Below are 122,043 nucleotides of genomic sequence, written 5' to 3' on the forward strand. Positions count from 1 at the left end.
TAGTAATCCTTTTCTTCATTTCTTGGTCAATCTTCTCCAAGAAGTATAATCTACTTAGTTTTCTATTTCCTTAGCACCCACATACTCAAATTGTAATCAACCATAAGAAAAGGACTCATATGTACAAAAATATTTATAACAGCTCTTTTTGTGATGGCAAAGAATTGGGAACTGAGAGGCTGTCCATCAATTGAGGAACTTTAGCTGAACAAGTTATGATATATGAATGTGATGAAATACTATTGCATTGTACGAAATGATGAAGGGAATGGTTTCAGTAAACATGGGAAAATGTTATGAACTTATGCAAAGTGAAGTGAACAGGACCAGGAGAACAATTTATACAATAACAATAATGTTATAAAGATAATTAACTCTGAAAGACTTAGGAACTCTGATCAATATAATGATCACCCACAATTCCAAATGACTCATGATAAAGCATGCTACCTGCCTCCAAATATAGAGCTGATAAACCTGAAGTAAGCACTGAAGCATCTTTCTTTCTTTCCACAGTTCAATGAAGGAATTTGTTGTGCATGATTATATGTATTTGTAATGGGTTTTGCTTTTCTTGATTTCTTGATAGGTGGGAGAAGTTGAGTGGAAGAGGAAAATTTGGAACTGAAAATAAAATAAAATTGAATTTTAAAAAGACCATTGGTAACTCTGGAGAGAGCAGTTTCAGTTGAATCATAAGATTAGAAGCCAGATTATATTGTAGATGACCTTCTCAAGGAGTTTAGCCACAAAAGGCAGGAGAGAAATAGAATGAGAGTGAGCAGGGATGAACATATCAAGTTGGGATTTTTTTTTTTTTTTAGGATGAGGATACACGGGTATGTTTGTAGTCAGTAGGGAAACAGTCAATATACTGAGAAAGATAAAAGGTAAGTGAGAGAGTAGGGATAGTAGATGAAGCAATCTACTGGAAAAGACAAGATGGAATGGAGGAAGATAGTGGTTGGCCTCTGGGTGATGGGAGATAGAGCAGAAGAGAGAGGGAGTTCTTGGGGAATGGCCTCAGTTTTTTCAGTAAAATATGGGCAAGGTTCTCAGCTAAGAGATTGGAGGAAAGGGAACCATGAGAAGTTTGAGGAAGGATGTAAAGATTTGAAAGGGCCAATATGGTGAGTGAATAGGACAGTTAGTTAATTAGAAAGGTGTAAAAGGATTGTCTAGCAGCAGTGATGCCCAGTTGAAGTTATGTAACATAAATTTGTAGTGGACCAGGTTAGCATGGTTACATGATTTTTTCCATCTATGTTTATTATTTCAAAGGAAATAATGAAAAAAACAAATAGGCATGAAAGGGATCTAGTAACATCAGACATCAAATAATATAACAACACTATAATCATCAAAGCTATTTGACATTGATTAAAATATAGGAAAGTTGATTAGTAGACAGACAAGATCTAGAAGCAACCATGGAAAGTCATCTAGTGTTTGGTAAACCCAGGGACACCACCTACTGGATTAAGAATTCTCTGATTGATGAAAATTGTGCATCTGGAAGAAATTAGATGTTCAACATATGCCCTAAAAGACATGGGATCTAAATATTAAATGTCACATTAAAAAAGTACATTTATAATGGCAAAGAATTAGAAGTGGGTGCTGATTAATTAGAGAATGGCTGGATCTATTATGGCATATGAATGTAACAGAAAAGTCAAATGTTAAGAACTTAGATTAACTTGAGAAGAGGTATAAGAAGTAATGCAGAACAAAAGAAGTAAAATGCAGAAGAAAATTATCTAAAAATTAAATGATATCAAGAAAAAGAACTTTTAAAGGTGTCAAAATTTTGATCAATACAGTGACCAATCAAAAACTTGGAGAACTGCCTCCCAATTTTTGGCAGAGATGCAATAGACTGCATATGAGGAATGAGACACAATCAAGGTATTGATTGATTTCACTTGGATACAGTTATTTGTTACAAAGGAGGTCTCCACTTGGGCAGTCAGAGAAGGCTGGGAAGTTAATGGCAAATATCAGAGGCAAAAATATTGCTAACATGAGTAAAACATTTAAGAATACATAAAATAAAACAAAGTTCAGAAGAGCACCTAGACCTGACTGACTCTATTTCTAACTTATTAAATTTAGTAGATATTTAAAAACAAAACAAACTTGTGTAAGAATTCATAGGTTCTTATACTATTGTTGCTTTTGACCATGCCTTTTGCCTCCCATAATCACTCAATTCTTTAGAGATGAGATCCTCAGATTGTACTAATGTGTCTTTAAATGTTATGATTTTGATATTGGAATTAGCATAAATCATCTCCAAGTTCAATTGGGTTCCAATGGGGACATTTTACTACCAGCCAGCATCCTTATAACAAAGCTGCCAGTAGAAGAGAAGCAAGGAATGCTAATGGGGCAGATTAATGCCCCCCCGGCATTGTTCCACCAAGAATTCATCATACAGACAGACAGATTTTCCCCTTTCTCATATAAAGTTCCAATTTTATAATTGTAAAAATGTCCATTCTAGTTCCTCTCTTTCAGGCATACTTTGTTTCAGAATATAAATTGGGGAGTCTTAGATCTGCCTTTTCAAAAATTTGTAATGCAGTCATGGAACCTGATTTAATTTTTTTCTAGCAGTAGTATACTAGTTACTCTGTCTTGGAGACTCTCTTGACTGGTCCATATTGGTAATCTTCCTGCCTTCTTGGGAATGACCAGCCTTGACCTCCTACTGCTTTTTTTGATATGATCCTGCATTAATTTGCTTTAGCTAGAATGTCTTAATGTGGGCCTTCTCCAATATCTTAGGGTGAAGTATTCACAGGAACGTTGCAATATTTTGGTATGATATCTCCCGTGCCACCCTTTGGAAAAAAGTTAGCTTGAAACATGCCAGCATGGCTACCTCCTCTTCTGTTTTTCAGAGGCAATACAATTGGGACCTTTTCCCTAAGAGATGGCTCTGCACTGGCTTCTGTGTCCATTAGAAATGGCCCTCTGCTGCCCCTTGAGTCTGCTGAAGGATCCTTGGGCATGGACTCTAAAAGTACCTTAGGAAACCTATCCTTTTCAGATAATTTGAGTTGACCTCTCAATAACTTTCACCAATGCCTGGGTTGGGACTGCCACAGATAGCAGTCCTGTTTGGTTTGTCCCCAGCATGGCTACCAATTCTTGTCTGGGTAAGGCTCCCAAAGGTGCGCTGGCTGGGGCCACTATATTTAGCAAACCTGTGCAGCTTTGCTGCCCTCCAATGGCTAGAAAATCTTTGTAACAGGGACCTACCACAGCTCCCATAGCTATCTGTATTGGCCACCCTGATGATCTGAAAGGGATCTGTGTTGACCATGTTGTATTTGCTGATGCTGCCTGAGATAATAGTGGCATGACCACAAAACCTACAGGAGATATGTGAATCCCAACATCCAAGGATCTCTGAAGTACACCATCCTGTGGGTCACAGCGAATGTCTCCTGATGAGATTCCACTCTGGAATTCCTGCAGTCCCTTTTAGGTCCTTTGCGCCTTCAGCCTGGGCCTCTGTCAAACTCCTAGGTCATTCCTAGCCTCTCAAAAGTTCAGTCATTCCAAAATATCAACGAGAATTAATCAAACTCAAAACTTCTTCAAAGTCTAATATTAACAAGATAACCAGAGAAGTTATAGAAACCTCAGAGGCTGAGTCTTCTACCATAATCTACCAGCTGTCCTCAGAAATCCTCAGATTCTTAAGACCAGCCACTGAAGGCTAAAGTATCTCATCTGGGCCCTCATTAACTAGACCTTTTAACTCATTTTTACACACACACACACACACACACACACACACACACACACACACACACACACACACACACACCCCTGGACCTAGTGGATTCTTCATGAGAACATTGGTAGATGAGCCTTTTGCTCCTGTGGATATCATGTTTTGTCTTCTTCTAGAGTTCTTGGTTCTCATTGAAAGTGAAGAAAAACCTACTTCATTCAAAGTGATTGAGTTGTAGTCCCAGTTTTCCTAAAATTCCCTCATCTGTGAAATGACAGGGATTAGACTACATGATCTCCAGGATCTCTTCTAGCTATTTCAACTCTTGGTCTGGGGAAGAAATGGAGCTTTCTTTTGTGTTTCCAATCAACCAATCATTGACAATACAAAAAGTTGTAGAGGTGAGATTGAGGGTGGGTAGGAATGAGATTCTGTCCTGAAGGCCCAGATGGGGTTGTGACAATGGAAAAGCTAGAACCTCTTCAGTGGATAATTCTTACATCCCCAGTAAACCTTCATTTTTGTGCAATGCTAAGTCCGAGATGCTGCCCTTACTCTAACTCCCCTTATCTCTATATATTTCTGTGGCCTTGGATGCCCCACTCTAAAGCCCTCCAAAGTGACTGTAATAAAGTCTTATAGTTAGGATGATAAATTTGTTTCAATAAACCTTCTGGCCTCTTGGCCACCCAAGGACTGAGCCACCTTCAAAATTTTTTCATCTGCTAATTCCTACGAGGAAGATTCTTCACATGCTTGGGGCAGGCATCCCCCTAACTTACCAATGGGTTTAAAGCCTGTTTGCTACCTTCAACCTGGTTTAGCTTGTCTGTCAAGACAGTTTCCTGGAGATGTGGCTACTGCTCATCCTGTAACTTCTTGGAGCCACAGGTGAGAATTGGGTAACAGGTAGACACCAAAGGTGGGTGAGCAGCCCTGGAAAAGACCTCGCAAGCTCTCTCACCAGATGTGTTAGTCCTCCCTGAACATTACCTAATAATGAAATCTCTGGGTTAAAGAGTAGGAAGGAGAGAGAATAGGCATTTATATAGTGCATACTCTGTGATAGACACTGTGTTAAGTACATTATAAATATCTTTTTTGATCCTCACAACAACCCTATGAGATCAGTATTATTACCCCCACTTTACTGTTGAGGAAACAGAGGCAAAAAGAGTAAGTGACTTGTCCAGAATCATACAGCTACTAAGTGTCTGAGGCTGATTTTAACTTGAGTCTCCCAGATTCTATCCATGGCACTACTTAACTGCCAATATGGATATCGATATTTTAGTCACTTTATTTGTATTATTCTCCATTTACATGTAAGCTCTCAATTATGTAAAAGACTAGTATGGGGCCGGAGGTGGGGAAGAGGAAAAAGGATTGGTCAGTTCCCTGAAATGCAAAAGCTAAGCTTCATCAAGAACCTCTTCAGTGTACAATCCTTACACCCAGTAAACCCTCATTTTTGTACAATGCTAAGTCCCAGATGCTGCCCTTAACCTAAATGCCCTTATCTCTCTTTATTTCTGTGGCCATGGATGCCCCACTCTAAAGCCCCCTAAAGTGACTGTAATAATAGTCAATCTTCTGATGCTATGTAAATGTAAGGAGATGAGACTCCTGACTGGCTGAGAGACCTCTGAGCACACGAAAATATCATAATTGTGATACAGAGAGACTAGAGGATCATTAAGAAGTAGCAAATGAGAGACAAGGGGCAAACTTTAAATGGTGGAAAGGAGACCTCCCCAGTGTCACATACAAGTGGGGAAACCTGGTTCCTAGACTCAAAAAAAGATATTTCTTAACTCCCTATTACCCTAGAGACTGCCAAGAGCAGATATCTCCAGTGGTTGAACTGAGATCTTAGCTTCCTCCTGAGTCACAGTGATATTCTACTATCTTCTCTGATCTCTATTCATTCCCCAATTTCCAATTTACTCTTTGCTTAAATAAATGTTTGCCCACTCTCAGTGACCCTCTGTTACTGTGCTCTAAGAGAAACATGATGAATATAGAAAAAGCATGGAAGGGCTTTCATGAACTCCTGCAGGTTGAAGTAAGCAGAGCCAAGTATTTGGTGGAAGGGAGCTAATTGGTTCCAGAATAATCTGTTACCTCCAGTGGGTGGGTTACTCTATGGCCAGGGCCATTGGAAAAAGTAGATTTTATTCTAAACCCCAAACAAGTACCCATAGAGGGGCAGTGGTGAGGGAGGGATGTTTTGATTAGGGAAGTTAAAGGGATGTAGAGTGGAATTTAGGCAATTGGCACATCCTTCCCAGCAATGGTCCTGCCAGTCTTATTACTGCTCCAGAGCTAGAGGTGGAAAGCAGGATGAAGGCTGGGTAGGTGTACAATGGCAGGGCATGAAGAAGATTGGGAAGTAGCAACATGGTGGGTGTGGGTCACATGAGGTACAGTGAATGCACACAAATCAAAAATTCAGAGGCTCAGACCTTCAACACAACCAGTTTCTTCAACCATTTTTCATATGACAGACTTAAAGACCTTTACCTTCCTGGTTCTCCATCTAAGGACATTTTCTAGCTTATTACTGTCCTTCTCTAGCCATGGCATCCAACATTATACACAGTATTCCACATGCAATCTGACAAGGGTTTTGATAAGGACAGCATGTAGTTACCTATCATTTCCCTATTCCAGGAAGCCATGTTTCTTTTAAATGCTGCTACATTAGCTTGCTGGGATGCCACGTCAGGCTTTTGACTCATGTTGAGCTTACAGTCCACTAAAACCCTCAGGTCTTTTTCAGAACAGCTGCTGATGCTTGAGTGTATCTTCTCAGATTCAATTCCTACATGCTCCTTTAACTTCTTTAATCCTTTTTTATCTTCCTTAATTTTCCTAGATCTTTCTCCTTCTTCCATCTAGAAATAGACTCTACATCAATGTCTAGACCTGGAAATTAGTTTTCTTCTTGTTTCCTCAATTTCTCCTAATTTTGACCAATTTCATCTCACCAAAGACAACCTCTCAGTTACTTCACTCATCCAAAACCTTCTTTGTCATCTACAAGATTTTCTTCTCCTTCTCTGGTTTCTCTTCTCCTTTTCCTGTCCTATACCCTTTCCTACAGAAGCTCAAAGTAGAAAGTTTATTAGATCTGGAGTTAGAAACACTTAGCTTTGAAAACTGCCCATACCTCCTACTAACATATGATAGTGGTAAGTCACCAACACCTCCCACTCTCCCACCCCACCACTTGCTTGTGTTTGTTCATCTGTCAAATGGGCAAAAGAGGAAGCTCAGTTATGAGGTCCCAGTGGCTACTGGGAAACTCACCTGAGATGCTATGTCAGTGTCAACTACTTTTATTATTGTTACTTCAAGGATCCATGATTTCATCAATGTGGGAACTCCTTTCACAGAAACTAAGTGAAACTATTCAGTGCCTGAGGAGACAATTTATTACTTTGGCCAAACAAAAAATTTATCAAATATTGGTCAATTCTCTACTGATACACCTCCCCAAACTATGTTAGGCTGCTCCTTAGAAGACTTAATGTCCATCAGGGAGCCTTTCCAGGGAAGGAATAGAAAGTCAAGGAAGTCAACAAATAGTCAAACAATAGAAGGTCAACAAATACCTCCAAGCCTGGAGTGGGATGGAGTGGGCCAAAGTGCAGTGACAGGGAATGCCTTGTATGCTCTCAGGCCATATTTTTCTGTTTTGGCTGGAGCACGGGGTTCCTTCAGGGGAATCACAAGAGATCAAGCTATAAACCAGATTTTAAACAGCAGTAAAGGCCAAGCAGTAAATCTGGAACTTTACCAGATGGGCAATGAACAGCTACTAGAGATTTCTGGACAGAAATATCATGAGTAGATTAACTTAAAAGAAAGATTACTCTGGCGGAGGCCCAGAGGAGCATAGGAGGCACTCAAGAAATTTGAATGAATGAATCACCCTCATCCCTCTGAAGTGACAGCTAGCACCCTGAGGTGTGGCAGACACCTCTGCCTATTCTACATAGGCACTGTGCCATTCACAAAGTAGGAAGGGATGCTATTGTGTGCCTCAACATGATAAATAGGACAGCATCTACTGTACTCTTTAAAGGGGAAGTTGGTCCAGCCAAACTTTGGTAGTGAGGAGGGTCTGGCAGAATTTTCCACAAGGCCCGTTTGGAGCCCGGGAAGAAAAAGGTTGGACATCTCTCAAAGAAGTTAGTTGTAGAATAGGGTTGGGATTGCCAAGGAGCTGGAGGTCAGTTAGGTTTTGTTTCTTTGTATCCACAGCATACAGTAGACATTTGGGGCAGCTAGGTGGTGCAGTGGATAGAGCACCAGTGCAGAAGTCAGAAGGACCTGAGTTCAAATCTCACCTCAGACACTTGTGTCTTGTGACTTGGGCAAGTCACTTAACCCCAATTGCCTCATCCTAGGTCATCTCCAGTCATCTTGATGAATATCTGGTCGGTGGATTCAGATGGCTCTGGAGGAAAAGTGAGGCTGGTGACCTGCACAGCCCTCCCTCACTCAAAACAAAGTCAAGTGCAAGTCATGTCATCATTTCTCTGATGGCATGGTCTTCTTTGGCAACGAAGGACAAACAAGTGATATGATTGAGAACTATAAGAGAAGGCTATTGCATGTAAGATCATGCTGCTGAGGAATCTACTTTTTCTGATTTTCCTTCCTCTTTGAGTGTCTTACTGTCTTCCTTAGGGGTCCTCCCTCCATCATACATCTCAGTTCCTTCTCAGATCTGCCTATCAGAATTATTTCCATTTGATACCATCAGATGTCAGAACCATAAAGGAGCTTAGGACAAACTCTCATTTTACAGAGGAGGAAACAGAGGCTCAGAAAGGTAAAGAGATTGAGACCAAGCCATAAAGTCATCAAACAGAGCTGGATCTTGAACTTAGGTCTTTAGACTCTCAGTTCAGCATTCTATGCTACACTCACCCTTATGCTCAAACAACTCAGAAAATTTAGCCCCACCTTCAATGATCTCTTATGGTTAATCAGGTAAAATCCAAGTTCCTTAGCCTGGCATTCAGTGCTTTTCAGTCTATCCTTTACTTTCCCAGCTTCAAGTAAGTAAAGAGAATTCTTATAGGAAAATAACCATAGATGGTTTCCTGACTGTCCCTCAATCATTCCTTGGCCCTAGCTCTGTGCTCATGTTGGCTTTCCCACCTACAGCCTTCTTTTTGCCCATCTAAACCCTACCCTTCATTTGTTACCTCCTCCATGACAACTTCACAGCCTACCCTATCCATAGTGATTTGTCCCTGCTCTGAATTCCTGTAGCATCTAATTTAGGGATGAGTTATTTGACCCTTAGTCACACATTGCCTTGTGATATTATCTGTCTTGTTATAGAACATTTGATAAGTCTTATAACCAAGGTTTCTGAGGGCAGGGTCCATGCCCTTTTGCATCTTATATGGTGCTTAGCATAGAGCTACACTAGTTATGCCACAATGGTGTAATGGGCAGTAATTATATAGCTGTAGATGTTGTCTCCATCAACACAGATTGCAATCTGCCTAGAATTGATAAAGCAAGTTGTGCTATCTAGCCCCTTCTGGTATTTAGCCCATTCAACTATGTGTGTGTGTGTGTGTGTGTGTGTGTGTGTGTGTGTGTGTGTGTGTGTGTGTGTGTACATAGACAGAGACAGAGGCAATCCTCAGAAATGGGGTTTCTGTCACCATTTTACCCCCTTGTAAATCTCATGCCTTCCCACCCTCCAACCCCATTCATTGTTTAAATTCTCCAAAATGGGAATTAGAAAAGTATGGCATTCCCAGATATGAGTATGGGATTAAAGAACTCTCAGGGAGAGTTTGGGTTGGTGCTCCTTTGAGAATGAAGGGTTCTCTGGTGGTATGGAATCAAGTTCTTGCTCACAATGTGGTACAAAAGAAAGGACATTGAACTGAACTTCAGGAAGTAGGATGTTCTAACTCTATCACCAACTAGCTCTGTGACTTTAGACAAAGCATTTGACTTCTTTAGCCTTCAGTTTCTTCATCTGTAAAATAAGGGAGTTGTACTAGGTCCAGTTCTGGTTTCTTCCAGCTCCAAATCTTGGATCCTATGACCCTGAGGTAAACTTATGCTTAAAAGATAAGGGGAAAGAAGATTATCTGAAAAAGATGGAGACATTGGAATGGTCCGAAGGGTAAGTCTACAAATAGAAGTGTTTATGACATCCTTTATTCAATTCATATAGAAAAGCATGTAGGATTAATGTAAAACAGTATAAGATTAACATAAAATATTCAGTGTACATTAGGTAAACAAGTCATTAGCATACAAGCCAGTTTTTAAAGGCCTGTATAGAGATGTTGAATGTTTGGAATAACAAATGCTTTCCCAAACCTAAATATAAAACAGTGCTTAACTCTGCCCCACCCCCACCCCCTGCACACTCCCCACAGAAGGAAAAAGCACTTGAATCTTATGTAAGGGAGATGTTCTATCGCTAACTGAAATTTAACTTTCTTAATCATGGAAAACAGAGCAAACAAGAATACTAGCATACACAAAGACTGATTTGAATAAAGTACAGTGCTGTGCAAAGTCCAGCACTAGCCCGAGGGCATCATCAAAGCTCGAATTTGGGACTGAGAACTTAGATGGCTCTGTAACCAAGACATGAAGTTACCATATTTCCTCACTCTTAGGAGGCTGAATTTCTGGTTTTCCACAAAGACTCAGCCACATTAAAAACAAATCAACCACAACCCAAAACTACAGAGTAGTGGGGGAAGATGATAAATTAGATAATTGTAGATAAATATAACATATAATATATATATAGAAAATATAACAAAGTATAATATAACAAATATAATATAATATTATAATAACACACTGAATTAGATAATTAGTTCTTTGGTAACTTTTGAAAAAGGAGTTTTATGGATGTAAGTAGAATGGGAACCAAATCATAGGAGTGGATGAGTTTTAAGGAAATAGACCAATAAGTGTTGTTCACCCCTTAAAGAGATTTGACCAGAAAATGACAGAGAAAAAAATTATATGAAAGCTTAAGTGGTAGGCAAGGAAATATGTTACAGTGGCAAAAACATGTTTCAGTGAAGAAGAGGGAGGAAGCAACAGACACCTGAGCATATTTGTAGGTGGGGAAGAAGCGAGTTGAAAGGGAAAGACTGAAGATAAATATGAGAATAAGCTACAGCTATGAAACAATATCTCACAGGAGTTAAGGAGGAATGGATCCATAGCACAAATGGAGGGGTTACTCTTTAAAAGAATGAAAGGCAGATATTCCTTCTGAGGTGAGAGGAAGGAAAGAAGAGAATATGGGTAAAGATACAGAGAAATCATGAGGTAGAATAAAGCTGAGGGATTCCTTGAGAACTGTCATCAACAGATATGGTTCAGGAGACCAGTTAAGATGATAGAGGAAGAGGAAGCAGTATGGTCCAAAGCCCCCAAGATTCAACAAAGTTCTGAGACTGAATAGCGATGAAGAAATTTAATGAAAAACCACACTGTGGCATCTTTCTAGTCCAAGATCACAAATTTGGCCCACAGGTCAGTCTCCAGTGCAGCAACTGTGGAACAAGGGTGGACTGGGATCTCATATTCATTATCTGATGCTGTCCAGCAATATTCAGTCTCCCAGAGGGACCAGAATCTTGAACTTGGGCCCAAGGACTCTCAGGGTGCAGTGCACATTTACCCAGAATGGATTGAGGACTGAGCCCCAGGAGTGAGAACAAAGTCAGATTAAAGGGTTGCATTGCTCTGAACTTGATGAGCCTTTCACTTAGGTAACAGGGAGCTGTAGCAAACTACTATCTACTGGAGTGCCAACAAGAAGCAAGTTTATAGCTATTAGCCTCTTTGTTTTGCTGGTCTAGTTTGAGAGTAGGGAGCTAAAGCCTCAAGGCCACATATGAATGGGATGAGCTCCCCTGTAAAATAGAAGGGCATAGCAGAATGAAATGGAAAGTGGAATCAACAATATATTCTTTAAAAGAAATATACTTTTTTATTTTTTTTTATTTTAAACAAGAAGTTTATTTAAACAACAAGATGTTTGACTTAAAGGGAAAACTATCTAGGATCAATTCCTTTATAGTAATTTATCCCTACTGAGAGACAGAGATTGCCCTACATGTAACAGCTACATACAAAAAAGTTATAAAATCGTCCTTGGTTTTACAATGATAAAAGAAAAATATTGAAATTATCCAATCAAACAAGGTATGCAAGGATTTTTTTGTTGTTGTTAAACAGTGAGAGCAAAATAACTTACTGGAATATAAAGATAAAAGTTGAATGAGCATGCCACTAATGGAGAAAAGGGATATTTTCACAGAAGCAGTTTGTTTTTTCCCTTCCCCATCTCCATTTGATGTTGATCAAAACATACCATAGGCCGTTTAGTTAAAAAAAAAAAAATACGCATTATGCCTGTGCACATACACCAGTTACTTTATGCACAATAAAGGAATGGGGGAAGGGAATCAAAGAAGAGAGAAAACTATACTGCAGTAGTCAGGATGTGGATGAACCAAATCTTGGTTTTCTAATTGTGAATGTATTGACTTCCTTGGGAGCACAGTTCTGGAGCACAGTTGTAGATTTTCTTTTTAGTAAGCGCCTCCTGTCTGCTACTGGAATACATCAATTGTATCTTCATCCTCCATTTCCAACTGTGCAGGTGTGTCTGTTTCATTGATTGGTTGCCCATCAAATCGGAATCTGATCTGCCTCATTGACAAACCCTGTCGTTCACAATAGGCTTTCATTAGTTTACTAAGTGGTGTGTGCCTCTTAATCTTAAATTGCACCACCGAACCATCTTGCCCTGCCACCTTCAAATTAATGTGGTCGTTGTTTCCAGTCTTGACTCCTTCCTTCGGTTTCTCGTCGGCCATGGCGAGTCCGGGGGTCTCCTCAGCTGCCGCTTCACAAAAGAGGCACCAGGACGGTCTGCTCCAAGGGAACGGGGGGAGAAGCAGCAGCGGCAGGAGCAGGAGCAGGAGCAGGAGCAGGAGCAGGAGGAGGAGGAGGAGGAGGAAGAGGATGGTGGTGATGGTGAGGAAGAGGAGGAGGAGAAGAAGGAGGAAGAAGTGGAGGAGGGGGAGAAGGAGGAGGAGGAGGACGAGGAGGAGAAGGCAGCGGCGGAGGTCAGAAATATACTTTCAATAAATGAAAGAAATATACTTGAAAGAAACACTCACATCACCTTAAACTAAGGAGCTAGAGCAGAATCTATTATCCTTCATCTCAGCTCAGAAAAGCAAAAAATAGACGAAAAATAAACAGTGATAATACATGATGAATTAATTCAATGAATTAATGACAATGAATTAATTCCAATACTTAGTTTATCTAAATACTTAAAGGAAAAGCTAAAACAAGCTATAAGGAGCAATATATAGTAATACTATAATAGTAGGGAATCTCAATGTACAAGTTTCAGAGTGAGACAAATCTAACAAAGGATTTTTTAAAAAGACGTTAAGGGTATGAATAGCATTTTAAAAAGGTTATCTATGATAGACCTCTGACAATTGTTGAATAAGAACAGAAAGGTTTGTGTGTGTCCATGTGTCTGTGTTGTAACTAGGTGGTACAGGGGATAGAGTGCCAGGGCTAGAGTCAGGAAGACTCATGTTCCCAAGTTCAAAACTGGCCTCAGACACTTACACAGATACTAGCCTCAGACCCTGGGCAAATCACTTAACCCTGTTTTCCCCAATTTCCTCATCTGTAAAATGAGCTAGAGAAGGAAAGAGAAAACTACTCCAGTATCTCTACTAAGAAAACTCAAAATGAGGTCATGAAGGATTGGGTACAACTGAAAAACAACTGAACAACAACAAATGTATTTTTGTATATGTGCATTTATTGCTACACTGTGTATGGTATCTTTAAAAAGTGATCATATATTACACTACAGAAATCTCATAAAACAATCCAGAAAAGTAGATATAATAGACAAATCTTTTATTGATGACAATGCAATAAAAGTTATATTCAATAAAGGGTCATTGAAGATAGGATTAAAATTAATTATAGATTAAATAACTTATTTCCTTTAAAATTGGTGGACCGAAAAAAACTGTATTCCTTTCACGGCCAATCTTCTATTATAACTGCAGAACTATTGTCTTTACCAGTGTTTGCTGTTTGAATTGCAAGCATTCTTACTACTCCAAATGCTTTTCGATCTCTTTTCACTACATCTCAGACAGTTTAATAAATACGGCCCATGCAAAAAAAAAAAAAAAATTGGTGGACCATGGAACAAATCACCAAATCATTTAAATGACATGTCATTTCACTATGGCTTAAGACAACAATGAGACCACACACCACAATTTGTGGGATATAGTCAAAGCAGTCACTGGGAGAAAATTAGTACTTGAACTCTTTCTACATCAACTAAAGAGAGAAAGAGTATATCAATGAATTGGGTATGGAACTAAAAAAAAAGCCAACATATTAAAATAACAACAAAAACAACAACAAAAAACCAAATAAACACAAAAAATAAAATTCTGAATATCAAAAATATTAAAAGTAAAAATACTGATTCAGAAATAGAGAAGCTGACCCGTGGAACCAATTAGATATACAATATACAGAAGGACTTACTGTCAAAAATTTCTGGGAAAATTGAAATGCTATCTTGCAGAAACCAAATATAGAGCAGCATCTCACCTCCTAAACAACTTTTGTCCCTTGGCTTTTTAAAATATTTATTTATTTATTTTTAGTTTTCAACATTCACTTTTATAAGATTTTGATTTCTAAATTTTCCTCCCTCCTTCTACTCCCCCTCCCCAAGATGCATGCAATCTGATATAGGCTATACATGTACAATCATATTAAACTTTTTTCCACATTAGTCATGTTGTGAAAGAAAAATCAAAACAAAAGGGAAAAGTCATGAGAAAGAAACACAAACAAAAACAAAAAGAAAAAAAAGAGTATTCTTTGATCTGTGTTCAGACCCCTTAGTTCTTTCTCTGGATGTAAATAGCATTTTCCATCATGAATCTTTTGAAGTTGTCTTAGATCATTTCATTGCTCAGAAGGACTAAGTCTAACAAAGCCAGTCAGGGCACAATGTCGCTGTTACTGTGTACGATGTTCTCCTGGTTCTACTCATTCCACTCAGCATCAATTCATGCAAGTCTTTCCAGGTTTTTCTGAAGTCTGCCTGCTTACCATTTCTTATGGAACAACAGTATTCCATTACAATCATATACCACAACTTGTTCATCCATTCCCCACTTGATGGGCATCCCCTCAAATTTCTAGTTCTTTGTCACTACAAAAAGATACTAAAAATATTTTTGTACATATGGGTCCTTTTCCCTTTTTTATGATCTCTTTGTGTCCCTTGGCTTTTGAGACAGTGAAATTGACATTGAAACAAGCCATAAATAAACTCTCAAAAAAGAAAAGAAACCTCTTGAGAACAGATGAATATATAAGGGCAATCCTTCAAACATTCAAAGAAAAATTAATTCCAATTTTACACAAATGACTTGCAAAATAGAAAAAGAAAGAATTCCACCAAATGTTTTCCAAGGTTCAAATGTCATTATGATACCTAAACCGGAAAGAGTCAAAATAGAGAAAGGAAACTATAGATCAATATCCCTAATGAGCATCAAGGCAAAAATTTTAAATAAACTATAAACATATAAAGATAAAATAATATAAAATACATTATGGAACTATATCACAAAGATATATATATATAATATATATATGCACATATATATATATATATATGGTATACATGACCAGGTTGGATTTATACCAGGAATACAGAGATGGTTTAGTTTTAGGAAAACTACAAATGTTATTGTACATATTAATTATAAGAACAGCAAAAATCATATGATTATAATAGCAGATGCAGAAAAGGCTTTTGATACAACATTCATTTTTATACATATGTATGTGTGTGTGTATGCATATAAGACTTAGGACCTTTCCTTAAGATCGGTAGGAAGAGCAGCTCTTTAAAACCAAGAGCCAACATTCTGCATAATGGTGATAAACTAGCGACCTTTCTAATAAGATCATGGATACAGTAAGGCTGTTTATTGTTACTATTACTATTGGACATACTGCTAGAAATGTTAGAGTTATGAGACTAGAAAAAGAATCTAAGGAAATAAGAGAAGTTAAAGAAGATACAAAATGATCACTTTGTAGTTGATATAACAATATACTTAGAGAACCTCAGAGAATCAACTAAAAAACTGAAACAAAGTAACTTCACCAAAGTTACAGGGTATTAAAAAGTCCACATAAATCATCAGCGTGTCTGTACAGTACCAACAACACTGAACAGGAAGAGAAAAAGAAATTTCATTTAAAATAACCAAAGAATGGCTAAGATTTTGGAGAGTCTGCATATCAAGACATACCCAGGAACTATATGAATGCAACTACAAGACATTGTCTTTAGAAATTATTGTTCAGTCTCTTCAGTCATGTCTGATTTTTTGTGGTTCCATTTGTGGTTTTCTTGGCAGAGATACTAGAGTGGTTTGTCATTTCCTTCTCCAGCTCAGATGAAGAAAGTGAGGAAAATAAAGTTAATTGACTTGGGGTTACACAGCTAATAAGTGTCTGAGGTCACATATGAACGCAAGAAGATGGGTGTTCTTGACTGCAGGCCCAGCACTCTGTCACTGTGCCACCTAAGTTGCCTTGTTTCTAGAAATAGAGACCTTAATAATTGGGGAAATTTTTCATTGCTCATAGGAAGGCTAAACCAATGTCATAAAAATGACAATAGTAAAATTTCTTATTTTATTTCATACCACCCAACCAAAGGATTATTTTACAAAGCTAGAAAAAAATGAAATTCATTTAGAGGAACAAAAGACCAAGAATCTCAAGGGGACCTATCAGTACCAGACCTCAAACTATACTACAATAAAATATTTATCAAAATGATATGGTACTTATATTAAATTGCTTAGCATCTTAGAGAAAAGGAAGGGAAAAGAGGAAGGGAGAAAATTTAGAACTTAAATGTTTATGAAAAAATGAATGTTAAAAATTGTCTTTACATATAATTGGAAAAAAATACTGTTTAAAAGAAAAAAAATTATATGGTACTGATTCAGAAGTAGAGAAGTTGATCCATGGAAACAATTAGTTATACAACATATGGAAGAAATCACTGTCAAAAATTACTGAGAAAATTGGAAAACTACTTAATATAGAGCAATACCTCACATCTTAAACCACTTTAAACTTCTGTGCCTTGATATTTGAGACAGAGTATCAGTCAGTAACCATTTATTAAGCATCTATTATGTGTCAGAGATAGAGCAAAGCATTGAGGATTTAAAAAAAAAGGACAATCCCCAATTTCAAGGAACTTACATTCGGAAGGGGGAAAAGAACATGAAAACAACTATGTTCAAACAAGATACATACAGGAAAATTTGGAGAAAATTCAATCGAGGGAAGGCATTAACATTTAAGGGAAATCAGGAAAGGTTTTTCTTAGGAGATGGTATTTCACCTGGGACTTGAAGGAAGCTAAGGGTAGAGATGAGACTGAAGAGTATTCTAGGAAGTGAAAGATAGAGTCAGGAGATGGAGCATCTTATGAAAAAAAATCCAATGTCACTGGATTTCAGAGCATAGGATGGGAAGTAAGGTAGAAGAAGACTAGAAGGTTTGGAGGGTCTCAGGTGGTAAAAGACTAAATTCCAAATTCAGGAGTTTTTATTTTATCTTGGGTGTGATAGGAAGCCAATAGTTTGTAGAATGGTGTGTGTGTGTGTGTGTGTGTGTGTGTGTGTGTGTGTGTGTGTGTATGTGTGTGTATGAGACGTGTTCAGATCTGCTCCTGTACTGCTTTGGCAAGTTCCAGGTGTACTCCTCTCCAACTAAGAATGACAATCTCAGTCTTAGAGATCACAAGTATTCCTTTCTTAAAAATATATAATATTTTCTTTTCCCCCAATTACGTTAAAACAATTTTTAACCTATAGAACAAAATGCCATCTCTAGCTTTTATCTCCCACTATTGCCCTACTTGACTCTTTCTCTCAGACCACATTGGTCTCTTCTTTGTCAGTGAATGCACTTAATTCCCCTACTTCTCCATCTTTGCTCTGTGCACTCGACTTGGGGTTCTTTACTTATCCAATTTCTAGCTATCCTTTAAAGCCCAACTCCAGGCCCTCTTCCAATCTCTTCTCTGAACTCACAAAAGGTTAAAGTTAAAAAGGATCCTAGGGACCATTAAACCAATCTCCCCCATTTTACAGAGGGAATTGAGGCCCCCAGAGGTAAAATATCATGCCCAACATCATGTAGCCAATCAGTGACTAATGGGACCAAAGGCCAAGTGCCTGACTCTAAAGAGCACATATGCCACCATATTGCATTGCTAACTCTTTCCTCTGCAAGCCATCAAATAATCCAACCATCCCCTGATCTAGATTCTGGCCTTGCCTTCAGCCTTTGAGCTCATAGTCATTCACCCCATTAGAGAGAAGATCCCTCAAACTGTTCTCAAGCTTCTTCAAATGTAGCAACTTTATAATTTGGATCAGCATAAATCACCTCCAAGTGCATTTGGATTCCAAGGGGGAAACTATACCATGTGTCTTGGGTCTTATGACAAAACTACCAGTGGAAAGGTAACAAGGCATGACAGTGGGATCAGGCTGAGACTCTTGGACATGTCCCCACCAGGAATTAATCACATATGTGTTGACTCTTCTCCACTTTGAGAAGTCCTGATTCTGCTTTTGACATAATGTTCACTATAGTTCCTTTCTGCCTAAGTCTCATGATTGAGGAATAAAAATGGGAGAACCTTGGATCTGCCTCTTCACATATTGGCAGCAAATCCTTGGGTTCTGGTTACCTTCTAGTGATGGTTTCTCTGTCACTGTATCCTGGAAACCTTCCTGACATGAGCCCATAGTTTTCCTGCTCTCCTGGGAAAGGCTAGGCTTGACTACCTCACCTCTCCTGAGGTGATCCTGCACTCATATGCTTTAAGGGCTATATTCAGATGTGGGTCTCCTCTAGTGCCTGAGGAAGAGATAGTACAATCAGCGTTTCACTTATTTGGGAATGGCTTCTCCTACATATCTGGATCCCTGCTTTTTCCTGTTTTATAGATGACCCATACTGGGCCTTGTCTCTGAGAGATGGCTCAACCTTGACTGTTGAATCAGAAATAAATCAATGCTGGCCCTAGAGGTCACCCATGCCTGCTTTGGCATGGACAGCAAATCTGGAAACACTCCCCTCCCCCTCAATAAAACCTCCTTTAACCTGGCTAAGAGATACCCACCATGGTTCCCAAAGAAAGGTGGGGGTGCTCCAGAAGGACTAAGGGGTACTCACCATGACTCCCCAGGCAGGCTGAGGAAGTGCCCCAGGAAGGCTAAGGGATGCCCACCATGGTTCCTAAAAAAAGCTAAGGAAGTGTCCCAGGAAAGCTAAAGGTGTACCATCATGGCTCCCAAAGAAAGCTGAAGGGTACCCCAGGAGGGCTGAGGCACACCCACCATGGCTCTCCAGGTAGTCTGAGGGGCACCCACCATGGTTCTTCTGAAGGGTTGTGGGGTGCTTACCACAGCTCCCCAGGTAGGCTTTCGTGTAATAGGCACAATTGAGAAACAACAAAGGTTTCAAGGAGTATAGGAGGGTTTAGTTTGGAAAAGAGAACAATTACTGAGGAATACACTGGAAGCCCAAGCTCACTCTCTTCAAGCATGGGAAGATTAGACTTTCTCTAGTTGGTCCTAGACAAAAGAGCTGGAGAGGTTCCAGGAGTCTGGAGAATTCTTTCTGAGGCAATCATACCTTGTTGTCTACTTGAGGTGAGGCAGGTGTCTTTTGGGTAAAAGAGACATTCCCAAATAATGGAAATGACCCCAACTTGAATGGGCTGTCTGGAGATTCAGTAGATTCTCCCTCCCTGAAAGTGTTTGAGTAGCACTAGATTCCCCCATTTGGGAAGAGGCTGAATGCTGCCTTATCAGGGAGATTGTAGAGAGGAGTCACCCCTCAGGTAGGGGTTGGTTGGACTAAATGAGCCCTGGAGAATTGCCTTCCAACTCTGAGATGCTGAGTCTGTTTTACAGGAAGCCATCCCAATTTGGCCAGTTCTAATTGCTAGTAAATTCTCTCTTAAGTTGAGCTGAAATTTGTTTCTCAATAACATCCATCTACTGATTTTCATTCTGTCCTCTAAAATTATGAGTGTGAGGGTTGAATCTTTCACTTTAAACACAATTTTAGGAAAACCATAGTAATACATTTTAAATGATCTTTGAAATGTTGATATTTACCCACAAACAACATCAAGATGATCTTAAAAATCTAACTAAACACTGTTGGATAACAGAGGCTACCAGCTTATCAAAAAGAACAGACCTCAGAAGAGTTAACTCACCTGCCAATAAGACTGAAAGATATTGTTACTTGACCTGGTCTCTCCGAAGAGGTGATATCTTCTTGTATGTAGTATGTATGCCAGGTTGTCATGGAGAGTCTGCCATGACTCATCCAATCTACTCACCACTGTGTCTTTTTGGCCTGATGATACCTCCAAAAAAAAATTGAAAGGTATGTTTGAGGACTAGGAAGTCTTTGAGCAGGAAACTGAAAGATATGGGATATGAATTGTGGTGAATTGGAAAGAGCCCTGTATTTACCTTCAGAAGACCTCGGTTTGAATCCTTCCTCAACACTTCAACCATATGCATAACCTTGGGTAAGTCATTTTCCTACACCAGGTCTTGCTTTCCTATGAAATGAGAAGGGGTTTGGATTATGTGACCTTTAAGATCTCTTCCAGTTTTCTCTAGAATTCTGTGTAATGATTTCAGCTCTTGGTCTAGGTGAGAACTGGGACTTACTTTTGTGTTTCTGTCTTTATTTTCAAGTTTGGATGATGTCAGAGTTTACCTGCCAAAACAAACCCAGGGACTATAGTGAACACAATTACAAAACACTTTTTGCACAAACAAAGTCAGATCTAAGTAAGTGGAAAACATCAGTTGCTTGTGGATAGGCCAAGATAATGTAATAAAAATGACAATTCTACCTAAATTAATTTACTTATTCAGTGCCATACCAATCAAACTACCAGATAATTATTTTCTAGAGCTAGAAAAAATAATATCAAATTCATCTGAAAGAACAAAAGGTCCAGAATATCAAGGGAATGAATGAAAAGAAAGACTAGGGAAGGTGGCTTAGCTCTACCTACTCAAATTGTATTATAAAGCAGCAATCATCAAAACCATTTGGTACTGGCTAAGAAATAGAAGGGTAAACCAGTGGAATAGGTTAGATACTCATGGCACAGTAGTCAATGAATATAACAATCTACTGTTTGATAAACCCAAGGACCCCAGCTTCTGGGATAAGAACTCACTGTTTGACAAAAACTGCTGGGAAAACTGGATAACAGTGTGGCAGAAACTGGGCATAAACCAATTTGATACTGTACACTAGAATAAAGTCCAAATGGATACATGATCTAGGTATAAAGATTGATACTATAAACAAATTAGGGGAGCAAGGAATAGTGTATTTGTCAGATTAATGGAGAATGGAGAAATTTTTGCCCAAACAAGAGACAGAAAACATTATGAAGTACAAAATGGATCATTTTGATTATATTAAATTGAAAAGTTTTTGCACAAACAAATCCAATGCAACCAAGATTAGGAGGGAATCAGAAAACTGGGAAAGAATTTTTGTAACTAGTGTCTGTGATAAAAACCTCATTTCTAAAATATATAGAGAACTGAGTCAAATGTACAAGAATAAAAGTCATTCCCCAATTGGTAACTGGTCAAAGGATATGAACAGGCAATTTTCAGAGGAAAAAATTAAAGTTATCTATAATCATAAGAAAAAATGTTCTCAATCACTATTGATTAGAGAGATGCAAAGTAAAACAACTCTGAGGTACCACATCACACTATCAAACTGGCTAACATGACAAAACAGGAAGATGATAAATGTTGAAGAAGATGTGGGAGAGTTGGAACACTAATTCATTGGTGGTGGAGCTGTGAGCTGATCCAGCCATTCTGGAGAGCAATTTGGAACTATGCCCAAAGGGCTACAAAAATGTGCATACCTTTTGACCCAGCAACATTGCTTCTAGGACTGTATCCCAAAGAGATCATAAAAATGGGAAAGGGTCCCCATGTACAAAAATATTTATAGGAGCTGTCTTTGTGGTGACGAAGAACTAGAAATTGAGGGGATGCCCATCAACTGGGGAATGGCCAAACAAGTTGTGGTATATGAATGTAATGGAATTAGTAATTATTATGCTATAAGAAATGATGAATAGGAAGACTTCAGAGAGGCCTAGAAGGACTTATATGAACTGATGTTGAGTGAAAGAAGCAGAACCAGGAGAATTTTGTACACAGGAACAACCACAATGAGAAAGGAATTTTTCTGGTAGACTTAGCCCTTCACAACAATGAAAGGATCTAAAAAGTTCCCAATGGACTCCTGAGGCAAAATGCCTTCCACATTCAGAGAAAGAACTATGGAACTGAATTGCAGAATGAAGCAGACTATTTTCTCTTGTGTTATGTTTTGTTTTTGGTTTTTTTTCATGGTTTCTATCATTCATTTTAATTCTTCTATGCAATATGACTAAGGTGAAAATGTATTTAATAAGAATGTATGTGTAGAACCTGCATAAAATTCCATGCTGTTGTGGGGAGGGAGGGGAGAAGGAAGGGAGAGGGGGAGAAAAATCTAAGATATATGGAAGTGATTGTAGAAATCTCAAAACAAATAAATTAATTAAAAAAAACTTTACTGATGTTTTTGATTTCTGAACAATCAGTCCTTTGTTGGCATATGTTGAGCTTCCAGTCCATTAAAATCCTGAGATCTTTTTCAGAAAAACTGCTGGTACTTGAATCTATCTTTTCAGATTCCTTCCTGTAATGCTGATGTATCCTTCTTCATCCTTTTAAATTGTCCTTCTTTCTCCTAGTTCTGTTCCCTCCTTTCATCTAGGAGTAGAATCTGCACCAATTATTGGACCTGAAAATTCTTCTCCTTCAAATTTCCTCCATTTCTCCCAAATTTAGACCAGTTTCTCCTCCCCAAAATCAACCTCTCACATACTTTGTTTGCCCAAACCCTCCTTGTCACTTAAAATATTTCCTTCTCCTTAACTGGCTTAAGTCTTCTCTTCACTTGCTCCTCTCCCACACTCTTCTCCCACAGAAGCTTGAAGTAGAAAGTTTATTAGATTTGAACTCAAAATGAGTTTGAAAACTGCTCATACCTCTTACTAGCTATGTGATCATGGGTAAGTCACTACCTCACCTCTCTATTTCCTCATCTGTTAAATGGACAAAAGAGGAAGACTAGCACTGGCTTCAATAAATAACCCATCAATTATTGGGAGTCTCACCTGAGGCACTATATCAAAATCAGCCATTACTATTATTATTTCTTCAAGGATCTATGATTTACCCACATGAGAAACCAAATGAAACCCCATCCAGGCTTCATATTTCCTCAATTTCTCCTAATTTTGATCAATTTCTCCTCTCCAAAGACAACCTCTGACCTACTTTACTCATCCTAAACTCTCCATGTTACCTACAAGATTTTCTTCTCCTCTGGCTTAGTCCTTCTCTCTTTTTACATTCCTCTCCCATACCTTTCTCTCACAGAAGCTCAAAGTAGAAAGTTTATTAGATCTGGAGTTAGAAACACTTGAGTTTGAAAACACCCATACCACCAACTAGCTGTGTGATCATGGTAAGTCATCAACCTCCTTCTATCTAACCCTCATCCATCATTTGTATTTTTTTTTCCATCTGTCAAATGGGCAAAAGAAAAAGTTCAGTACTGGTCTAGTATAACCTAGTGGTTATTGGGAAACTCACCTGAGATGCTATATCAATATCAACTATTATTGTTATTTCAGGTATCCATGATTTCATCTATGTAGGAACTCCCTCCACTGAAACCAAATGAAATCACTATGCTTGAGGAGATAATTTATTCCTTTACTCTAGCCAAGCTCATCTACTGGTGGTCAACTCTCTACTGATGCACCTCCCCAAATGGAGCCAGGCCACTCCTTAGAAGATGCATAGGCCAACAGGGAGCCTTTCCAGGTAAGGAATCAAAACACAAGGAATGAGATCGAGAACATTTCCAGTCCTGGAGAATAGAATGTGCCATGGTTCAGAAGCAAGAGAATATCATATGTGCTCTCTGACCATATTTGTCTGATTTTGCTGGGGCACAGGATGCTTCCTGGGAAGTAATAGGTAAGGTATAGTGGACAGGGAAGGGAAGGGGAGGGGAGTAAGAAACCATTTTTTAAAAAAAAAGTTCCTACTATATATTAGGCACTGTGCTACTTGCTGCCAAAAAATATGATCTCAGTCCTTACAAATACCCTGGAGGATAGGTGCTACTGATTTTAGAATTGAAGAAACTGAGAAAGACAGTGACTTGTCTGTGAACACTCAGCTATTAAGGATCTGAAGTCATATTTTAACTCACATCTTCCTAAGAGAGTCAACCACTTTCACAACTGTGCCATCTAGCTGCCTTTTAAAAGGCTAAGATGCTCTTTTATCTGATAGACAACACAGACCTACCTACTAAAGATTCTTTGATAGAAACATCATATGAACAGATCCATCTAGAAGAAAGATTACACTGACTGAGACCAGGGGAGTTAGCAAGCACTCAAGATCGTCAAGTCAAAGAATCCCCCTCAGTCTTTCTGGCGAGCCAACTAGCATCTTGAGGTGTAGCAGACGCCTCTGTTCACACTACATGTGCCCACTATGCTGGGCACAAAGTATAGGTAGCTATTCAATTGTGTACCTTAACATGACCATTAAGACAGCATCTGCTGTACTTTTTCAAGAAGTCGGTCCTTCCTTTAGTAGGGAAAGAGGGCCTGGCAGAATTTTCCACAATCAGCCTGGGAAGAATAAGTTTTGATATCTCTCAAAGCAGTTCATTGTAGAGGTGGGTTGGGATGGTCAAGGAGCTGGAGAAGACTTCAAGACTTCTCAACATCAACTCAGGATATAAGGAGTGACATTAGTTTAAAGAAAAAAAAAGGTGATTTGAATTAATTTTCAGCATCAGAAATGTTTATTGCAATGTTAAAATAATTCAAGTTGTCAAGTTACATAAAATATGGCAGACCACAGAAATACTGGAGGACCCTCCGCTTCCAGCTGTCTTTTCTTTAATTCAGTTCTCCTCCTTGGACCCTGGCCAGGGACTAGAGTAGATGAGAAGCAGCAGAAAGGACAGGAAGAGGAAGGGAAATGAGAGAAAAGGGAAATAGGACTGAGCATGACAAAAGCAGAATTGTGTTGAGAGTGAGGGGTGTGATAAAATATCCTCAAAAGCAGTAACAAGCTGAACATGAGGTTTGAGGAGGCTAAAGGAGAGGGTTCTGTGTGTGGGGGGGAGATGCCCAGCACTATTCCTTCCTAATTCCCTTTCTTTCCAAGTCAGAAGACCAAGTGAACTGGGTCTGTAAGACGTCTATAAAAGATGATAAAGTAGGGGTAGACAAGTTCTTTTCGGAACAAAGCAAATAGGGTAGGCATGTCTATATCATCCACACAAGAGTCATACTCCTGGCCATTTGCCTTAAGGGGTGCAGCACAAAAGAATGGATGGCCAATGGTCTTTTCTCCTACTAGCACTTTGGCTAGCACCATCATGTGTCCATTTGGAGGGTCCATCTTAGAAGATGTAACATAGGCATTTAGGGAGAAATACAATCCTTGGCCCAAGAGGCCTTGAGAACTCCTTATTTTAGGACATAGACCATGCCTTGCCAAAGACTCGAAGGTAGTGTAGCCTTGGTAGAAAAGTTGGTACTCCAGAGGGCTAGGAATTTGCAGGTTTTTTAGCCTCCTCTTCTCTCTGTGGGGGATAAAGGCAGAGAAGATTTTGCTTAAGTGTATTATCTTCATTTTAGTCTACTTCTCTACAAATTCTACTTTACACATGGCTTTTCTCAGCCTGTTATTTACTCTGTTTGGTAATATATCCCACTAAAACAAATACAGCTATCTCTTCCCCATCACAATTTTTCACATTGCAATTTCAGGATATCACTAGTTGGCGTAATAAATTAAATGAGAATGTTGGAGGAGTTTTGTGGAAGCAGCAGATAATATGCAAAGGCCAGGAGATAACATAGAAAAAGTTTAGAAACTCAAATGCACAAAATATATGTATAGTATTATATAGTAGTCTATGACCAAATACTTAATCCAAATTTCACAATAAGGTACTGTAAACACCCCATAAAAGAAAAAGGAAAAATAAATTGATACCTTTTCTTGCGTGAAGGGAGGGCCAAAAAATTTTACATGGATTTTCCAGATCACAGGGGCACTGCACCCCTAACCACTGGAATATGGAAGGATTAATTGTGTGTGTATGTATGTACACATGTATATAATGGTTATATGTCTGTGTGTACACACACACACACACACACACACACACACACACACACACACTCTCCTAATGTTGCCTCTGTCTTCCCCAAAGGCCAACAACACTTACACCTTCACTGCATAGAATCATACCATCTGAGGGTAGGAAAGGACCTCCACATAAAATGAATTCTTGTTCCCTGTTGCTTCTATTTTCTTAAGCCATCATGGCTGTGGTGCCTCCTCTGCCCCTCTCATTTCCTCCCACTTTGCACACACCTCTGATATTGCTCCCAGAGCAAAGGGTTGTAGTATCGGTAGATTCTTAACACTAAGGCATTTCCAGGAGGAATTGATCTGTGGAAGAGCTGACAACAGTATCGATATGCAGGCTCTGAAGGTGCCATCTCTATCACTAAGAACTTATCTTCCTTAGACCTTGAAATCACTTGACTTTTAAATGGATAATTTCCGATATAGGCATCTGATGGTCCTTCACCCCACCATGAGACATTTCTTGAGTGGTCAGAAAACCATACCCTGGGAAGCGGAAGAAATGGCCAAGAAGGACAAGAAATCATCAGTGACAAGGGAGATGGAGACATGACATCCCACAATACAATATAATTTGCTGTTGATTTGAGAAAAGACCACAGGAAAGAAAGGCATCACAAGGGTCATTCCCCTTATGCCTCTTCACAAGGGGTAGAAGACTCTTCTTTTTCCTTCTCCCAGCAAAATATGTCTGAATGTAAAAACAAATTCTTTTTTTTAAATTTATTTAACTTTTAACATTCATTTTCACAAAATTTTGGGTTCCAAATGTTCTCCCCTTTTGTCCCCTCCCCCCACCCCAAAACACTGAGCATTCTAATTGCCCCTATCTGCCAATCTGCCCTCTCTTCTATCATCCCTCTCTGCCCCTGTGTCCATCCTATACCCCTTTACCTGTATTTCTTATTTCCTAGTGGCAAGAACAGTACTCGACAGTTGTTCCTAAAACTTTGAGTTCCAACTTCTCTTCCTCCCTCCCTCCCCACCCCTTCCCTTTGGAAGGCAAGCAATTCAATATAGGCCAAATTTGTGTAGTAAAAACAAATTCTTGAGGGGATAAGAATAAACATCAGAGTTTTTCTAGAGATTTGGACAGCTCTATACTACACTCTCATTTAAACCTCATAGCAACTGTGAAAAGTAGTAACTACCATTATTGTGATCCCTGTTTGAGAGACTAGGAAAATTAAATGAGACTCAGGGACTGGGGGGGAGCTGATCTGTTCCTAGTCCCACAGCTAGTGAGTTTTAGAGGCAGGATATACAGCCAGGTCTTCCTAACTCCAAGTGTCCTCACAGTACTCCAATACTTCCCTTCCCACTTGACAGACACATAAGCATACATGCACAAATACCTGTGTGAAAGTAGAAATTCTGCAAAAAACAAAACACTAGAGTTTTGTTTCTTTTGACAACCTGTGTTTGATTCCTAGTTTTAACTTACATATATGATCTTGTTCACTTCACTGGACCTCAGTTTCCTTCTCTATAAAATAAGGAGTCTGGGAGTAAGGCTAGAAGCTTTCTAAGGACATTTTCTGTTCTGAAACTTTTGTTCCTGAGGTAGCTGAGATTGAATGGGACTGTAGGGATCATTTTATGAAGCACATGTCCAGAGTTCCCCAGAAACTTTCAGGGATTCCAAGGACATGATGAGTCAAACATGGGCCTTTTGGGAGGGATGAATTTCCAGATTCCTTCTGGCCATGTGGTGACCCAGTACTGAAATTACTTGTAATTTTAAAATGATATTGAAAACCCTGAATGATCCCTTGCTCTACCTTCTCTTCATGACAGAAGGGAGGATTGTATGAAGCTATGTCTATTAAAAAAAAATAAAAGATCCCCAATTGATAAATGGTCAAAGGATATGAACAGGCAATTTTCAGAGGAAGAAATTAAAGCTATCTATAATCATATGAAAAAATGCTCTAAATCACTATTGATTAGAGAGATGCAAATCAAAACAACTCTGAGGTACCACATCACACCTATAAGATTGGCAAACATGACAGAACAAGAAAATGATAAATGCTGGAGAGGATGTGGGAAAGTTGGAACACTAATTCATTGTTGGTGGAGCTGCAAGCGCATCCAACCATTCTGGAGAGCAATTTGGAACTATGCCCAAAGGGCTACAAAAATGTGCATACCCTTTGACCCAGCAATATCGCTACTAGGACTATATCCCCAAGAGATCATAAAAATGGGAAAGGGTCCCACATGTACAAAAATATTTATAGCAGCACTCTATGTAGTTGCCAAAAACTGGAAGTCAAGGGGATGTCCATCAATTGGGGAATGGCTGAATAAATTATGGTATATCAATGTAATGGAGTACTATTGTGCCATAAGAAATGATGAACAAGAAGACTTCAGAGAGGCCTGGAAGGACTTATATGACCTGATGCTGAGTGAAAGGAGCAGAACCAGGAGAACTTTATGCACAGCAACAACCACAGTGTGTGAGAGTTTTTTCTGGTAGACTTAGATTTGTGTAATAACACAAGAACTTCTTACCAAAAAAAAAAAAAAAAATCCCAATGGAGGATCTCAAGGCAAAATGCCTGCCACACTCAGAGAGAGAAATATGGAAGTCACTCACATATTGTAGCAGATCATGTTTGTGTATGTGTATGTGTTTGTGTATCATGTTCTGATTTGTTATACGATTTCTTTCATTTATCTTAGTCTGACTACATAGCATGACTATAGTGAAAATATACTCAATAGGAAAGTATATGTAGAATCTATACAGAATTGTATGCAGTCGTGGGGAGGGAGGGGGGAAGTGGGGGGTAGGTGAGGGGGATAAAATCACAATTGTATGGCAGTGATTGTTAAACATTACAAAATAAAAAAAAAATAAAAGAAAGAAGAAGAATAATTTCTGTTTTGGTTTTTTGTTGATGACTGTCTCTGGAGTAGCTGACTATAAGATCATCTAAGTACATAGTTTAGAGGAGACTCAGATTTGAATTGTAGTCATAGCATCAAGATAAGGTACATTGTATAGTCCCCATTGAACAATTCTTCCATTTTGTGTTTTGGTGCCCTCAATTAGGAGGCAATGAAATAATAGTAGAAAGAGTCCTGAACCTGAAGGTCAGGAGAGTTCTGCGTTCAAATACCTGCTCTGACAATTACCAACTGTGTGAACCTGGACAAATCACCCAAATTATCTGAGCCTCAGTTTCCACACTTGCAAAAATGTGCACAGTAATATACAACATATCTCAGAGATGTTAGGAGGAAAACACTTAGAATACATCAAAGTACTAAGATGATGATAATAAGAATAGGTAACATAATGCACTAAGGTTTGTAAAACCTTTTATGTATGTTATATCATCTGATCCTCACAACAACCCTGAAAGGTAGGAGCTATTTTTGTCTCAATGGCCCTCTAAGTGCTGATAAGCAATATGTTACAAGTCTGTAATGTCATGATCTAAGCTTCCTACTAGCTGTTTCCACACAGTTCTTTGTATTTACTGAGTAACTCTAATGCGCCCAGTTCTGGTCTACAAGAGAAGTCTATACTAACCTCTATGACCACTGTTCCCACTGACCTACCTAGTTGCCCCAAGCTAGAATGTCCAGCTTCCTTTAAGGCCCAATTCAGGTTCTACGTTATTCCAGAAACCTTGTGTGAGCCCTGATCCAGCTGTTAGTACTATCCCCTTTCTTTATGTAACCTTTAAATGCACTGATCTTCAAGACAAATCCACTTGATGAAGACAGCCAGTAACCAAGACTGAAACCTTCAGTTTGGACACTAAACACCCTATTGTCTCTGATGAACCGATAATGAGGGCAATGGAGAAGCATTTGTTTGGTGTGAGCGGGCTCAACTAAGGACTTATGAAGAATTCATAATTGGAGAGAAAGATGTCAGTCCAGAAAACTGGTAAGTGAAAAAGGTAACCTGGTCATGTAGTTAGAAGTAGGAATAGCCAATGGAAAGTCCATGTCCTTTCCATTGATAGCCTCTTGATATCAAGAGAAATGGAAGAAAGTATTCCTCCAAAGGTGAACTTGTGTAAAGATGGGAATAAAAGTCAAAATACATTTAGAGCTGGAAGAGACCTTAGAGGTGACTGAGTCCAATCCTCTCTGTTGCTGTTTCAGTTGTTTTATGTCTAATTCTTTGTGACCACATTTGCAGTTTTCTTGGCAAAGATATTGGAGTGATTTGCCATTTCCTTCTCCAGAGCATTTTACAGATGAGCAACTGAGGCAGGGAAAGGTTAAGTGACTTACCCCAGGTCACACAGCTAGTAAGTGTCTGAGACCAGATCTGAACTTAGGAAGATGAGTTCTTGAGCTCAGGCCTTGTACTCTATGCATGATGGCACCTCCTAGCTGCCTCTCCTCCCAATTTATAGAAAGGGAATAGATGCCCAGAAAGCACCAGAGAATGTCCAAGGACACAGATCCACCAGAGTATGATTATTTGTCTACATCTTATGTAAATCCCCTCTTCCAACACTGACCCTTTATTCTAGTAAAATGTAAATTTGAAAGCAAGGACTGTTTCCTTTTTGTCTCTGAACTGCAGTACCTAGTGCATCAGTGTTTACAGGACTGAATAGATAAGCCATACAAAGTCTCTTCTCTTCCTTAAGGTCTATCTCAAGTACCGCTATATACAAGAGGACTTTCCTGATGCCCAGATATTGAGGCTCTCCTCCTTACCTCTAAAAATTCCTTTGTATTTAGATAGGGTCATGATCAAGAGAGTCGCCTGATCAATCTGATGAAGACCTCAATTGATCTGATGAGATTATAAGGAGAGAACCTTTATTGAGGTCAAGATAGCACCTCTTCATGGGGAATATAGATATGTCCATTGGCCATGTGTGGGAAGGACTGGAGACAGATTCTGAATGGGTTTTAGGGACTCCAGCTGCTTGAGCTAGGAGGGAGGAGATTGGATCCTTTACAGGAGCCCCCTCTCTGCCCAGACCAAAGAAGGAAAAAGGAGAGCTAGCTCTCAGCCTCTTTGCCTTTACCCCATTTCAGAGGGCAGTGTTGGGGTGGATGGTAATGATGGTCTTGGCACAGAGGTACATGGGAATTGCATGAGATTCCTCAAACAGTCTTAGAAGGAAGATCCCAACAGTGGATTTGGGGGCCCCCTGAGATGTCAGCAACTGTAGCTGTCATGTCGTTCCAGCAGAAGCAGACAAATTTGTTGTCCAAATGGCAGAGGAGGGCAGTTAGCAGAGGATGTTTGAGAACAACTTCTTTTGTAGAGGAAGGAGGATTTTGAGTCTGTAGGCAGGAGGAACTTAGACTCTACTCTTCCAGAAAAAGAAGGGATATTTCTTGAGCAATACAAACTTTAGAAATTGCCTTACAAAGAACCCTTCCACAATTATAGAGTTGGGTGAATCAGTCCTTTTCCAGAAAGAGAAAGGGATTTCCTAAAGCAAACCTAGTCCACACAACACTAAGCAGCATTAGCCCTAGGAGAAGGACATAACATGTACCTCCCCGTGGCTAGAGGAGCAATGAATGGGACTTGTGGCATGCAGAGCAAATGAAGGGGAACTGAAGGCTTCCTGCTACTAAAGTGAATGCTTCCAATAGCACAGATGCCAATAAAAGGAGTATAGTTTGTTCATCAGAGTCAAAATACAATGGCCTTCAGGGATAAGTCTATGGGTGTGGCATCAAAAGACCAGAGTTCAAATTTAGATTCAGATGTTACTAGCAGCCTTACTATCTTTGAAACCAGGGCAAATGGCTTAGCCTCTCTCTGCCAAAATTTCTTCTCCACCCCCCCCCCCAAAAAAAGGTCTTTAAGGTCCTTTCAACCTCTAATCAGTAAGTCATGGAAAGAGTAGACAGAGCCCAGCACCACTCCAAAATAAAACGTCCAAAGCCAGGTATCCTCACCTGAGGTTCACTTGTTGGTAAAGAGGAATGTATTTAGGACGATCAATTATTTTAACTGATTTCTGCAAGTTCATTTGTTCCATATACATAGTCATAATCTGATTTTGGATTTGAATTCCCTGGACAAGAAATGGAGAGATACTGGGTTAATACTGAACTTTTAAAGAACACTTTCTATACTGTCCCACCCAAGGTACCCAAGCACCCAGAAGAGCCCCAAAGTCCAATCTGAGGAGCCCTATTTTCTGGGTCCCAATTTCCCCATTAGAAAATATACCAGCTTTCTCTGCCTATCAGAATAAGTGACATGAGTAAGAACTGTAAGAGAAGATAATTGCATATCAGATCATTACATTTTGCTGGGCACCCTTTTCCTGACTTCCGCCTCCACTTAGATTTTCTTAGTCCTGTTTCCCCTTTGTGAGGCCCTCACTACTTGCCTTAGATGTCCTCCCTCCATCATACATCTCAGCTCCATCTCCCTCCATTCAAAACCATCAAATGTTAGAGTCAACCCTCCTTTTATAAAGAAGGAAACCAAGGCTCCAAAAAAAGTAAAGAAACTGGGGCCAGCTCACACAACAATCACACAGAGCTGGATTTTGATCCTAGATCTTTAGACTCAATTCAGTATTCTGAATTCTATACTCTCCCTTATACCCAATCAACCTAGAAAATAGTCTATATGATAAAACCCAAAGCCCTCCATAATCTAGTCATTCCTCATTTTTGCAACTTTGCTTGATGTAGGAAAATAATCATAGATGATTTTTTTGACTGTCCCTCAAGCACCCCTTGGCCCTAGCTCTGAGTCTTTGCTCATGTTGCCTTCCCCCATCTAAATTCTACCCCTCCTTTGGCTTCTACTTTATTCATTACCTCCTTCATAACCTACCCCAACTCACAGTGACTTGTCCCCCCTCTGAGTTCCTGTAGCACCTAATTTAGGGAGCCTTATATGACCCTTAGTCATACACTGCCTTGTGGTATTTCTTGTCTTATTTTGTAACATTTGACAAGCCTTAGTTTGAGGGACAGCTAGGTGGCACAATGGATAGAGTGCTGGGCCTTGAGTCAGGGAGACTCATCTTCCTGAGTTCAATTCTGGCCTCAGACACTTGACCTATGTGACCCTGGGCAAGTCATTTAATCCTTTTTGTCTCACTTGTGAAATGAGCTGGAGAAGGAAATGGCAAACCACTCTAGTATCTGCCAAGAAAACCCCGAATGCAGCCATGAAGAGTTGGACACACTTGTAACAGCTGTTTCAGTTTGAGAGAAGTAAAACTAATTTCTCTGAGGGCAGAGGGCCCATGCTCTTGGGCATCTTGTAGAGTGCTTAACACAGAGCTAGTTATGCCACAAGGCTTCAATGCTCATTACTCACGTGGTTATGGGTGTTCCCTTCATCAACCCAGATTACAACATGCCAAAACTGGTAGAGAGTTGTGACTCCAACCTATGCCACCAAGTTCCATCTGAGCAGGGAGCCCATCCAACTTTTTCTAGGATAGTCCTCAGAACTTGGGCACTTCTTGACCTTTTCCTTAGACTTTTCCCAGCTTGGCAAGATCTGACTGAGCTTATGTTCCATTGGCATGGACTTTGGGAAAAATATGTTCACAAGAGCTTGGCCCTCAAGGAGAGATAGGAAAACCCACCTCCTTCCCTTTTTTTTTTTTTTTTTAAAGGGTAGAGAGTGGCAGGGACTGAGACATGGAACTTGTTGTCCAACTAAGGTTTCACTCTTCAGTTTTGCTCAATTCCTCTTCCCCTTTTTTTCATTTTTCTTTAAAAAGACATGGCTCACTGGGGAGGTAGATGTCTTTAGAAATGTGCATTGTGTAAAAAAATAGATATTTTTATAAACTTATAAATTTAAGAGTCTCAGGTTCAGGGGCAGCTAGTTGGTACAGGAGACAGAGAACTGGCCCTAGAGTCAGGAGGACTCAAACAAGGATTTGAATTGTACCAAGCCATGATGAGACATTACCAGAAGATGTACCCTAGAAGTGCTAAATATCTATTAACTGAATTCTCTGTTTGATATCCCACCTAGTCTCACTAGTTCAGAATTTACTCTACTTTAATACTTTGCATAGGAACATTTCAGCAATATTCCCTTGGCCCAGGAAGAAAACATCTCACCAATTATGCATGGATAAAGTCAAGCCACTTGATGTTTCTAGGCATTTAAGGCAAGACTACCCTTTTATTTATTCAACAGATCAAATCCATAGACCAAAAAAGTACTTAATTATCTTATGCAGCAGTCTAACTGAGAATTCTTGTTCTTTCCAGACTGCATTCCTCCTTCCTTCCTTCCACAAAACCTTAATCTGGTTCACTCTGAAGCTCTTAGATTGGACCACAATAGGTCCCAGCCCAAGCTCTACTTAATGACTGTATTTTGGGCCTCCTTGGTTTAGAGTGAATGTCAATGGTAATAATTTCTCTTTGGAACAGCCGCCCTGAAGGTCTTCTCCTCTCGGCTTGATTTTTTTTTCTTTTTTCTTTCTAATTAAAGGGGCTATCCCTTGACTCATTTCTTAAAGAAATTCACTGAACGGTCATTACCTCACTAAAAGTGAGAACCTGAAAAGGCCCTAGCCTAAAAGGGGCAGGGTCTGCCATTGCATCCTGAGCCATCTCCAGTCCTCCTAATGAATATCTGGCCATTGGACCCAGATTGCTCTGGAGGAGAAGTGAGGCTGGTGACTTTGCACAGCCCTCCTTCACTCAAAACAAAGTCAACTGCAGGTCATGTCATCTTTCCCTTATGTCGTGGTCCTCTTCGAGAATGAAAGACAAACACAACAATTTCCTCCCCCAGTTTAAATTTTGGTATTCTTTACCTGGTTGCAGAGAATCCATATCTGACCACTAAGAAAATAAAAGTTCCTGGATGGGCCCAAAACACTGTCCTTTCCACAGCAGAGCCTCCGTGCAAAATCGAAGCAATCATTTATTTCCATGAACACCTTTTCACTCATGTCTAAATAGAGGGTTTCATTACCATTCCTAGGGAAGGAATAATATGTATATAAGCACAAATAAATGTAAATAAGCAATCACTCAAAATGGAGTCTTGTCTCACCAACCTACTCCTTAGAAATTTAATCCCTTCCCACCATTCAACCTCATTAATTGTTTAGAATCTTTGTGTTTGTTCATTCATATCCTACTCTCTGTGACCCATTTTGTTCTAAATCCTAGCCCTCTCATCAGCTAGCTTTGTGACTTTGGGGGACTTCTCTTGGCCTCAGTTCTCTCATCTATGAGATGAGAGTTGTACCAGATCCTACTGTGGTCTAGTCTAGCTCTAAATCTTGAATCTTTTGAGCTTTATTCCTAGGTGTTTTCATTTGGGGCTTTCTTTCAGGAAGCAATTTGTAGATTCTTCCTATTTTGACTTGACCTAAGTTTGGGTGAGTTTTCTTTTTAAAATTTCTTAGGATGTTTTTTGGTCATGGCTTTCTAGGCAGTACAATGATTCTTAATTTTTTTCTCTTCATTATGTCTTTCAGATCAAATTTTTAAAAAGGAATAACTAAGAAGATACCTTTCATTTTCTTCTTTTTTTTCAATCTTTTGATTTTGTTTTAATACTTCTTATTGTTTCAGAGTCATTGTCTCATATTTGGTCCTTCCTAATTTTCAGGAGGTTTGATGCTTGGACAAAGTTTCACACCTCTTGTTCCAAGCTTTTAGTTCCCTTTGATAACATTTTTTTCTTTTCCATTTTTCCCCACCAGCACTCATTTCATTTTTATTAAAAGATTCTTTAATTTTTTTTTAAAGTCTTGCTTCGGCTTTTGTAGGAATTTTAGTTGAATTTGCATTCAAGCTGTGCTTTTCTTTGAGGCTTTGTTTATAGATGTTTTGAAATAATTTTCTTTTTCTGGTTTGAGCATTTTTTGTTACTGTAATGGCTTTTTGTGGTTGGGTTCTGTTTTTTCTTGCTCACCCTTCTAGCCTACTTTCTGACTTCAAACTTTATGTTAGCATTGGTCTCTGTGTGTTGTTGGTGGTGCTTTCGGAGGTATTGAGTGTTGTGCTATCCCAGGATCTCAGAGACAGCTCAGGCTGGAAACCTGAAAGCTTTCAGTGTTTCAAAAGTGATCTATTCTAGGACAAAGTCTAAGTACTGCCCCCATGGTTTGAGCTCTGCAGGTTCCTGACTTGGATGTGGATCTGGTTATAGCAGATTGCTTGCTACTTAACCCAGCCACTATTAGTTAACTAGAAAGCTGTTATTTTGAAGTGCTAGAATTGCAGACTCCCTTTTATTTTGGGATTTCTGTCCTGGTTATCCCTTTGCTGGGTTCAGATGGGCTAGAAGCTAGAAGTGAGACCTCTTTCTGTTCCTGGGATCCAATCCACACTGCAGCTATTTGTTTCTGAGTTTTCATACTACCATACTACCCAGGACCTCTGGACTTAATTCTCTATCTCAAACTACTGTGGATCTATGACTCAGAATGGAGTAGTGGTTGACAAAACTGCCAATTGGCACCTGTTCTTGCACCCTGCACTCAGTGCCGTGGTATGGGTCTGGGGTTTTCTTTTGCCCTGTTTCACAGTGTCTCTTTGGTCCCTTCAGCACTGGGTAGCCATAAGCTCCTGGACAGATTCTGTGTCCAATGTCTACAGACCTTTCAGTTCATCTCCCTTTGACAACCTAGATTGGAAAAGTTACTCACTGTGACTTTTTCTTAGACTTCTCCATGAGAATTTGATCTGTAGCATTTTCTAGATCTGTTTGGAGCTAGGGGAAGGGTGGGGACAAAGAATTCAATTTATTACTTCCTGTTACAGCTCTACCTTGGCTCCACCTCCAAGAGCAATGCAAATAAAAACAATTCTTAATAAGTTTCTTTTTTTTGGAGGCAAATGGGATTAAGTGACTTGACCAAGATCACTCGGCTGTTTGAGGCCAGATTTGACCTCAGGTTCTCCTGACTTCAGGGTCAGTGCTCTATCCACTGAACCACCTAGCTGCCCCAAATTCTTTCAATTCATTAACTGATGAATTAAAATGCAAACAATTTATAATGTTCTACCTCATCAGAAATGGTCCAGTAGTAGAAGTGTTGGGGTTCTGTTTTGTTTTTTAAAGATTTGAACACTAATATATTGTTGGCAGAGCTATAAATTGATCCAAAAATTTGGAATTACTTGAACAAAGTTACTAGGCTTTGGCAAAAGTGGCTGTAATAATATATTAAAAGATTGTTCCCTGTGACCATGTTGGATTGATATCACAAATGCAGAGATGGTTTAACTTTAGGAAGAAGTGTAACAATAATACAAATAATTTAAAAATCATTAGAGCAACAGAAGCATAAAAAACCTTTGATAAAATACAACATTCATTCACATTACAAAGCATAGAATAAGTACATCCTTCCCATAATATGAGAAACTTATTAATCTATCTAAAACCAAGAGCTAGCATTATTTGTAATACAGAAACACAAGAAAAGTCAAGAAAGATAAAGCAAGAATATCCATTCTTATCACTATTTCCTAACATAGATCTAGAAACACTAGCTCTTACAATAAGCCATGAAAAAGCCTACACAAAGAGGAGACAAAATTATCTCTATTTTCAGATATATGATTTACTTAGAGAATCCTCTAAGAATTTTGAAGAAAAATTAAATGAAACAATAATTTCAATAAAGGAACAGAACAGAAAATAAACTAACAAAAATAATCAGTTTTTCTTTTTACTAACAGAACAAGAAGAGACAGAAAAAGTTATTTCTAAATAACTACCAAATGTATTGAATATCTTGTAGTTAACCAAGACATGATCAGGATTTAAATGAATATAAATGCAACATGCTCTTTACAGAAATAAAGACAGGCTGAAATAATTCAAAAGATATTAACTTTTTTGTGGTTGAGTCATGACAATATAATACAAATTATATTATCTGAGTTCATTTACAGAATTAGCATCATACCAGTCAACTTTCCCCATTGTAGAACTAGACAAAATAACAAAATTCATATGACAGGAATAAAAATTCAAACATCTCAAGGAAAATGAAAAAAAGAAAGAAGGAAAAAGCAGTGTCAGATCTCAAAATATACCACAAAGTAGTAATCACCCAGAATTAAATGGCTTTGGTTAAAAAGTAGAAAAGTTGATCATGAGAACATACTAAGTAAATAAGACTCAGAAGCAACAAACCAAAATAATCTAGTGTTTGACAAATCTAAGCACAGCAACTACTGGTGTAAGGATTCTGTACCTGATAAAAACCACTAGGAAAACCATAAAGCCATCTGGCACAAAATGAAGTTTAGACCAGTATCTCACACCACATACCACAATAACTCCCTAAAGAGCTTATTACCTCAATATAGAAAAGTCATATAATAAAACAAAAAAAAAGAAGTAACTAACAAAGGAGAAGAGGAAAAGGTTTATATTTCACAACTATGGCTAAGGGAAGAATTAGCAAAGGACAGAAATGATCACAGAAGATTAAAAGAATGATTTTGATTACATAAAATGGAACAGCTTTTGCACAAACAAAATCAATGCAGCTAGAATTAAAAGAGAAACTATATTGTCTGTAAAGAAGGGAGAAATAACTTCAGAAACAAACATAATGTAAAAATAAAAGATGTTTTTCAAAAAAAAATTTCAAGACCTCAGAATCATTCAGTCATGACTGATCCAGTTGCTTCATTATTTTATTTTGTTTAATTGTCTTTTCTGTATAAGAAAGAAAGGTAGACATCAATAAAATTTACAGAAAGAAGTAACTCATATCAGATAACAAGTCTTCCCAATAGAGAGGAAAGTAGGGCAGGAGTTTTCACATCTACTGTTCCAAATTTGTAGGTTTGGAATAGCAGATATGAGTGTCTTAATATGGAATCAATAGATAAAGCATCAAAAATGTTGTTGGACAGCAACAAAGACCTTGCCAGAATTAGTGTGGACTTGCAGTTCATCCAACAGTTTTAACTTAGATCCTAAGTTAATAGTGTAGAGCAGGGACAAAGAAAAGTACATGGTTGGGGCTTTCCATGGTTGGGAACAAGACTGCCAATGGTAGTTATGACAGAAGTTGGGGAGGGAGAATGTATGAATGTTGGCAAAAACACTTTTGAAAGGACTAATATTCAAGGAGCCTTCCTGGTTTCCTCAAGGAAAGATATTTCAGTATATTTCCCAGAAGCTCAGTATCCTGATAAACCATTTTTCCTTCTTCACAGAACACTCAGGTACAAATAACCTTGTATCACCAAATCCAAAGGTTTTTTCCTTAACTCTCATTCCCTTTGACACTATAGGTCACCTTCCTCTCCCCTCATTTGCCCTCTTGCCTCTTGGACTTCAGGATAATGTGCTCTCTTCCTTGCTATATTCAGTCACTGTTTACTCTTCTTCCTCTTCCCCAAACTCCTCCTAAAATTTAGTCCTGAGCTCATTCCTCTCAACACTCCAAGTCTTGGGGATCACAATTATCCCCATGGCTTTGGTTGTACCAAGATCTACATCTTTCTTTCAGTGGTCTCTCCTAAATGCCAGGTCCACATCTCCAATTGCTTATGGGACATCTTTGCCTGCATGTCCCACTATTACTTCAAACTCTTCTTTTCCTGGCTTAGATTCAACTAATCTTCCTCTAGTCCTCCTTATTCTCCACACTCAAACTACCACCCCAAACTAAATCCTGCTTCTCTTCTTGATTTTCCTATTTCTGTTCATGACATCACTATTCTTCTAGTTACATGGGCTCAAAACATCTGTGCCATCTTTGACATCTTCTTCTTTCTTCCTGTTTTTGTTATTCAGTCCCATCAATGATTCCCTCAAACTCATTTGTAGGGTATCCATTCTTTGAGGACCTTCTTACATGTGGACCATGTAAATAGCTCGGTCTCCCTGTCCCCTCCTATGTATCCTCTATGTTACCGATTTAATCTTAATAAAACACCACCATTGTTATTCCACTATTTGTTCAAAGTCTACTAGGGCTCCCTATAACCTAAAAAATAAACTGTTCTCTCCTCAGCCTTCCTACCTCAACTGATTCTTCAGTTTAGGTCAGGCTAGTCACTGTCAATGAAAAAAACCTTTTAATCATCTTAGCTCCACCCCTTTGCTTGGTGTTCCCTGCCTGGGCTTCTCTTCTTTATCCAATTCCTAGCTAGCCTTCAACTTGACTCAAGCCCAACTCAATTCCTTCTTCCAAACCAACATGGTCTCTCCTTTCCCTGAACTTAGAGAATGTTATAGCTAAAAGGGATCCTAGGGACCATTTAACCAACACCGCTCATTTTACAGAGAAAACTGGGGCCCAGAGAAGTAAAGCATCATGCTCAAGGTCACGTAGTCAATCAGTGACATCTCAACCAACATACCATCATAAACCAAACCAAAAAAGGAATAATTATAATAGAAGAGAAGGGGAAAAGTGTTTATTTCAAAATTATGCTTAAGGGACAGAAATGATCACAGAAGATAGAATGATTTTGATTTTTTTTGCATGAACAAGATCAATGCAGTTAGAATTAAGAGAAAAACAATGCTCTCAGTGAAGAAAGGAGGGATATCTTCAAAAACAGACAATGTAAAAATAAAAGGGGATCATAAACCAGGGACCTGACTCTGAAAATAGAGCTTATGTAACACCACATTGCATTGCTGACTCTTTCCTCCATAAGCCATTGGCCAAATGTCTAACTATCCTCCTGGCTGAGACTCTGGCTCTGCCTTCAGCCAGTGACCCCACAATCATTCACCCCATTAGAGAGAGTATCCTTCAAATTATACTCACAAAATTTCAGCAGCTTTAATATTGGGGTTAGCATAGATCATCTCCAAGTGCATTTGGGCTCCAAGAGGGATGCTGTACCACAAGTTACATTGTTTATGATGAAATTGCCAGTGGAAGGGTAGCAAGGTATGATAGTAGGGGCAGGCTGAGTCCCTCTGGCATGTCCCCAACAGGAAATTTTCACACACATGTGGTTGTTCCCCCTCCTTAAGAAGTCCTGATTCCTTTGCTGAAAAAATGTTCACCACAGATCCATTTCTTAGGGAAGATTTCATTTCAGAATATAATTGAATCTTAGTCCCTGTACCTTGAGGACTATCTTGATGGGGCATCTCATCTCTAACAAGTAACCTAGTACTATCTCTGGAACTTGTCCAAAGATGCTGAGTTGAGCTATTATAGCTGGCAAACCTGAGCCTCAAGGGGGACCCCCGGGAGGGTGTGCTGGGCCCCCGGGGGGACCCCTGGGAGGGTGTGCTGGGCCCCCGGGGGGACCCCTGGGAGGGTGTGCTGGGCACTTGGAAGGGCCTCAAGTCTCCTTGACTTTGAGCCCCCAAGAATACATGAGCTTGTCCTGCTACAGATTCCAAACCTCTATGAGCTAGTGTTGCTGCTGCTCTCTGAACTGTACAAGATGAGTCAGAAATGACTCTTGAAGATGCTGTCCTAGGTCTTACTATCCTTTCCACAGCTGGCTGCTCTAGCCCTTCCTTGTATCTGCCAGCTCCCTGAGATGGTCCCATCACAGATAGTGAACTTGAATGAGTGGTAACAGCCCTGACTGTAGAAGATGGTCGAGTTGGCCCTGTCATGCCCATCCAATCCTCTTGGCTACGCTCAGCCATGGTGCTCCAATCTGTGTGAAATGGGTGGGTGGAACTATCCAAGTGTCTATGAGTTATACCATCGTTGGGGTCACGAGAAATGTCTTCCAATGTAAGATTTTCCAAGAGTAATTCAGTTGTGAATTCCTGTAGTTGTGGAACCCTTAGTCCTTGTGGTCTTGTAACATCTTCTACACTGATGACCCCTGAGCATTGAGCCCAGGACTCTGGTGAGTTTGGAGGAGTTTTCTGACCCTCAAATAGCCCAGCCATTCCAAGGGGACAAGAAGAATCAAACAAACAATTAATTCATGTTCTCTGATAATGATAGCCAGAGTAATAATAGAAGCTCAGAAGAGGAGTCTTCTCTCACCTCTTACCAGCTGCTCTCAGAAACCCTCCCATTCTTAAAATCAACCATTGATGGCAAAAGCTTCTCACCTGGGTCCTCATGACCTAAACCATTTAACTCTTCACACACACACACACACACACACATACACACACACACACACACTCACACTCACACTCACGCACTCTTCTGAATTGCACATTGAGTTTCCTCCTAGAAACTCTGATGCTCAACCAGAAAAAAATCTTCGTCTTCTAAAGTATTGAATGATTGGGTTGTAGACACAATTTTGCTACAGGTGAAAAAAACTAATCAACCAATTATTGACAACACAATGAGTGAGGTTGAGGGAGGGTAGGAATGTGGCCTTGTCCTGGAGGCCTAGATGGAGTTGGGACAAGGGAACGTTTGTTAGGACCCATTAGGTCCCTCTCTTACTCCTCCATATCTCTATTGCCTTTGATGCTTCACCCTCTGGACCCCAAAGTAACTTAACAGCCTCTGGCAATTAGGATGGTAAATCAGTTTAAGTAAACCTATTGGCCTCTTTGCTATTATAAGACTGAGCAAAGGTCAACAGGATAACAATTTCCTTAATTATTTTATTTATTTTCAGTTTTCTACAATCACTTCCATATATCTTAGATGTTTTTCCTGTCCCTCCCACTCCTTCTCCCCTCTCTCCTCCCTCCCTCCCTGAGATGATGTGCAATCTTATAGAGGTTCTACACATACATTCTTATTAAATACGTAGGATAATTATTTCCTTGAGATTTTAATACACCTAACTAAGCAGGACTGGGCAGGAGTGGGGACATTTGGGATTGGAGCACCAACTAGCTCTACTTTAGGGGTTGGAGATGAGTTTCTGTGGGAATATTGGTCAGTCCAAACTTGAAGATCTTTCTGACAGGAAACCTGAGGGCAATGACCATGACAAATCCACACTAGCAAAGAGGGCAGGTGAAGAAGAGGAAGAAGAAGGAACCCAACTTGGCCCCAATGAAGTTGTGGAACAGGTGTGAAAATCTTCTCCTGAAGGATGTACCTAGGTCTTCTGAACAAGATACAACAGTCCATGCTTTCTGGAAGGAGGGGATGGGAAGCAGATTAGCAGGCAGCAGGAACTGTATGAAAATCTGCCACTGACCCAAGGAAGACCAAGACCGACCAGTTCAACTATTCCTTGCTGAGAGGTGGAGAGGGGTAGAGACCTGGAGTCAATAGCATGTACTCAGAGTTCAGTCAAGGAGCATATTTGTGCAAGGAAAGGTTAAAGGTGCTCAGAGGTTAAAGGTCTAAAAAAGAGAATAACTGGAGTGGGATTTAAGGAAGACTCAGGATTGGTCTCTTCAAAGATGGGAAGCATTGATCTAAGGAAAAGTGGACTTGCTCTGGTTAGTACTAGGGAAGAGAACTGCTGAAGTTATAAGTCTGCAGAATTCTTTCAGAGGGATCATTTGTTGTCTTCTCAACATGAGGGGGTTATATTTGGATGAAAAGAAACATTCCTGAGTAGTGGAGGTGACCTACTCTCCCAAACTCAAATGGGCCTCCTGGGGAGAAAGCAGATTCGCCCTCACTGAAAATATTTGAAGCCGAATGACCCTTCATTAGAGAGGTTATAAAGGGGATTCATGTCTCGAGTTGGTGTTGGTCAAACTAAATGATTTCTAGGGAAGGCCCTTCCAACTCTAAGATGTTGACTCTGCTTTGAGAGGAAGTCTATCCCATTTTGGGCAGCTCTGATGGTTAGTTAGTAAATTCTGCCTTAGGTGGAGCTGCAATTAGTCTCCCTATAACTTTGACCGATTGGTTCTTCTGTCCTGTAATGCTTTGGTTCTCAAACTTGGTACTGGGGCGGAATCTTTCACTTCAAATGTAATTTTGACAAAGCCAACATAATATATTTTTAATGATTTCTGAAAATGTTCACTCCTGACAACAATTAACATCAGGGTGATATTAAAAGTAACTAAATAACTATCGGATAATAGAAGTCACCTTTTTACCCAAAAGAACAAGCCTCAGAAGAGTTATTCACTGCCAATAATAAGTCTGTAAGATATTATGACTGAACATAGTCCATTCAAAGTTATGTTGTCTTCTTGAATGTAATATGTATGCCAGGTTGTGAAGGAGAGTCTGCCATGACTTATCCAAACCCCTGGCCACTGTCTTTTTGGCTTTATATCTCCAAAAGAAACTTGGAAAGTATCCTTGGGGCCTGTAAATTTTTGGGCAACAAACTGAAAAGCTTTGGGACCTGAAATACAGCCATTTGGAAAGAGTCTTGTATTTACACTCAGGAGACCCAAGTTTGGATCCTTCTGCAACACTTTAATAAATGCATGACCTGGGGTACGTCATTTTCCTATACTAGGTCTCACTTCCCTCATCTGTGGAATGAGGGAAATTGGTCCATATGGCCTCTAAGGTCTCTTTCAAATCTTCCTCTACAAACCTCTGTGGTGATTTCACTCTTGGTCTAGGTCAAGAGTGGAAAACCTGTAGCCTGTGGCCCTCTAGATCCTTAAGAACAAATGTTAAATTTTGATTTAACCAAAGGGCTACACTTGAGGATGCAGGAGGCCATACATGGCCTTGAGGCCACAGGTTCCCTACCCCTGGTCTAGGGGAAGACTGGGATTTTCCTTAGTGTTTCTGTCTTTATGTTTATGTTTGATGCCTTTTGTTGTCACATCTAATCATTTCTGGATTTATCCTTTCCCCCACACCTTTGTAACAAACAAAAACTATTAAGTAAAACCAGCCCCATCTGAATTTCAGGCAATATTCTACACTCAGAGTCTCCCCACTCTAAGGAAAGGAGGGAGATATATTTGGTCATCTCATCTTGGTCAAGATTGGTCATGACAGTTACATTAATGTACTTATTGTCTATGTTGGTTTCCTCATCCTTTTAGTTCCACACTACAATAGTTCAAACAAATATTCCTGAGTTTTTCTGAATTCCTCATATCCATTATTTCTTATGGTGGAGGAATATCCCATAGCAATCATATATCAGGACTAGTTCTGCCATTGCAAAGTTGGGACTTTGGAAGGGAAATGAGAATGGGTACCTAGATGGTGTCACAGAATAGGATTTGGTTCTTTGGACCATATTTTAAGGCACTGAAAACATCTGATGTGGTACACAATATTTTGTGTGCATATCCCTCACCTCTTTGACTCAAAAGCACCTGAGAGAATTGGTGTCTTCAAGCCAATCTTGGCCTTCAAAGTGCCTTTGAAACTAAAAATTCCAGGGGAAGGGAAAGAGCCAGAGTTTGTGGTCCATTGTCATAATTTTTAAAATAGATATCAGTGCCTCCTTCATCCCCTGATAAGAAATGAACATAGGACTTGAGTGGAGTTTTGTACTTATGTGAAAATTCATGAATCCCAGGGGATTAGGGTGGGCGAAACAGAATATTTAGGAGGTGACAGAAAGATCATCAGTTTATAGCTGGTGGGAACTTAAGGGGCACCTAGTTTCTTCATTTTATAGCTGAGGAAACTGAGGTCCAGAGAGACCAAGTGATTTATATAAGGTCACACAGATAGGAAGAAGCACAGCTAGGTTGGAACTCAAGTCTGGTACCTCCAGGTTCAGCACTTGGCACAGACACAGACTGGCATCTTGGTGTCAGGGAGACCCAGGTTCAAGTGATCACATATTAGTGTGTCTATGGGCAAACCAATTAACTTCTAAGTTTCCTCCACCCCAAACAACTATCTAAGACTATCAGGTACAGGTGAGTTGCTAATCTCTGTCAGAGAAGGGAGTTTCCACCATTTCCTCAAGCTATTGTAATCTCTTCTTTCCATCACTCATAGCTAAACTTCCAACTGACTACACTCCTTGCCTCCACTATCTCAGCCCCTTGCAATCTGGCATCTGACCTCACCAATTAATTAGAATTTTCTTCAAATGCACCTTTTTCAGCCTTCTCTGCAGAGATGAAGGACTCTGGCTATGAAACATTTCATAAACTGTCAAACCCAGTTGATGTGTTTCTTGGTTTGATGATCTGCTCTTTTTTTCTTTCTTCCTTCTTTCCTTCTTTCATTCCTTCCCTCCCTCCCTTTCTTTTTTCTTTCTTTTCCTTCCTTCCTTCCTTGCTTCCTTCTTTCCTTCCTCTTAGTTATAAAAGATGGTTTGTTGGATAGGTGCAGAAGGGGAAAATATGCTGAAATGAAAGTGATACAAAAAATAGAGGATATCAATAAAGTTTTCTTTTAAAAGCAAGAAGCTCATCTCTCCCACATTGCCAAAGGAATCTGAATTCCTAAATCCAAAGACCTTTCTCAGTCCTCATCCTTTTTTATCTCTTTTGAAGTGTCTGACACTATTGGTCAACCAATTCTCCTGAAACCCATTCTCTAGGCTATCCTGACACTTCTTTCTCCTGTAGTTCTTCACCTGTTCAACTGTTTCTTATTAGTCTCCTTTCTAACTCAAAACCCCTATTTATGCTCTCTGTATGGGTACACCTCAGGTCTCTGTCCTGAGTTTTCACCTCTCTTTATATTCTTGGGGATCTCCTTTGCTCCACAGTTTCAGCTATCATCTCTATAAAGGTGATTCCTAAATCTCTATATCTAGCCTTCAGATTTCTCATCCCACATCACCAGTTGCATATTGGATATCTCCATCTACTATCCCAAAAGAATTCAAAATTCAATATGTCCAAACAGAATTCATTCTCTAAGTATCCCCTTCACTTTCCTATTTCTGTCCAGAGAACCATGATCTCTCTAGTCAGTTTTTGAATCAATCATCAAACATACCCTAAGCATTTTCTAAATGCCCACACACCTTTCCAGACTTTATTGTGGATTCTTTGTCGATTTCATTCTAGATCTTTCATTAGGTCTCTTTCTAGATTTATATTTGGATTTATACATTGATTTCTTTCTTTAAATATTTCTGCATCTCTTTCTAGATCTCTCTCTCTAGATCTCTGTTGGTATCTTTCAAGATCACTTTCTAGATTTGCTAATGTTGGCAAACAATCCATGAATCATCCTTAATTCTTCATTCTCCTTCATCCTCACCCTCTTACTCAATTAGCTGCCAACTTCTATCAGTTCTATACCTATGACACTCACATCTATCCCTTTTTCTCTAGTAACACTTTTAAGTTTATTTTTTGAAATAAGTTTATTGATGTATTTTGTTTTTTATATTACCAGAATTTCATCTGGCATCAGTCCTTGTCTCACTTCCCAGTGAGGCATCTCACAAAACAAATATTTTTAAAATAAATTATTAATTTTTAGTTTTGAATATTTCACTTTTATAAGTTTTAGATTTTCTCCACTTCCCTTCCCAAGACACCGTACAATCTGTATAGGCTCTACATATACATTCTTATTAAACATATTTTCACATTAATCATGTTGTATAGAAGAATTAGAACGAATGGAAGGAACCGTGAGAAAGAAAAAACAAAACAAAAAAAGAGAGCAAATTGCCTCGCTCTGCATTCAGACTCCATAGTTCTTTCTCTGGATGTGGATGGTATTTTCCATCATCAGTCTTTTGGAATTGTTTTAGGTCTTTGCATAACTGAGAAGAGCTAAGTCTATCAAAGTTAGTCATCGAATGCTGTGGCTGTTACTGTGGACAATGTTCTCCTGGTTCTGCTCATTTCACTCAGCATCAATTCATATGTCTTTCCAGGTTTTTCTGAAGTCCAAGTGTTTGTCATTCTTCATAGCACAATAGTATTCCATTACATGCATACACCACAACTTATTCAGCCATTCCCCAGTTGATGGGCATCTCCTTAATTTCCAGTTTTTGGCCGCCACAAAGAAAGCTGCTATAAATATATTTGTACATGTGGGACATTTTTCCCATTTTTATGATCTCTTTGGGATACAGCTCTAGAAGTGATATTGCTGGGTCAAAGGGTATGCGCATTTTTGTAGTCCTTTGAGCATTGTTCCAAATTGCTCTCCAGAATAGTTGGATCAGTTTACAACTCCATCAACAATGAATTTTCTCACATCTTCGCTAACATTTATTATTTTCCTATTTTGTCATGTTAGCCAAACTGATAGGTGTAATGTGGCACCTCAGAGTTGTTTTGATTTGCATTTCTCTAATCAATAGTGATTTAGAGATCTTTTTTTCATATGATTATAAATAGCTTTATTTTCTTCCTCTGAAAACTGCCTGTTCATATTCTTTGACCATTTATCAATTGGGGAATGATTTGTATTCTTATAAATTTGACTCAGTTCTCTATATATTTTAGAAAGGAGACCTTTACCAGAGATCCTGGTTGTAAAAATTCTTCCCCAGTTTTCTGCTTCCCTTCTAATCTTGGTTGTATTGTCTTTGTTTGTGCAAAAGCTTTTCAATTTAATGTAATCAAAATTATCCATTTTACATTCCATGATGTTCTCTATCTCATTTGGTAATAAATTCCTCCATTCTCCATAAGTCTGACTGATAAACTATTCCTTGCTCTCCTAATTTGCTTTTAGTATTAGCCTTTTTGTACCCATGTGGACTTTACTTTGGTATATGGTGTAAGACATTGATCTATGACCAGTTTCTGCTGTACTATTTTCCAGTTTTCCCAGAAGTTTTTGTCAAATAGTGAATTCTTATCCCAGAATTTGAGATCTTTGGGTTTATCAAACAGTAGACTATATTAAATATATAGTCATTAACTACTGTGTCTTATGTACCTAACCTATTCATAACAAAAATTTATAAGAGATATAAAGAAAAGAAATAGATGAAGAACAGGGGAAAAATCATCAAAAGTGATTAACATCAAAAAAATCTGAAAATATATGCACTGCTTCACACCTGTGGGCCTTCCCCCTTTGCAAAGGATTAAAATGGGGATGTCTTCTCATATCTCTTCTTTGGGGTCATACTTGTTCTTTGTAATTTTGCAGCATTTATTTTTGCTCTCCTTAGTTGGTTTATGTCTAAATCATGCACCCATTTTGACTTTATCTTGGTACATGATATGAGTGTCTCTGCCATACTGTTTTCTGGTTTTTCCCTGCAGTTTTTGTAAAATAGTGAGTGAGATTTTATCCAAGAAGCCGGAGTCTTTGGGTTTATCAAAGTGCAACATTTATATTTGATTGTTCCTAATGTCTTTCAATGGTCAGATAAAGTTATACATTCTGCAAAAAATCTTTTTTGGTCTTAAAGTTAGTGCCATCTGAGAGAATGTCCAATGTATCCACTAAGCATCTTGCTCAACATAGGTATTTGCATGTTGTCTCCCCAGATTAGATGGGGAGTTCCTTGAAGGTAGGGACTGGTTTTTGTTTTTTTATTTTATTTGCATCCACAGTCCTTATTTCAGGTCTTAGCACATAGTAGACACTTAAGGATGACTTTACTTCATGGAAGATTGGTCTTTCCATTTAGATTATTACAGTCATCAGCTGTGTTGTTCTCTAGGTTCCTCTTCACTCTGAATCAGCTCATGCCAGTCTTTCCATGCATTTCTATACTTATATTCATCTCATGTGTTTTTTACAATACAGCAATGTTCAATTACATTCAATTGCATTGAGCCATTCATTTTCCAATTCATAGATACCTACTTTTCCCCCAGTTCTTTGCTATAAAAAAAGTATTTTAGCTTATATAAACATAGTCTTGTATGAATGACCTTCTAGAGACGTATATACTCAGTAATGGGACTTCTAGATCAAAGAGTATATAGGTAAATTTATTTGCGTAATTCCTCATTAACATGTAAGTCCCCAGATGTGTAAGACCCCAGTAGCCAAGGACTTGGTTAGTTTCTAGTCTTGTGATACCGTGTAACTGTAGAAAGATGTGACCCTGGATTGGTTGAGAAATCTATGTTTCCATGACTCTAGATGTAGTGGGAGGGAGAGAAACTAAAAGACTAGAGAGAAGTGGCAGATGAGAGGTAAGGTAAAAACTTTGAATGGTGGAAGAAAAACCTCATAGGAGTCCCCTACTTATGGGAAAAATGACTTCCCAACACATCCTTTAATCCTCCAGCTCCAACTATCCCAGAGACTGCTTAGAGAAACCATGTCCAGTGGTTGAACGGAGATCTGATCTTAATTCTGAGTCAAAGTCGTCATTTACTCTTGTGTATTCTATCATCTACCCTACTCTAGATCCTGCTTGTACGGCAAAATATATCTTCTCATGATCAGCGATTGTCTTTCATGCAACAAGTACTTTGTAGGAAGGAGCTAAGCTGGCTCCTGCTGAGCTTGTAGCTTTCTGCCCCAAACAATGAGACAATAAATTTTATTCTGAATCTCAAAATAGAGACTTCTGAAAAAGTGCTAGTCAAAAAAGGGTGTTTTGACCAGGGGAGTTAAAGGGATGGTGAGTGGCAATTGATTCATATTCCCTTTCCAGCAATAGCAATGTTGATTTGATTACTGCTTCCATAGTTAGAGGTGGAAAGGATAGGGAGCTGAGTATGTGTTGATGTACGGCATGAGGATAACTGAAAACCAGCAACGTGGTAGGTCTGGGTAGGTTACTATGGTGAATCCACACAAATCAGAAGCCTAGAAGTTTAGATCTTCCATATGTCTAATTTCCTCAAGTGAGCTTCATCTGATTTAGATTCAAAGGCTGATTCTCCTCCTGTAGACCCTCTCCAACTTATTCATATCCTTAAATCATGGAACCCAAAGCTAAACACAATATGTTAGATGAGCTTTGACAAAAGTAATGTTAGTGGGACTATCACTTCCCTATTCCTAGAAGCTATTCCTCTCTCTTGGAGGCCAGCAGGAGATGATCAACTGAAAGTGCAGAAAGAGATATGTATCACTGGATGGTTAATGGGGGGATTTGTTTTGCTGGACTGAGTAGCTATGCATTGAGAGACTTAAAAAATTTTTTTAATTAAAAACAAATTTTGCGCAATGGCTAGTGTGTGTGTGTGTGTGTGTGTGTGTGTGTGTGTGTGTGTGTGTGTGAGAGAGAGAGAGAGAGAGAGAGAGAGAGAGAGAGAGAGAGAGAGAGAGAGAAAGAGGGACAGAGATAGAGAGGAGAAAGGGAAAAAGAAGAGAGAGAAAAAGGGGAGAAGAGAAGAGATGGGGAGTGGGAAAGAAAGAGAGGGAGAGAGAAAGAGAGAGAGTGAGAAAGTAGAGTACCCTTGAGGTATTCCCCATCTTCCCCTGTGTCCTATTTTTCCCTGTGGCAAGAAGAAGGATGTGGAAAAGGAGAAGAAGGAAAAGGAAAGGAGGAGAGTTGTGTGCTTGGGATGATCACCACCTAAAGCAACCACCTAGCAATTTCTAAGAGTAGACCCCAAGCATCAGTTTTCCTGCTAGCTAAATTTTAACTTGTTTTGTTTTCTTGCATTTAAGTAGAAATCTTGGTTCCTGCTTTCCTCCTGGTCAATAGTTTAACAGGGAAAAATAAAATTTATGTTCAATCATTTCCATAGCAACCATCTCTGATCCATCTGCTTTCCCTTATAGACTACCTTCTTTTAAAGGGATCCTAGCCCCATCTAACTACTACTGTTTAAAAATATTGTACTGTACGGGCAAAGTAAGAAATTTTTTTCAACAGTAATTTTGACTATATATGATTTTTGCCTTACAAATGATATCAATTTTTAAAAAAGAATTATGTCACAAAAACTAAAACCCAGAATGAACAAAAGCTTATGAAAAATCCTAAAGAACACCAAAAGAGCTTTTAGAAAACAATGTTTGAAGATGAGAGAGACAGAGACAGACAGAAACAGAAACAGACAGAGAGACAGAGAGAAAAGCACTTTTTGTTGAGCAAAGGAATTGAAATAAAGTAAGTGCTCACTAACTGAGGAACTGCTAAACAAATTATGACATATAAATGGGGTAATTTATTGCCCTGGAAAGAAATTTGTGGGGTAGAGACTTAAGGAAAACGGATCAGGTTTTCTCAGATGAGCAAACAGATCACTAGGGAGTCAACTGGTGAAGAATTAGAATATTGCTGGATAACAACAGGACCTAAATGATATTACATTATATGATTTATAGTAGATCCAGTCAGTGTGATGTTGAGACTTCCTCTAGCAGTGCCCAGAATCCTTGGGGACAGGGACATAGAAAGGGGATAATTGAGGTTTCTTTTTGTTAGGGATTAGCAAGGTGGATACAACCACAGGATCAAGATGGCAGGACTTTGGGGAAAGCTGCTGCCCCTGCTGTTGTTGATTCTTTATTTTTGAAGAAGGCCAATGAGATCAAGGGGTGGTGTCTTGACTTCCTCATGAACTGGATTCAGATAAGGCAATTAACCTCAGTCTCTCTTCCAGAGTCATGGAAGTCCAGGGGCAAGACAAAAGTTGAGACAACTGGTGATGACCTAGGACGCACTATTTAAATGATTAGTCATGATCTTTAAGGTGTCTCCCAGTTTTAAAATTCAGGTTCTGTTACTCTTGATTTAGATCTTAGGACAGGGTCAAGGCACCTCTCCCACACATTTCAGGAGATTTTTCTGGAGCTCAGCATGCTTCTGTTTTTCCTCTCCAAGGAAAACTTAAGCAACAATTTACTTAAATGAGGAAATGTAAGCCATTGACAACCTCATAAAAATGTTGAATTTCTACGTGAGGTCTCTCCCAAATGCTAGAATCACATCTCCAATGGCCTATAAGACATCTTCACCAAGAAGCAGCATTATTAGTTCAAGTTCAATGGATCCCAAATGAAACTTACCTCTACCCCACTCCATCTCAATCCCCTCCCTCTTACCTCACTCTTTCTGTTATGAGTATAGTTATCCCTTCCACATCTCAGAGGTTAGGGGCACAGTTCACCTCCCTTCTCCCTCCCCCTTCTCTCTGCACTCCAACAATCTGGAAAATCTGAATAAAATTTTCTTTGGCTCTCCCTTTGTACCAAAGAAGAGGTCTGAATTTCTTCTTTTTTCTTTTATGGGGTGTTTATAGTACCTTATGGTAAAATTTGATTAAATATTTGGTTATAGGTTCTATGTCATCTGTGGCTTCTGCAAAACTCCCCCCAAATTCTCATTTAATGTCTCATGCCAACCTGAGATATATCAAAATTGGAATGGGGAAAGTTGAAATATGGAAGGGATAACCGTATCTGTTTTCCTGGTTGCTCCTTCTTGAAACCTCAGTGGCATCTTTAACTCCTTTCTTTCCAGACCCTTGGTCTTGTCACCAAGTCCTAGCAATTATTTTTCCCTCCGCCATTGTAGTGATACTGCAGCTAAGGCATTTCTCTACACTACAGTAGTCAAATGGCCTGGGTTCCCATTCTGCAATCTCTCTGCTCCCTCTGTGCTGTTCCACCATCTCAGATAAAGTAATTTAATCCATGAAGATTACAGTCTAGATGAATTTTTTTTTTCATAAAATTACTCCTGTGCTCAAAGTTTTCATTGGTTCCCTCTTACCTCCAGAAGGCAGTTGTAACTACTTTGCACTTTGTAGTTACCTTGCCAGACTTCTCTCCTCCTACTTCCCTAAGTAAGTCTTCTGTTCAAATCAAGTTTAGTATTCCTCTACATGGTTTGTACTGTCTCTCCTCCAGGCCTTTGTTCATCCCATCCTCCTCACCTGGAATTCTCTTCCCCTTTTTTGGCTGCCCAGTTTGTACCAAACCTTTTAAAGCCCAGCTCAAGTATCCCCTCCAGCCCTCTCCTTTCTCTAAACTCACAGGACAATTTTAAAAATCATGAAATGTTATCGCTTAAATGGATTATATAGATCATTTAGCCAGGCCTCCTCCTTCTGCACCGGGGCCTCCGTAGAAAAGTAATTTGTTCAAAGTCCTTTGGTTCATGAGTCATCAAGTTCAGATTTCCTGACCCTTAGTCCACTCATTTATCACACCACGCTGCTGAGTGTTTGCTTCACCCACGAGTAGCCAAATAGTCAGCCTGTGAAAAGGGATAGAGCTGTTTCCATCCAGGGGTGTTAGGAACCCCAAAATTCAAGGTCAAAAGCTACCGGATCTGCATGAAAAAAAATTTGACTCAAGCCTTGGGCAAGACAGTCATGGTGCACAGAGTATATGGAGGGGAGTAAAGTATAGGAAGCCTGAAAAGGTAGTGAAGGGCTTTAAAAAGCAGAGTCTTTTTTATTTGACGTTGAAGGTAATGAAGGAGCCACTGGGGCTACTAAGTCTAGAAAAGTCTTTGCAGATGACTAGATTGGAATGGGGAGAGACACCACCGGGGGACAGGGAGAACACAAAGTGTCTTGCAATAGTCCAGGAGTAAGGTGAGGCAGGACCTGCACCACGACAGAAGCTGTTTTCAGAGAATAGTCATATAGGAGAAGACAATGTATCTGTTCTATTATATATGTGAAATTCGCTCTATCATCTTGGGGCAATACAAAAAAATGGAACTTTCCTGATGTACTGAGAAGTGACAGAAAATCAGTCCTGCCATTCACCACCTTGGGCAAGGACCTTGGGCACGTCACTTGTAACCTCTCTGTGCCTCAGTTTCCCTGGGGAAGTGCTGCAGGACTCTATCGTCCATCCCCTACTGTCTGTTCAGCATTTGTTTGGACGCGAGATTGCTTTGTCAGATAGGCTTCTGAGTTGAAAAGAATACCTAAGACATGGAGGGCGGAACTGGGAAACAGATCCAGAAAAGCTGGAATGATAGAACCAGATGAGTTTAACTTCAATAAAATATGAATGTACAAAAGTTTTAATCTTCATTTTTTCATATTACCATGATTTTCCTGTTTTCTTAACCTTCCCCTTGTTAGTCAGCCCATATAACAATATTTTTTAATAATAACAATATATTAAAGACAAAACAAATAAATGAATGAAAAGAGGGAAAATGATCAGTTTATATTATCCATACATGGGGAAAAACCTGACAACACGTGCCAAGACCCCCACAGGAGGACCTCCCGCCTCTGCACGGGAGCTAGGGGAGGGGGAGGGGGAGGGGGAGGGGGTTTCCAGCCACAGTTTTCAATTAGGTTTAGTTTGCTTGAACTCTGCAGCAGAAGGGCAAAATAACAGAAGGATTATGGGAATGCCACAAAAGCCCCCAAAAGAAGGGTTCTGGCAATACTTCCCGGAAGTCCACCTTAGTGAGGAAGAAGGAAGTATTAAAACTTCTCAAGTTAACACCCCCTGGGCTGACTTGGAAGGAAATTGCCTCATGGAAGTCACGTGCCTGCACTTCTTCCAATTGAAATTTAGCTGTCGCCGCGTTCCCCAATCCCCATGGAAACAATCCCCGCCCCCTCCCGACCGCCCCGCCCCCTCGCGGCTCCGCTCAGGCTGTGCTATTGACTCCTCCAGATGACAATCAAGAGCCCGCGCTTGTTTTGGAAAGACCCGGCTGAAAGCGCTTCCTTGTCTGGGGAAGCTTTGCCTTCTGATTCGTCAGGAGAGCCGGGGCCTGGAGCCAATCAGAGGCTTCGTCGGCACCGCGGCTCCACGTCGGCACCAAGTGCGGGGCAAGATGGAGGCGTTGATCCTGGTAGGAGTTGGGAGGCACCTGGGACACTGGGGTTCCTCGGGGAGGCCTGGAGTCGAGGCCAGTCCTAGTCACGGGAGGATTGGAGCGGGCGGTGGGAAGGGATGGCTAGGAGCCTTTTCTAGGGGACTGGCATCGCCTCGTGTCCTTCACGGAACGTGTGGCCTAGTGCCCGGCCCGAAGCCTCGGACTCGAGTAGAAGGCCCAGCCGGGGAGGGAGCGCCCTGGCAGTAGGGTCAGGATAGGTCGGGGGTCCTGATGTTGGAAAGTGAAGCAGAAGGGTATTCAGGGGACCAGGACGAGTCGCCCTCGCCCCTCTCCTCCACTCCCCCTAATAGCAGTCCTGAGCCCTGGGGTGGTCTCCATGTGATTGGGACTTCAGGACCCCTCCCCAGATTGTAAGAGGACTTGGTGGGGTCATCACGGCCTTCGGGCTGCCCTTCCTGCCCGAGCGAGCCGGGGCTGGGGCTTGCTCATTTCATGGTCTTTTACGATATGGAGTTTGTGCATCTTGATTTCAGCCTCTCGTTCCTGTCTTTATAAGCCCCTTTCTTCCCTCCCCCACTAATGCCCTGCTTGTATGGGGAGGGCCTGTCTCCCATACACAGAAATGGCTTTTCTGCCCAAGGTGCAGCTAGTACAGGTGGTATGGAGTCCCAGAGCTGTTAGTTCTCTCTCCTCGAAGAGTGTGTTGTGTTATCTTATCCGTATGAATTGTCCTTATAGAACTAGCTGAGCCTCCAACCCACCTCCCAGAGAATCCTCAAGCTAAAATCATCTTCTGACTCCCAGCAGAGAGAAAAACTCGTACCTTAGGTATCAGAACACCACATTTCCACTCTTTTCTTCCCAAGGTGGTTAGTCCAGGTTATGCCTGTTTCATTTCATGGAGGGACTGTGAAACTTAGAGCTTGGGGTTGGAAGAGACCAAGTAGAAAATTTGGAAATTGGGCTAGTATTTGTTTAAAAAAAAAAAAAGACTTTATGCTCCTTGAGATTGGAAGGATATCTTTGTTCTTCACTCGTGAATGGGATACACTTCTTTCATAGAGATTTTTAAATATTAGATACTGGTTTTCCTCTATTTCTTTCCAGAAGGTGTCTTCCTTGAAGGATAGGTGAGAATATGACAGTGCCTAGAGGACCCTTTCAAGAATGTGTATGTGATGGTTGAATAAGAAGGCTGAAATTAATATTTTTTTCAACTCTGACTTTCCTCCGACTTTACCTCTCAATTTGTTGTTTTTCTTCCATTGATAACCCTTCAAAACCTTAAAGATGGAGGTTCAGTTTCTTCCTCCTCTCCCTCACCCTTCCCTTTAAGCAGTGAATCATCTTTCCTCCTGATCTGTACTTCGGATATTCAAGTATCATTGTAGCAGTAGATGTCCCTGGCCTTCACTCTGGGAATCAATCATCTTGTTATTCAGATATATACTTGTGTGATAGAGGCTAAAAGGGAAAACTGAGGTATGATAAAGAGTTTAAGGATCACACTAAAAGTAAAATTATGAATTAGACCTCAGTTTTTCCACACACACCCCTCTCGTAGACCTAGATTCTAACTTTTATTTAAATGGTCTTTCCCTTGAGTCCCTATATGTCAAAGTCATCCTCTTAAAACATCAGTTCTTTTGGAGCTCATTATTAGCATGTGGTGCTCCTGGGCACTGTAACAGTTTTCTATTCATTTGGTCACGAGTTTCTTCAGTTTTTACCAAATTTCCCTTTCCTTGGAATAAAAATTACCACAATATTCTGCTTTTTACATTAAATTTTAATGTTTGAACACTTTTTGAAACCTTTCCTCTCCCTTGGTCTCATAGTCAAGGTTTTTTCCTGTCAGGGAATCTCCCTTTTTTACCCTTTGTGCTGCCATATACCTACCAAAAAAAATTCACTTTTGCTTTTTTTCCACTTTAGAATGTCTTCATTAGATTCTTTTGATTTTTCTATTTAATTCAAGAAATATTTACCAGTAAGAGTGAGGGGCTGTTTTTTTCTCACTGTCTCTAATGAGCAGCACCATATGGTCTTGAGAACTCTCTTCTAGGTGCATTCCCTTTGCATCTTCCTCTTTCACTTTATTTCCTGGTTTGATTGTTGAGGTCCTCAAACTAACATCTGGAGAAACCTTTGGTGTTTCACCTAAGTGTGTCATATCCTTCTGTCTGTATTCCTGTTAGCACAGTTTTTGTTATTGTTTAGTCATTTAAGTCTTGTCCAACTCTTGGTGACCCCATTTGGGGTTTTCTTGGCAAAGATATGGGAGTGGTTTGCCATTTCCTTCAGTTCATTTTTGCACATGAAGAAACTGAGGCAAACAGATCTGAATGACTTGCTCAGGTCTTCCTAACTCCAGGCCCAGTGCTCTATCCACTGCACTACCTAGCTGCCCTTTCACAGTTTTTATAGGTTTTGCTCATTTGGAAGGACCCTGGACCTAGTCAGCAAAATCCCTGGGCAAGACTCTGCCTTGGTTGTGGCAATTTCTAATTATAGTATGCTTCTGAATTGTAGTATGTGTTGTCTTTCCTTATTAGAATGTGAGCTTGTGCTGAGCAGGAACTATCTTGTATTACCAGCACTTAACACTGTGTTCTGCACATAGTGAGCACTTAATTGATGCATTTTCATTCATTCAGTGATTTTATTCGTGGAAATCAAAGTTTTGTGGAGTCCTTGAATAATACAGTCCAGCCTCCTCATTCTCAGTGGGAGTGTGTCTAGCCTATACTAGATTATTTTAAGAAGAAAAATCCTCCCCCATTTCTGGTTCTTAACAGTCTTATTGGCTAAGTCAATCTTTTGATTAATCACTGCTTGTTCAGCTGCTAATTCAGTCCTTTTTTTTCTGATTGGAACGAAGGAAGAGCAGATTACTGTCTTCTGTTGATAACCCTTCAAAACCTTAAAGATGGCAGTTCAGTTGCCTCCTCTTCCCCCTCCCCTTCCCTTCTAAGCAATGAATCATTTTTCTTATACATCCCACCTAGGATCTTTGGTTTAGAGTGAAAAGGTACCTTAGTGGTCATCTAGTCCAGTTTCTTCAGCTTGCAGACAAGTAAACTGAGGTACAGAGGGCCTTGCTCTTGATCTTACAAGTAGTAAGTGGCAGACCTAAGATTTGAACTCAGGTCTCTGATTGCAAATCCAATACTTTCTCTTGTACCACACTCTCTTTTGGATTCTTGTATTTAACTCTGACTTTACTCTTTTAGTATCTATTTCTAGGCTGCCAGAGCGATTTACTCTTTCTGTCCCCATAACAGTGCTATAGTTTCCAAACACTTAACAAAACCCAAGGTTCCAGACCTTGTTGAGGAAATTATGCCATTTAAGGTCAGTGAAGATGTGTTATATAGGGAGAAAGGAAACTGAAAACAATCCAGTGAACCTAAGGGTGGATGTTAATCTATGCCCCTTGGCTCCTGAATCATCTTGATGGGTTTTTTGTCTAATTCCTTTGGCTCTAACAATGGAGGTATTTGGCTTAGAGTACCCCTTTCCCTGATCCAGCAAAGGTATCAATTACATTAAGCCCCCAAAGCATTTCCATCTACTTCCTGGCAGCCCCCTGTACCCCTCTCCCAGCTGTGTCCTTGCTGCTGCCGGGCCTTTCCATTTAGTTAGGAGAAGTAATCTCCTCGCTCTTGCACCGTGGAGATATATTTCTTGGCTGGGGCGAGAACGGTGCCAGCACTGCCCCCGGTGAGGTCCCTGGCAGCCATAAAAATTTTTATTGTGATTATGCTGGTGTCAGGGTGTCCATCTGGGTTATTGCACACCTAGTTTAATTGATTGAAGTTTAATTTATTGACACTTCAAATTAAATGATCAGAATAAACTGTGCTGTTACTCTGGCCGGCTTGTTTTAATGGTTGATTGCTGGAAGCAGACCTCAGCTTGAACTAAAGCCCCTGAAGAGCAATTGATGCAGCTTCTAACTCTCCTCATGCCTTGCCCTCTGAGAAGACCTCGTTATAGATTTCCGACGTATTTATATATTTTGCTCCCCTCTCCCTCACTGTGGTGGGAAGGAGCCAGTCCCTGGCAAGGTGTAAATTACCTCAAAGGTCCAAGGAAGTAGTCACATGGTCAAGAGAGAGAGAGAGAGAGAGAGAGAGACCTCTAAATTGGAGAAAAACAGACTCCTAAGGGTCCAGGTCTACTGGCTGGGTAGTAGAGGCAATTATCTGGTTAATTAAGACAGTCAGATAGCTGGCTGAATTATCCAGGGTTGGTGGGAAAGGTATTGGAGGGGCTGCTCGTTGAGAGAGAACAGGGAAAGCTGACAGAGAGAAGCTAATTATGAAAACAACAGATTTGGGCTTGGAATTATTCCCATGCTTACCACTGCTTTTTTATTTTATTCCTCTTATGTAGATATGATCGTTAGGAGTTATGGTTTTTAACAAGGAAAGTTGGGGGATGGTCAATGAAGTGGAGTATTGATAAATGACTGTAGAGAGAGAATGTATCAGTCCCTCTTATCTACCCATGTTTGTTTCCTGTCTCAAATAGAAATGACAAAGGACTGGGAAGAAATCGGAATATTGTCCCATGGGCTGGTTGATGGATTTAGGTCGTGAATGCATGCCAGCCATGATCCTTGAGCTCATAGGGCCCCCCAGAATCAGCTTGTCTCACTCTTCTCACAGCTCTTCTCTAGCCTAGTATCTCTTTATTTCCACTCCATTGTTGGACAGACTTTCCTTTCAGAAAATCTTCCTAACTCACCAAATTATCCAACCTAAGTCACTCCTGTTGCAGTTGAAACTCAGTTTTCTTTTTACCACTCAATTTTATGATTCTGTGCAAATTTATGACAGATGAGATATTTCAGGTGTTCTTATTACATAGGTAGTCCATGGCAAACAGGTTTTCAAAGAAGGGATCTCCTACGTCTGCTCTTTCCCTTCCCTCCTGGAGTCAACCTAAAGCCTGTGTCCCAGTGGGAAGGGGAGACCCAGAACTCCCAAGCGCCCAGCTCTGGTGTTCTCTGATCTGGATCTGGGGCTGGCTTTTACTCCCTCTGCTGGCTGGTCCTTCATTTAGTACTCATTCCTCTTGTTTCTTCATTCAGCAAACACTGTAGACATAATTCACATTGTGTGACCCCCTTTAAAGTTTACAAACATTTTCCTAACAGCTCTCCCCGCCCCGCATTGTTGGTGATCTAAACAGCTCCATTATATCAGTTCAGTTACATTTTTGCATAGGTAACTTAAGTCTATATACACAACTCCAGTCCTGTCTCCAGTAAGATATCCCATAAGCATCCTTCCAGCCACCCAGATTTGCAGCCTCAGTTCTATCTCTCTTTTCACCTTCATAGCTTACCAACTGCTTGAGGCTTGTCTTTTCAGCCTCCACAATGTGTCTTGCATGTCTTCCCTTCTCTCCATTCATGCACTCACCACCATGATTCAAACGCTTATCATTTCTTGCCTGGACTATTGAGTTAGTCTTCTAATTGTCTTCCTTGCCTTCACTCTCACCCCTCCCCAGAGCATCCTCCACCCTGTGCCAAAGTGATATTTTTAAACAGAGATCTTGACTACATCACCCTCCTGTTCAGGCTGCTGTAATCGCTCCCTCTGGCTCCAGCCTAGCTTTGCACCTTATTGTGCAGTACTCTCCCTTAGGCTCTTAATCCTTCACCCACTTGGCCTACTTACACTTGTGTGTGTGTGTGTGTGTGTGTGTGTGTGTGTGTGTGTGTGTGTTTGAGCTGTGCATAGAAACAGAGAAGCAAGCACACACACGTGTACACACACACATACATATATACATACATACATATATGCACACATCTCCCCACTTCCTTGCCTTTGTACAGGCTGACCCCTGTGCCTACAATCTGCTGCATTCTCAGCACTTGTCTTGTAGGCTTCTTGGCTTTCTGTCAGGTGCCACCTCTTTTAGAATCCTCATCTTTGCCCTTCCCCTGAAAATTACTTTGTATGTATCTTGTATTTAATTTTGTATTTATGTATTGTCTCCCACCCCAGAAAATGCAGCACAAATCCTTAAGGGCAAAGGCTCATTCATTGTTGTCTATTTCCTTACTAGCACAAAGCCCAGCACATAGTAGGTGCTTAACAAATGCTGTATGGTAAGAACACTCACTCCTAAGTCAGAGAACCTGGGTTCAAATGCTCCATCTCCCACTGTATGATCTGGGGCAAGTCACTTATCTCCTTAGGCCTGTTTCCTCAACTGTATAATAAAAGGATTGAACTCCATAACATCTGAGGTCCTTCCCATCTCTGAATCTGTCACCTGTGACTCAGTTGAGTTTGGTGAGTGCCTGTCTGCTCACTCTCTGGGAAAGTGTTTTCGAATTTTTCTCACAGTGTTGTCCCCAGTGTCCATGCTCCTGCTGGCCTTTCCTTACTTTCTGTTTCTTACCGGTTTTTGGTCTGACATAAGTAGGTATCGTCTGAAAGTGCATGAGGACTCTTGCTTCTGAGATCCCTGCATCTGGACAAGGTTCTCTGGTGTGTAAAACCTGCTCCTGCCTAGTGGCAGGAAAAGACTGAATGTGTAGCAGGTTCTGTTTGGTAGAAGAAAGGTAGGCAAGGAGAGCAGCATTTGGCCCGGCCTCACAGGACCGGGACCAGAGCTCAGGACTCCCCACCTGTCTCCTGCACAGACTTTTTCTGTTGTTTTGACAGACCTAAGTGCTCATTCATGTGCAGGGAAAAGGGAAGAGGGAGGTGGTAGAATAACGTGGGGGGGAGGCGTCCTTTCTCTCATGGGAGGGACCTCTGTAAGAGGAACCTAACTGCCTTGATGGGGTGGGGGAGAGCCAGCTCAGCCCTCCCTCCAGCCCTCACTTTTTCTCCACTGCCTTTTGGACGGTATCTCCCCGTTTTTCAGTCACTTCTCTCTCTTCTTCTCATGGATAGATCAGTTAATTAGTTATGGACCCATGGCCTCTCAGCTGTCACATCAAGGTCCTTATTCAGCAGTGTTTTCTGGATACTTACAGCATGAAATGAACTTAAATCAGCCTTGAGTGTGCTGCCCACTAACTCTGACTTAAGGAAAGTCACCTCAACTCTGTCAGGCTCACCTCATATACTAAATGATGAGATTCACTCAAATGTCTCTTCAGATTTCTCTAATTATCTTGTATCTCAGAACTGTCTCCTCTTCTGTTTATTGAAGCCTGGTAAAGAAAGGGTTAATGGGAGCTTCTATTTAGTAGTTTTTTCTTGTTCTTGATATTTCATATCCTCCCTGCGTACCTTGTATGTACCCAAATAAACCATGGGCCTACCTAGAAATATTAAAAAAAAAAAAAAAGGGTTAAGAAGTGTGGTTTCAGGGGGACAGTGAGACCCATAGGGGGCAGCATTTGGAATGCCTGACCCACTGACCTTGTGTGTACTGCAGAGAGCATATGTGGAAGGTGCTGATGTTTTCCACCAGCCCTTCAGCTGAGATCAAAGCCTGCTCGTTCTTTCAGCTCTGCTGGAGAGAGCATCCCAGTTGCTTCCATGAGAGGGACGTGCTTGTATGAAAAGCTCTCTGACTCCTGGACTCCCCCTCAACTCCCTTCCACCCACCATTTTCCAGGCATCATTAGCATTTGAGGTGAAGTTCTGTTATACACTCAGACTGTGGCTCTCTGAAAGTCAGTGCATCACAGAACTTTGTCTCGAAAGCTTTCAAGCAGCTGTCTGTTTGGAGGGAGTGGAGCGGAAGGACAGACTTCTGAATCCTCCAAACATCTTCACAGGCCAGTAGTGCTATCTCAGCAGCCATCCCTTACCCTCTGTTCAAAGGTCAAGCCTGGTCCATTGTACAGGAAGTACAATCCTTCCTGATAACAGGCAGTTATTTATAAACCTGCCCTTTTGCAAAAATTTCATGTGAAATGACATTATCAGTAATAACTTCCAGAGGCTTAGACTGGTCTGTTTTATGGCAAGGAGAACTCTGGGTCCTTGTGCTGTTTGAGAGGGAAGGGCTCTGCCCCAAGAGCCCACCAGGAAAGAATCAGACTAGCACAGGGAGCTCTTGGGAGAACACTGCTTCAAAGCAAAGTTGAGAATTAAAGTAGGGATTGAGTCACTGGGGAGATGTTTTGCTGGAATTACTTAGAGAATTCAGTTCCTTACTTTGTTTCAACCCCTGTTCACTTTGAAAAAGCACTCTTCTTTGTGGGACCTTCTCTCTTTACAGAGCTTTGGAAAGTCACATTCTTTACCCCCTGAAATCTTTACCCTTCTCCTGTTTATCATAGAGCACAGAGTCTGTATAATTTCATGTGTTACATTGCTTCACTTTCCAGTGAGTTTAAGAGCCAGGAACAGCAACTTACAGATATCTGCTGAGCCTGGTGAGCATCTGGCCTTGAGTACCCAGAAGCCATGAAGATTGTAGTTGACTCTGCCAGGCACAGCTGGCCACAGCACTTTGCCTTTCCTTTTCTTTCAGCTCAGTCTCTTAATTTGCCACAGAGAAACAGTCTGTTTTAAGAGAGGAGCCAATTATGTAGGCTCTTTTCTCCATGGTTAAAAACAGTAGGTAGGATTTGAGGGTCTTTAAGGGTGGTGAAGAGTGGGTCAGGGCCATAAGATTTTAGGAACCCACCAATCCCAGAGTTCCCTTATTTCCTACATCTTACACCCATAGGGATTAGTGTCTGGAAGGTGGCTGTTAAGGGAGTTTTGTTAGGGGTTTCTGCAGGGGTTTTGGCAGTTGTCTTTTCTACATGATCAAAATTGGAATTGATAGTAATTATTGGTAAATATTTGATTTACCTAAACAAGTAGTTCTGCATCTAAATTTGGAGATTTAGGTATAGAAGGATCCCTTAGATCCCTCATTACTCTTCCTTTTATGGAGTTTTGATTTTAGTCCAGTATGTCTTAACAAGTCTTAAAGACTGGATGGTCTTTGCTCTCTCCCAGATCAATCCTATTCCCTTGAGTCAGGCATTCTGCAGAGGTGACCCAGAGGCCCTTAGAGTCCTTTTTTGCCAATTTACCTCCACAGAGGCATTGCTTTGCTGTATCTTTTCCCCTCTCTTCCTATAGGTTGTTAACCTCTGACAAGAGCCAGGCGTGGTGGGAGGATGCACCCGGCCCCTTCCAGCACTGGGTGGGAATCTTCTAGGCAGGCCAGGCGATATCCTTTTTCTTTTTTTTAACTTAAAGTTTTATTGAATCCTTTTGTTTTTACTTCATAGTCATTATCACCTTCTTCACAAACACTGGGGCACCAATGTGAAACAGTGCTGATTAGCGAGTGAAGTAGTAGGAATCTAGGAGCCCCATCTTTGCCCCACCCCCAAAGTGCCTATTTTCTGAAAGCTTCTAGGGAGTATGTCTCAGGCCTCTGTGGCTATGGGGAATTGTATTATGTTTGCAGTAAAGGAACGAACAGTTCCTTGGGTGCTTTCTTCAAGGCTGGCTTTTCTTCACAAAGAAACTGGTGTACTCAAAGCTTGTCAGCTCAGCATGAAAGGAAACTCCCCTTTTTACCGCTTTTCAGTCTTCCTAAGACAGGTCTCCACTTTGCTTCCTAATCCCAGAAGTGCAGGCCAGCCTTTGTACCTGCAGTCTGAATGGTGGTGATCAGGGTCCTCAGTGAAAGACTGGGATGGTGGGGAGGCCCAAGACACTACCTCAGAAATCTGAGATAACATTACAGTTAGAGGGGGGCCACAGAGAGAGAAAGAGAGAGAGAGAGAGAGAGAGAGAGAGAGAGAGAGACAGTGTGTGTGTGTGTGTGTGTGTGTGTGTGTGTGTGTGTGTGTGTGTATGTGTGTGTGTGATCACACCTCAGCTCCCCTCGGCTCAGAATGGAAGGGACTTTGTTAAGGCTTACTTCCCTCCTCCGCATGGCTGCTGCAGCTGGGGCATCCTGGGTATGTTCGACCTCATCCCTAAGTTGCGCCTCCGAAGCCGTTGTTAATTCCACAGCAAAGAATATTTCGGATTAACCTTTGGTGGCTGTATGTGTGGGTGGTAGGTCAGCCCCAAGAACAGGGTTCAGCATGTTTATTGAACAGATCTGCCTTGATGATTGCTCAGTGGTGACTGGGACCTGCCTTGGGCTTTTCTCTGGGGAAATGTGCTTTTCTAAGGCTTATGGAGAACTTTCTGCTAAAATGGTCCCCCACAATTCTCAGCTCTATATATGTACCCTTTCCTCATGCTCAGTCTCTTTTCCCTGATGCCCTACTCCCTGTGATCTGAGGGTTTTTAGCTGGGATGAACCCAGGATAAGGGACTTGCAAGGATACCAAAATCCTCCATCAACATCCCAGTAGGGGAGAGGGGTCTGATCTGGGCTGTCAGCATTGGTGGGAACCCCTGCAACTAAAAGCAATCTCTATCTCTTCAGGAACCTTCTCTATACACAGTCAAAGCCATCCTGATCCTGGACAATGATGGAGAGCGGCTGTTTGCCAAGGTGAGAACACAGGCAGATTTCTATACATGGAGAATGCTGCCCCTTCTGTCTCCCTCCACTCCCTTGGGCATCCAAGCGTTTGAGCATTTTCCCCTCCTTGCCTTGTAGCCCTCCAGGTATTTTCTCACAGGTATTATTCCACCTCGTTTTCTCTGCCCTTCAGTCCCCTCCTTTAACCAGTTTCTTTTCTTCTTTCACACTGGAGAGAGTGCATGCTGCATCTTTGATTTTTTTTTCCCCAAAAGGAGAGAAGTGTCACAATGTGAACAAAAATTATCTGTAGGGAAACTCAAAGTGCTCAGAACCTCAGAGCCCTTGTCCCTGCCTCCCACCCTTCATCTGTAAGCCCAGGATTCCAGCTTTGTGTCTAGAATTAACTTTGGTCCAATAACCCTTCAACCACCCGAGCATAGTGTTTTGGACCTAGTGAATGGAAAGGGAAAGGATGCTGCTTTTCCTTCACTTGTTCCACCTCCAACCACCTTCTCCCCCTTCTGGAGAAATTCCTTCTGTCCCTAGTGTATTAACTCTGGGTGAGCACAGTATAAATCAGTCAGCAGGTAGAGATTAGTTTAGAATTCACCAGCTGTTCCTCCCTGTAATTGGATGTAACTATGCAGGACACCTTTTGAAACAGTTATCCAGTTACTAAATGCCAGATCTGTCATAGGTCTTCAGCTGACTGCAACGGATTGGCCCTTAAAGAGCAGGACGATTTAGCAGTCCAGGTCCCTGCCCCCTTGTCAGGGGGCTCAGTAATGTGTCAAATTGGCTCCTGATTCAGTTGCTTTTAGAAGTCAAGATCTGGAGAAATGGGAAAGAAAAGAGAACGGTTTGCTTCTCACTTGGGAGGTTATCGAAGCCTTTCCCAAAGCCTTAGCTCCCTGGAGTGATGAGTGGGAACTCAGATCTGAGAGTGACATGCTTCACTATCTCCCAGGGTCTTTTGTGCCTGTTGGTGACAAAGGCACAATGTTTATTGAGCTCCTTGGAAATCAGAAGGCGCAAAGCTGACATTTCTGCTGGCACTGTAGCAGCTCCCAGGAACACTTGACTGGAATAGTCCCAGGAGCTCTTGCTTGGGGTGTGGGAAGGAGCCAAACCTTTTCAGCTGCCTTGTGAAGCCTTTGCTTCTGGTGGGACCCCTGGGTTGGGGGCTTTGTGAGAGGGCTCTTCTCCCTCTGCCCTTCTGTGCAAGTGTACAAGGTTACTCTGCCCTTTTTTGGTTAAGTGTCTGTTTCTCTCTTCCTTTTGCTGTTTCCCTGTCCTAAACTGGGGTGGGGGTGTGTGACTGAGGAGGTATTAAAATGGAGAAGTCCAAGACTCCGAAAACAGTCAGCCCTCAGTTATTCTTCCCTAGGGATCCTTCCCACCTCCCCTAGTTTTTCTGACTGCTCCTTCCTCTTCCCCCAGTACTATGACGACACCTACCCCAGTGTCAAGGAGCAGAAGGCATTTGAGAAGAACATTTTCAACAAGACCCACCGGACTGACAGTAGGTCGTTTTCCTCCCACCCCTCTGGAGTCAGAATGGGCAGCAGGGGTGGAGAGGAGGGACTGCTGCACCAGAGAACAGGAAGCTGCTGCTCAGCCTCCTGGTTTTTTCTTTCTCCTCTTCTCCTCCCCTCCCCCGCCCAATTCCTCCCCAATAATAAACTCTTCAGAAATGGAATGGGGAGGTGAGTGTACCTCACTCGGGAATACTGTACTGGAAGGTTGGCTGTTAGCTACCTGTCTGCTCCCTGGATTTATGAGCCTCACTTGACAAATTTAACTGCAGCTCTGCTTATTGTACCGCATCCATTAGGGCAGGTAAATGGAAGTCTGTAAAGGTGACCGCTCTGCATTTTCACCTCCAAAGGATTGACTGGCTTCCCACCTCATCCACAAAGAAGGAAATATGGGGAAAGCAGTGGGACAATCTGATTGCATTCCCCTCGGCTCCACTCTCCCACCCCCAATCCTTGTCTGTGAAGGGGAGAAAGAACTTGATTTTAGAAGCTTTCTCCCCTGCCTTGCTCAAGCCCTTCAGAGGCAACTGTACACCAACACATCTCTAAGTTGTTTGTTTCTCTGCATGGTGGCTCCGCTCAGCAACTCCTTTCGTTGCCCTGGGCCCTCGGGTCATCCCTCTGTCTGTTCTCCAGGTGAGATTGCCCTCTTGGAAGGTCTGACTGTGGTGTACAAAGGCAGCATTGACCTCTACTTCTATGTGATTGGCAGCTCCTATGAAAATGAGGTGAGATCCCTCAATCCCTGGATTGTTAACTCTAAGTCCACCTGTTGGGCCATCTCTCTTTTCCCTTCCCATCCCAGGAGACAATACGAAGCACTTTCAGTACCCTGTCTACTTTTAACAAGGTCCATATTCATAGCCAGTCTCACAGTTTCTTCAATACTTTGAAATATCAGTTATTTCCCAGTTGCAGGTCCCCTTCCCTAATTGAGGTAGTTCCCCCCACCCCCTCACCTTACTAGGAGAGGCAGTGAAATCCAGGGAACAGAGCTTAGCTTTGAGACTGGAGACCTAGGAACTGCCTGGAACAATCTCTCGCCATGCAATCCTAAGTATGTTCCTTAACCTCTCTGAGCATAGTTTCCTCATCTGTAGAATGGGGATAATTGTATTGATAGTATAATATCTTCCTCACTAGAGTGTTGTAAGAAAAACAGTTTGTAAACCTTTAGAGTGCTATAGAATTGTGAACTCTTTCTGATATTATAGTTGCTGTCTTTCTTCATTAGCTGCCACGGCCAGCCTTCTGGTAATGAGCTTCTCCACGTTTAGCCAGGTCTTTGGATGATGGAGGCCAACAGAGTGGCCCACCCTCTCCTTCCCCTTCCCCCCGAGCTTGTGCTCTACTAGCATAACCTTTGGGGGTCACCTCCATGCCAGAATGAGACATTGGATGAGGCCTTTATTAATCACTACTATGTCAGCTTGAAGGTTTATCAAGTACTTCGCATCCTCTTATTTGATCCAAGGGAGGTAAAAGAATGCAAATAGTATTTTCTCCATTTTACAGATAAGAAAATTGAGCTCAGAGATCACATAGCAAATAAATGGCTATCAGGCTGTGAACCCATGCCTTCAAAGTCCTTATCTGGTGCTTTTATCATTATGGCACATTATTAGAAGTTAACCTTATAAACAAATTCAGAAAATGGACCAACCAGAAAGGTCTTCCCAAAATAATCTGTCACCTCCAGATAGGAAGCATTGTCCATATTTTAGCCATTTCCTTTTGTGTACAGCATACATTCTCTTTGGTGAGTGGCCATCAGCATGCTTTATCATGATAAGAAAGGTAAAGTGATGGATGAGTCTTTTCTAAACTTTGAAATGGCCAATGTTGGATCATATTTGCTAGAATTTGGGTCAGTTTGTCCACTCATTGGTTCATGCTGGTGATGAACCCTCCCCATCTCATTGCTGCATGATGTTTCACCTTAACATATCTTGTGGGTGGAGGGGACATCGAAAGAATAGTGAATTATTCCTCAAAGGCTGAGGGCAGACCTTCCATCCAGTCACCACAGTTGAGGGTCCTCCGTGAAGACAAAGGCATGACCAGAGGGTTTAGTCTATATGTTCTGGGTGAGAGTAGTAAATGTCACAAAATCTTCTCCCTCTAATCCTCATCCTTTGGGGCTTCTCTCAACAACGTTAGAGGATTTAGTTCTCAGAAAGAGCTGGTGGTTTCTGTGTCTCTCGCCAAACCTCTGCCTTCCTCTGATTGCTCCCACAGCTGATGCTGATGGCTGTTCTGAACTGCCTCTTTGACTCTTTGAGCCAGATGCTGAGGTAAGCCAGGCCATCTCTGGGGGTTTGAAGAAAGTGTGTGACTGTCCTGTAGGACCCAATGGGCCGTACTCTTGGCCCAGTGAGGACTCTTTGAGCTGAAGTTCCTAGGGATGAGGCAGATCTGCCCTGTCAATTCAGATTGTGGCAGAGTGCCATCTCCCATGAAGATGGTCTTCGATCTAAAGACAGGAGTGGCAGTAAGCCCAATCTACATCATCCTTTGTACGTCACAATCAGAGAGCTCTTTGTAACTTGAAGAATAATGGCTCACATTTTGTAGTGCTTTACACTTTACAGAGGATTTTATGTACATTCTCATTCCCTGATGCTCTAATGAGGTAATATTGTTAGTATCCCTATTTTACAAACAAGGCTCAGGCTATGAGATTTGCTCATTATCCCAGATCCAGGTCTATGAATCCATAGCCTCTGTTTATCAATTTATTTTGCCTTCTATTATGTGCTGCCTCCTCGTCCCTAGGTCTCAGTCTCTCCCCTGTTGATGTTGGGGGAGAAGGAAAAAAGAAAGATTGTTACAGAAGAGTCATTAATGGATTAGGGTTTGATTCTTTGAGCCTCAGCCTACTTTAGCTATGCTATTTCTGCCTTCTGACACCGAGTTTTACCCTTTAGTAGAATAGGGTTGCCCTTTGCCCTGCTTTTCTTGTCTAGCTGAATTCATGTGGAGGATATGGATCTGAACAGGAGAATAAGAAACCTTTTAAAGGAAGAACAGATATAAGACTTTGGTTTAGGGAAGTAAAGTAGGAAACTGAGGACTTATGAAGAGAGGGTGGCAGTGACCTGATCAGCACTCACAAATCTTTATACCCACTATTGGTTCTCTCCTCAGTAGATAGCCTCCGTTTCCTTTCATCCCCAGATCATCAAACTGTCTCCTTTGCATATGGCTAGGAATAGACAATGGCTTCTTTTCTTAAAATCTCTAGGGTCCTCAGTTCCATTTTTGGACGTTATAGACAAAGCAGGGAGGTGTGCAACTCCCTTTTGTTCAGGAATATAGTGACTCAGCTTCCAGGTGAAAGAGTAGATGGGGAGAGGGCTAAAGACAGAATTCAGTGGACTGATAATACTGGTCAGATATGCCCAGCATCAAATTCAGTTCAGTTGAGGGGCCTCAGCTCAGGTGTTACTTGGGAGTCCTCACTTCATACTTTGCGCAGACCTGGCCAATGTGCTTAGAGACTCATTTGGGGTTCTGAGATACCTCTTTTAAATAAGGTCTTTGGGGAGCCACATGTGGGAAGTAGTGTAAATAGATGGTAATTTTATTCTCCATTCAGGTTGGATCTCCTTTTATTTCCCTCTATGTGTCCACTTAGGGTTTTAGGTCACTGTAAGCTCACTGAGTCTGCAGCATGATCTGGCAGCTAAAAGGTTTAGCATGGTCATAGATGATAGTGACAGAAATATCAAGTCTAGAAGAAGGGGATCACAGGGCCACTGCAGTCTTCTCTAGTCTCCGTCTGGAACATGGTATTTAATTCTGAGGGCCATTCTGAGGAGGGTGCTGACAAACTGCATTGTGTAATAGGGGAGGGTCATCAGGATGACTGAGTCAGAATCCTGTCTTAGGAAGATGGGGTGTTTAGTTTAGAAAAGCAAAGAATTGGCTGCCATATATGTGCAGCTAGAGATTTGGAAGGCTGTCCCATGAAAGGGGATTCTCTGGGTTGCTGTAGAGGACAGAAGTAGGATCCGTGAGCAGAAGTTGTAGGGAGGCAGAAGGAACACAAAAAACTGGAGCTGAAATCAGCAGGGCCGCCTCAGGCTCTTGGAATGTTCAAGCAGATGCCAAACAGCCATCTTTCAGAAATGTCCTAGAAGGGATCTGGAGATATGACAGTGTTCATGGGGCAGAGAGGGAAGGAACAAGAAATCAGCCTGGTGTTCAGTAGGACAGGCTTGATCATCCCTCTTTCCAGGTTAGAAAACAAGTGTGGAAAGTAAAGAAGAGAGGGAAAAGTAGGGGGGGGCATTGTGGAAGGAGCACTGCCTTTGTTTCCTCATTCACCTGAGGCAGTCAGGTGGCCCTGGGGATGAGAGGCAGGAAGAGTCTTAGCTTTGGGACCCTCAGCCAGTCCCTTTACCTTTCTCACTCTGTTTTCTCCTGGTAAACTGGGGGTGATAATAGTACCTGCTTCTTAGAGCAGGTATGAAGAGCTAATGAGATAACCCTTGTTAAGCACCTTACAAACTTGGAGAGCTCTATAAATGCTGGCTATTATTATCTAAGGCATTTGGCCTGGGGCAAGTCAGTTACCTTCCTGTGGCCTCAGTTTCCTTATCTGTAAAATAAAGTGGTTTTTAACCCAAATTTGTTAGAGCAGGATCCACCTTCCAATTGATAAATGAATAAAGGATATGAAGAGACAGTTTTTGAGGGAAGAAATTCAAGCTGTCTCTTTAGCTACATGAAAAAAAAATGTCCCAGATTGCTAATAATTAAGAGAAATGCAAATGTGGCAACTCTGAGGTTCCACCTCACTCCCAATCAGACCAGCAGAGTTGACAGAAAGGAAAAATGACAAGTGTTGAAGGGGCTTCAGAAAAACAGGCACATTAATGTACAGTTGACAGAGCCATGAATTGGAGCAGCCCTTTTGGAAAGCACTTTGGGACTTTGTCCCAAGTGAGGACCTTCAGTTGGATGACCGTCAAGGTCCTTTCCAGCTCTAAATTGTATGCTCCTGGTATCTGAGGAGTGGTACAGTTAGGTGCTGGCTTACTCAGCTGTGAGAATGTGCATTCGCTTTCTCTTCTTGCCCCCATCCCCATCTGGGTGGGGGGTGGGTGAGGGCTTCTTTGCTCATCTTGAAAGAATGAGAAATTCTACAGCCTAATTTGGGCGCCTCATTACAGTTAGCATCCCCCTGTTCCTCCTTCTTATAACCTGGCTTTCTTTTCTTTTGGGCCCAGGAAGAATGTTGAGAAGCGAGCATTGCTAGAGAACATGGAAGGACTCTTCCTGGCTGTAGATGAGATCGTAGATGGAGGGTGAGTCTTCTGAGCTCACTTTGGGTTGGGAAAGGAGGGAATTGCTCTGATTCTCAAATCAGAGACCCGTAATTCTTTTCTGTCCCTGTCTTTGCTGGCTGCGTCTTGTCCTGGGCATGGTGGATGGAAGTTTTCTGTTTATCTCCACAGGGTGATTCTAGAGAGTGATCCCAGCAAGTGGTACACAGAGTAGCTTTACGGGTAAGTTCCTTTCTGCCTGCAGGGCCAGACTCATTCCATACCTGAATGCTTTCAGATTTAACCCTCTGTGAGAGCCCTTCCTCCATTTCAGTTCCCCTCTCCTTCAGTGCCACATAGAAGGAGAAAGGAAGGAGCTTCTCTGCAAAGCTTAACAGAACTAAGGTACCTTACACACAGTAGCTGCTCGACACTTGCTCTTGCTGCTGTTGCTGTTTGTCTTGTTCTCACCATGACATCAGGGAGGTGATGCCATGACATGCAAGTGAATTGGAGTTCAGTGAGGGAGCACTGTGCAAAGTCACAGCCTCACTTTCTCCTCCTGAGCCATCTGGGGTTCAGGGGCCAGATAGAGATCCAGACAACTGTAGATAGCCCAGGATGCAAGTAGGGGGACCTTGGCCTTTTCAGCTAAAGCCTTTAACAGGTCTCAGTTTGACTGAGGCAGCACACATGATTTACATTTATTCTGAGCGAGTCAGGGCCCAGACAATGACTGAGTAGGGGCTGGGACCTGAGTGTTTTAGGGTTAAGGCTGGTCTTAAAAGAAAAAACGAAAACAAAAAAGTTGCAGAGATCAAAATTTATATTCCCTTTGGGCAAAACACAGACAGGTGTGATACCCTATGTGGAGCAAGAAGAGAGAGGGAGAGAAAGAGAAAAGAAAGCTGTGTTGTCCAACTGAAAGCTTGGTCCCTAGTGGGCCTTTTCTACTCACAGAGGTTGTTGTTTGTCCTTCATTCTTGAAGAGGACCATGACATCAGGGAGGTGATGCCATGATATGCAATAAATTCTTTAGTTGTCCTGATCCATATCTGACCACTGGACCCAGATGACTCCAGAGGACAAAATGAGGCTAGTAACTTTGCACAGCCCTCCCTTACTTAGATTTAATTCACTTGCATGTCATAGTGTTAAATGAATGAGTGAATGTATAGTATTCAGGGCTTTGGAGCTAAAAGGGAACTTGACAGGTAATCTTAATATTCACAGATGGGACTACATCTCAACCATCCCAGATAGGTGGGAACTTTCCCTTTGTTTACAAATCTTCTGATTTAGAAACTCAGTCACCTCCTTTTCTAATGACCTTTTCTAATCTTTCTAGCAAGAAGTCTTTCTCTGCATCTTTCCTTTTGCTAGAAATCCTAAAAAGGGAACATTTGGGGTACGGAGGAAGTATACTTGTGTACGTAGCACTGGGGGTGGGTGCAAGAATATCACAACAGTAAGTTATAGTGAAGGAATGGAAGGGTTGGAGAGGCAAATTGGACTCCCCATTCTAGGAATGTCCTGACTCTGACCTCCGCCAAGCAGAAGCTGACAGTGCTGGGTAATGGGAAATGTCTTCTCCCTTAACTGCTACAGGCTCCATTTGCATAGTTTAATCTTCTCTAACATATGTCTCCGTGTGGAAAGAGGGAGGGTCTTCCCCCACCCCACACCCACTCCCTCCCTTCCCTTCTTGGGCTGCTGTTGCAGCAGTTTATTCAAATTAACATGCTGTCATTACCCGTTAGGCCTTCCAGGATCCATTAAACTATTACCCACCACCACCACCCCCAGCTCTCAAAGTCCTCCCTTCATCTCTTCCCCAAGTGAGATTGATATTCATGGAAAATTCTTCTCTAACTGGGAAGTCAGCACCCCCCTCCCACCATAGACTTGAGGGAAATGGGATATCAGAAAACCCAGGTGGGCTGGGTCTTGCATAAGGTAATACTGCCCCTAAAGCAATAAAGCAGTAAAATAAGTTCCTTTCATCAGATCTGTCCCTATGAGAAGGTATAGCCCGTTTTATACCCCTTTCTCTGGGATGGGGGTAGAGACAGAGTTCAAGTAATCTATCTTCCAAATAGACTTCAATTTAAGGATATTCTTTCTTCCCATCCCTCTCCTCATCCCCCCAAAACTCTTTAGGCCTTGCTGTAGCTTTATACTCTAATTGCCTTTCTCTGTTATAGGGTGAAGATGTTCCCCTTACAGAGCAGACTGTGTCTCAGGTATGTTCCTGACTTTCCCCCTTTAGCTCTACCTAGGATTAGGTACTCTGCCTCCCATTTACCAGTCCATAGGAGAGATGGGAGGTGAGGAATCTCTGTCGTAGAGTAAGACAGCCTCCATCCTCCACTTAGCCCTTCCCAACCTTCCCCACCCCACACACACCATTGCAGAGACATGAGATGTGCTTTCTACTGGGATCGCCCAGTCTCCTTCCCCTACAACCCACATCCCAGTTTTCTGTGACTGCTGGCTCTCAGCCTTTCTCTGTACCCTTCAGACCTTCCCAGCCTGCAGCCTCACCCTGTGATTTACTCCCCAGCAGAGGCTTGCCTGAAGCAGATGGTCTTTGTGCTCTCTCTCTCTCTCTCTCTTTCTTTCTCTCTCTTATTATTCAAATGAGGGCAAAGCTGGGAATGCACATTCCAGAATGTGTTGGTTTGACAGATCCATCCTTTCTTGGTTTCAGCTATCACTTGTCTTACCTGATACAGGGGAGGGACTTTGTTTTCTGCCTGGGGGAATTTTTATCAGAAATTGTATCTTAGAGCCCATTTTTCTTGGCATTTTCCCCAGCTTATGTGGTCTTTTCCCTCAAGTTATTTTCATTGAAGGGTTCAGAAAACTAACGGGCTATTCACAGTTATCCTGCATCTTAAAGCTGGATATGGCTTCCCATAACCCCCATAGTATTTTTAATATCCCTTTATAAACTAAGAAAACTAGACTTTGGAGGGAAGTAAAAAGAGTAGGAAACTCAACCCCAAGAAAAATAGGAAGGGCTCCATTTCTCCAACCAAGTTCTCATTGTGGGTGCTCCTGTGTCTGCAGGTATTGCAGTCGGCAAAGGAACAGATCAAGTGGTCGCTGCTTCGGTGAAGACTTCATTAACCCCCTGCTCCCATCATTGCTCCCCAAGCCATTTGTCTACTGTGATGCCCCCCTCCCCATCCTCACCCCTGCTGCACTGCACTGTTGGTCTCAGGGCCACTTCAGGGGACTAAGGGCCTTCTGTTCTCCCCACTTTTCTTTGCCTTCTCTCCTCTTTTTCTCCTCTTCCCAAAATGATCCTGAAGATCAAAAACTAGGATTGAACCAAGAGAGGGGTTATGTCCTTTCCAGCTTTCTCATCTCTCCTCTCATTCAAGCAGTGAGGTTTCTGGAAGTGGTCCGGGACCTAGCAGAGCTGGGAACAGAACAGGGAGACCAGGATGGTGCCCCCTAGATCAAAGCATTAGGAAGAATATGCTGTTTTCCTCTTCTGGTCTCACCCTCCCTATACCCTGGCCCTCATCCCAATACAGGGAGAAGCGGAATAGTTCTGTCCAGAGGCCTCCCAGATTGTATCAGTCTCTCATGTATTTCCTCTTATTCCTGCTTACTACCCCCAGTCTCCTAGAGAAAGAAGAAAAGCGGCTTAGAGAGAGGCAGGCAAGACTCTAACTGGGCTGGGATAGAGGTTGGGAGAGGCAGTAGAAGTGGACACTGCTTTTCCTCAGTTACTCACCGTAACTCTCCCAACCTCAATTCCGGGCCTGATTTCTAGGCCAGAACTCTTCTGTAGCCTGGGAGAGAGTGCATGTTGGGGGCCTCATCTCCAGTAAATCACCACTCCACAAATAGGGTCTTGTACACCATGTTCCCCAATTCTGGGGCAGAGCCAGTCTCCTGGATGAGAAAGCTCAGCCTCCAGTCTTTGGAAGAAAGATTTTCTGCTTAGAATTTGGGTGGAGGCTAGATTTATCCTCTGGGTTCCTTCAGACCCCATTGTGGCCCCTGCACATTTGAGACAAATGGTTCTGCCTTGTGTCTAGACCCTGATCTTAACCCTTTCCCCATCTTGCTGGCCTTTCCTCAGGCTTGCTGGGCAGAGGGTATAGGATTTTTGTGGGGGTGGGGGGTAACGGCAGGGAGGAAAGGTTAGGATTAGCTTTATGAGACTTGGATTGGGGTAAGGGGAAGATTTCTCTTCAGGGACACCAGAGAGGGCAGGTTTGGAGCTTCATTCTCCCATTGTCAAGCAAGCCCTTGTCAAATACAAACCTCCTGTTAAATTAGTGAGCTCTGAGGTTCCCTTGCTCCTTGATTCCATGTACCATCGGCCCCCCTTAAGAAGCAAACCTATGTTCCCTCTGGTGCCATTGTCCTAAGTCTCAAACATTGCCGGATGCCCACCCCCAATTTGCTACATTCCGAGGAGGAAGAGACAGGACAGGGGCAGGCTCGAGGGAAATGGAGCAGCTGCGCAAGGACCCTCCTCTGCACAAAAGACTGCGAATAAAGCATCTTTTTTTTCTGAATTGCCTTTGGTGTATTTGGGGGGAAGGCACCCCTCTTTTGGATAGCTACCACACTCACTTCCTGCCTTCCCTCCCGCCTCAGGAATTCCCTTCACCCCTTTCTCTAAACATAATTTACAAGGTTCTTCCCCCTTGGCATCCCTCTCTCTCTTCACCTAGAAATGGGCTCCAGGGGTGGGATGGAGATGGCTTTTTCCTCTGTCTGGGGTCCAAGGAACTGAATTCCTCCTCCCTCCCACCTTCCCTTCTCCCTCCCCCCACCCCCAGCTGCCTCCTTCCTGTGCCATCAGTAACCAGGAGACATGCACCTGCATGGGGGCTGCTCCAGCAGACAGGCTCCCCTTCCCCAGCCCACTACCCCCCCTAAAGCTGTGCTGAGCGGGTTATTTATCGGAGCCAGCGCTGCTCCAGAAGGTCAGGACGGTGGTGTAAATAACCTCTTCTCACAAGCTCCCCTGTGCCTCCTGAGCCCTGCTCCCCCTCCTCACTAGCCCCCTCCTCCCCTTTATTTCTCACAAATGAATGTGGCTCGGGCTGGCGCAGAGCCTGGCCCTGCATGTTAATGGGGCGGTGAGCTCACCAGATAGATTTAGCTGGAGCTTTTATGGTTGCCTCGGTGACAGAGTAAGCTTTGTTTCTCTTCCCGCTCCTATTCTCCCTCTTCTCCTTTTTGGGGGGAAACCATCCCCTCGCCCCCATAGTACGAATTTAGTTGTAGAGTTGGATTTTCCCCACACGGGAGCTATGAGATTGGCACCGATGGTACGCAAAGCTGGCAGGATTTAGGATTGGGAAACTGCTGTGGGTGAGGAGCACCAGTAAGGAGGACCGTGGGCAAAAGCTGCCTCGAGTGCCCTTGATGAATTGGGCTCACTGCTTTCTTCGGAAGCCTCCTAGCTGGGCCAGGGGGCAAGCTGAGGAAGCCTTAGGAATTGGACTGACTCCCATTACCCTCTCCACCCCTCCTGTATCTAAAATGTGGGGCTCAAGATGGGGTAGGCGCTGCTCCGTGGGGCTGATGGTTAGCTACCAGTGCCCTCTCCTGTCTGAGCTTAGGAAATGCAACTCTTTCCTCCAAAATCCTTCAACCCTGACTCTGATTTGCCCTGTTTGCTAAGAGGGGGAAGGGGGGGCATCCCCCAAAGCTCTTCACTTATGGTTATAGACGATCAGGTCTGGAAACCCAGACATCTGGGTTCTGATCAGACCCATCCCCAGTTTTCTAACCAAGTCAGACATCAACTGTCTTCCTTTCCTGCCTATCCTCCCTCACCAGGACTTGAACCCCAGCATTGTGATGCCTGTGTTTTACTTCTAGCTGTCTGTATTCCTGAATAGGTCTGTCCACATTGGATTGAGGAAGGAGCCTAGAGAACAGAATGCCTGGGTTCCAGCTCACTAAGTGACTTTCATCTTGAGTTTGTCTGACTCTGTCAGGTTTTTTTTTTCCTTTTTCCATCTCACTGCATCTCTGTCTCTGTATATCTTCTCACCCCTCCCCATTTCAGCTTTATAAACTTAGCCTCCATCAACCCTGAGGGGACTCTGGCAGGTCCACTCCCCACCCCCAGCTTTTTTGGCTGGGAAATCAACTGCAGATTTAATTGTGCCAAACACCTGCCTGCCAGATGTGGCAATTCCTCCATTCATCTCCCCCCCCCCCCCAGTTCTACCCTTTCCCCACCCTACTGAGCACAGACAGGGTGATCCCCCCCACAGGGTGATTTAGTGCTCCCTAAACCCCTTAGATCTCTTTCCTCAAGTTCCCCTGCAGCCCTGGCCCCTTTCCCCAGTGTCCCTCAGTCCTAGGCCCCCCCTGCTTCCAGTGCTGCTGGCCCCTCTTTCTCTTTACCATTATCCCCTAAGGGCTCCCCAAGCCCCTGTTCTTCTCCCTGGTGAAAGTCTTTCGTTTTGCTTTAGTTCACCCCAGTGGTGTGTCATCAGCAGAACCAGTGGGCCATTGGGGGCAGAAGCAGCCAAAGCTGATGTCATTGGGGTGGGGAGGGGGAATAGGGAAGGGGGGAAGTCTGGGAGGGGATAGGCAGCTTTAGTTTCTGTCTGCAGAGGAGACAAGGGTGTCTGGAGTTTAGCCAGACCCAGCCAAAACCTGCCTCTCTTCAGACCTGGCATCTGGCTCCTAGCAGAGTCTCAGTTTGTCTTCTCTATTTGTGCTTGTCTACCTAGATCGGAGTCTGGCTCGGAGGATATCTCTCAGCCACTATCTCTAGGGGACCACCTCCTGCCCCATTGCACCCTGCCTCTGCTTCATCTCCTATTCCACTCCTCTTATGTCTAAGTTTTCTACTTTCAACATTAGCTTGTAGTCTCCTTCCTCCCTCCCTTCCTACTTTAGTCTCTTTCACTAGGACAAGCATTCTTAACCAACAGTGCATGGATCCCTAAGAAATCCATGGATAGATTTCAGGAGTCCATGAACTTGAATGGGAAAAAAAATTACATCATCTTTTTAAATAACCTCTAATTGAAATTTAGCATTTTCTTCAATTGTTTAAAAACATGCTTCTGAGAAGGGGTCCGTTGGTTTTACCAGACCACCACGCAAAGAAAGGTTAAGAATCTTTGATTCAGCACTCCCACCCTGAACCGCTTAGATGACTCCCACATGAAAGTTCTCCTATGGTACTTGATTCTTGGGGTCTCCCTGAAGCTGTAGGTGCTAGGGTAGGGAAAAGGGAAGGGAAGGCTGAAAGGAGATAAGAAGGGAGGACGAAGTTAGGGGATTGTTTGAGTAAGGATGAGGCAGATGACCAAATGGAGAAACAGGAAGAAAGGGGGTACAGAGGAGGAAAAAAAATACAAAAGATATTGAGAAACGAATAGATTGAGAAGGCACAGGGCAGAGAGAAACACTAAAGAAAGGGGAAGTCTGAGAAAGGAGGCAGAAAAGTGGCCTGAAGGCCCAGTGGGGAAAGTTGGCTCTCCTGGGGCAGGCTAGTTATAATGGCCCATAAATCTATGTGTATTTTGGGGGAAGGGACAGCACATTCCCACAGTATTCCCATTATATGGTGATCTTCCTTAGTGTTTTTGCCTCAAGCCCACCCCTCTCCCCCATCTCCCTGGCATTCCTCATGCTATGGGAGCCCTTCCCATGTTTTCCCACCTCTTCCCAGAAATTTTGGGCTGCTCTTTTGGAATGTTGGCAGGCCAAATGCTGCAGCCTGAATCAATGAAGCAGAGAGGCCCCATTCCCCCTGGGAGGGGGTGCACTTCCCTTTTCCCCTCTCCTCCCTAGCCCCTCAGTGCCTGCCCACCAGCTGTTCCTGACTATCTCTCCCTCTTGTTCCCCTTCCTTCTTTTGCTTCTGTTTCTCCTACACACACTGACCCCTCCCCCTCCACATACACGCTCACTCCCAACCTCTGACCCCCAGCCTACCAGGGCGGCTGGGAGAGAAAGACAAAGGCAGGATTTATTGTTGGGGGTGGGGAAGTGGACTGGAGGAAAGGGTTGGGGGCAGTGACCCTGACTGGGGTTGGGGAAACTGATCGGGATACTGGGAGACTAGATGCCTCCTACTCCCTTCTAATAGCTCATTCCTTCCTGTCTCATTCGCTCCCTCCCTCCCTTGCTCCTGAAGTCTGGGGGAACAGGGTGGGGAGAATGACTCAATGGTGTACAAGAAGCCAGGCTAGAAAGCCAAAGGTGCCAGAGTGATTTCAGACTAGGGTGACAGAAATGGAGGGGGAGAGTATTACCATGACAGCCTCTGACTTTCCAAAGCTTGGCACCAGTGGAATGTGACAAGGAAGGAGGCACTTTTCTCCATCCGCATCCAGGGCTGGGCAAAAGAAATTAGGCAGTGGGAGAGATGGAAGTTAGTCTGGGAAGGGGGGGGGGGGGTCAGTTCCTCATAATCAAGCATAACCAGCAGTGGGGAGCATCAGTGGATGAAGCATTGACAACTTCCACAGAACTCCCAAAAGCTGAGAGACAGTCCTGCCTGGATAGTGGCCTTGTTGGGGCCAAAACTTAGTCACCTTGAAGCAGCCCAGAAACACTCAACCCACCCACCCCCAGATCCTAGGCAAGTGGGAAGGAGCTGCTGGTGTGTCGGTGCCTTTACAGTAAATAGAATGTTGGCCTGAATATTCTCTTGTCAGCAGGCTGGGTGGGGGGCGTAAGGGGGAGGGGGACAGAGAGGAGGGAGATGGGTTGGTCTGGGAGTTTCCAAGAAACTGGACTATATATCTCTCTTTGGACGGCTCACGCCTTTTCCCGAGCTGGCTCCCAAATCAAACCAGCCTCTAGAGTCCCTCCCACACCCTCCAGAACTTGAGAATGCAAATGTTTCACACACATACACACACACACACACATGCACACGCACGCACACGCATGCACACACTCGCACCTTTTTCCTCTTCCCAACATCCCCCCTACTCAATTTCTTTTGTGATTGAACAGACCTGAGGGTCCCTGCTCGAACCAGCATGCCGCCCCCCGCCCCGTCAGCTTCCAGAAGACTTCTCCCCCTTTCTTGGCACTTGACCTTGGGGACCAGGCCATTTTTTCCCTGTAGCCACCATAGTGGAGCTATGAAGAGTGGGGGTCAGGGGGAAAGGCTGCTTGTGATCCAGCCAAAATGGCCTAGGAAGAAAGGCGTAGGGAAACTGAATTCACCAGCCTTCCCTAGGGCCCCCTTTCATCTTATTGCAGACCTATTATTGGTCAGTTCTCCCTGCAGTCTACCCTCAAACCTTTCTACTGTAAATGTTCCCTTTGCTTGGCAACTGGGGATTTCAATGGATGTAGGGTTGAGTGTAGATGGATGTCTCTGTGTGTTAGGGGAGAAGGTTAGGAAGAGACAAAGGAAGTTGAGGGGAAGGGGGGAGGAAGATAGGAAAGGGAAGGGAGAGGAGAGAGGGAGAGGGACACGTGTCTGGTCCCCTCCCCAATCCAGGCAGCAGATTTACAGCCCTGGTTTGCAGTGGGGTGGGGGTGAGCATAAGGAAGACAAATCTGCAGTTCTGCCCTTAGAGTGTCTGGGTACTTAGCTTTAGCTCCCCCATTAGCATCAATCCCCATCTTGCTGCCCATCTATCTTCTGACATCAGCTCCTTCCCTTCCCTGTAGCCCAGGCTCTCTGACCCTAAGTGGCTCTTAAAGGGCCAGCCCAGAACCCAACTCTCCTCTTCCATCCCCCTGTAACCTAGTTTTCTTGTATGTACTCACCTGCCTCAGGGAATGAAGAGGTTAGGATTAGGGATGGGTAAAATCATTTTCTGGAACAGTAGCTCTCTTTGTAGAACCTGTAAGATGCCAGAGATGGCCAAAAGCACTGGCAGTGGGTCACCCCAGGCTCTTTCTGCTCTCTGTATCTTTTCTCACCAATCTATCCACCTCCTACCACCATTATTTGCCTAATCCCAGAAGAAGCCCTATCTGGGTTAGAGAGGGCTAGCTTGGGAGAATCAGGAATACCAGGGCACAGAAACAGAGGTGTGGGTATGGGTAAGATTTGAGCTAAGGCTAGAGAAACATAACCACTCTCTGGTGTACTGGACCAATGGAAAGGCCTTTGTCTTTTTCCATTTATCTCAGTCAGCAGTAGGAGATGATGTGTGTGTGGTGTTACAGTGTCACACAAGGCTGGGGAGAGTGGGGAGGTAGAGACTTGTAGGAGGTGCACGTCCTAGGTCCCACATTCCTATTCCCAGGGACCAGACTGTAAGAGGGTGTTGAAAGATATCTTCCTCTCTTGTGGAGAGAAAGTGTCCATAGCAGAAAAGGCCATGACTGTGTTTTTAACCTCTTCTCAGCTCCTCAGCAACCACAACTCTGAGGACAGAAGGGAACTGGAAAGCCCAGTTCCCATCCTGTAGGCATGCTGAGGGGCCATAAAAAGTCTCTGGTTCTCCTTTGAATTTTGCCTGCTCCCAGTGCTCCCAAGTGCCTGTGGGGAATTTCCTGGAATGAAGAATCCTCATGCCTTCTTTCTCTACCATAGTTCCACAATCCCCCTAGTGAGCCAAGGTTTTCACTTCTCTGGCCAGTGGAAGAAAGGGCAAGCAGTTAAGTGAGGAGCCTGGACCAGAGACTCCCACTATGGCTCCCTATTTGTTTCCCCTCAGCACAGCCCACTCCACCCCCAACCCCCACCCAACACACAGCTATTATCTTAGAGATCTCTTCTCTTTCTCAGTCAAATCCCCTGAAAAGGCCATCTGCTCCAAGTACATCTACTTTCTCTCCTTTCACTCTCTTCTAAACCATCTTCGATCAGGCTTCCTACTTTATCACTCAAACTGCTCTTTCCAAAATTACCAGTGAGCTCTTAATTGCCAGATCTGATAGTCTTTCCTCAGTCCTCTTCCTTCTGGGCCTCTCTGCAGTATTCAACACTATTGATTACCTTCTCTTTCTGGATAGTCCCTGGATTTGCATGGCATCACTCCCTCCTGGTTCTTCTCCTACCTGCTCATTCTCAGTCTCTTTTGTTGGATCATCATAACACATCCTTCCTGATGTGTGTACGTATACCCCCACGAGCCTGGGGGCTAGGGAGAAAGGCTGCTTATGACACCAGAATGGTCATTCCTGATACATATGGGGACTATACCCTAAGACTATCCTACACCCTTTTTACTTCTCTCTCAACCCCTGATAATGTCATCATTTTCCTCTTCACACCGATAGTGCCCAAATCCATATTTTCAGCCCTAATCTTTCTTCAGAGATTACCTACTGCATTTCAAAATGGGTGTCTAGGAGTCATTTCCAACTTAACATGTTTAAACTATTTTTTCCCTCCCAAACTCCTTTTCTAAACTTCCTGTTACTGTCAAAGGAATCACCATCTTTCTTTCCTGTCACCTACATTCCCAACCTTGAATCAAGGTATCCAACCACAGAATGCCAAATCTTTTCATTTCTAATTCTACAGCATTCCTCTAATACAGCCTGTCTTTTCACACAAGTGTCCCCCTAGGTCAGGCTGTCATTACCTCTCACTTGGACTATTTATTACAAAAAGGAGTCTATTTTCCCCTTTGGTCTCCAGGTCTCAAGTTTTCATCTCTGTGCTACACAGCTGCCAAAGTGGTTTTCCTAAAGTGTAGATCTGACCACATCTCCCTGCTCCTCAGTAAACTTCATTGATTCCTGTTTCTACTAAGATCAGATAGAAAATTCCTCTGTTCAGTCTTTAAAGATGATGCTCCATCTCTCACCTCTGCCTTTGTACCAGCTGTCCCTCCCTTTTGGGGCGATTCTCTCCTTGCTTCTATCTCTTGGGAATCCTTTCAAACTCAGGCAATTCCTGAGCTCCCCAGCTGCCAAAGGCCTCCCTTCCCAAACTACCTTTTTTTTTTCTTCATTTGGTACACATGTAGTATGCTTTTCTATATGTGCATCTTCTTTATCCTGTTTCCTGTCATCTCCTTGAGGGTGAGCACCATTTTTTCTATTCCCAACTCAGTATTGAGATGAATAAGAAATGCTTATTATTACTAGGACACAAATATTCCCAAATCCTGGAAACTAAATTTGAAGTCACAAATTTAACTGAGAAGAGGAGCAGAACAGAGGAGTTCAGGGGTCTGGTGCTAAGATTCCCACCCCTCCCCAAGTCTGAAAAATCCCACGGGGGAGTGGGGTGGGGAGGGGGGGGAAGGTTTGCAGGGGCAGGGAATTCTCCTATCCGCCCTGCTTCTCTTTAGGATCTGACCTCTTCTTATCAAGCTGTTTTCCAAACCCAGTTAAATTCCCTCCCTCTCTGTCTCTGTCTCTGTCTTTCTGTCTGTCTGTCTCTCTTCTTTGTGTCTCTCTCTTTTCTCCTGTCCTCTGTTGCTCGCTCCTATCTCTGTGCTTATGTATCTCTGACTCTTGTTTCTCAGGGTGGAGAGTGTAATTAACAGATCTGAAAAGGAAAGGCCCAGTCTCCCTATTTTCTAGTGTTTGGAGTGGATAATCACATCCTCCCTCAAGCTAGCTCCCTCTCCCTTCAGTTTCCCCATCTTTCCTCCCTCAGTCCCCTTTCATTTTCCTTTCTCAGCCTCAGAATCCCTCTTTCCTTTTCAGTTCCCTCATTTCTTTCCTTCAAGCCTCCTTTACTCTTCCATCTCTCCCTTCTAGGCCTCCCCCCGAATTCCCCCCATCTTGCTTCCTAAGGCCCTCCATCTTTCTCCCCGAAAGGAGGAGGGGGCTGAGGAGGGGGGTTGTGTTTGAAGAGGGAGGGAGAGAACAGAGGAGCGAGACGGGAGAGGGGAGGGGGGAGGGGAAGAAAGGAGGAGCATCCTCTCTCCAGCCCCCCTCCCTCCACTCCCCCACCCCACCCCCCCAGCCATAGGACCATAAATCAGAGCCTGGGAAGCTTGGCCAATGGCAGAACAACTCGTAAATCGGTCTGTCAGGCTCGGCCAATGGGGCAGGGCGCTAAATCAGGCTCTGTCAGAGCTTAGCCAATGGCAGCCCCTGAAATGACCATAAATCTGCCAGAGAGAGACAGAGAAAGAGAGAGAGAAAGCAGCAGAGAGAGGGGAAGAGGGGAGAGGGGAGAGGGGAGAGGGAGAGGGAGAGGGAGAGGGAGAGGGGAGGGGGAGAGAGAAGAGGGAGAGGGAGGGGGAAGGAAGGAAGGAGAGAGAGAGACTAACAGAGAGAAGCATACATATGCTGAGAAGAAAAGGAAGGTGAGGCAAGGCATGGGAAGGAAGCTAACGAAAAAACAGAACTCCGGCCCAAGTAAGAAACAGGGACCAAGGTGTTAATGTGCACCTCACAAAAAGCCCTGTGCCACGCTGCCGCCTCAGAAACACGGACGCCCGACGAGCCGCACGGAGCCAATGAGTTCATCCATTATCCATCACGCTCACACTTAGGCATCCGTGCATACGTTCATTCGCTCCTGTCCGTGTTTTCACCCTGATCACATAGGCTCCAGCCGTTTGCAGCTAGGAAGGGTGCCGCCTTGCCTGGGCATCCTCCTTCCGAGTTTCCCACGAGGCTTTTCCACCCTGACCCAAGAAGGGTTTGAAGGGCTGTTGCGTTCCCTTTAATTTACTCTCTTTCCCCGTGTTGGCTTCAGATTCTCCCTGCCAACTGGGAGGTCTTTTCTGGAGTCTAACCCCAAAGCCTGTTACTGCAATGGAAGATCACATTCTCTTGTTCCTACCGAATGGCCCTTTGGAGACTTTATGGTTACCCTGTCCACCTTTCTCTTCTCTCCTCCTTTCCTCTCACCTTTTCTGAGAATGAAGATTCTGCTGCGTTTATGAGTAATTTATTTTGAGAAGGGGGGAATCTAGAAAATAAAGCCATAGATTGGGAGGTCAGATCCTTGAGTTCTTTGAATTTCCTGGAAATGATACTGTCCATATGTTTGGGGGGAAGGGTAGGGTGGAAAAAAGAAGACAGGACGGTCTGTGTCTGTCTCCATTCTCCCTGGATTGGCTTCTCTCTCTGAGTTCAAGTCTTCCTAACCCCAGGGGAGCTTGGGAATGTTTAAAAGAGGTCTCGGTTTAACTTTGCTTTGATTATAGGAATCACCTTTCTTCCTCAGCTCCTCCATGTCTCAGAATGGGAAACTTCTTACCCCCAGTCTTTGGGAAATAGGGAACGAACTGAGAAAAGTGGTGGAACTTCTGAGCAGATAGATGCCCACCCCCACCCCCCCGGAGGTGGGAAAATGTGAAACCAGCATCATCTAGTGGCCACATGTAGTCCATGGACACACACTACCTTCCCACTTCCCTCTTCTTAGGGTAGGGAGGCCCTGGCCCCCTGTTAGACTCTCCTGACTCCTAAGGTTCCTTCCCTCTCCTCCTAATTGTTCCTCTTTCACAAAGGCAGGATGGGGGTGGGATAAACAGTGATGTGAGGGCTGTTGGCATTCTACTTTCTAACCCTGACATGCCTACCCCCAGTATCTACACCCAGAAATCTCTTGCTCAGTTTCCTAACCAAAGACACAATTTAAATATCCTACCCCTATGGAATATACTACTGGAAGGTCTCTCTGAATAGGCTATGACTAGGGCCAGCAGCACTAGAGCAGGAGAGGGGTATTTCCAGGATATTTCCATCTATCCAAAGAAGCTGGGGAGCCTTAGGAGGAAAGGAGTTAGGGCTGCAAGGTGGGGCATTCTGGAAATTTTAACAAAAAAACTTGCTGCATGCAAATGATATGCAAATTAGCTTTAATTAGGCTTTGAAATCTTGTTGCTATGAATCCTGCTTATCTTTCCTTTACCCTCCTAGAATTATAGGATTTTAGAACTGAAAGGAGCCTTAGAGATTTTATAACTGAAAGGTAAAGTGATGGTCTCAGAGTCAGTCTTCCCAACTTTTAACCCAGCTTGAGCCCCAGCCCTTGTTCCTCTTTGTCCGGATCCAAATTGCAGAGACAAACACCACCAAGCCTGTTTATTAATAGTAATGCTGACACAAAGAAGGAGGGTGGGGGAGTGAGAAAGATGGGCACAGAAAGGACTCAATCCATGAAGATGTTCACATGCCCTGCTTGTGCCTGTGGTCATGATGCTGACTTCGTTGGTAGTATAGGTGGGACCCATTTCCTTCCAGTGCCTAAAGGGTTACCGGAGTCTTCGGAAACTCTGAGTTCCCCGTCTCAGGATGGACCCATATGCCTCACGGAACTGACGGTTCATGGCTGCATAAAGTACAGGGTTGATGCAACCGTTGAGCCAGGTAAGATTGGCCGCAAACATGTGCAGGATGCGTGGGGCCTGAACTTGAGCATCAAATATATTAAGAAGCAGAAAAGGGATGTAACTGAGGCAAAAAAAGAGGAATACTACAAAACACATGCGAGTCACCTTCCCAAACTCCGATGAGCCATTCTGGGCCTTCTTAGTTGCTTTAGCAGGTGGGGGGCAGGTAGCCACCCCCTGTCCCATCTTTTCTATCCTAGATACTCTGTTGTTTTCCTGACTTCCTGTCTTAGATGAATCATTCTCCAGCGTCTGGGTGGTTACAGTACTGGCTGGTTCAGATGATGTCCCCTCGTTGGTCGTCCCTGATGCCAGACCACTGTCTAGCTCTTGAAAGTGTCCAGATAGGGCTTCTCCAGCCCCAGCCACATTGCCAGCTCGGAGGCTGGCCTGGCGAAGTTTGTACTGGTCCAGTGCCTGGGCTGCCCGCCTCACTTGACGGTGAATGAGACAATAGAAGATGCCAATAGAACTGAGCCCAAGCACAAAGTAGATAACCAGTAGGATGGTGGTGTAAGGACGCCCCCGCATTCGGTCAAAGCTACATGTACAGACGACAGGCACCAGGACATAGATGGGCCAGAGTGGGGCAAAACTCGCTATGCCCACCACCCATGTACAAACCAATGTCAATGCTACTCTCTTGGCTGTAAAGATCCGAGGGAAGAGAGTAGGGTGGGCTATGAGAAGGTATCTACCAAAGGCAATGAGGCAGAGGGTGAGGATGGAGACAGAGTTGGTGACAAAGAGGAGCAGACCAAAGACCCGGCAGAAAGTAGCTCCAGTGCGCCAATGAAGATAGAGGTAGGAGTCCACAGAAAATGGTTGCAGAAGAGCACAGTAGATGAGGTCGGCCAATGTGAGGTTGGCTATGAGAAGGTTGAAATGGGTACGGAGCTTGGGCTGGGCACCCAGGATCATCAGAGTAAGCAGGTTGCCAGCAGTGCCAGTTGCTGCCACCACCACACCCCAGATGACAGCAATGTAACGATAGTCCACTACTGATGAGTGGTAGCAAGAAAAGTTGGCATCATCAGAGGTATTCAACATAGTTGAGAGGCCAGAGGGTCAGAACTGAGTATCTAGAAAAGGGAGACGAGATCAGAAGTTGGGGGCAAAGGCTGTCATCCTGTGTATATCCCCTTTATGCAGTCCAGTGACATTATTCACCCCACTTTTATCCCAAATTTACAACTTAAAAATTCCCTCATACCTCTTCCTAGGCCTTTTCATCATCTTTCTTCTCCCTTCCTAATCTCTCCCAAGATCCTTAACCCTCTCATTAATTAACTCCTTAAATTTCTAATGCTTTATTCTTCCCTCCCTTGATACTGTATCCAATGGAATGGGAGTCAGGATGCCCTCTAACCCCTCCCCTGGTTCTAGCAGAACCATCAGTGCCTCAGTGAGCTCAGATCTGTTCTTCCTTGGGGAATAAAACATAAAATTGAAAGGACATGTAGATCTTCCCCACTTGGCTCCCGTACCCCAGTATACTTCCTTTTTTTTACACAAATATAATGTAAAGCCAACTTACCTAAGTTACAGTCAACTGGTGGTTGATGGCAGTGAGTGAAGTCTAGTCTCCTGTATCCGAGATGAATGTTATACCAAGAAAGTATCTGGACGCTCCAAAATTGCCAAATTCTCTGGTCACCTCCTTCTTCCTCTTCCCCCATTTCTGGCCTCTTTCCTCTGTTCCGGTAGGACTGATGAAGTACTGAATTTCTCTGTTGAAATCCCCTCACCCACTTCCTTGCTCCAGACCCCTCCAGTTTTTCCGTTCCCTTCTCAGAAACCAGATTCTACATTCCCTCACTAAACACCTCCTCTCACCCCAACCTCATGAAGCAGAATTGCTAGGTTCAATTACATCTCAAAGTGGCAGACGCCATCCAGTTCTGTGTGGTAGGCCCCTCTATAGCTCCACTTTCAAGCCTTTGCTTGAGGACCCCTAGAAAAGGGAGCTCATTAGGTCTCTTTCTGACATGAGATGACCCTACCCTATCTCATTTTATATATGAGGAAACAGCGGTTCAGAAAAGTGAATTACTCGAGATCACATAGGTAATATGTGGCAGAGCCAATATTTAAGACTTAAATAATGGCAGCTTGATGACACAGTGGATCAAATGCCAGCCCTGGAGTCAGGAAAACTTGTCTTCCTGAAATCTGGCCTCAGATATTTACTAGTTGTGTGACTCTGGACAAGTCACTTAACTCTGTTTTCTTCAATTTCCTTATCTGTAAAATGAACTGGAGAAAGAAATGGCAAACCACTCTATTTTTGTCAAGAAAATCTCAAATGGGTCATGAAGAGTCAGACACAACTGAAAAACGACTGAACTGAATTGATGCCTCTAAATCCAGGTCTTTTCCCATTATCCTGAGATATTATCATTGGTTCCTCTCCCAAGGAAGCTTTGATTTCCATTTCCCTGAGGCCAGGAGACCACTTACGTATCTTTTCTAGTAATCCCTCCTCCTGTCCTTCTAGTAAAGAAGACCAGGTAAGATGGAAAACTAAGGCAAGATTCAGGGCTCTCTCTCCAGAATCAACAAGCATTTATTAAACATTCAACAATGTGTAAGTAATTCCACAGCAAGCTCCATGTTAAGTGGCCAGAAATATCCTTCACGCCCACTGTCCTCCCTTCAGCCTCACTTTGAAGTGTCCCACATCGCTGTCAAACATTTGCCCTCTGTCTCACTGGCATTTCTCTAGCCCCTTACTATCTTTCCTCCAGTATTCTCTGTCCTTTCTTCCTCTCTTCATCCCCACCCCAAAGCTCTCCAGCCCTTGTTCCTCCTTCTCCCCTCAGTTCCTTCCTATCTTTCTCCAACGTCCTAGTTCTCATTGTAGGGTTGAACAGACATATAGTTGGACTCTATTTCTGGGCACAAAGTCTTTCTGCCTTCTTCTCTCAAGAGCGCAGCGAAGGTTCTTGCCCTACTTGCTTTTTCTTTCCCCTAGCTTTCCCTCTTTCTACTTGACTGGTCCTATTCTCATTTCTCCAAGACTAAGGTATGAGTAAAGGAGCATTGGTGGGGTTCTGAGTTAAGCTGTTTGTTTCCAATCTCCCTGATCAGGGGCTCCCAATCTATGGTTGGAGTATCCCAAAGAAGTGTCAAGTAGCTTATTAAAGGGGTCAGAGAATATTTGGTAACTCACTATTATTATCTTATGGAAATTAATTTTTTCATTTTACTCATTTGCAGGGTAAATTCTAAAATGTATTCCTTTCATATTAGATAGAGGATATGGATATTACTGAAAGCCCAGAAAGCAGATAAAAATGTTTGGGAATTCTTAGCAGTGGTTCTCAAAGAGTGGTCCTTGGACCCTTTCAGGGAGTCCTAGAGGTTAAAACCATTTTCATAATGATGCTAAGGCTATTAAAATACTCATCCCTTTTCCAACTACATATCTGTGTGATTTTCTTCATGTATTACAACCAAAACAACACATTGCAACAGATTGAATGCAGGAGCAAATATGAGAAGCTAAACCAACTGTCTTCTATTAAGCCAGTCATTAAAGAAATTTGCAAAAATATGTAAAAAACAATGCCACTCCTCCCACTGATTTTTTTTTGTTTTAGAAAATATAGTTATTCATCATAAAAATGTTATGCTAACGTAATGGGTTTCTTATCGTTCATTTTAAATGACAATAAATATTTTTTATTATCAGTTTTAACGTCGAATACAGAAAACATTGATGGATTTAGCCCACATAAACAAAAGCTCTTTTGGGGTCCTCAATGATTTTTGAGAGAATAAAGGGATCCTGAGACCAAAGAGTTTGAGAATCCCCAGTCTAGACAAAGATGGGACCGGGTTAATAGCACGGTGGGGAGGAGGAGGGAGATAGGGCTGAATTCTGAAAGAGAACCTGGTTGAAGACACTAGGGTTCTCTCAGACAAAATCTGAACGCACACACATACGCAGTCTGAAAGTGTGCTGATTGTGTGTTAGGTAGAGATGAAGGTGGGTCCTCGTGGATCGTTGTGTGTGATCTTATGTCCCACAAGCCCATTCCACTCTCTGGAAGTCGTGCGTCTCTGGAGGGATAAGAAGTTTCATCTAGAATTGGGGGGCGTAACTGTGTTACAAGGTTAACTACGCTTCTCCACCCGCCGGTGCCTCTGAGGGCTGGACCTCGTCTATTTGTGTGTCTCTGACGCCGCCTTGTGGAACAGCTGTGTCTCTTAAAGCAGGCAATTGTCTTTCCTGGATGGCTGAGCTTAAGTACTAGAAGTTGCGGGGGACAGAGCGGGGAGAAAGAGGGAGGTGCTCCTCACTCAACTGCTCTCCTGGAGATACCAACCATCCCCACCCCCTCCACCCTCTGGCTCCCGGATACCCCCCTCCCCACCACCACGTTCCCAAACTCAGTAGACCCTCCACGGAACCAAGCACTCAAGAGAACGGTCACCGGGGCCGGGGGGGGGGGGGGGGGGGGCGGGAAGGGGGGTTGGGGGGTGGCGGTGGAGGTGAGAGAAGGAAATTGAGAGACTAAGCTTTGGGGAGCGAAGGGCAGAACGAGTCTGGACTTTATTATTGGGAGGCTGAAGATGCTACATCATCAAGCAGAAACAGGTGATGGTGATGGTGCAGATGGGGGGCCGCCTCCCCAGGACTGCAGAAATTAGACAACACCGAGGACAGAGAAACACAGAGGCCCCGCCCCCGCCCAACTTGTGCCGTTGAGGGAGCTGGTGGGGAGGGGAGTGAGGTAATTGGGCTAGGGGTCAGGGAGCTGGGCTACAGCTCTGGGTGCGAATCCTTCGGCGGAAGAGCAGGGGGAAGGGGCTTCTATTGCTTTTTGCTCGCTCACAGTTTTGCGGAAGGCAGGGCCGGGGCGGATTCGGATTGGACGGACACCCCCTGCCCCCCTCAGTACCCCCATGGACCATGGGTGCTGGTGAGAAGACAGTGGAAACCCGGGCTGGAGGAGGGAGTACAGGCTAGAGATTGGGTATGTGTAAGGGGGGGAAGGCAGGGGTGTCACCGGATGTGTCCACCCCCCACAAATACTGCCCCCAGTACGGGTTGGAACAGGTGTGGGGGAAGGGGGAAGGATGGGCCAGGTGGACACAGTGAGGCTGCAGGCCAAAATGCCAAAGTGCTTATGAGGGACCCCAGATCCCACCTGCCCCCTCCATGGGGATGTTCACGGAAGCGCTTCGGTTTGGGGGTATGGGATCCAGAGTCCCAGAGTCCGATTATTGCCAAGAAAATCCGTTCCTGACCCTCACCCCTGACCCCGACCCTGGACATGGCTTGTGAACCCCGTTTTTGTGCTAGGTTTGGGGGTAGGGACTGGATGGACATGGCTTTTGGGAGAGGGGTAATCTCCAAAAGGGCTAGGGATGAGATGCCCCCCCTTTTATGAGGGAGAGGGTGGGGCAGGGGTGGGGTTCCCTGAGATCTGGGGTGCCCCCCCTTCTGAGCCCCCTCCCCCGCTTCCTCCTTCCCATTCCTGGAACCCCGTACCTCGGGGTGGTCTGGGGGAGGAAAGAGAGACCCCTTCCCAGGAAAAGCCAGGAGGGGGGCGGGCTTGGGGGGGCCCAGAGCCTGGGTCCCAATAGGAATGGGGGGGAGGTTGGGGGTTCAGGGTTGGGGTCAGTAGGGAGAGAAGAGGATGGGTCCGTGCGCAGTTCGGATTGGCCCAGGGGCCGGGTGGAGCAGAGGGTGAGTGAGGGGGGGGCCCTGAAGGAGCGGGGCAGCTGGGGCAGGGCGCAGGGACAGCGGGGAGCCAGCCGCTGCCGCCATCACTGCGGCCACCGCCAGGGGGCTGGGGAGGAGACCTCCGGCCAAGGACTTAGGCAGCTCCTTTGAGAAAGTCAGCGTGCCCTGCGGAAAGGAGAGGCACGGGTTACCCCTTGCGCACGGGAGCCCTGGCACCCTCTCCCCCATCCATTATCTACCCCCAGCAAGTCCCTCTCCACTCTCAGGCCTCGAAACGCCCCTCTGCCCCTCCCTCTAGGGACCTCTCTCCCCATCCCTCCTATTACTCTCATCCTCTGGCTCTGAGTACCCCGCCTCACCGCCAGTTCCCCAACGCCTCGTGGCTTCTTGTGGCGACTCAGCAGGGGGTTAGGTTTACCAGCCATGCCGTCCCGGTGCCGCCGGCTGGAGATGTGCTGGAGGAAAGATGAGAGAGGCATATAGGGGACGGCTCAGAAATGCAACAGGAAACTGGGGTAGGGGTAAGAGAGAGGGAGGAGGGAGCTTCGGCCCAGAATGTTGGGGTGTGGAGAGGGTGGAGTCACCCACTCATTATTCTTTAAGGAAAAAGGTGCTCGCCCTGGAGGATGGAAACCGAGGCCACCCAAGTTCGCTTCTAGGGGGTTTAATCCTTCCTGGGGAGCATCTCTTCCCCAACCCCGGATAATAGACACCAGGCATCTGGAAGGCTAACTTACCTGTTTTAACTGGATCTCAGAATTGACCTTGACATTGCAGATTTCACAGTGGAAGGTCCGGTCCTGGGAAGGGGCCTCAGGTTCCCCAGGGGTGGGGGGGCCCAGCCTGGGGTACGCTTTGATGGGGCCCAGCCCACTGCGTGCCTCCAGGATTGTCTTGTGCTTGGTACCTGCATTTGAGATTTGGGGGGGGGAAGGAGATGAGCCTGGAAGTTAGATCCCTGGTCCCCCTATTTCTCCTCTAATCTCCCAGCTCCTAAAGTTCTAGGGAGAATAGGGAATACAGGTTCCTAATGAACACTTCATCACCTCCCTCCAGGTCCTAACTCCTTAGGTACTTCAATTTTGAGACTCTTGGGGATGGAGGAGGGAGGGAAGAAGTGGGCTTCACTGGTGCTGGAGAACACAATGCCTGGTACATCTTAGGCATTTAATAAATGTGAATTGACTGACTGACCTACTGCAGAGAATTCAGACAGCCAGAGAGCCTATTGAGGGTTAAGAGTGAGAACATAGACATTTCAGGGTCATAACAGAAGTGAGGAGGGGGTGAGCCAGGGAAGCTGAGGATAAGGCTGGACCGATGTGGTGACTAAGGTCCCAGGCTGGGAGAAGGGTCCTGGACCAAGGTCAGTTGAGGTCAGCGGATTGGGAAGGTCAAAAGGTTCGTGGGCACTCATTACCTTTGTTATGCGCCTCAAGCTGGGACAAGGAGTTCACAGCCACCTTGCACAGCGCGCAGTATAGCAGCCTCTTGGCCTTCTCCTCCTCCTCCTTGCTGCCCCCTGGCAGCGGGGCTGGAGCTGGAGTCCTCCCCTCACCCTTGGCTCCACCCCGTCCAGTTTCTGGGACATTGGGTGGGGAGGGGACACCAGGTTGCTTCTCAGGGGATCTGGGGGCCAGGCCCAGCCCGTTCTCCACCACAGCTAAGAGGATGGGGAAAGAAACACATGGGTCACAAGGATTTGCCTCTGAAGAAAAGTCTCTTGCACCAAGGAAAAGTCAATCCTCCATTCCTTACCCTGAATTTTTTCAGACAAGAGAATCCAGTCCCATGCCCCCCGCCCCCATCCCCACCATGCCCCACCACCTCCAGGCTGGAGCTCCCAGCTCTCTGGTGTGCACACCTAGCTTGCATTTTAAGTTTTCTACCCTGCTAACTGGTAATGACCAAGTGGTTCCCCTCTCCCCTCTGCTGTTCTCCTCTGCAGGGAATGAGCACATCCCTCCCTGCTTAGCAGAATCCTGGCAGGTTGCCTGGCTAGGCTGGAGAGGCACTGCTGATCCGGGACCCGCCCGGCCTGGCCTCACTGGGCTCTGGGCCTGGTTGATCCCCAGGGCCCTGCCCCACCCCGATAGAGGAAAGCTAGAAGAAGGGGGGCAGGAAGGAGAGATGCATGGAGAGGCACTGAGAAAGGGGGAGATGGGATCAAGGAGAAAGAGATGGGATCAAGGATAGTTAGAGACTGAGAAACATGATAGACAAAGACAGACAGAGAGAGTGAAGGAGCAGGGACCATGGCTGAGTTGCTTTATAATTCATGGTTCCATTAAAGATGCACAGGGTCCAGTCCTGGGTCTGGGCTCCAGCCTCTCAACACTCAACTGGGGAAACTCCAGCTCCTACAGATGATCCAGTTTCCGGGTCAGAGGGAGGCCGGGCGTGGGGGTGAAAGAGGTTGAGTGAAAAAGGGAACCCTAGAGAGGCCATCCAGGGCAAGACTCTGTCTGTCCAGCCTACTGTTCCTCCCCTTCTCTCCCTGTTGTTGTTGTCTCACCTAATAACAATAATCAGAACTGACATTTGGATCAAACTTCACCATTTTCAAAGCTTTATTTCCCATGATCTCATTTGATCTCCACAACAGTCCTGAGAAGTAGACAAGGAAGGCATCACTCTCCCTCTCTATGTCCCCCTACTACCTTTTTTTTTTAAAACAGATGAGAAAACTGAGGCTGAAAGAGAAAAATGAGGCTCAAGGTCATGAGGCTTTTCAGCCGTGAGACGCAGGCCTTCTGACTCTCTCCCCCATTTGGTTTCCCTTTGTCTCTAAGCTCCAAGCCTAGATCCCTTCTTCACAGCCTGCTTGGAGATATTGAGTCAAGGAGAGAGAGAGGAGAAAGAGGGATGCCTGGGCTCCTTTGAATCAGACTGTGACATATCTGATGCTGTGATATCAGAATAATGGTGGGGAGGATGACCAGTCCACGTGTCTCCCTCCTCTCCACTCATTCCTCTCTCTCTCTCTCTCTCAAATTCTTGACTCTAAACTGGATTTGGAATGGCAGCTGGCAGGAAGAACTGGGAGAGATCTTTGAGATCACAGAATCAGAGTTAAAGCTGGAGGGGACCTCAGAGGCCATTTTAAAAGATGAGGATGGTGAGCTCCACAGATAAGTGACTTGCCCAAGGTCACACAGCTAGTTAATGGAAGAGCCAGATCCCGAACCCAGGTCTCCTGACTGCCAGTCTAGCTGCCTTTTTTCACTGTTTCTGAAAAGAGAAGAGTGGAGTACAGAGGAAAGACGACTCAGAATTCTTGAACTTCCTCTCCCCTGTGAAGGGGCCTCTCTTCTTGGGGAGGGGAGCCAGGTCAAGACATTGCCAATTCTACCTCCTTTTCCTCTGAGTCATTGGGCTGGGCTTCAGGGAAGACAGAAGGGACTCTGTGCAAGGAAAAGCTGGAGTGGGGTGTGGTGGGTCTAGGGGGTAACAGGATGGAAAGTCTAGATCACTGGGGTCTCTGAGCTTGGCTCATGGGCTTACCTAGGTGGGGAGAACTGGGAATAGAGAGAGAGACTGAAACAGAAAGGGAGGGAGGATAGACCACTCATTACATATGTGCGGTGGTGTGCAAATGACTTGGGACAAGCAAGAATTTTGGTATGTTTTCATTTTGTGACAGAACTGATCGTTCTTGTGTGCGTTTACTGGCTTTAGGCTGCCTCAGGATGCCTGACCTTGATCACGTGAAACCAGACGAGGCTGATTTCCCCACGTTTCATTAATTCTGTCAACTGAATGCTAGATTTCATATTATATATATGTATATTTATACATGTTTTAGTGTTATCTTTTGTTGTGTTTTTAATTCTGTGGTTTTTAAGAGTGGATATCACTCCAAGGAAACATGCAAAAGTGTCACTCTTAATGAGCACACTTCAATGACTGTTAGAGATATTACAGCAAGCTGTTGGTGTGGGGAAGCCAAGCATTTCAAGATTCATTCAAGCCCACAATGAGACAAGATCAGTTGCACTGAAGCACACAGGAAAGTGAGGTCAACAACAAAAAACAATGCCAAAAAATGGAAAAACTATTGCTGTGAAACAGCCTAATTAATTCTCAGAAAAACAAGCAAAGACCTTCAGAGAGACCTGGCAGCTGGATGGGTTGTTATTGATTCCTCTATAGTGCATTGAAGGCTTCTTGAACTTGGAAGAAAAATGAGAAGACAAGTTAAAAAAAAACAGCTGCTAACCATTGCTATGAAGAAAAATGCTTGTCAGGGGCAAGACAATACAAAGACTGGATTACTGACAATTAAAAAAAATGTGATTTTTACTGATGAAACTCACTTTTCATTCAAGGATGAATTCATTCTCTGAATTCATTCTTTCATTCAGAATTGTCATCAGAAGTCCAAGTGACCTAGGCTTCTTTGTCAGACTGTAAAATATGCACCAAAAAAATTTTGGATTTTTTTTGGTTGTTTTTTTACTTCTAGTGGCCCTTAAAGTCTTGTCCCCATTAAGAAAACAATAAATTCTCTATTAAATATATTGACATACTGGAGAAATAGAATTGTTCTGGAATTATGTAAATTCTTAAATGGAAATGGAATACCTCCACACAACTTTGTGCCATGACACATCCTGAATGGATAAGAAATTTATCCTAGGGATGGAGATAAATATGTCTCAGTGGACATGGATGGAAAACCCATGGCCTATAATTAAGGCTCAACTTAGAAATATGGATTGTTCCTCTTAAGACAAACTTAATATCCAATGTGATTAAAATGTAGTCATAATAAGAAATTAAAGAATACATGTTGAAATCTTATAGACTCATTTCAGAATCATGTAAAATGAATAATTATGGCAAAGGGAGGTCATTATTGCATATTAAAAGTTTTTTGAAAGATGTAGAAAGTTGTGAGGTTAAATGTATAAGCCAATAAATTTTATTATTCTAGTTCATCCCAATTCGCACACCACTGTACATACAGATATACATATATATAGTCTTTTCCTCTCTACATTTATATGTGTATTTCCTATCTCTACGTGTATATATATGTATATTTGAAGACAGAGGGATAGAAGGGAAAGGAGAGTGAGGGAGATAGGAGGAAGGAGAAAGAGAAAGAGGGGAAGAAGACAGAGAAGGGTGAGAAACAGAAGAAAGGGGAGTAGAAAGAGAAAAGGGGAAGAAACAGAAACAAAGTGAGAGCGAGGGGAAGAGAGAGAAAGAAGGGGGGAAAGAAACAGATAAGAGGTGAAGAGAGAAAGGGAGGGAGAGAGAGGATGGGGAGAGAAGCAGAGAAGGGAGAGAGGAAGTGAGAAGGGAGGATAGACACAGAAAGGAGAAAGAGAGGGAGGGAGAAAGGGAGAGAGAAGGGGGACAAAACAGAGAAGGAAGAAAGAAAGAGGGAGAAAGAGAGAAGGGGGAAGAAACAAAAAGAGTGGGAGAAGAGAGAGAAGAGTCTGGAGAGAGAGGGAGAGAGAGGAGGGGGGAAAGAAACAGAGGGAAAGTGAGAGAAGGAAAAGAGAGAAAGAAGTGGGGAAACAGATAAGGGTGAAGTGAGAGGGACAGAGAGGATGAGGGAGAGAAGCAGAGAAGGGAGAGAAAGAGAGGGAAAGAGAAGGGGATAAGAGAAACAGGGGAGAGAGAGAGAGAGAAGGAAAGGGGGAGAGAAACAGAGAAGGCAGAGAGGGAGGGGGAAAATAGAGACAGAGATGAAAGAGAGAGTTGGGAGTGGGGTAGGACAGACTGATAGAAGCTGAAAGAGAATGTAAAGAATTAGAGGCAAAAAAAGATCAAGTGTAACCAAGATCAGAATTTCAGAGTTGGAAGGGACCTCAAAGACCACCTAGTCAAACTCATTCCCCCCGCCTCCAATATGTGGCTGCCTATCCTTTTCTTGAAGCACTCCCATGAGGTGAAAGACAGCCCTTTATACTATAGGACAGCTCTAGCAGTTAGGAGTACCTCTTTGTAACTTCTACCTATAGTCCCTAGTTCTGTCTTCTAGGACCAAGCAAAACAAGCTTGATCCCTCCTCCTCTTGACAGCCTTTCAAGTATTTGAAGACAGAAACAATATCCACCCCCCCCACCCCCCCACCCCCACCCCATCCCCTCTGAGACTTCTTCAGGTTAAATGTCACCAGTTTTTCCAAGTGATCCTCTTATGACCTAGACTCAAGACCTTGGCTGCCCCTCTCTGGATGGTCTTCAGCTTATCAACGTCCTCCCTGAACTCCGTTATCACTTGAGATATGGTCTGGTGAGAGCTGAGTACAGTGGCACTATCAGCTCCTCTTTCCGTGGAAGACAGGCCTCTGAATGTTACCTATGAGCTTTTTTGCCTGCCAAATCACACTGTCACCTCATATGGTGCTTGGAGTTCACTGAAATCCCCAGATCTCTTTTTTTCCCCCAGATAAAAAGATGTCTACTATGTCTATCCCTCCTTCTAACTGAGGCATGGAGATATAGAGACAAGTAGAGAGACAGAAAGACAGTCAGAAAGATGCAGAGGAACATATATGTATGTGTAATATGTATATATAATATGTAATATGTATGTGTATATAATGTATATATGTATATATAATATGGATAAGTGTATATAACGTGTATATATGTGTATGTATATCATGGGAATGACAGACACACCTGGACGAAGGCCCCCTCCATCCTCACTGGGAGGGCTGTTGCCTGATGGTGCCGAGTCTCCAGGTTCTTTTACACCAGGCTCTTTGCCCCGAGTCTTGGCGGCCTCGATGCCTTTGACACGTCGGGCATGCCGGTTGCCCTTGTAGTGTGCCTCTGCCTGGCTCTGAAGAACAGGGAAATCAGGAGAAGGGTTGAGAATCTATTCTTTCCCTCAGAGCCTCCGTCTCCTCCTCACCCTGCACGCCTCTCTGCATACAGACTCTCTATCCCTTCCCCCGAGGTCTCATGCCTGGGGGGACTGGGTGGGAGAGGAAGAGAGAATCTAAAAAATCATTTTGATCTCTGTATTTACACATGATTCCAAATCATCCCAATTCTTTTTGGGGTGTTCAGTTGAAAAAAGTAGGAATACTTCTTATATACAGAGATTCATGTTCTCATGTCAGAATGGGAGTTCTTAACCTTTTTTGTGTTTCCTGGGTCTCTTTGGAAGGCTAGGGAAGTCTTTGGATCCCTTCTTGGAATCACATTTTTAAATACACTAAGTAAAATACGTGGAATTACAAAGGAAATCAATTATATTAAATGCAGTTATATGTATATATCTATATCTATATATGTATATATAGATATATATATATATACGTACACATACATACACACACACACATATCCCACATTGAAGGACCCCCAGTTAAGAATATCTCTACCTAGAAGTTGGCAACTCCCTAGCCCCATCTAGCTCCTACACCGTGTGTGTGTGTGTGTGTGTGTGTGTGTGTGTGTGTGTCCCTGTCCCAATCGCCCTGGGTTTTGTTTCCCCTGGGTTTTGTTTCCCCTGAGGTCTCCATGGCAGAGACCCTGGAGGACCCTGGCCACAGGCCCTCTGGATTAGCTTTCTAGCTCTAGCTGAAAAGACAGATACAGAAACCGAGACAGCTGTCAAAACAGAACCCACAGTAGGGGGTGGGAGGGTGAGGTAGAGAAGGCAGTGGGGGGAAAGGGGAGCTGTTTCCCTGTGCCTAGATCTCCACATACCACTGGTGACCGGGGCAAGAAGTTTAGGAGAATTGGACGCCTAGGTCATGTACCTGACTCCGAATGACTGAACTCCTCACACTGTAGACTTTTTCTACCAGTCTCTCTATCTTCTTCCCCTCCCCCAATACAGTAACCTCCTGCTGGGTGAACAAGATCCCAGGAGCCACACGGTCCCAGGGATAGAGGTAGGAATGTAAGGGGTGGAGAGGAGAGAGCAGACTCAGCCGGCTGGGTGTAGGGGGGCAGTAAGAAGACAGAGCCCAGCAGCACGAAGAAGGAAGAAGAGAAGACAGACAGACAGAAAATAAACATTCTGTCCTAATATCCACTGTACAGATCTTCAGCAGATTGAAATTTTGCTGTTTTCACCCAAAAGATCTCAAAGCACTTAGATCCTACAAAAATTCCTTTTCTATTCCAAACTGCAGAAACTCAGAAAGGAGATTGTCAGGGAAGCTCAGACACCTGGGTTGTGGGGAGCTCTTTCTGGGTCCTTGGGGAAGGTGATATGTGTGTGTTTGTGTGTTTGTGTGTGTGTGTATGTGCGTATATATTAGGGAGCTGGTGAGTGGAGGAAAGAGAAAAAGATGTTACATAGAGAAGAGACAATCATGGGTCATGGATTCTCTTTGTTATCACACAGGACTCCGGAAGGGTCATCCTAGCCATCCCCCTGCCTTTACTCCACATGACTCCTCCTTTTCTCAAACCTAATCTCTCCTCTTCTGGAAATTCCCCAGGTCAAGGAACGTCTCAGCTTTCCATGAAGATTATAGCTAGAAGGAACTGAGGGGTGATCTTTAGAAGGGCCAGCTTGCCTGAAGCGGGCCTGAGAGAAGGCTTGCCTATTGGTACCAAGAAATAATACAAGTTACTTGATGTAGTCGTTTGTGTATCAAGGGTGTATTGTCAACTTCACGTCTAAAGTAAAGCAAACCTTGTCCCTCTCTCTTCAGTGTCCTCTCAGTCCCCTCCTTTCCTCCAGTGTCCCCCCAGCTTCCACTTCTCTTGTCCCAAGATCCCCCCCACTGTCCTTCTGGACCCCTCCTCTCTCCCACCAATGTCCCACCAGCCTCCATCCCTATCACCTTAATGTCCCCTCATCTCCTGCCTATCTTTCTCTCTTTAGCTGATTTGGGCCCCTCACCTGGGAATTAAATCGGATCTGACAGACGTTACAGGAAATGATTGGCCGCTTGGTCTTGAGTAGAGGTCCCCCAAAGGTATGGGACAGGACAGCCTTCTGCACGGGATCCATCTGAGGACAGAGTTAGGGGATGAGTCACGGACCCTAACAAACTGCACTGGTCTCCAAAGGTCAAAAAAGGATCTCCTTTTTCAGCATCTCCGTACTACAATTTGCACGTTGGCCTTCTCAGCCCCACCCCCAACTATGCTTGACCTCAAAACTCCCAATGTCAATATCCTCTCCTACTTTCAGCCCTAGTTTTCCCAACCCCATCATTCCCAACCCCTCAACTCATCCTTTCTGCCTTCAGCCATGGCTGCTGAACTTCCAGACCAGTTCCCACTGAACCTAAGTGAAAGGAGTAAGATCCTTCTCCCCGGACATCTCATTCTGGGCCCTGCTCTGGACAAGGAATGTCTTGGAGGCCTTGGATACATGGTAATAGAATGGCAAAATAAGTTACCAGTGACCCCATCTGGGGCTTTCTAGTCTCAACAATACACTTGGTGACCAGAGTAACTCCTAAAATGTATCTGTGACTGGAATTCAGCTAAGGGACTGGGTTGGGTGGGGAAAGTTAGGAGCTCCAGGCCCTTCTCACATTTCCCACTGGCTAACGGGAGAAAGTTAGGGATCTTGGAGCCATCTCTGTCCCTGAGCAGCAGGGCCCCCAGGGCCTGAGCTGTTGTGCTCGTCAGGATTTGAAAAGCATCTCTCCCTACCCTGGGAGAGAGATGGGCCAGCAGATGTCTCTTCAACTGCCTGCCAAGAGCCCACATGGGGAAGGGAGAAATTGGGAGTTCCTGTGAAGACTTCTTCTGCCACAGGGGGCCAGGAGAGGCCAAAGGATGGAGCCAGGAGACCCTCAGCACTGACCGACAGCTTCTCACAGCCCCCATTTCTATCTGGTTCTCTCTTCTTAGGGGGCCTGGGAGTGGCAGGCCTGGAATGCAGCTGGGGATGGGAAAGAATGGGTGGTGACAGGGACCACCCATAGGAATGGGGCCAAGCTGGGGTTGAAACATAATCATCCAGATGGAGGGGTCAAGTGAGGGCGGGTGGCTCAGGGTTCCAAGATCCTCAGTTCCACGGCTGAACTCCCCTTGCCCTGATTTCACTCTTTTCAGGGTGACTCTGGGTTTGAAAAGTGAATCAGGGGGATGATCGGAGAGGAGCCCAGGCAACTCGGCTCCCACCTACCCATCCCCAGTAACTGCCAGAAGAGGAGGGAAGAAATTTATGGCTGGAAAAGGGGCTTTGGGATCACCAGACAGAAAGGTCACTGATGATGCCCACCATTCAGCATCTTCAAGTTTTGGTAATGGTAGTGCTAAAAGCCTTAGCTTCATCCAGAAAAAAAAAAAGTTTGATTGACAGATGTCAGTATCTATCTTCCCTAGCCCCCTGAAAGACCAAGCCCACATGGATGGAAAAGCCAACCAATGGAAGGAGGTGTGTGTGTGTGTGTGTGTGTGTGTGTGTGTGTGTGTGAGTATGTATTAAGCATGCTATGATAAGTCTGTGTATAGGTGGGACGTGAATGGGTATCATGTGCTTTTTATACGTCAGCTGCTTATCTACATCTATCTCTGTGTGTACAGGGCTGTAGACATGGGTGAACGGCTGTGTTGTGTAACCTACATATGTGTGTTTATCCAAGTATATGTATAATGTGTATTTGGCATTCATATAAGTGTGTGTGTTTATGTGTGTGTGTCTGTGTGAGACAGAGAGAGAGAGAGAGAGGGAGACAGAGAGAGAGAGTATAGAAGTGATACAGACTCCCTTGCTAGACCTAGGCCTTCAAAACTGAAAGCATCTCACCCTAAGACCCTAAACTGTTCCCTTCCCCCTATCAGGTGGGACCCAGGCTCCTTGGCCCCCGAGTTCTCTGCTTCTTTACATGCAGGGTGGGGGTTGGAGATTCAGCCCAACCTGAAACTCAATATGGGCCAAGAAACCCAAGTCGGATGATCTGGGGTAGAGAGAATGGTGTGTGTGTGTGTGTGTGTGTGTGTGTGTGTGTGTGTGTGTGTGTGTGTGCGTGTGTGCGCATGTGTGTGTATGTGTATGTATGTATGTGTGTGTGTGTGTGTATGTGAGTTGGGGGGGCTGAGGAGGAATGCAGAGGGAGTGAAGGAGGCAGGATGATCCCATCAGTTCCTGCCCTCTACCCCAGATGCTAAAACCCCACAGCGCTGACAATGATTTCGAAACTGTCCTTTCTCTGTTGCTTCCCAACTACCCTCCCTCGACCTTTCTTGACCCGAAGCTGGCCCTGTCTAATTCTCTCTCTCTCCTCTCCAGGGTGACAGAACCTTCCTTTCAGAAGCTTCCCCATCTTACTCTCAGGTTCTGGGAAAGGTCTAGTTTAACTCTGTAAATGCTATAGTGGGGCAGGGGGTGAGGGAGAGGTGGGGAGGAAAGGTTGAGTGATACCCAAGTCATACAATTCCCTTCTGGGTATCTTCCTTCCTAGGAAACTGGAATAAATGTCAGCCTTGGTGTTAGAATGCTTGGGCCCAATTCTATCCACAGAGAAGGAATGGTTCAGGCCAAGGTCAGGGGGACTTAAATGACCTAGCTCCCAGTTCTGATTATTTCAAAGCCCATCCCCATCCCTGAGCCTCTTCCTGAGATACAGGGGCCTTCTCCATGGGGGCTCCCAAAATATATTCCCTTAGATGTTCTCAAAGATTAAAAATCAAAGTGGATTGTCTTCTTGAAAAGCTAGGGAGGAATAAATCAGGAAAGGCGCTATGTGTATTGGGGGGGGGGTGGAGGGAAGAAAGCAGGGAGGAACCAGAAAGGGAAATTGAGGAGGGGGGCTTTGATTACATTCATTCCTTCCATTGCCTTTTATCTGATAAAGCCAGGTGCCCCTCTATTGATTTCTTCACCCTTTGCCCAGACCAAAATCCCCACAGAATTAAAAACAAACAGACCAGGAAAGAGGTTAGATAGGAGAGGAAGAGAGAAGGCCAGAGATCGGGGGCCTGGAGGAGAGGGACATCCAGATTTGAGATAAGGGAGGACGGGTGAGGGGCTTGTCTCACAGAAGCAGGTGGGAGACTTGGAGAGGTAGGAAGGAATCCTGGGAGATGTAGAGGGCACAAAGAGGGCAGGTTTGGGGTGAGAATCTCGGATGAAAGAAAAGGAAGATGCAGTGGGCTCTGGAAGGCATGGGAATCTGCAGAAGGGTAGAGAATCTGGTGATGTGGTGGCAGCAGCCTGAAGATATGGAGTCCTCCAAAAGAGATCCTGGGGGTACTGGTGGGGAATCCAGTGTGGAGGGGGCAGTTTGGGCGGGCTTCTTTGGGATCGGGGGATCTGATGTGGGGGTGGGGAGCGATTAAGGGCTGTGGGGGCCTGTGAGGGAACCAGGGGTTCAATGGATGGGAGAGGCAGCTTGCAGGGGAGGGGCAGGCGGGGGCTGCGGCAGCGGCGGGAGCCGAGGGGAGCGGAGGGGAGCGGGGGGAGGGGGGTCCGGGGTCGCTTACCCTGCGAGACCCCGGGGGCCGCGACTCCATGGCCCGGGGTGGGAGAACCCGGGCGGAGAGGGGCCGGGCCGGGCCAGGGACGCGGCGCTCGCTGCCCGTGCGGCTCGGGGCTGTGCGGCCGGGCCGGCCGGGGTAGAGGGAGGCGGTACCGACCGGGGACTGAGCCCCGCCTCAGAGGAGGGGCTGAAGGCGGGCCCGGACCGGGGGCGGGAACAGGGACCGCAGAAGCCCGGGACAAGGGGATGGGGATGCAGGGTCTCATTCTCCTCCCAGATCTCAGCCAAAGAGGGGTACACTGAAGGCGGACGGACCCGGACACCCCTGCCCTGCGATAATGACCCTTCTATGTCTGATCTCTGGCGTCTAGCCTCCTTGCACTGCACTGCCTTCTGACGTCCCTGTTTCTCATGCTCGAACCCTGCCCTTCATTCTTCACCATGATCATCCTCCCCATCCATTGCCCTGCCCTGCCCCTCCTCTGGAAGGGGGACGCAAGCCGCGGCTTCCCCTCTGGGGGTGCCTTTGCTCTCCCTGGTTAAATTGAAGGGAACTGAGGCACAAAAGAGAAGAGCACCATCCTTCACCTGTAGGCGAGGAAGATGGAAGCGGAACTCAGGTATCCAGGTCCCCTGTCCCTCCCTGAGCTGCCTCCTGTCGGGTAGATCTGGGGGAGCCACACCGCAGAAGACCTCAGACACGGAACAGGCTAGGGCTCCCTTCTGCTGGCTGGGTCACTAACCAGGCTGAAGACCCAACCAAGATTCTAGATCTGTGCAGGCGCTGCCCTCTGGCGGCCACATGTGGCAGGACGCGGGGCGGGGGAGGAGGGGTGGTGCTGGAGGGAGACAGAACCAACTGAGGGTAACCTCAGATCACCTAAAACAGAGCTCTTTCCCTCTCCCAAAGCACGTCTCCAGACCTGCACTCCGCCCATCCCCTCCTCCTTTCCCCATACCTCGATCATAGAGTCTCCCTAACCTGTATTTTTGGATCTCATTTCATCACCTTAAAGCAGAGACAGAGGAAAAGCAAGGTTAGGAGTTGAAAGACAGCTTAGTGTTTGCGAAGGGCATGGAGTTAGGCAAGGGGTGTCAGCATCCGGTCCTTTGCCAGGTGTAAAGGGTGAGTCGGTCAGGAAAAATGAGAAGACAGAAGGTGTAGTGGAGCCGGTTCACAAACTCTTTGGTCTTAAAATTATTTGAAAACTGTTGAGGACCCCTCAAAAAGGTTTTGTTTATGTGGGTTCTATCTACTGATTAGGTTAGAAATTAAAATGTTTTAGTACTGCTATGAGAATGGCTGTGACCTCACTACATGGACCCCCTGAAAGGGTCTCCAGTCTGCTGTTGTAACGGAAGATAAATTGGATTTGGGGTCAGAAGAACCGGACTTAAACTCCAGCTCTGCAACTTATTAACCTGTGAAGGTAAGCTCCTTGAGGGCAGGGAATGTTGCTTTTTTGTCTTTGGATCCCAAACGCCGAGCACATGGGACAGACAGGCATAGAGACTGAACCTGTGAATTCACAGGTATAGAGATCTTCCAGGCGAAAAAACTCCTTTTATCAATGCGGTCAACCTCTTCTCTGCAGAATTTAGAGTCTTAGAGTTGCCTAGAGAACTGGGAGGTTAAATGCTCTTGCCCAGGCTCACATGACCAGTAAAGTATGGGAGGAATGATTTGCACCCGGGTCTTCCTGGTTTCAAAGACTGTTCTCTATTCACCACACCAGGCTGTCTCCGGCACACAGTAGGTGTTTAATAAATAATTTAATAAATAATAATAAATAATGTATACATATATAAAATAAATGATAAATAATAAATTGATTTCATTATGTGCCAATGACCTGGCAAGTCACTTCTTTTCTGTAAGTCACTATTTCCTGATCTGTAAAATGATAGGGTGAGCTTAAGATGTCTTTCATCTCTAACCCAATACTAGTGTATTACTCGTGTATACACTAGTGTAATACTAGTGTATTCTACTCAAGAACTGACTGCTATCTGAGCAAAGAGTTGGAAAATCCCTACTGTTAAAGATCCCACTGATCTTTCCTCACCTGTTCTGTCCTCCCCCTCCCCGATCCTCCTTGTCTTCCTTGGGACATCAGATATTGCTGACAATACCCTCCGTCCTGAAACCCTCTCCTCCTTGCCTTCTTTGACACTCCTCTCTTCTGATATTGCCTCTGCCCCGACCCCGACCTCCCAGGTTCTCCTTCTCTGTTCCCTCTTAGCTGGCTCTTTTTTCCTGTTTCCATCTCCTGATAAGTGGCCTGCTCCGGAAGGCTTGCTCTCTGTCTGTTCCAGGCATAAACTATTACCTCTATGCAGTTCCAATCAATAATAGTTCATTTGTCCCTAGGTTTGATAGTTTACACCGTGGTGTCAAAGTCAAATAGAAATTGGGGGGCCAGTAACCCCCACATTGACATAGTTTTAAAATATTTACCTAAGTTTTATTGTATTTTTATTTATATTTCCCAATTGCATTTTAATCTGGTTCAGGTCACTCAGGAGTGTTGTGACAGGCTACATGCTTGATGCCTCTGGTTTATATAACTTTTTTTCATAATAGTTCTAGATAACGTTTGTATCCTAATTCCCATTTTACAGATGCAAAACTGAGGCTCAGATACGTTACATGACTTTTCCAGAGTCACAGAATTATTGAACTCCAGAGCGCAGATTTGTACTTAGGTCTCTCCCGGCTCCAAATCTCTTATTTATTCCATTAGACATTTGTGACCAGTTATAGTATAACTAGCTCTTCTGACTTATGAAATAGTGGAAAAAGTGGAGGATCTGCTGGCTGAGGACCTGGGTTTGAATCCTGGCTCCCTTCTTTGCACAGGTGGGGACTACAGGTACAGAATATTGTATACCCAGTACTCTCAGCCTTAATCGATACATTGGTTAGTCACAACTGAGATACTTTTCTTTCTCTTTTTATTTCATTTTTATTCCTTGTGATAAGAAAGAGATATGGGAAGAGAGAGATTTGGAAATGGAGGGGATTTAAAAACAATATACATGAATGCGAATTGTGGGTTTTGTTGGTGTTGTTGTTGGTGCTGTTTTTCCCAAGAAATCTTGGCTCTGTTGTTACTGTGGACAAACCCCTTAACATCTTTGGACCCTAGTTTCTTAATCTGCAAAATGAGGGGTTTGGTCTAAATCTCCTAGCTAAAGTTTTCACGGTCTTTTGACTTCAGATTGAAGACATCACACTGCCTCTGGAGCACTGTCCTCTGTCCTGGACTTCTAATGGTCTTCTGGGTCCTTTCTATTTCTATGTTCTTTAAATGCCCAAAACTCAATGTGCCTGAAACTAAGCACATCATCTCCCCATCCCCCAATGGTACCTACTTCCCAATTCCCCTATTTCTGTCATTGTCACCTCCATTGTTTCATTCAAGATGGAGTGCAGTAATCAGTCACCTTGGACATCTCCCTCACTGTCACCTGAACAGTTTAACTCTTAGGAAGTACCAACTCTGTCTATGTGAGACAGTATGCTAGGGGATGGGGATGCAAAGGTGAAATAAAACATAGCACTACCCTCAAGGAGTTGGTGAGTTTTTATTAAGCACCTAAGCACTTTACCAATGTTATCTCATTTGAGCTTCACAGCAACAACACTAGGAGGTAGGTGGTATTATTTATTCCCATTTTACACCTGAGGAAACTGAGGCAGAGAAAGATTAAATGACTTGCCTAGGGTCCCACAACTAGTAAATTGAGTCATAGTTTGAACTCAGATCCTCCTGACTCCAAACTCATTGATTTCAGCAGCTTCTAGCTGACACGTAGAAAGATAAATGCATAAGTAAACTCCTTCTACTGTTGCCTTCACCATCCTTAATACACAAATACATAGTCTGTGGTTTCATCTACATAGAGAACTTGAGATATGGGAACTCCTTCCAGAAATATACAAATGCAGATCGTAATAATAAGGCCAGGGGAATTGCCTAAGGCATATAAGGGTCACGTGACTTCACTAGGGTCAGTCAGTGTCAGCAGTCCAGGGATTTGAACCTATTTTCCTGACTTAAATAAATATCATACACACACACACACACACACACACACATATTGTGTGTGTGTATACTATAAGCATAGTTGGTTTTATGTGGTTAATTAAGAGACTTGTCCCTGGTCTCCCAGCTAATAATTTAGTCCTGAACTCTAGCCATGCCGCCTAGCCATCATACATCTCACATTTCTGACCCATTAAGGGTTAGAGTGCACAACAAGCGGTTGGACCCTCATTCTGTAGATGAGAAAAAGAGCTCAGAGATAGAGGTTAAGTAATTTCTCATTGGGAAAACAGCTGTTAAGTGCTGGGGATCTGAACTCAGGTCTTTTTGCCCACTTCTACTGTAGGACTAGCTACACTCTTTGTAACAAAGAGAATACTGTAACACGTGCAAGTCTTGAACTTCAAGTGTTACAAGGTATTGGAGTTGAGTATCTACGCTGGTTTAACACATTGGCCACTCTGAGAGTGGGAATTTCAGGTTCACAGCAGCCATACTGGACATTTCAACCCTATAGAATCTTGGGGTTTGGAACCAGAAGGGGCCTTAAAGGTCATCTAGCTCAACTCTTTTGTTTTATAGAGCAGGAATAAAGACCCAGAGCTGGGGCGGGGGTAGGGGACCCAGGGGGTCCCAAAAGTCTTAGTTTGGTTTCAAGACAATTAAAGCTACATAACCAGACATCAATAAAAAGAATGGAAAACTGCAAAACCTCACCTTTAGTCTGGTCACCCATTTAAATTATAGGTCCTATGGAACTATTTCCTGTAATATAGTTGGCCCTAACATGAAGCTTTTTAGGAACCTTGATGTTGGGAGGATCCTCAGAGGCTGTCTCTAGTCCAAATGCTACCCAGATAAGAATCTCATCTCCCACTTCCTGGACCAGTACTCATCCAGCCTTTGTTTGAAAGCCTTCCTCCTCTAGGAAGTCTTCTATGATTTCGCCTTTCCTTTGAACTTTTTCAGAATTCGTAATCTGTATCACAGAATTTGGCACTTAATTGTCTACTGTTTGCTCTTAATGACATTCTGTTGTTTCATTTAAGTTCACTGGATGTCTTTTTTACTAGATTATAAACTCCTTGTGGGCAAGACCTATTCTTATATCTCAAATCAAAAGGATCAAATGAAATATTAATTTTTTTTTAAAAAATGCACTTCAGCACAGAGCATAAATGATTCTTCCTTTCCTTTTTCGTATAACTCTTTATACCCTTCCCAGTGCCCAGCGCAAGACTGAGTACATCATAAGCTTCAGATAGTACTAATAGTGCTGGACTTTAAATCCAGAGAATGGAATTAAAACCCATAGTCCTATATGGATACAAGCTCTGTACTCATGGGCAAATTACTTAACCTTCCTAAATCTGTTTTCCCAATCTTTTAAATGGTGACAGTGATATATCTTCCTCTCAGGGTTGTGAAGAAAGCATTCTATATACCTTAGAGTGCTAGAGAAATGGAAATGACTATTTTTAATACAGAAAAGAGACCTGAGGAGAGATGGGTAGTGAAGGAAAAAAATATGGTGGGCTCTGAAGGAGAGAGTGGGGAATGAGTTCTGAGGAATTAAGTGGGGGTGTCACATTGCCTCACTGAACTGTAAACTGCTTTAGGCTCGAGAGATTATCATTTACTTTTTGGATCTTTATTAAGTAGGTCTTTAATAAAAGTAGCACGGAATTGAAATTGAGGGAAACTATGCCTTGGTCTAAAGGGAGAGTGTGAATGAAACTTAAGGGGGGAGAAACAGGGATTAGAATGTGAGAAGGGGTGGGGTCTGAAGGCTGCCAAGAGTGGGAGGTGGGTGGTAGGGGGAGGGAAAGAGGTAGTCTTTGAAGAAAGAGAGGGGGGCTAGAGGTGAGGCTAAGGGAAGGGTTTGAGAGAGGGTGCAGGGCCATCCTTACCGTGCCAAAGTTGCTGAAGAGGCTCAGGGTGGGGGCTGGCTCCATTGGAAAGGGCAAGATCTGCTTGAGGTCGAGGGGGGGCTGCATGATGGGGGGCGGGTGAAGCAGAGGGAGGGGCCCCGCTCTGCTCAGGCTTCCTGTATCGGGGAGAAGGTAGGTTATAGGGGGAGGGGGGAGGTTGAGTGGTGGCAGTTGCGGACTCTGCCCTCCCCAACTGCAGCCACCTTGTCTGTCCTGTTCATTCACCCCCCCACCCCCACTCCTCCATACACGCTCCATGGGGTTTCAGCTATAAGTGTGCTATATATGGTGACAGAAATAGGGAGGGTGCAACTCTTTCTTTCCCCCCAGGGCTGGTTTCACTTCTCCCTTCTCCAGATCTGTCCCATCCCCCAAGATCTCTAAGCACTTTTCAGACCCAGAAAGAAACCTCTGTGTCTGGTAAGCATGGGATTAGGATGCCCCTTTTCCCAAGCTCTATCCCTCCAGGAATCTGGAAGCTTTCCTCCTTCCTGAGGATCCCAAAGCCCTTAGTACCCCAAAGGCAGAAAAGTCATGGATGCTCACAGTTGGAAGGAACCTCCAAGGCCATCTAGTTCAACCCCCACTCAAATCATGAATCCTAGTTACAACATCCTGACAAGTGGTCATTCCAAGCCTCTACTGGAGGACCTCCCATCATGAGAAACTCACTGCATCCCAAGACAGTCCCTCCCCTCTGCCCCACTTTTCCAGGATCCTGATTGGCTGATTCTCTTGGCCAGGCTTGGAGACGGGGGGAGATGGGAGGACAGAAGAGGGAGGGTGTCAGGGTCAGGACCCAGGAAAAGGAAATTTGTCAGGTTTGGGGTGCTGGAGGTGGGGCTGGGAATGATATTCCAGGGCAATGGGCATGAGTTCCTACCAGGTATAAGAAAAGGGAGAAGCCTGGAAGAGGGAAGAAAAGATAAATGAAAGAAGGTCCTAGCCCAGGTGACCCTTTCTTCCAGTGATAGCGAGGGATGGGATATATGGGGATAGGAAGGGAGAGGGGGAGGTGACTCAGTCCTTCTCACTTTGGGAGAGTTCCAGTTGTTGGGAATTGTTTCCTTCTATGCAGCTAAAATCTGATTCGATGCACCTTCTGCTCATTCTTCCATAGTTTGCCTTCTGGACCCAAGAAGAACTATTCTAACACCTTTTCCCTAATGGCCTTCTTGTGACATGATTTTGAGTCCCTTTGCCTCCAACTTAGCAATATATCCTTTCTAAGAACACTGGAGAACTGAATGCAATATTCCATGTGTGATGGGAAAGAGCACTGGTTTGGAGTCATCACTCTTGAGTGCAAATCCTGACTCTACTCATTTCCACCACTGTGTCCTTAGGCTAGTCATTTCACCATTGGATACCTCAGTTTCCTTATTTGTAATCAAGATCTTGGACTCAGGGACCTCTAAGATCCCTTCCAGCTCAAAATTCTATGACCTTAGCATCCTTCCCACTTGAAAAGAAAGATGCGATTTGACTAGGCAGAAGGCAGAAATATCCTCTCTCTCATTTTGTATTTCTATTCAGAAAACTGATTTGGGAGAAAGATGGTTCTGATTCAGCCTACTGATCCAAAGGAGAACTGGAGGATCAAATTTGGGGGGGAGGAGTAGAGGGGGTACAGAATCCCTCAGTAGCCCAGAAGAGCACTTAATTAATATCTAGGCGGTACAGGTAGATCCCTGGACCTAGAGTTAGGAAGACCTGAATTCAAATTCAGTCTTAGACATTTACTAGCCATAGGCAAGTAACATAACTTGTATCTGTCTTAGTTCTCTCAGCTATAAGATGGAGATAACAGCATTCACCTGCCAGGGTCATTGTGAGATTCAAATATTTATAAAGCGCTCAGCGCAGTGTCTAGCACATAGGAGGCATTTAATAAATTTGTGTTCCTTTCCCCCTTCCCTAATTACAAAGCTTAAGTAATAATAGACATTACTCTAAAATCATACAAAATTAGGAAGATAAGGTTCAGAGAAGGGTGTGTAAATAACACCTGGGTCCTTAGCTCACATGGAAACCTTTCTTCAGCTTCTTTCCTTCTTCCCTTCCCCACCAATGCCATTTGCATTCTCTGTCACCCAGGCATCTCCTGCTTCTCTTTTGAAGGAGGAAGCATGTCCAGGGCAATCAGAATGGGGAATGCCTAAGTCTGAACCAAAGGAGGAAATGAAAATCCCAGCCCTCTCATACCTTGCCCCTCTACCCCAAGCCAGCCTATCGAAAGAGCCCAACTGAGGCACATCTCCGCTGGGGAGATCTGCAGGGCCTCCCTCTGACCTGGGTTGCCAGGCCTGGGGAAGCTCCAGGGCATTTACCAGGTCCAAGACCCCCCCCCCCCCAACCTGCTTTTTCCCAGGAACAAATGGAGAATCGGAAGACTGTCCCTTCTCTCTTTCAAAGGAGGAAAGGGTCGCCTGGGTCCTTTTTAAATTCCTCCTTTCCTCCCTCTTCCAGGCTTCTCCTTTTTTTCATACCTGGTGGAACTCGTGCCCACTGCCCCAGGGCACTGGCCCCAGTCCCCCCCAACCCCCCAGAGCTCTAGGTCTGACAAATTCCCTTTTCCTGGGTCCTGCCCCTGACACCCTCCCTCTCCTATCCCCCCACCCCCCCCAAGCCTGGCCAAGAGAATCAGCCAATCAGGATCCTGGAAAAGTGGGGCAGAGGGGAGGGCGGGGGAACAGGGATTAGGGGAAGCAGAGGAGAGAGGGAGGGAGTGGGGGAGGACTCAGGCACAGCTCCGGGTAGGGGGAGTTAGTCCCCCAGGTCCTGGGGCATCTGAGCTAAGACTGTTTGGCCAGGATGCCTGAGTCCTGGTGCTCCATCTCAGAGGTGCAGGGGGGAACAGGGGGCTACTAGAGGCTGAGGTCAGGCTTGGGGGGGGGGGGTGTTAAAAGTGGGTGCTTGTGATATTTGAGTTCTTTAGATTAGCAGCTAGGGATTGAACATTTGGGTTCTATGCCCTTGGCTACCTCAGATCTGAAGAGAAGAGGAAAAAAAAGAAAGGGAAGGGAATGCTCAGTGACTGGGGGAAGGGTTGGAGGGAGGGAGAGAATTTGGAACTCAAAATATTTTTAAATGTTTAAAATAAATAATATTTTTAAATAAAAGAGATGGTAACGGATACAGGGAAAGAGATTGACAGAGACTGGAGAAATAGTGACAAAAGAAGACTGAGAGGGAAAATAACAGAGGTTAAGACCAGACCGTGGAACGTGGGGGCACTTTGGTCACTTCCCTCCCTATTTTGTCCTCTCACACCCTCCCCCTCCCCCTCATCCCTTGGTACACCAGGTCTGGGCAGCATTAACTAGCCCAGAGTGGCAGCAGGGAATGGTGCTAGAAACCTGAGCTCTCCCAGAGCCCCCAGCACCCTCCCTCTCCACCCTCTGCCCACCCCAGATGGCTGGGAGCTTTCACTTCTACCCCTCCCTCTCACACACATGGAAACTGGAGGTTGCATCTTGGCCACCGTGCCCATTGCTTTGACTTCCACAACTAGAATGCAGTCGTCTCAGCTATCCCTCCCTCCCCCCTATCCATAGGGTGGAAGGCTTAGGACAAGACAGGGAGGAGCTTCGAGCCTGCACCCACATCCACCCACATCCACCCCACTCCCCTCACAGTAGGGGCTTGAAGCCTGAGCTTTTGAGCTCTCCAGCCAGTCTTGGGGAGAGGGGGAGGCGGTGCTTTCTGAATGTTTCAATGCCCTTTGCTTTCCCAAGGAGGAGAAAAGGAGCTGTACCGATCCACCATTTCTCCTTTATGACAGGATTGTTCCCGTGCCATGACTCGTTTGTATGGGCTGGGGGCTGGGCTGGGAGGCTTGGGGTTAAGGGTTGAGTAGAGACAGAGAGAAAAACATTGTGGAAAGAGCATTTGGACTTAAAGTCATGAGATCTGGGCTCTGATACAAGCTGTGGGATTATCTAATAACTGTCATTGAACCTCTGCGAGCTCCAGTTTCTTCATCTGGAAAGACAGGGCTTCCTCTTGACAAGGATTTGTGAGGAAAGCAGTGGACTGACCATGCTATAGAAAAGGGAGCTGTTCTAAATAAAGGGGGGTGAGGCAGGGATGCTTGGCCCCATTTTCTAAGAGATGCTTCCCTTTAGAATAATAGAGTTGGAAAGGGCCTACGAGGTCATCTCTAGACTCTCGTTCCACTCCCGAAGTTTACAAATGGAGAAACTGAGTCCCTAGGTCGGATAAGTGCCCAAGGTTACATAGGTCACTAGAGGCAAAGCTGGGATTCAGAACCAGGTCCTATCGCTCTAAAATCAGTATTCTTTCTACTACTCCAGGACGTGCTCTTTTGAACCTGCTCCAACTAGGACCCCCAGGTTTGGTTGAGGGTGGGCTGAAGAAGAGATCCTCTTTCCTGGGGACAGAGGACTGCTTCTCCTTTTCATGAGGACACAGGGGGAAGCAAGCAAATCCAGGACTGATTTTGAGAAAGGTCTCCCACCTAGTAAGAGTTTAAATAATATTTGTTGAATTGAATTGTATTTGATTGGATTAGATGAGTCTGAGTGAAAGGAGAAGAAATGAGATAGGGAACCCAGGCATTCTGGTATCCAGTTGGGTGGTTTAGAGGAAGCTTTGGGTTTTTGTAAGTGGAAGGGGTTTTGCAGCTAAAGGGAGGGACTGAATCAAAGCTGGGGCAAGGAGGAGACGCTCATTAGAGTAATTGCCCTGGGGCAAAGAGAGCCCTGCCCTCTTTGAAGAGGTGGCTAGGTGGTGCAATGGATAGTGTGCTGGGTCTGGAGTCAGGAAGAACTCATCTTGCTGAGTTCCCATCTAGCCTCAGACATTTACTAGTGGTGTGACCCTGGGCAAGTCATTTAACCCTATTTGCCTCAGTTTCCTCATCTGGAAAATGAGCTGGAGAAGGAAATGTCAAACCACTCCAGTCTCTCTGCCGAGAAAAATCCAAATGGGTCTATCAAGTCAGACTCAACCTAACAATAAGGACTTGTAAAAACTTAATAGTCTAATCCTGGAGGTAACCTAAGAATTATTTTAGATGTCTGTCTTCATTCTCAACCTTACTCCCATATTTTAATTTAGTTTCATTTCTACCTCTAGCTTCAAGATACATTTGGCCCTCCTCGTCCCATCTTCCTCTTGAGTCTGATCCTCAGGGATCTGTTTGTTCTTGTCAAAACCCACCCCTCAGCTCCTCTCAGCTAGAAACTCAGGAATTTCCAGATCCAGTTACTAAGGGCCTGTCCCTCACCATCTCTCATCCACTAGACACATCCCCTTGTTCTGGGTCAGGTCTACTCATTCCAACTGAGAAAAAAATGGGTTGGTTGAAAGTCTTGGGTGGGAAAGAGGAAAAACCTAGTGGTTTACTTGGGCACCAAAATGAAAGTTATCGTTAGGAGTCAGAGATAATTGGAATAGAGAGGGAATTAGGGTAAGGTCAGGTTTAGGTTAGAGTAGAGTTCAAGAGGAGATTAGGATCAGAGGGAGGAACTGAGAGGTTAATTTTAAGGGTGGGGGTGGAGCCCAAACCCGGGAGAAGCAGAGGAAACATTTCCTTCAGAACATTGGGGTTAGGGTCTCAGAGGGAGCAGAGGGCAAGAGTCAGTTGGAGGGTGAAGGGAGAGGTTGAGGTCAAGGTCAAAGCCTTTGGCCAAGGATAGCCTTCTAGTTGGTTCAACAAATATACATCGAGCCAACTATATACAAAATCAGTTGCCTAGGCCCTGGGGGTTAAAAAATATAAAAAGATGGGCTTCAAGGTGGTTTATACTGTCATAGTGGGGAAAGCCATGGACACAAATAATCATGAACTAGTGGAAAATGTGACAAGTGTTAAAAGAAATTTAAAGTAGAAGAAATCACTTTTATTGGAAGGAAAGGAAGGGGTAAGGGGACAAAAGTCAGAGAATCAGTTCAAGAAAGACTTCCTGGAAGAAATAGCATCTGAATTGGGCCTGGAAGGAAGAGACTTCAAAAGGTGAAGAGTGGTGAATTTGGGGGGAGGGTAGCCCCCAGTAGCCCTGGAGACCTAAGAGGGAAGAGACCCCTGAGGGGACAGAATTGGCAAGAGGTGGGGTAAGTGTGGAGCCCAGGTCTAGGATGGAGGTCCTAGGGGATTTGAGCTCACTTCCCACTTCCCTAAGTTTTCTTATTCCTAGCAAAGGAGCGTGTGAGAAGGGGGCATTGGGGGGAGTGGTAAATTCTTGGGTCATTCTTTCTTTATCTGAGTTTCAGAGTAACCTCTCTTTTTCCTCAGTTTCCTTTTTCCAGGAAGGAGGCAGATTAAGAGCTAGAAAATGCTTTGAAGTCAAAGATGAAAGGGCTAGGGGGATGATAATGAGCTACTATTTAAACCATCATCTGTAATAACAGCTCCCCTCCCTCTCCTTGCTTCTCTCTCTCCTCTCTCTCTCTCTTTCTCTCTCCCTCCCTCCCTCTCTCTGTCTCTCTCTCTCACACACACACACACCCTGGGGTTAGGGGGTTGGGGAGGGGGGAAGGGGTGGCCATGAATTTTAGAGTCCTCTGGGGAGAAAAGGGAATCAGGCTTAAGCAGTGAAGGGTAGAGGAACCTCTGGATCCCTTCTGTCAGGGCTTTAGAACTCAAGAGCTATCAAAGATATTGATTTGTAAGTCAGAGTTAAAAACAGAGCCGTACCCCAGACCTAGAATCTCTAGCTCCCTCAGAACAAAACTTGAATTCAGCCCCAGCATAACCAAACCAACCTGGAAGCTAGAGCCCAGAATAGAAGCTATAGATTATAGAGCCTAAAGCTCAGGCTTTTCTTTCTTTCTTTCTTTTTCTTCCTTCCTTCCTTTTTCTCTTTCTTTCTTTCTTTCTTTCTTTCTTTCTTTCTTTCTTTCTTTCTTTCTTTCTCTCTCTCTCTCCCTCTCTTTCTTTCCTTCCTTCCTTCCTTTTTCTTTCTTCTTTCCTTCCTTCCTTCCTGACTTTCTTTCTCTTTCTCTCTCCCCCTTTCTCTCTCTTTTCCCCCTTTTCTTCCTGGCAGGTGTGGCAGCCTTACTCCACTTCTCCACTTCTCTCCCTCTTTTTCCCACTGTTGTTATGTTTGGCAGAGGGTAAGGGGTTATTATGGTGTCTTCCTGGGAGATGTAAGGAAAGAGAGCTCTGAGGAAATCTGGACCAAGCTACTGCCCCAGGTTTTGTGCCATTCTTGCGCCCAGGTACCTCTTCCTGGGCTCTGTTGGGCATTAGGAAAAGAATCACTTCAATCCACTTATCTGGGACCTGAATTTTGCTGTCACTGAGTCCCTGGGGCCCCAGAGTGGCCAGGGGTGTGTAGGGTCACGTAGGCCTGAGGAATGCTGAGCCTTTGGGCTGGAGGCCTAAGCTTTGGGGAAAGGGGTACTCCTAAGAGGATGAGGAATTTCAGGATGGCTGCCTTTGAGAGTCCCTCCTTCCTCCATGGATGGAGTCCACAGAGAAGAGGAAAGGAGAGACAAGGTGAGAAATGGAGAGAGATAGGGGAATAGGAAAGGTAGATGATGGATCATGAGAGAGAAATGGAAGAGGAAAATGATAGAGGGGGAGAGATGGAAGCAGAAGAACAAGAAAGATTGAAGGAAAGAAAAATAGAGTAGGTTAGAGAAAGAGAAAGAAAGTATAGGAAGGAGAGAAGGAAAAAAGAGCCAAGGAGGAGAAAAGAAAGAGGCAAGGTTGCCACTAGAGAGGAGGGCAGCTGTTAGGCCTGGAGCAAGGAGTCCAGGTGTCCTCAAGGTAGGGGGTAGGTTAGGGAGTGAGAGTTACAGGTGCCTGGGGTGGGGAGTGGGGGTATGCTTCCCTAAAGCGGGGGAGGTGTCAGAAACCAGCCTGGTCAGGGCTAGATCAGAGGTCAGAGCAGGGCCTTTGGGAATTTAGAGGAAAGCAACAGAGTGCAACAAAGTCAGAAATAAGATAAAGAGGAGGACCAAGACTGAGCCAGGCTCCCACCCCATCCCCCATCCCCCAGGGCTTCTTTCGATGTAGGTCACCAGGGATGGGGACGTGGTTGGCTATGGGGCTGTCAGAGGCCAGACAGAATCCCCTCCCCCTTCCCTCTACCCACTCCCCCTCAAAGCCTGGATTCCCCCAGCCCTGGGCAGCACTGTAGGAAGAAAATGAGGAGGAGGAGGAGGGGGTGGGGAAGGTACAGGTTCCCAGTGCATGGAACTGGGAGTGAGTGGGGCAGGTTCCAGCCTGTAGGACCAGGACGGTTGCTGAGACAGGAGCAGAGACAGGATCTGAGCCGCCCAGGCCTTTGGGATAGGCAGCTCCCCACCCCTCCTCCAATTCCCTACAGCCCTACGGCATAAAACCCTCCATGCCCTGGTGACCCCCTTGCCAGCCCTCCAAAGCCTGCCCCTTCCCCTTCGCAGCACCCAGGCCCCAGGCCCATTATTCTTACTCCTTGTCCCCCCTCCAATCCCTCTTCTCTTACTATATACCCATAGTCTTCCCAGACTCGCTTTTCTCCTCAACCCCTACCCAGTTTCCTCTTTTTCACCACTCTGCCCTGTATCCATTAGGTCCAAACTGTCCCACCCCCCACCTCCCACCCCCCCCTGCTAATCTCCCTTAATTTTCCCTTGCTCCCAGCCTCCTCCTTTCCCCTTCTACTTTGGCTTAGGCGGGTGTGGATGTGGGTCGAAGAGGAGGTGATGGCGGTGCAATTCTCTCACCCCACCAAGGCCCCCAAACAATCCCCCTCCTCAATCCCTGACTGCCTTCATAGAATATTCATGAGGCTCATGAATATGCAGCACACTCATTACAGGAGTCTCGTTCTCCCCTACCCCCATCTCCTCTAGTAGTGAACGGTAGGAAAAAGGGGACTCTTGGGGGGGCACAGATGTGGAGCCAGATGTGGGGGAGGGGGAGCCAGGCTCTGACAGGAGACTGCTGTCACCGCGAAGCCCAGGATTGGGGGGGAAACGGAGATCCGGAGGGGACACCCAGGGGGTCCGGAGACTGGAGCTACGGAGGCCACTCACCGAGGATCATGCTGGGGACCCAGGCGTTCGGGGCTCCGCGCGGCTCCGTCCCGGGGGCCGATCTGGCGGGGTTGGGGGGGGAGGAGGAGCCAGGGGAGGAGCCAGCGGCTGGGCCAGGGCGGAACGGGGGCGGGGCTGGGACTGAGAGCAGGTGAGGAAGGGAGGGAGGAAAGCGAGGAGGGGGAGGGGGCTCCAGCGCTCCACAGTCATCTCTCTAGGCGACCGTCTCTTTCTCAGACTATTTTTCAGTCTCGCTCTGTCTCTCAGGTTTTCTCTCTGTTTCTTTCTTGAGCCCTAAATCTGGGTGGCAGGAAATCTGGATGGGAGGAGGGAAGATCTGAGTCTGGGGGATGGGATACACGGTTCGGAAAAAGAAGTCTGGCCTGGGGGGTAACATACCTAGATCCTAGGGAGCTGCAGAATAGGGCCAGGGACAGGATGAGACCTGGGCCCCGGGACAGTCTAGGTTGGAGTTCATGAGAGCTCCTGAGATGGGGTTTGGGAATGAGTAAAAATGTACTTGGGTCTTAGGGGCCGCCTGAGACCCAAGCAAAAGGGCACCTTTAGTGTGTAGACTTGGGACTAAGGAACAGGATATTCGGGTCCTGGAGGGATATTTGGGCTTGGAAGACAGGACAGGTAGGCCCTGGGGGTTGGCGGGGGGGCAGTGATGAATGGGTTGAAAAATTAGACACCTAGGTCCTGAGAAAGAAAATGGGCTGGAGTATAGATAGGATAATTGAGTCCTGGAATAAAGGATGAGTTTTAGGGAGACAGGCAATGTAAAATGGGTGATGGGATACTTGTGAGATACAGCCCCTAAGTCCTGAGGGGTGTTCTGGTCTTGAGCAAAAGAATACCGGACTCTCAGGTTATTAGGATCAAAGATCTCTCTCTTCCCCCCCCTTCCCCAAATTCATCTCTGTCTCTACCTGA

At 44.0% G+C, this 122,043-nt stretch overlaps 4 protein-coding genes and 1 pseudogene across 6 annotated transcripts; 1 reads left to right on the forward strand and 4 right to left on the reverse strand.

The window, feature by feature from the left end:
- Positions 1–12,180: 12,180 nt before the first annotated feature.
- Positions 12,181–12,663, reverse strand: LOC140531383 (small ubiquitin-related modifier 2 pseudogene; annotated as a pseudogene).
- A 12,218-nt stretch (positions 12,664–24,881) lies between these two features.
- LOC140534178 (protein mono-ADP-ribosyltransferase TIPARP-like) lies at positions 24,882–42,156 on the reverse strand. Its single transcript, XM_072654913.1, has 5 exons — positions 40,980–42,156; positions 35,028–35,193; positions 32,173–32,291; positions 26,494–26,754; positions 24,882–25,693 (listed from the first exon to the last, which is right to left on the reverse strand). The coding sequence occupies exons 1-5, from the start codon at positions 42,074–42,076 to the stop codon at positions 25,273–25,275; spliced, it is 2,064 nt and encodes a 687-aa protein (XP_072511014.1). The 5' UTR covers positions 42,077–42,156; the 3' UTR covers positions 24,882–25,272.
- Positions 42,157–55,456: 13,300 nt separating this feature from the next.
- On the forward strand, positions 55,457–77,383 carry COPZ1 (COPI coat complex subunit zeta 1). The gene is given in 10 exon segments (XM_072654914.1): positions 55,457–55,629; positions 65,992–66,060; positions 67,474–67,555; positions 68,208–68,299; positions 69,810–69,865; positions 72,806–72,883; positions 73,034–73,053; positions 73,056–73,084; positions 75,047–75,085; positions 75,915–77,383. Coding segments are annotated over 10 exon segments (531 nt in total). The 5' UTR covers positions 55,457–55,611; the 3' UTR covers positions 75,963–77,383.
- Positions 77,384–87,738: 10,355 nt separating this feature from the next.
- GPR84 (G protein-coupled receptor 84) lies at positions 87,739–89,821 on the reverse strand. Its single transcript, XM_072654915.1, has 2 exons — positions 89,612–89,821; positions 87,739–89,156 (listed from the first exon to the last, which is right to left on the reverse strand). The coding sequence occupies exon 2, from the start codon at positions 89,122–89,124 to the stop codon at positions 87,937–87,939; it is 1,188 nt and encodes a 395-aa protein (XP_072511016.1). The 5' UTR covers positions 89,125–89,156; positions 89,612–89,821; the 3' UTR covers positions 87,739–87,936.
- A 2,778-nt stretch (positions 89,822–92,599) lies between these two features.
- ZNF385A (zinc finger protein 385A) lies at positions 92,600–121,171 on the reverse strand. Of its 3 annotated transcripts, XM_072654917.1 has the most exons (8): positions 121,108–121,171; positions 112,096–112,232; positions 102,599–102,709; positions 100,411–100,573; positions 95,190–95,432; positions 94,507–94,676; positions 94,129–94,224; positions 92,600–93,934 (listed from the first exon to the last, which is right to left on the reverse strand). In XM_072654917.1, the coding sequence occupies exons 1-8, from the start codon at positions 121,115–121,117 to the stop codon at positions 93,704–93,706; spliced, it is 1,161 nt and encodes a 386-aa protein (XP_072511018.1). In that variant the 5' UTR covers positions 121,118–121,171; the 3' UTR covers positions 92,600–93,703. The 3 variants fall into 3 exon arrangements, with proteins under 3 accessions (XP_072511018.1, XP_072511019.1, XP_072511020.1); XM_072654918.1 differs by lacking the exon at positions 102,599–102,709; XM_072654919.1 differs by lacking the exon at positions 112,096–112,232 and having other exon boundaries at positions 121,108–121,154.
- Between the last annotated feature and the right edge of the window lie 872 nt (positions 121,172–122,043).

The sequence above is a fragment of the Notamacropus eugenii genome, chromosome 3 (assembly GCF_028372415.1).
Source record: "Notamacropus eugenii isolate mMacEug1 chromosome 3, mMacEug1.pri_v2, whole genome shotgun sequence".
Classification (NCBI taxonomy): Eukaryota; Metazoa; Chordata; class Mammalia; order Diprotodontia; family Macropodidae; genus Notamacropus; species Notamacropus eugenii.

Excerpts from the sequence above, each read along its gene's own strand:
- ZNF385A (XM_072654917.1), bottom strand. Across the intron at positions 94,677-95,189 it reads GCTTGAGGCGCATAACAAAG|GTACCAAGCACAAGACAATC; the intron begins GTAATGAGTGCC and ends TCTCAAATGCAG. Across the intron at positions 93,935-94,128 it reads GAGGCGTTGGGGAACTGGCG|GGCACGCTGACTTTCTCAAA; the intron begins GTGAGGCGGGGT and ends TCCTTTCCGCAG.
- LOC140534178 (XM_072654913.1), bottom strand. The coding sequence starts at position 42,076 with ATGGCTGGGCTATTTGAGGGTCAGAAAACTCCTCCAAACTCACCAGAG. Across the intron at positions 35,194-40,979 it reads ATTAAAGCTGCTGAAATTTT|GAATGGTAATGAAACCCTCT; the intron begins GTGAGTATAATT and ends TTCCTTCCCTAG. Across the intron at positions 32,292-35,027 it reads TATGGATTCTCTGCAACCAG|GGAATTCAAATCCAAAATCA; the intron begins GTAAAGAATACC and ends TTTCTTGTCCAG.
- GPR84 (XM_072654915.1), bottom strand. The coding sequence starts at position 89,124 with ATGTTGAATACCTCTGATGATGCCAACTTTTCTTGCTACCACTCATCA.